Below are 144,179 nucleotides of genomic sequence, written 5' to 3' on the forward strand. Positions count from 1 at the left end.
GCAAGCAAGCTTTGCTGCACAAGAATAGCACAATTCAGCAGACTCAAAGTGCAGCCTGCTGGCTCTGCGTCTACTTCAGAGTGCCCTGGAGTGGCTGTTAGAGAAGGTTTTCTCCACTTCCTCATTGCCTCGGCCTCCCCTGCAGCCGTGTGAGAATGGAACAGTGTTCAAGGCAAAGGCTCATTCCTGGAGAACCTGGGTAGGCATAGAATATACCAGCAATGGCTGAGAAGAAGAAAGCGATTAATTATATATCCTTTCTGCTCTATTTGTTTTGACTTTCATTGAAGTGAAATTTCCGCAGGGAAAAGTCCATTTTGCTTTAAACCCCAAACTGTCCATTCCCAGTAGTGGGCTGGTGATTGGATAGGAAACATTATACTCAGAGTTAGCGTGTGAACTGTAGCCTTTCTTTACCCCTGTTGTGTGTGGTGTGTGGGATGTGTGTGAAATGGCAATGATGCTCAGCTTGCCTTTTGGAGTCATTGTGGTATCTACATATTTTTAATGACTTTTGACGTAGTGATTTCCAGTAAGGCTTGTTTGCAAAAGTAGAAAGAGAGTCCATTTGTAAATTCAAAGGTCTCAACTGATATTAATCTTAATGCAATCATATTAAATTTGTGCAGCTTAACTTTGCAGAATAGTAGCCCAAAGATTCCTTGTATAATAGCAGAACCCTGTCTTCCTGGGGTCTCTTTAACAATTCAAGTTCAAAGATCTTATTTAATCCAGAATTGTATAAATGTCCTTTTGCAATATGTTTTCTTTCTGAGACTTACTCTGTATCAGATTCTTAAGTTTATGCTTGATGCTAATGTGCATTTGACCGTATTTCCCGAAAATCTTCCTATAGTTATTTTTATAGCACCACCCACCACCTTCCTTTATGTATTTCTTGTACTTCTGTTTTTCTGCTTGGATTGCTCAAGAGTCTGTTGTGACAGTAGCAGTGAGCTGAGAACTTCACATGCTCAAGGTCACTGCCACCAGAAGCTCTGCATCATCGCACGGCATCTGTCATCACTAGGGGAAAATATCGTACTTCAACCTGCCTGCAGCCCAGCCCAACTCTGAAATGTCTTTCTAATCATATAGGGTCTCAGAAGGTGTGGTTTGCCTGTACAACCATCGGATAATAACAACAAAAGTCCTCAGGGTCTATGTGAGTATACTGCCTTCTTTAATAAAAAAGAAGACGACTCTCTTTGGAGAGTCTGGCAAAAGAGGCAGCTAAACTACCAGGACTTTGCAGCGCTCAGGAAATTCACCTTTCCCTTAAGATGACGTCTTTGCATTCTGATCACAAAGAAGTTAGTATTTCCTAGTGCAACTGAAACAAAGTCTTCTGATTCAAGGTGGGCAGGTCACAAAGGGGAAACGAAGCACAGAGCCCCGGGAACAGGAAGCAGGGTTCTCCAGAGAGGTGCTCACACAGCTCAGAATAAGGGGACTCACTGGGGCGTAGGCTGAAAATACTAGGGTGTTCTACGTCTGTTTCTCACGCCATCCTTTGAAACTTCATGTGTATGTTCTGTGATTTACAGAGAATGTTAGTGTAATGTACATGGGCTCCCCAAGTGTGTCTGGGGTAAATAATCTGCCTGCCAATGTAGGAGATGCAGGAGACATGGGCTGGATCCCTGGCTAGGGAAGGTTCCCCTGGAGAAGGAAATGGCAGCTCATTCCTGTATTCCTGCCTGGGAAATCCCAAGGACAGAGAAGCCTGGTGGGCTACAGTCCACAGGGTGGCAGAAGAGCTGGACGTGACTTAGTGACTAAACAACCACAGTGTACGTGTGTGTAACGTGTACATTTGTACACATAGAGTTGAAAATACATGTTCAAGTTTGTTTTGGGGTACACAATCCAGAACATTTGGTAACTACTGGTTCAAGTGTTATATATATGTATACAGCTTATAAACGATGGATGGTTTTCTGTCTCATAAAAAATAAAAATTCTTGTTTAACAATTTGCTCTTGCTTAGTCAAATATTAAGGTCAAAGGAAAAGGAGAGGAAGACTTGTTATTATTTTTAGAGACACACATCAAGGGAGATGGAAGACACAGTAATCTATTTTTGCTGTAGAAGCTCAGAGGACAAATTGTCAATTCTGCCTTGACAGATTGGGAAGGGCTTATGAAAACGGATCTCAAAAGAAGTTTGGCATAAAAAATGGTAATAGAATCTCGACAAGAAGAGGTGGGTAAGGGACCTTCTGAGAGGGAATTGACAAAGGAAAAAGAAGGCGAAAATATCAGGATTCTTCAGAAAGTAGTGTGAGGTTCTGTATGGCTAAAAGTACAGTACAAAAAGTGAGAGAGAATCAGACGTGGTGGCTGAGGCCAGTTCATGGAGGCCTTGAATGCCTTGCTAAGCAGTTTAATATTATTCTGAAATCAATGAGAAAAAAAAAACTGAAGTTGTCTTGATTTTAAGGCTAGACACTCATTTATTCCACAGTTTACATTAGGAAGATGAACTTGGCAGCATTGGGTATCGGTGTGACTGGGGAAAGAACAATTAGAGGAACAATTGTCAAGAGGAGAGCATGATGGCCTAAATTACAAATATGATGGTGTTGAGAATGCAGAGCACATTCAAGGAGGCATTATAGAGATACATTATAGAGATACATTATAGAGATACATTTGCAAGGACTATCAGCCAGCTGGATGGGAGTGTTTTGATTCTGAAGTGATCAGATTAGGAAACTGGAAGCATGGTGGTGCCATTATCTGAAATTGAGCTTCAAGGAAGAGTAGGTCTTGGGTTAACAGTGAGGGGAGGGTGACTTCGGTCAGGTTTACTAAGATGATGGAAATTTGTATGCAGGAATTTGGGGGAGTTGGATAATGTGCTAGGAGGAATATCCGGGGTTGGTATATGGTTGTACTCACAGATATAATTAATCACAGTAAAAGGATATAAAGAAAAATTAGCAAAAGGCAAAAGGTACCTGGGACAAAGCCAGGAGGAAATCGGGCACAAGCTTCCAAGTATCTTCTTCCAGTGGAGTCACCCAGAACCTGTGAGGCAACACACATGCAGCACGCCTGCCAGCAAACTCAGCAGAGACTTGGTGCCCAGGGTTTTATTGGCGGCTGCTCACGCAGGTATCATTGACTCAGCACACACCAGAATTCCGGACTCTTTGCAGGAAAACGGGTGTCTAGCATAGACCACACTACTTCCACAACCAGTTTGGGCACTGTGAGCTGCTCCTGTCAGTTCTGGGAATGGAATAAACCCAAGTTCCCAGATACCAGCCAAGGGCCATACTTCCAAACTGGTGTTTGGAGGATAGCCCCTCAGACCACTATGCCAGCTCTTCTCTGCACAGGGAGAATAGCACCTGTGCAGAAGAAAGGGAAGCAGAACTGGGAAGAGAGAAAATGTAAGCCATGAAGCAGTTGCATGAAAGGCCTCAATCAATCCCACAGAAAGCTCTGAAGCTGGATGGCCCTTCAAATCTATCGGAAATCCAGCCCTAGGGGCCAGACTTTCCTACCCCAACGTTGACCATTGGGAGCTCCCTCAGCTGAGAGAAGGAATTCCTCAGGGAAGGAATGAAGGAAGGGAGAGACAAAAGGAGGTGGAGGAAGGAAAACAGTCAAGCCCTCTGTAGGCAGCCCTCCAGAAAGCTGGATCAGGGAGTGTTCTGTCCCATGGGCAGCACACCCCAGCATCCACCTCAGAGGGCACAATGAACTGAGTGCTGATGCTGGGACCATTCCTTTTTTGCTAATAAGATCCAACCACTTTGAAGATGTCAGAATTCTAAAGCAGAAATTTGAGTTCCAGGGGTCTAAATCCATGCAATATAATGGTGCAGAGATATACAAGACAAGCTACAAGGGTGTGTAGAACAGAAGGTTTCTAAAGCATCTTGGCACCTGAGGGCTCTCAGAACAGCCTCGACTTTTCTCCAGAGAACTGTCTGAGCAGCTTTACCCATCGGGTACTGGCATATGCCTAAATCCTATCGCCACCACCACCCCCATTCCCAACGTTAGCCACTTGGAGGAATTCTACATTGGAATGCTTTGCCCAGGACAAAGGAATCTGTGGCACTGGCAGATAAAAGTAGCATTCTATCCTTTAATTGACAAATAAAATCTAATTTCCAAGTAATTGTGCTCACAATGATAATCAGACATCATTTTACTTGATGTCTTGTTTCACATCTCTTTTATAGATATTAGGCCTTCTGATCTTGTGTGAACGACAGCAGGCAGTGTTACAGTTCTTAACACTGAGGAAATTGAGACTTAGGGGTTATGGGGTGAGCCCACCATACCACCACCAGTACGTAAGAGATGCGGGCCTGAGATCTGATGAATCTGATCGCCAGCATTCTTTCCACTACCGCACACATCTCTGCCTTACCATCAGATCTCCCTCCTAGAAGACAGAACCAGGGTACCGGATGTGCTTTTAAAGAAACAGGGAAATGAATTTATTTTAAAAAATTAACATTAAAAATTCTACTTTGTTTTATTTGGACCCAAATTGCCAGAATTACTAGCAAATGAGAAACTAACAGACATAAACTTAATGAACAAAGAGGTTGGAGAGGTCTGCAAAGAGCAATTCCTGCTTTGGGAATTCAAATATTCTGCTATATGAGAGAGATTCTGTTCGTTTTGGAAAGACCATGAATCATTTCCTGAAAGAGAAAATAATGGAAGCGTTTCATTCCAAGTTTCCAAGAAATGTTGTCTAAAAGCAGAAAAGACTTGGGAACACCAACCAGGTCACGTGTAGAGAGGCCTTACCTGTGTCCTGGTCAGGAGTGGACCCTTCCTCTTAAACCCTGGGCGAGAAGCACCTAGTTACTGGCAGGATCTTCTTCCTCCCATGTGATCGTACGGTTAAGGGAGAAGATTCATTTCTTTCTGTTCTCACAGGTTACATTGGTGGGGCATACATTACTCGGATAGTCAGTGGCTGGTATCAGAGTCTGGAGATCTAATTTTCAAAATGTTGGTAAGGGTCTTTTTACCAGGGAATTTCCAGTGAAGTCAGCGTGTCTGCTGTCTTCCTCATAACCCCACAAGAAACCCAGAAGTGCAAGATCTGTGTTTGCATCTGTGAGATTTAAGTGGAGTAGATGCTTGTCAGCATCAATAAATCAGAACACAGTCAGCATTTCCATTATAAGCTTCTCGGGTTCCCCTCAGTCTTTAGACCTTTGTAAGTCAACCATAAAAATTCACCACATGCTGGAACTTGAGAACTTTCTTTTTAGGCTGGCAATGTTTTTTCTCAAATGAGAGTGGAGATGGTTCTGGCACTTGCCAGTGAGCTCCGGGGAAGGAGAATGGCTGGGAGAGGCACAGTACAATCAAGAGTTTTTTCTCCAGGACTGAACTTGGGTATGAATTGTGTCCTACAGGAATCATCTTTCTGAGTTTCACCCAGCAGATAGAGAAAATGATGGGGATTCTGTAGGTTCCAGAACAATCTTTTCCCCAGAGGCTCTGGAGCTGTGTTAACAAAGACAGTCTCTGATTTAGTTGTGAAGGACAGTCTCCAATTTCTGTCACACTGCCTTTGCTGATGATCAAAATTAGCTTTCTCAGTTTGACTCAAATGATCTATTTGTATTTCTGTGCTATCTTCTTACTGAGGAGAAGCAAAAACTTAAGCTATATTGATTACATTTGGCAAGTTAACTGAGTTTCTCAGACATTGTTGAAATCTTTGTTGCTTTTTTTAACTAAAGAATAGCAAGATGTAATAGCTGATCACGTGACCGTAGGTCAGTTCAAACATAATAGCATAGAGGAAAGCACTCAGATGTGTTCTCTGTAACCAGGTTCAGCTGTGTCTTTTTATACTGATAGCTGTCTCCTATGCCTCACAAAGCAGGAAGGTGTCTAAGGAGAGGATGGGTGGGATTCGGGGAAGCCTCTCATGATTTATATACCAAACATGCCTTTAGCAGCTGGTGAGGCTTTAAGAACCTCTGGCTAACCTGCTTGCCTGTATCCTCAAAGCTAGGTAGATCATTTGTTTCTTAAGGTGATACATATATACCAGCTCGATCAGTGACCTGCAAACCAATGAAGTGGACCTGTATGTTTTCGTTGCACCAGGTTTGGGGGCAGTAGAGTCAAAATAAACGTTCTGTCCGTGCATCACAAAACTGAAATGGTTAATTGAGCACGATTACAAAAATCACAGGCTTCGATTGTAACACTCTGGCAGTGTATTTGTGAACGTTGAGTAAAATAGCAACTTATAACCAGGCAACCAGCTTTTGTATAACGACACTAAAGCATTTTACAAATTCATTCATTTCAAGAAAAGTTTGGTACTTAATAAATGATCTATTCTTAGAGTTGTAAGGAATCTCTTTAGCTTAAACATGTTGGAGTGTTCTTCAAACCCTAATGACTTGCACCACCTGTTCATTCCTGCCAACATAATCAGGGTGACCTTAGGCATCGTCCCATCACCTGGAAGTGCTCCAGCTCAGAAATGGAGTCCAAATCTTCCCGAAAACAGCCTTCAAACACTTCCGCTGGCCCACAGCTGCTTTTCCTTTGTGTGTGTCTGTTACCATTTGGCTCACGGCCTTCTGTGTTTTCTGCTACCTTACTAGCACTCTCTGCCTTGCTCTTTGCATTCCATGCTGACATGCTATTCCCACCTTTCAGTCCTCCCAAAGCAATGTTGCGTCTTCACTAGGCGACTTGCTCATGTGGTCATTCAGCTACTCAACAGGTATTTGTTGAACTACCTTTCTGTGAGAATCACTTTGTTGACCCCTCTGTCTAGAATGTCAGCCTCCTCTCCCACATGGTGCTTCTTCTCTGTAATTCTTACACATCGCATAAGAAACAGTTTTGGAGGCACATTCTGTAAGAAGCCTCTTCAGACTGTCCCTTCCTTTCTTCTCTTTCCATTACACTAAGTCACGAGGCCCGTAACAATTTGTGCATATCTGCATCGATGAATCAGTCTGGAATTGTTTGTTTCCACATCCCCCACTAGACCAGCATACTCACTTTTGGGGGTGAGTACAAGGCAGTGGTTAGAGTCAGACAACCTAATGTCACACACTATCCGTACTGCTTATTAGCTGTTAAGATCTTAAGCAATTTCTAAACCTCAGTTTCCCCATCGATAAACTTCCCAGGTGGAAGTTTTCATTGTGGGCTTCCCAGGTGGCCCTAGTGGTAAAGAATCCACCTGCCAATGCAAGAGACACGAGGGATGTGGGTTCGATCCCTGGATTGGGAAGATCCCCTGGAGTAGAAAATGATGCCCCACTCTAGTGTTTCTGCCTGGGAAATTCCATGGGCAGAAGAGCCTGGTGTGTTACAGTCCATGGGGCCGTGAAGACTTGGACATGACTGAGTGAGCACAATGGAGATTGTCTGTAGAGCGTTTAGCACAACACTTGTATACAGTAATGGGGATAAATGCACGTTGAATGAATAAACATCACAGGAGCACCCTTAGAAGACTCCCTAAAAGGAGAACATTTATCCTTTTAAGCAAAGGACATTATAGTCACAAGGAGCTTGTTCCACTGCTGGGCAACTCTAATTACAGAGTAACTCAAACTATGTGGCTTGACTCACACTAGTCTCATTGACATAAATTAGCCCCTCCCCTCGACCGTCCCCTGCTATGCCTAGGAATTTTGAGACTCTCTGTCATGTGTTTCCGCAAACAGTCCCTTTAGTCCTCCCATTCTGGCCACTATCTCTGGTATAACTGGCTGTAGTGAGATGATCTTTCCTGGGTAAAGTCCTTAGCTGGTGCCCAAGGCTGGCCACCAGGGCCACGGCCTCAGAACAGGAGTCTCCCCACTCCTTTGTACAACTTTGCTCCGTGTGTTGTTGTGAACTTTTCTCCATAATTCTTCCCAGGACATCAGAAGTCAAAATAAATGAGATGCTTATGAAATCTTAGGAAGTTCAGGGACAATGAATGGAAATGGGGAACACAGAGTTGATGCTGAAGCATAGGCTCCATCACCCCCAGGAGGAAGCGTGTCATTCCTGGCAGCCCACGTGCTCCGGGGAGCACCTGAGGGCCTCATGAGGTGCCCTTCCTGGGAGACCTGCTCAGGCTGACTCAGATCCCAGAGTTCTGATTTCCTGCCCCACTGCTGACCTCTTCTGAGGACAGCTGGCTGTGAGCAGTTCCAGTCCTTTGGGGGAAACCCCACCCGCATACGCCCAGGGTGACTCATCACCAGTGCATTTCCCCAAAGCTGCACCATTCAGTCTTGCGTGTTGCCACTGTGTTGGTAATGAAAATAGTAGCTACCGCATCTGGTGTATCAAGCAATCCTCGTTCACAGGGGAGTCAAACATGAAGTGATTTTATTTTCCCACAGCCACTGCCTTCAGCTCTGCAATGTTCATAGATGCTGTGCCATCCCCACCCCCCAATCCCATCCCCTGAGAACAACTCAGGCAGATCTTAAGGTTCCCATCACTTTCAGAAATAAAAAGCCCAGTCCAGTCTAATGGGGTTTAAAACTTCAATCTTGCTTCAGTACAATGACCATATCCTTTTCCCCAGCCCTAGACAGTACCCCTGCCAGAGAGACTTAGCACACAGAGGTGTTTTCCAGCTCCTGGGCCCTCCTCCTCTCTGTAAGGAGACAAGGAAGAGGGACAGGAGAGACAAGTGTTTCTTCACTGCCTGGGGTGTTGGAGCCCTCTTGGGCAGTGCTGCTGGCTGCCCTGTCTGTGGCAGACATCCAGATCTGACTCCCTTGCTGCTGCTTACATGAATTTTCCAGAGGCCTCACAGAAGGCCTCCCACTTCACCATCTTCACCATCTGCTCCTGCCCTTGGTGATTCACCCCACTGTTTCTTGTTACTGGGTCCACTTTCCTGGCAGCCAGTTCTCTTTGGTGGTATACTGGTGAGACAGCCTCAAACCTGGCTGCCTTCCACAGCATCCCTTTGGTCCACAATAAAATCCCATATTCATCACCAAATGCTAAGTGCTGGGCATGGAAGCTACTACGCTTTACCCCTTCTTGCTGCTCCACTTTCTTCTTCCAGTTCTCTATTCCACTTACTAAACTGGGCAGAGGTGAACCAGCCCATCTGTGGTAGGAGCAGACAGCCAATTGGTGAATGAGCAGGGAGCAGGAAAAGCGTCCCATCACAATGCAGCCAGCCCCCCGCACTACCCCGCTACCCCCCACCCCCGCCACATGGATGCAGACGTCCTCCCGGAAGTCTCTCCTCCTGATTCCTGTCTGCTTACGTGGGCTGGAAGCAGGTGGCAGTCTTCACTGGGAAAGCAAAGTAAGTTCAACTACTTCTTGATAAGCCCTGAAAAGGATGTCTGATTCTTAGTCATTTATTATTTATTTTTTAGTCCTTGATACTTACTTTGCTCTCAGTTTTGAATTGCAGTTGTTAATTCTGGAGCAACAGGAAACCTTTCGGTGAACATTCTAGACATCGTATTAGGGCCTTTATATATACATATGATCTCATATGAGCCTCAAAACTCTACATTGTTACCTATATTTTATTGGTGAGGAAATAGTAATTCAGAGTTTAAGTACATTTTTTGAGCTCACACAGCTACTAGTGGTAGATCCAGAACTTAGACGCAGTGCATCTGATTCTAAAGCCCTGGTTCTTCTTCCTTTAGGTCAGTGGCCCACACTCTCCTGGGAAGATTTCAAACGAAAACACCTGGGCTCACTCCCAGTGTATACTGATTTAATTTGTCTCTGTCCCCAGGCAGAGATGGGGTTGTATAAAGCTCCCCAGGTGAATCTAAGAGGCACCCAGTGCAGAGAACTACTGCTTTGGTGAAGTTCAACTTCTTAGACGCGTCCTGCCCACAACTGTGCTGCATGATGATAGTTATTTATTCCGCAAGCTTATCTGCTCTTATAAATCACTACAGTGGATCTCAGGCATTTTCTGTTTCAGCCCCCTCTTGAACTGCCCACTCTTTTCCAGTTGGAGAGCGATCCTTGTTCTCCATTAATTTTTAGGGCATTTGTGATTGGTTTACTATGAGTCCATGGAATAATCAAGTTCTTCCTGACTTAGGCCACCAGCTTTGTTTACTCTCTCAGACTCGCTCTGGTGATCCTTTCAGGCAACTTTCCCCTACTGCCTCTGCTTCTTTGGAAGAATCTCTCTCAGTGTCCTTATTAGTAATAAAACTAACATGCCTCAAGCCCAGAGAAGGCCAATTGGCAGTATTTGCACCTCCAGGCTTCCTTTCCACAATCATTCTAGACAGTGCTAATCAATCAGGTGATGAATTTCCCCTAAGCACTGGCTTTGACAGTCTCCTCATTAAAGTGCCACTCAATGCAGTTCAGTTCAGTTCAGTTGCTCAGTCGTGCCCAACTCTTTCGGATCCCATGAATCGCAGCATGCCAGGCCTCCCTGTCCATCACCAACTCCTGCAGTCCACCCAAACCCATGTCCATTGAGTCGGTGATGCTATCCAACCATCTCATCCTCTGTCGTCCCCTTCTCCTCCTGCCCCCATTCTTTCCCAGCATCAGGGTCTTTTCCAATGAGTCAGCTCTTTGCATGAGGTGGCCAAAGTATTAGAGTTTCAGCTTCAGCATCAGTTCTTCCAATGAACACCCAGCACTGATCTCCTTTAGGATAGACTGGTTGGATCTTCTTGCAGTCCAAGGGACTCTCAAGAGTCTTCTCCAACACCACACTTCAAAGCATCAATTCTTCAGCACTCAGCTTTCTTTATCGTCCAACTCTCTCATCCATACATTCAATGCAGTTCAGTTCAGTTGCTCAGTCGTGTCCAACTCTTTATGACCCCATGAATCGCAGCACACCAGGCCTCCCTGTCCATCACCAACTCCCGGAGTTCACTCAGATTCATGTCCATCGAGTCAGTGATGCCATCCAGCCATCTCATCCTCTGTCGTCCCCTTCTCCTCCTGCCCCCAATCCCTCCCAGCATCACAGTCTTTTCCAATGAGTCAACTCTTCATATGAGGTGGCCAAAGTACTGGAGTTTCAGCTGTAGTATCATTCCCTCCAAAGAAATCCCAGGACTGATCTCCTTTAGGATGGACTGGTTGGATCTCCTTCCAGTCCAAGGGACTCTCAAGAGTCTTCTCCAACATCACAGTTCAAAAGCATCAATTCTTTGGCGCTCAGCCTTCTTCACAGTCCAATTCTCACATCCATACATGACCACGGGAAAAACCATAGCCTTGACTAGACGGACCTTTGTTGGCAAAGTAATGTCTCTGCTTTTCAATATGCTATCTAGGTTGGTCATAACTTTCCTTCCAAGGAGTAACCGTCTTTGAATTTCATGGCTGCAATCACCATCTGCAGTGATTTTGGAGCCCCAAAAAATAAAGTCTGACACTGTTTCCACTGTTTCCCCATCTATTTCCCATGAAGTGATGGGACCAGATGCCATGATCTTTGTTTTCTGAATGTTGAGCTTTCAGCCAACTTTTTCACTCTCCTCTTTCACTTTCATCAAGAGGTTTTTTAGTTCCTCTTCACTTTCTGCCATAAGGGTGGTGTCATCTGCATATCTGAGGTTATTGGTATTTCTCCTGGCAATCTTGATTCCAGCTTGTCCTTCTTCCAGCCCAGCGTTTCTCATCAATGCAGTTAGCCACTACTAAACAATTGGAAGTGCCATTGAAAACAAAGCTGACAGCCTTAAACTCACAGTGAAAATGGCTCTAATAATATTCAGGGAGGGAAGATGAAGGGCATCATCCTTAAAGTTCAGAGCCTCTTTATTTTTATATCTTCTCTGTAAGGGTGCTCTCAAAACAGAGACATAACATGTCTTGTGACAACTCAGGCTTGGATGTGATGGAACCAGTGATAGTTTCCCATCACCGAGGTCATTCACTAACCGCAATAACACTGATCCTCATAGGACTTGATTGAGGTTTTTAAATTTTGCTTATAGCATAATAGTGGGGTTTTGCTCAGTGTTAAGCTATGGTTTGCCTGTTGTTTTTGACTGAATGCTTATGTCCCCCACAAAATTCATATGTTGAGCCCCTAACATCCAAGCAATGGAATTTGGAAATGGGGTCTTTGAGAGGTAATTAGGTTTAGATGAGGCCATAAGGGTGGGGCATCCATGGTGAGCTTCAGTTCAGTTCAGTTCAGTCACTCAGTTGTGTCCGATTCTTTGCGACCCCATGGACTGCAGCACACCAGGCCTCCCTGTCCATCACCAATTCCCGGAGCTTACTCAAACTCATGTCCACTGAGTCAGTGATGCCATCCAACCATGTCAGCCTCTGTCGTCCCCTGCACCTCCCGCCTTCAATCTTTCAGTGCCCTTAAAGGAAGAGAAGGACAGAGCTTTCTCTCTGTATACATGCAAAAGGCCTTGTGAGCACACAGGGAGACAGTTGGAGGTTTGCAACCCAGGAAGTGGGCTTTTGGTAGACACAGAATCTGCTGGCAGCATGATCTTGGGTTTCTAGCCTCCAGACTGTGAGAAATAAATGTCCGCTGTTTCAGCCCCTCAGTCTGTGGTATTTGTTATAGCTGCCCAAGCTAACTAAGATATTTATGCCCAATTACACAATGCTTGAGAATGGGATAAGACCCAAAAGTAAAATTTAACAAATTAAAGGTTGAAGAAAGCTTTTATCCATCCTTTTTCTTCTTTCTCTTTCTCCCCATCTTTTTCTAGTTTTATTTTCTTCAACAGAAGACTCAAGATTAAATTCTCAATTCTCACTATATTAAGGTTAAGAGGTAAAAAGGGATAGTCTCTATTAATGATATATTCAGCTTTAAAAATACGTGTAAGGAAAAAACTATGAAATTCAAAAGTCATGCCAACATGCGAGCAGTTTCCTTTTAGGCTGGTGGGGTTAGAATAGATTTCTTTCTTCTTTAGTTCCTACTTTTAAAAAATATAGTATGGATCTATTATTTAATAATGAAAAAAATTGATTCATGCTTTGAAATATCAGAAGTTTAAATTGATAAAATTAGTTATCTTTTAAAAAGAACAAAAAGTGTATTTTTTTAAAAATATGTTCTCTCTTTGTAGGGTTTAATACAAAATATTCTCTGTGTGATAGTCAAACAACAGGAATACTGAATTTCAATCTACAAGCGATGATTAGATTAGTTTACCAGGGTTTCATTTTGAGGATCCTGAAGACACCTCCAAAGAGCTTAAAAAATAAGTAAATAAGAAGATTTTCTTTTGAAATAACATGAGTATGAAAGCTGAAGAAACAACTGTTTCTCCCACAATTTTTTTCTTGACTTTATATTAGCTCTGATCTGGTTTAAATCTTTGCTTGGCCAACATCTGCTATATTTTACCAAAGGAAGGTTATACCTATTCTGGACTTCTATGTCTTCATGGCTAAAATAATCTTTATCTTGCAAAACTGTTGCACAGTGGAAAAAGTATATATTTAAAAGCATTATATTTCAAGTCTCATATAAAAACATGCCTGAATATAATTCATTACAGTTGTGATTCTGAGATCAAAATCTAAATTTCTTCCAATTTTCTAGCACTGTTCAGTTCACTGATGAAAAATCCTTTTTTAAAAATTAATTTATTTATTTTAATTGGAGGATAATTACTTTACAATATTGTGGTAGATTTTGCCATACATCTACATGAATCAGCCATGAGTGCATATGTGTCCCCCCATCCTGAAATCCCCTCCCTACTCCCTCCCCACCCCATCCCTCTGGGTCATGAAAAATCCTTTTAGCATGTATTATGCTTGTCTGCTGTATTTCCTCATCATATTTTTAAGTCATCAGAACTATACTGACACATGTCTCAAAGGAATATACAAAATTTAGGTTGCAAAAAACACATCATTGAAGGAAATGGCATTTCCACATGAAGTTGGTGAACATATTTTTTCTAGGAATCGTAACTCTAGCATGATTAAATCTTTGGTGTAGTAAAGACTGGCTTCTCTATAACTAGATGAAACAAACAAGGGAGCTCATCCCCATTCTGACTCCACCTGAAATGCCCTGGAGCATCTCCTTGCCCAATTCTTACCCAATATTGCAGTTCCTGCCCAAGCTCTCAGTGGCCCTCAGCATTCCCTTTACTCGTGATTTACTATATGTCATACATTGGTTTCTCCTGGGTTGTTATTATTCTTCTAAAGGTACCTAAGAGGACAGCTGAAGCCAGATGTCTGGGTGGCTAAGACTTCTTGAGGAAAATGTGATTGATTGGATAGCTGGAGAAATGGGCGGGTCTCATCTAAGCTGGATTATAAGTCCTTGGGGATGTGTTTTCCTACATATACTTCTTGTCATTTTCTGTATTTGAAAGGAACGGTATTAAATTTAAAGCAAAGAAATGTAAACAAAAATGTCTATTCTGCCATAGTGCAAAAATTATATTCCTATGGAAATCTTGTGCTATCAAAAATGTTGTTATAAACTTAATTTCCATGTGAGATGGGGTTAGGATCTAGAGAATCTTATACACAATTCTCATCACTTTCATTGTTATTATGAACAAGACAAAATTGGTGTAAGAGATTAACAAAAGAAAAAAAGTAGTTAAATGAGCAGCCAGCTACACAAAGCAGGCATGTATTCCTAGACTGTGTGAATCACAGAATTTTCATTTTTATTATTTTGGTGCCAGTTTTTGATTGCAATTGTTATAATCAAAGGAAATCTATGTTACACAAAACATGTTCCCTAATCAGTCGATTGTGTCTTAAGTAATTCGTGTTAAACAAAACTTGCTCTGAGGAAGAAGTATCTGTACTTAATATCCATGAATGGAAGTATTGTCTGTCCACCTCATCCCAATCTTTTAAAACAGCCCAGCCCATTCATTGAAGCCATTCAGAATTCCAGTTTTTGACTCTTTGTCCTATTTTGGTTTCATGCCTTCATCCTAGCTTCCCTTTAGGCCCCGAGACTGGTATCCCAATTTTGGATTTAGCATGTCAGAAGCCTCTTCAGGACAGAGTGCCCAGGTATCACCACCTGGTCTCAATCATCCTGACCACGGATAAGAAGAGATGCCCTGCTCCTGAGCATGTGAGATCTGCCACAGCATGTGAGATCTGCCAGGTTTTGTCCAGTTCTTACCTCCTATGGGATGGATGCTGTATAGGGATGATCAATAAGTAAGGTTCTTGAGAGTCCCTTGGACAGCAAGGAGATCAATCCAGTCAATCCTAAAAGAAATCACCCTGAATATTCACTGGAAGGACTGATGCTGAAGCTCCAATACTTTGGCCACCTGATGCAAAGAGACAACTCATTGAAAAAGACCCTGATGCTGGGAAAAATTGAGAGCAGGGGGAGAGAAGGGAGCAACAGAGGATGAGATGGTTGGATGGCATCACTGACTCAGTGGATATGAGTTTGAGCAACTTCAGGAGATGGTGAAGGACAGGGAAGCCTGGAGTGCTGCAGTTCATGGGGTCACAAAGAGTCAGACACAACTTAGCGACTGAACAACAGTAAGTGAGGAACACACTGCTGCTGCTGCTAAGTCGCTTCAGTCGTGTCCGACTCTGTGCGACCCCATGGACAGCAGTCAAGCCTCCTCAATTCTTTTTCAGTCTATTCTGTGGATACTTCCTGATATGGATGAGCAGAGCAAGACAGATTCTTATACCTCTGGGAGGTTTGATATAATCTAGTTTAGAAGAAAAGGTTTGCACTAGACTAGAATTTCTTCCCATCTGGTGATTCCATAACCTATTCTTATCAGTGCTTGCAACTACAGAACAGAGTTATTTTGAGCAAGGATTTGTAGTTTACAGCTCAATTCCTTCAGTGTGAACACGCAGTGCTATTTATAGGGAACTCATTTTATTGCTTTAATTTATGTATCTGAAAGAATCTGCTCTAATTATGGGCAATTTTCAGTAGGGCATGTGCTCTCATGCACCTCAGGAGATTTGTTTGTGGCCTATGGTTTTAAATAGCCCATTTATTCCCCAGTGGGTATAAAATCAATTTTATGGATCTTCAAACATACATAATAACCATCATGAATAATACTGTTACATATTAAAGTGGCATTAGCACATTATACATTGGCTTTAATGGGTTTTCTTTTTTTAATCTACAAACAAGTTGCCTATGTTTCTACTACGTATGTACTTCCAAGGGTATTTCTCATACAATACAAAGAAGAGCTTTGAGTTACTCTATGGATTACTAGTAATCAAGACTGGTTAATGGCACTGACAGGAGACACAGGCCTCAAGCAACAGACAAGACCCTCTAAGGCATAAGAAATGGTAGAAGTGAATTTCCTCTGACTGCAGATGACCTTAAGGAAACATGATATGTCTAAGCAAAGCTGGCCCTCCCTATCAGGTATTTGATATGCACCTTTCCAACCCAGCTTTCTCACTGACACAGAGTTATATTTCTCAACCAAAAGTTGAATGAGAATATTCATCTCCTCAAAAACTGGAAGTGCATTTTTGTTGATTCTAGAATAGTTTGAATCCCTAGCTGACTTCTTTACCCATTTATTCCCCCAGCAATGCCATATTCACTAACATTTTAGGCCTTGCTTATGTAATTTCCTCTGACTCTAATGCCTTGTCCACCTGTCAAAACCCTGCTTCACATTGAAGGATATTAAATAACACCACCCCCAGGAAATTTTTTCTGATCAAAATCGACCCTCCTCAATTAAAATCAACACCCCTCCAACCTATTAAAGCAGTTATTTCATGTTGTATATCATGACTAGTTGCTGACATATCAGCTGTTCCTTTCTACACTCCTGGATTTCAGATTTCCATTCATCTGTGCATATCCCACAAACTCCACATGTATCCCCTACACAGAAGTTGTGAAGAAGAAGTTGTGTGATTGCTATGTGAGCACAATACTGAGTGGTGGGATAAATACTCAGTGGGGGGGATAAATAGAATATCCCCATCATTATCCCAATCCTATCAAGGGGAAACTTGGAATCCAAAGACTCTGATCAAAGCTGAGACACCCCTCTTAGACAGATGGTATGTTGGCTCATGTCTTCAGGCCAACTGTTTCCCGGCACACACAAAAAAACAGCAGGTTCCATTTTTTAATTTTAAAAGGATATGAAAATCATAGTAACAAGAGAATTATCCTTTCTTCAGTGTGAGTTTAGTCTATATTGTCTCAGACAAAAAACAATGCTTACATTGGTGAGGTGTGATTACTTTCTGGCTGACCAATGGGAAAGGTCAGCTTTTTATTTACTATAATTTATTGTAGTTCTCATGGTCAGGAGACTAACCTGGGATTAGAACAGCTACTTTCGCTCCCATTTAGGGGTAGGCCTGTCCCTTCTCCCCAAAGTTGACTGGATCAACATTAGTACCACAAAAAAAAAAAAAAAAAAAAAAAAAAACACAAAACACCTTGTCAAAGCCTGATGGGGTCAGATTTTCAAGATTCAAAAAGGTTTCTCTGGACAGAGCTTCTCTTCCTCATTGGAAAGAATTTCCCCAGAGAAAGGATGAGGATGGGGGCTTTAATGGTGGAGGGGAGGATGAAGGGAAGAAAGAACAGAAGGATGGACAGAAGACAGTTTCCCTTTGAAGTCCACGCTGGGGAGAGTCTTTGCTTGGATAGGACAAAGGAATGCCTTGTATTCAGCCACAATCGATGCGTCTTTCACACTGCCCCACTACCCTGAGATCTGACACATCCGTGGAAAACAACGACCACACACTTCACATACTTGGACTGAGGCTCTGTGTGTTTGATCAGGCAGGCCAAGGGGTCAGGCAAAGGCAGAGCTGGAAGGAATTTTGTCCCCAAGCGGATTACTGAGAGTGGTCATACCTGAATAGCGGCAGTGATAAGGAGACCCACTGTCTCCAGAAACAGAGAACGTGAGACATAGAGATGGTCCCACTGGACTTCTAGGTGATTGCACTGATATATCAGCAGTTCAGTTCAGTTCAGTCGTTCAGTCGTGTCCGACTCTTTGCAACCCCATGAATCGCAGCACGCCAGGCCTCCCTGTCAATCACCAACTCCCAGAGTTCACTCAAACTCATGTCCATTGAGTCAGTGATGCCATTCAACCATCTCATCCTCTGTCATCCCCTTCTCCTCCTACCCTCAGTCTTTCCCAACATCAGGGTTTTTTCCAATGAGTTGGCTCTTTGCATCAGGTGGCCAAAGTATTGGAGTTTAAGGGCATCCTAAAAACCAATAGGTGATGAGTAACAGGGATTCTGATAAGGAAAAATTTCTCATATCTGGGGGCTTAGAATGGATGAGTGGAGATTTAGGGAACTCTTGGTGAACTCTTTGCTGAAATAAATCATTTGCATAGAGAGAGAAGGCAAAAAAAATCTATGTGGAGGCCATCCTGAACAAAGCATTAAAGGCTATCTGACCTCCCTTTCCCAGCTGGTGGAATGCCAGGGTTTTCCTATCCAGCTGAGTTGGATTTGTCAGAGGACCTCATCAGCTGCACCATATGGAGCTAGATATGAGAGGTACCTTTTGGGAAAAAGTTCAGTCCAAAGCCAAGCAGGTGTCCAAATTCACTATCAATCGGATAGAGCCGAGCAATGAGAAATCTGGTGATGGGACATAGGACAGGTGTGAAGTGCCAGGTATGAGGGTCCTCTGAGCCAGAGAACAGACTTGGCTTTTTTCTAGTGACCCAGGGGCACTGATATCTGGAGAGGGAGGAAACTCCCAACAGTATTCACGGGCCCCTCCACCCCTGCATAACGCTTGCCTAGGGAATTTGGATTTTATGCTATCAGCAGTAGAAAATTATGGGAATCGTTTGTGGTGCTGTGTTTTGTTTTTCTTTAGAAGGGCAATGAATGAAGAAAGTACTGTTGAGGGGAATTATTCCAGAGACAATATACAGAATGAGATGGAGGACAGAAAAAAAGTAGAGGTTGAAATTGCATGAAATGATAAGGGGCTAAACTATAGGATGACAATAAGAATAGAAAGAAATGAATGTGTGTGTGAGAAAATACAAATGAAAAATGAACAGGACTTGGTATTTGGCCAAATATGAAGAACAGAGAAAGGTATGTTTCAACGATGATGAGTTTTGAATCTAAGTGAAGATGAAAGTGTTGGCACCAATCAGGAGTAAGAACAGTTAGCCTTTCCATTGTCTCCCCTTCAAGTTCTCCCTGAGCATATTTTGGTGGAAATAACTCACTTTAGGGAAGCCGATAAGCTAAAAATAATTGTATCAGGTAATTTGAGCAGAGAAAGAGAAAGAATGAAACTCTTTCCTGATTACAAAATTCTTCAGCTAGATAGGAAGGTAATATAAGCAGAGTCCAGTGAAGATATCATGCTGCGGCTGCTAAGTTGCTTCAGTCGTGTCTGACTCTGTACAACCCCATGGACTGCAGCCTACCAGGCTCCTCTGTCTGTGGGATTTTCCAGGCAAGAGTACTGGAGTGGATTGCTATTGCCTTCTCAGAAGATATCATAAACTCAAGCTAATATTCTTTAAATATTGTTCTATAGGTGTTTAGTAGGAATGGGAATAAACTATTATTTATTAGCAAAAGCTGTGTTTTTTTATGTTAAAAAGAATTGATTACATGACCTGAATGTAAAAACATTTTCACATTTTATAGTTTTAAAATCATTCCTGCCAAATAACATCATTCAAATTTTATTTTGCTGAACCCATTGGAATTTGCTTTATTTAGGGAAGCACAGTATTCTAGCTTCAATCAGCTTTCAGTTATAGAATCTTCAGAGTCATTATCTGACACAGAAGACATCCAACACTGTTTTATTTGATTTTTCCACATCATACTCAGAAAATGAAATTCTGCACACACAAAAAAATGTTTACATAAGCAAGAGAAAGAAACATTCATTTAGGGATTTACTCCTGTAGCCAAAAACCAAGACTGAAACGTTTTGGCCAAAATAGTCCACATTTCTGTAGTTGTTTGTTTGTTTTGGGTCCCTCTCCCTTCACTTTTCTTCTGCAGTATTTTGAAATAGCACATTTCCTGGGAGTCCTATGAAGGTTTTAAAATTTAGATGATAAAGCAAACCACTTGTTCTCAGTAACAGCATGGTGCCTTGCAGTGTTAGGTGTCACAGTGTTGGCTGGCTGAGACTTCAGGAGACCGTCAGCTGATCTCATGGTTGATATCCAATTTACAATTGCATGGCGCAACGTGCATTTACGTGTTGCAAGATTCTCAACAGAGATTGCTGTTTGGTATTTCTACCCAAGAACATCAAAGGAGCAAGACAAGTTATATTTAACCTATTATTCAAGGAGCTACTTAATTAACCACCATGATATTCCCAATTAGGTCCAGTGTGTCCACGTGAATCCCTATTGACTGGAGTCCCAAGATGGTCAACAAGCTAGTTACCTTTTAAACCAGCTCTGAGTTTCAAATAGTTTCGGTTGTGGGAAATTACATAGGAGTCAATCATTAAACAGTCAACTGGTTTGTTTCAGAGAACTCTGTTACAAAATCACTTAAAAATGTGGCCATTTTGCTACCTACAAGGCCATCGGTCACTAGCTGGGCTGAAGCTGTAGCTTTCTTTCTATTCTATAGCAACGTGCTTAGCTTTACATGGATAATACTAATGTCTTCTCCCCGTCTCTAAAAAGCCAGAGTTATGATTCAATGAATCTTTCCATCTGTGATATTAGAAAATCCATAGAATTCAGAGGAAATTTCCTTTGGAAACCAACATTCTGGTATGTTAGTTTTCTGATAACAAAGTACCGCAGACTCAGTGACTTAAAACAGAAATGTATTCACTCACAGTTCTAGAGGCTATTCGTCCGCCATGAGAGTATCAGCAGCGTTGGCTTCCTCTGAGGCTTGTGAGGGAGGGGCCTGGTCCGGGCCTCTCTCCTTGCCTTGTAGGTGGGCATCTGCTCCCGCATCTTCACAGTTTCCTCTCTGTACTGTGTCTGTGTCTAAACTTCCTTTTCTTAGAAGGACAGCAGTCGTAGGAAGGCCCACCTAGAAGACCTCACGTTAATTTAATTACCTCTTTCAAGACCCTGCTTCCCTAGTGGCTCATATGGTAAAGAATCTGCCTGCAACGCAGGCCACCTGGGTTCCATCCCTGCGTCGGGAAGATCACTGAGAAGAAAATGGCCACCCACTCCAGTATTCTGGCCTGGAGAATCCCATGGACGGAGGAGACTTGGTGGGTTACAGTCTGTGGGGTCGCAAAGAGTCGGACACGACTGAGGGACTAACACTCACGCTTTCAAGACCCTATCTCTAAATATGGTTACACTCTGAAGTACCAGGGTTGGGGGAGTGGTTAAAACTTCAACATGTGACATTTTTAGGGAAGCACAATTCCAACACCTGGAGACGAGGTTTTAGGGATCTTAACGACCGTCAGCCCCTGTCTGAGTCAGTGTAGGCGCTGGCTCTCAGGCAGTGAGCCCCAAACGCCTCCCCAGATCACACCGGTACTACCCGACATGGGTCCCGGGCCTGCTTCCTCCCGCTTCTTTTACATCATCTCCTCCCAAGGCTGCTGAGAGAATTCTTCCTGTGGCCCGCCTGGGAGAACTCCGAGGCCTTGTACAGGGTGCAGGCTCGGCTCCCACGGCTGCCAGAGCCGCCGCAGCCACGCTCCCCAACCCTGCTGTCATCTGGGCTCCTGAAGCAGCTGGCCTGTACCCGAAGCCTCAGAGTCTTCCTGACTAACATACTCAGCTCTAGCCTCCAACCGCTCACCACACAGAGGACCCCAAACAGTCCGCGGGGTGTGGAAGAGACTCCATTCTGCCCTCCGCAGCCTTCTCCCACTGCACCGCAGCCCATCAGTCCCACAAAGTGCCCTCTTAAGTTTCAGGGCAGGGACTCTGAGAAAAGGAAGCCAGCAACCTCCGGCACATGAATATATTTGGGGGCTGAGGGTGGGCAGTGTGGGTGGGGTGCGTGGTGCATCGCTGTGCAGGCGCGGAGAAGGTGTGTGGTGTGCTTGTGTGGATGGACAGTGTTGATTATTTTAGCACAGATGTTGATTTTTCAGTCCCAGCTCTCTGATCACCTGTCTACTGACATTCACAGATATGTTAAAGTTTATGTCTGTAAGGTTTCTTAAAACTCATCATTAATATTCCATGATTCTCTTTATCTTAACACATCTGTAAATGTCGGTAGACAGGCCAATCATTCAGAGAACTAAAACTGAAAAATCAACTTCTGTGCTAAAATAATCAATACCATCTATACATACAAAAACAAACACACTTATGGGTTTCCCAGGTGGCACCGGTAAAGAATCTGCCAGTAATGCAGGAGACACAGGAGACTAGGGTTTGATCCCTGGGTCAGGAGGATACCCTGGCGTAGGAAATGGCAACTTACTCTGGTATTCTTGCCTGGAAAATTCCAAGTTCAGAGGAGCCTGTCGGGCTTACAGACCAACGGGTCCCAAAGAGTTGGACATGACTGAGTGACTGAGCATACTGACTGAGTGCGCGCACACACAAACACACACACACATTTATCTGTAGAGTTTATGTGAAAAATTGGGAGGGAAAAAGAAATATTGTGTCCAAGCTTACATAATAGTTCATAACAGATTATATTTTATAAGTCTGAATGCTGACATATTGTCTAATGATCTGATTCTATGAGTTATAACTGTGTAAAGGGTTTCACATGAAAACACTTTGGAGTATTTGGCTGGTTCATGACATCCCGCTAAAATATGCACCCCCCCCCCCCCCCCACCTTAAGTGGATGAACCTCTACCGTCCTTTCCACAGTGAGTTGGGCTGGAGTGGACAACTGACCCAGGCTACGCCAGTCAGAACTCCTTCCCTGGGAATCTGGAACTGAATTTGGCGATAGAAATCAGCAGTCTGTGTGGTCCTATGCAGCGGTCGCGCTCTCCACGGCCAGTACTGTCCAATCCCGTTCCTCCTTCTGTCACTCCCCACCTCTGGGGTCAGGGCCCACCCTCTGTGGGGAGAGACTTAGACATGTCCTGCTCCACTGAAATGGCTGGCCCACATGGGCAGATCAGATGGATATCCTTAAATTCTTGAATCCAGGAGGCTCCCTTCTGCACCAAAGGGATGTAATGTACTAGCTGCTGTCAGCAGAAGGACCTCTACAGGCAGCAAAGCAACAGAGGCCAGACCTTTGTGGTCCCTGAAACAAGGACAAGTGTGGGCTCACTCCAGTGGTTACCCACGATCTGCGGGCCTGGCTGGGATCTCCCACGTGGTTCCCAGCCCTGCTGACTAAGGTATTCAGAGCTTCTCTAGGCCAACTCTGCCTTCATCTATGTGGATCCTGGAAGGTCCTGGTCCCTCATCCTGGGCTTCACTGACCTGCCTCCCTTCTTCTGGGGGTAAGGGACAGTTACACTCAGGGTCTTATTCCAGCTTCTTTCCACTGTATTATTTTTAGGATATAAACTCTATACCCTGCTTCCTACAAGGTCTTTTCTTTCATTTCTCACAATCCCTTTTTCTTTCAACAAAACTGACCCCATTCAAATTAAAACTTTGGCTTCTATGCATGTCTTCATGAAGACTTTGGCTTCTTTGCAAGACTTCTGTGAAATACTCAAGGGCAATTGTCTACTGTGGGCAGATATTCGAGAAATTACCCCTGCAGAGGAGGCACTTTGGCGCCTGGCTGTGCTGATTCCTACGGTGGCCCCCACCACCATATTGGGAATCTGGGGCCCTGACCACCATGGATGCCCTCACCCAGTGCTACTGTGCCAGGCCCACTCGATCCAGATCTCTACGCTGCCCAGGAGTGGTCAAACAGTTCCATGACGCCAAGGCCAAGTTCCCACTGCCCTATAGGCTCCTGTGTCACCAGAACGAACCATGCTCTACCATCAAGAGGCTCAATACACTCTTCCTTATTTTCTTTTCCATTATTACAGTGTATTGAATACAGGATAGTGAATTCCCTATACAGTAGGACCTTGTTTATCCATTCTATATATGTGTTAGTTGCTCAATCCTATGGACTGTAGCCCACCAGGCTCCTCTGTCCATGGGACTCTTCAGGCAAGGGTACTGGAGTGGGCTGCCATTTCCTTCTCCAGGGGATCTTCCCGACCCAGGGATCAAACCCAGGTCTCCCGCATTGCAGGCAGACGCTTCAACCTCTGAGCCACCAGGGAAGCCCATTCTATATATAATACCAAACTCCCAATCCATCTTCCTTCTATTCCCTCACCCCCTTGGCAGCCACGAGCCTGTGCTCTTGGCAGTCAACACCCTCATTTGGTTGCAAATCCTCCCCACCCAAACCTGCCCGAAGGAAAACTCCTTGGGGAAAGGGGGAGAAAGACAGAATGTACAGGAAACTTCTGCATCTTCCTCTCCATTTTCCTATGAATCTTAAACTACTCTAAAATGTGAAGTCTTCCCAAAAAGAGTTTCAGCTACTGTTTCTGACCAAAAAGAGCTTATTTTGTGGGGGAAAAAAAAAGAAAGCAAGCATTGACTGTCTTTGCATACTGTCTGGAACGTTCTTAATTCTCTTTGAGGCAGTGTGGATGGCTCTGGAGGAGCAGAAGTACAAAACAGAAACACAAATTCATATTTCAATCACCTCCGAAGTGGGTAAACTCACTATTCTTGGAGGTCATATTCCACTTTGTGAACAAGGGAACAGGTAAAAGCCTGTTGGCAGGGATACAAAGAGAAGCAGAGAGGACAGCTGAGGGAGGACTATGTGGGCTCCTGATGCTCATCAGTTTCCTAGTTCCTGCCCAGTTAGAGCTACCTTTTTACCCTCATATTCTTAAACATCATTCTATTTCTAAAATAAATTTCTAATTTTCCTTAAGCTAGCTCAAATGAGCTTAGATATTTAGCAACCAGAACAATGATAACAAATACAGTTTTATAGTTTCAAAGTTAATCTACATTTTTGTCTTAAAAATTTTTAAAACATTAATAGGTAGTTAAATGGTCCTACAGTTTTTGTTAGGAAAGTCTGTATTATTTCTGCAACTCTGTGGTTAACATTTTCTTGATGAAGATTTCAGAATGTGGTTGTAACAAAAAACCTCAAGTGTTGGGATCCATCTGGAAACAGATACAGACATACCAGACTAGCTCCCCGATGTTAACTGGTAGCTGTGGGCTATGGGTGTCTTCTCCAGATAAAGGCTGCCTCTGAGCGTGAGAGAGATGGGACCTTGGGAGCAAGTGACAGTGATCCATCCTCAGCTACTATCAAATGCTCCTGATGTTGCTGATTCCTTCGCCTTGATTTGAGGTCTGCCACACGCTAGGTAGGCTTCCCCGATGGCTCAGCGGTAAAGAATGGCCTGTGGTGCAGGAGACAGGGGTTCAATTCCTGGGTCAGGAAGATCCCTTGGAGGAGGAAGTGGCAACCCGCTCCAGTATTCTTGTCTGGGAAACTCCATGGACAGAGGAACCTGGTGGGCTATATAGTCCATGGGGTTTCGAAAGAGTTGGACACAACTTAGCAACTAAACAACAGGAACAACAAATATGCTAGGTATAAAAGTCAATTCCTTTACCTATCATTTTCACTCTTCCTAACACCTTCTTTTCAGGGAAAGTAAAAGTGAAGTCGCTCAGTCATGCCCGACTCTTTGGGACCCCATGGATAGTAGCCTGCACCAAGCTCCTCCATCCATGGGATTTTCAAGGCAAGAGTACTGGAGCGGGTTGCCATTTCCTTCTCCAGGGGATCTTCCCAACCCAGGGATCGAACCCGGGTCTCTCACATTGTAGACCTTTACCGTCATTGTCATCAAGACATTGTAGGCTTTACCGTCTAAGCCACCAGGAAACTTTGCTCTCATGACTCTCCTCCCTTAAGCTGGAGCAATCAAATATCCCTGGGGGGAATTTGAGCATTCCAGACTCCATCAGTCTTGATTGGGGTCTGGGTGGAAAGTCACTGCTGCGGTTAGCTGGCCAGGAGTATTCTGAGGCAGACGCTGCTAGTGGGACAACGTAGACGTGCAGAGGGAAGGGGAAACTAGCAAACACTTAGCTTCTCTGAGAGGCTGGAAACAAACAAATTCACTTCTGAACCCTCAGCTTCCTGGGCCCTGGGCCCTCCTGAGCTGGCACTGATATCCCGTCCAGGATTCCTTGGGATATACTTGTATTCTTCAAAAAGCTTCCCTATGTGCTTACACTGATTTGAACGGGCTGTTCTGCAGTCAACCAAGAGCTTACTGTAGTCATGACATAATTGATAGAGAAGGTGGTCTGTCGCCTATTCACCCGATTCTCAGAACAGGTAATATATAAAAAAGAACATAATCCAAGTTTATTTATTGCCTTTGCATGTATCTTTTCAAGCAAAGGGGAGTTGTTCTTCAATTTCTTTTTAATATGAACAGATTTAAGAACTTGTTATATAAAGTGCCATTGTATTTTAGTTGCTGGCCTAGATGTGTGAGCCAAAAATTATCTGTGCTTAAGATATGGGATGACAGATTCAGGAGTTCCCATTTTAAATAATATTGAGGACTTCAGATCCTTTTCTTCACAAATTTCAACTACTTATAGAGTGGCATTGTGCCAGAAATCTCCTGCCATCTGTAGGATCCAGGCTGAACTCTAATGAAGAAAAAAACTGAAAATGGAATGCTATCTTTGCCCAAAATAGACATAGACATCTTGGTCAGAGCTTTCCTAGCCAATTAAATCTAGAAGAGATCAACGAGGTTAGGGATTCTTAACCTGGAGTCCATTCTGTATTAGGGTAGACTGTGTGGTTGTTCAGTCACTAAATCATGTCTGACTCTTTGCCACCCCATGGACTGCAGCACACCAGGCCTCCCTGTCCATCACCAACTCCCAGAGCTTGCTCAAACTCATGTCCATCGAGTTGGTGATGCCATCCAGCCATCTCATCCTCTGTCGTTCCCTTCTCCTCATGCCCCCAACCCCTCCCAGCATCACAGTCTTTTCCAATGAGTCAACTCTTCGCATGAGGTGGCCAAAGTACTGGAGTTTCAGCTTTGGCATCAGTCCTTCCAAAGAAATCCCAGGGCTGATCTCCTTCAGAATGGACTGGTTGGATCTCCTTGCGGTCCAAGGGACTCTCAAGAGTCTTCTCCAACACCACAGTTCAAAAGCATCAATTCTTTGGCGCTCAGCTTTCTTCATGGTCCAACTCTCACATCCATACATGACCACTGGAAAAACCAAAGCTTTGACTAGATGGATCTTTGTTGGCAAAGTAACATCTCTGCTTTTAAATATGCTGTCTAGGTTTGTCTAGGCTTTGAGTCCACTGAAATTTATGCTACAGTTAAGGCCTGGGTGCATTATGAGAAGAGGATCAATACACTTAATCAATCACATTATCAGAAGGATATGTGGCACAAAGAATTAACAACCCATGGAAGCCCAACTCTCTTTTCACAGAAGAGGAAATCAGGGTGCAGCAAAGGTGTGATCTGACAGGTCACACAGTAAGATATGAGAAGAATCCAGGACTGGAGTCCAGCATCCCTAACCTTACTCAGTGTTCCCTTGCTTCCTGACTGACGCTCCCAGGAGTTAGAATAAAGGCCTTTTTAGTGGGCTTGCAACAAATAAGCAAAGATGTTCTTTAATGGAAAGAAAGTTTGCAGACCCTAATAACTTTTTCCTCAGTAAATATTAGCAATAATTTAAACATTATTAGGATAGCCTCCTGGATTCTTGAGGATACTCATGGAATCACATAAGGCAATGTCTGCACTTTATAAAAGTTGGTGACTATTTTAGCACTCTTCTATGTCTTCTATATGCAATAATTTCACTGCAGCCCTGGGGTCTGGAGAGCATCTCATGATCCACTTCTTACAAGTGAGAAACTAAAGGTCAAAGAGCTTTAATGACTTGTTTGAATGTTTCATTGCCTGAAGACTAAACCATTTATAAAACAGAGACTCTCTGACCCCCCCAGTCCTTGATCTGTAGCACTCAGCTTTGAAGTACCAAACTGTACTTCTCTGGATGATGGAAATGCAGCTATAGATGTAGAGATATGAGTGACTCAGTGGCAAATAAATGGTAGATGAGTCAGAACTCAAATTCATGTTTCCTGAATTTTCTCTGGCCACTAACAGCACAAAGATCTCTGTTTTGTTTAGGGAAGTACTAAAAATCTCACCTAGTGGAGAGGCAGGGTGGTGCAGGAGAGCACCGGACTAGGGAGACAGGGGCCCGGGGGCTCGCCGGGGCAGGAGGCTGTCACCTGTCGCTTGTGAGTCCTTTGACAAGTCACCAACTGCTGGGCCCAGGTTCATGTGGGGAATAGAGCAGGTGATCCTAACATTCTACCCTTTTCCATCACGGGTCATTAGTAGTTTACAGTTAAAAGCTTGCATTACTGAGATGCATAGAAAAACAAACAAAAAAACCTAAATGTTTTCTATCAAACTCTTCTGCTGTGAAGTTTGGTGTTCCTGATCAGGTGTTGTGGGACTCTACCTCAACCTTTCTTCTTAATTAAAAAAAAAAAAAAGAAAGCATTTAGCTGCATCGGGTCTCAGCTGTGGCATGTGGGATCTCCGCTGCATCCTCACTGTGGTGCAGGGACTCTCTCTAGTCGAGGTGCGGAGCTCAGTTGCTCCACAGCACGTGGTATCATAGTTCCCAGACCAGGGATCAGATCCACGTCCCCCGAAGTGCAAGGCCAATTCTTAATCACTGAACCACCAGGGAAGTCCCTCTACTTCAGCCTTTTGAGGTGCGGGCTGTGACGGGGGTTGGGCTGGGCTTAAGTGATCTAGGGACACTGATTTCTGGCTTGCATAGTGAGTGCGATTTCAAACAGCCCCAAGTAAAGCCGTCTAGCCTGTGCTGAGGCAGGAATGTGGTGTCTATTCAAACCTTATGTTTGAATGAAAAATGCCATGAATCAAGGTCACTACTAATTTTCACACTCGATTACTTTGATCAGTATGTTGTTTTACTTTGGTGAATCGCACTGAACAGTTTCATCAGTTCTTCCCCACCCCACCCCCCCCAATTACCCTGTTTGGTACCACTCTCTTAAAAGGTTAACAAAGACCTATTTAACAATCAAATCCAACAGCCTGTTCTCATCCTACTTAACTCTCACCTACTTTGACATGACTGCTGACCTCCTCTGTAGCTTCCTGGATGAATTAATTCTCTCTCCGCTCTTCTAACTGCCCTTTCTTGCGTGTCTGGCAGCTCTTCTCTGTGTTTCTTCCCACCTGCTCCGTGTTAGTATTTCCCAGGACTCTAACTTTCTCCTATTTCTGTGCTCTCTCACTCTGAGAGTGTCAACCACCATTTATGAGACACCAGTTTAACGCCCAAATCCATGAACCCTGTCTTGATTGGAGCTCCAGACTTACCTGGTCCCCAGACTGTTTCCACCCTAAATAGCTCCACTAAGACAAACTGAGGGCCTGTCAAACTCAGTGTGTCCGTCAGCTCTTGGCCTGCCTCCCCACCCCTGCCCCCGCAAGCAGCCTCCATGAGGGCTGGCACACACACCATGGAGTGACGGCGGAGTATGGGTCTGGATGTGAGCTGTTTGTAATCCTCTTATTCTTTGAATTTGTTCTGAATAATGTCATCTGTTTAGTATTATAAATGTTTCACGTTCAGGAGCCATATCTTAATTTGTTCTTATAGTCACCTTGTTCTCAGACACATGACTAAAAAATGTTCATGGTGATTTTTGCCTTATTTAGAGAACCCTGGAGTTTTAAGAAAATACTTAACAAAACAACACATGATTTCTCTGAAGCCTGTCCATTTAAGAAACAAAGTAACAATCTTTGTATTTGAGGTTGTCAGCTCAGGTGCTGCTGCTTTCCTCAACCTTCTTTAACTGTCTCGGTGGACCCCTCACATTGGTCCACGTAAAGGAGCTGGAGGCAACCTTGGGGTTTAAATGCACAGAGCTTTTCTTTCATTAAGGACAAAAACCAAAGCAGAAACAATTGTCACCTGCAAATTAATTTTTTCTCAAGGTATCAATGAGCTTCCAAACCTCTCAATGTAGTTTTTCTTTCATAAAAAGAGGAAATCAGTGCTGGTTTGTGGAAAGGGATTAATTAGGTCACAACTGTAATGATAAGAATAGCCTGCGAGCTTTCAATAAACGTGTTACTTCCAGAATTTTTCCACTCAGTCCAGGAAAGGAGAATAAACTAGATTTCACAGTTATATATATATATATTTTTTTTTACAAGTGAATGTTTTTTTAAAACTCTAAGAATTGGAATTAAGTATCTGGTTTTATCTGTGATAGGTCTAACTCATCAGTCAAGCTGTCTTCTCACTGATAACAATCAGAAAGATGTGCTCCAACTTGAGAATTAGCTGATGCATGCAGAAGTTCTGTCAATCAATGTACGAGCATGTTCTGATAGAATAACTGGCTGAATTCAGAAAGGAAAAGGATGACCTCGTCCATTTTAACTGCTGATGGAAAACATCCTCACATGATGTTGTCAGAGACTTAAGGGTAGAAAGCGTGTTGTACCTCTTCTTTAGAATTATAACTAAAATGATGAGATGCTGGAGGGCTTACAGTATAAGAACATGCCACCAAAAGAAAGATCACTTTGTCTTCTGGGAAGGCTACTAAATAACAGGGTATGGGGCTAGACCACAGATGTCTGGTTTAACAGTTCACAGTTGAGGATGGTACGGAGTCTCAGAAAACTATAAAATCCTCAGCTGAGCCCGTTACCGGTAAGGTTCCACCTACGTGTGCACTACTTAAATATCTTCCTACATGCTTGAGCCTAAAGGACCTGTCAGCAGAGGCTGTCTGTGGCAGTTGCACGAGAACGGCCTTGCTTGCTTAGGACTGTGTGTGGGCGTTGAACGTGGCACTTTTAAGCACAAATTTATGAGGTGCAAACTTTTAATGCAAAGATGACTCATAAAGTTTCAGAATGTGTAAATATGAAGCACAATCTTAACTTATACCGTCACTGGTGCTCACCCACAGTAAAACTAGCCTTGGTAGATTACCAAATTGTTTGGGACTACCAGGAAATTGACAAAAATCTGTCCCTCTTAATAGGCTGATGAGAAAAATTCTTGGGTTGATTGTAACACTTGTGTGGTGGTTATCATCTTAAACTAGTGTTACATGTACTTAATCTGCATTTTGTAATATTATGTTTGATGGCAGCATTCAATTAACTCTATTTCTGATATTGTGAAGAAAACAATTCTTTTGAGAACTTACACTGGAAAACTTAAGTAGACAGCAATTATATAGTAGAGTAAAAAAATTCGAGGTAAAGACAGGAAGACTATGAAAGAATAAAAGTATAAGGGATTTTTAAACCAATTTTGTAAATCAGGCAGTAAGAATAAAACAGAAAAAGGATCATAACTAAACATTTGATCTGAATGTTGTGGTAAAACTAAGATCAGTATTTTTTTTAATTCATTTGTGATGTTCCTTGAGAGTTTTATGCAGTTGCTACAAAAATGTCATAAAAATTTCCACTAATTAAGATGAATTGGTAAAAACTAGACCTTTAACCTTATTGGGAGCAATACTTGGAAGTAGATTATTTAGCTGTCAGAAAAATAACCTTGGAAACTGTGATCAAACAGACACAACCAGGAGACCTAGAATTCAATAGGATATTGTTTTAATAATTCAAAATCGTGGCCCTTAGAAGACAGGAAGAGTATGAAAGAATAAAAATATAAGGGGTTTTTAAACCAATTTTGTAAATGGAACCAACCGATTATTCATAGTTCCCTAAAAATTGCTAAATTTACAGACAGAAAAAAATTTATAAGATAAACTTAAAACACAGTAAGTTTTCAGATTCTAACTTTAATAAGTTGATAATGAATTTACAAAATAAATTTCTGATTAGCTTTTTTTGCACAAAAAATTTAAAACACCATAGAGGTGGTTTTTTCTTTTTAAAAAATTTTTCGTAGGTCAGTAGAAACAGAGGCCAGAGAAGAGATGTTAAAGCTGCAACTGCTGCATACTCAAAGAAAAACACTACAATTAGCTTTTGATCGCTTCAATGTAAAATAAGAATCATCTTGTAGAGCCACTAAGAATCAACAGTAAGGTTTTCTGAAATTAAACATATTTACAATAAAAAACAAATTTCTTGACATTGAATCATTCTTTTATTAAGTCTGGAGGCCCACTTAAGATTATCTCATTTATGAGAACACCCACAGATAGTAACAAATAAATAAGTCTGTATTCCCTGAAACACCACCCATGCACACAGCTGGACCATAAGGTGGTTTTTAGTTAAACAGCAGCTACCATATTTGGTCTTATGCTTCAAGCTGTTACAAACACAAAAATGTTTGCTCAACTCTAACTTCAGCTATTTACTGATGAATTCCCTTCCTGTAAGAGACAGACCTCCTGGTTTCTCTAGGTGGCTACCTCGGTTGATTGTCTTTTGAAGAGTCAGCGCAGTATCAGGTGAAGTCACAAGCACAATGCGTCTTGTGTCAGTAATACTTAGACGTTTGAGTAGCCAAGTGAGCAGACCACGTTAGGCAATTCCTTACATGCTTATTTAGGCTTCAGCTTTTAAACTGTAGAGGTTCACTAGGTGCTCATAATCACCAAATCCTAGAGCTTTTCCCCAGGCGGTTTTACTAATTAAGGACAGGAAAAAGCGTAAGGCTTAATACTGAGGCCTAGTTACATTAACACTTTGCAAATATTAATAAGTTTGCAAAGCCTTAGATCCTGATGTTCCCCCTTTTTATTGATTTAGTTGGCTAGATACGGTGGGTAGTTTTCAAAATGTCTTTGTAACCTTCTCATTAAGTGAGAACAATATAAACCAAAGTCTCTTTCTGACAGAAGAGTCAACTGAGTACCTGTCTGCCAAAAACTTCATAGAAATGCACGCAGCTGACAGTAATATTCAGTCTTAACACATTAAGCCACTGCCTTTTCACAAGTTCAATGGGACTGTCGAAAGAATGATTATCCATGGCAAGCATTATTTTGAAGCATTCAGCTTTGTAACTTAAAAAAGTGACCTCCAAATGAAATGCATGCCCACCACAGCTTTCTAGGCACACCCCACATCTTTCCAGTCCTGGCTCATCGCCAGCCTCACTCACTCAATGTGCTTTCTTTCACCTGTAAAGCATTTACTCCCATAAGGCCTACTGAACACAGAATTCACTTAAATGTCAGTTCCTTATTTATCCCTCTGTAACACAGTGGAATCTGGATTTTATCTGAGTGACAATAATTCCCATTCAACTAGGTATTAGGTTCCCAAAGGGCAAAGTTCACGTCTTACATATATATATTTTTTCCTGTGGCCTCCACCCTCACCCGAGCCACTGGCTCTGCACTGAAGCTATTAATCTACCAAACTAACCCATTACAATTTCACAGCAGGGCTTTTGCTAATTCTCTACCACAGGTTAGTTCAATTTCATATATAGCCCTTAATACTGAGGCCGAGTCACATTAACACTTTGCAAATATTAGTATGTTTGCAGTCTTAAGTCCTAATGTTCCCCCTTTTATTGATTCAGTTGGTTAGACACGGTGGGTAGTTTTCAAAATGTCTTTGTAACCTTCTTGTGAGAACAATATAAACCAAATTCTGACAGCCAGCGTAAACTGAGTACCTGCCTGCCGATAACCTTACAGAGATGAAGGCGGCTGACAGTAACAGGCTTAAGACAGAAGCCCCTGGCCCTGGCACTCAAGCCCAGACCAAACGAGCAGGGAGACAGGCAGGCTAGAACTGCTGCGAAGAACGCTATGCAGAAAACTCTATAAACATAGATGTGTGAGGCACAGAAAGTCTTTATTGCCACAGGAAGCAAGTGCACTCATCCCACCTCACCGACAGCTTTTACAGTCACAGAAACGAGGACTTCACATAATAAAGCACAACACAAGACTTGGAGAGAAATGGTCCCTTGGACTATATTGGCTGTAATACTGAGGTAACCAATTGACCTTGTTCAGTGAAAATACCTCTAACACAATGAAAAAAATCGACTAGTTATAACATCCAGTTCATATATACAATTCAAATAAAAATATATATTATTTGCTTCAATGTATAGCAAGTTTAATACATTAGTGTTTACAAAATAAAAACTGTATTCTACTGAAATTTTTCTTGTGCTTCCCCCTTACCACTAAGCACGAAAAAAACCAGAAAAGGATGATACTTAAGGAAACTTATTCATGGATTTAAAGATGCAGTCTGTCTGGTCGTGAAAGACAGATAAATATTAGTTGGAAGATTACCACATCTTTAAAAATTGTTGCTTATTAAAATCTACAAACTTGAACTGTAAGACACAATTAAAAAAAACCCACAAAATTTCTCAAAATAGATTAGAATACAGGAAACGTTTCATGAAACTACTGAGATACTAACCAGTTCTATGGCTAATATTAAAAACCGAACAATCTATGTAAATCATATTCATACTATTTCTACATACAGTGAACAATACAACCACAATTATCAACCTCAAGCTAGCAACAAAGTTGCAAGGTCCATAAAAAGCTTCTTCAGTGGGCAAAACACTATGGTACAATTAAAACATTTAAGAAGGGAAAAAAGCCTTTTAATAGTATAAAAGTTGTTTACTGGTGTTTCTACTGTAAAGCTATTCTACAAATCAACATGAAAAAGGAATTATATACGTGACAGTGATCAGAGACGACAGTGCAGACACTTCATCTGACATCTGGCTGATGAATTTTAATATAACAGACTGTAACTTAATATTTTTATTCAGTTATGACCCAGAGCAGAACTGAAAACAAAAAACACATATTCCAAGTCAACACACTCTCCTGGGCAATCTCTGGGTTTAAATCTGGAGGAAGGAGGTAAAGCTGTCAAAAATCTTCTCTTAAACCAACAGAAAAATATACATTGGTAGAAGTAGTATTTGTTTTTCACTGTGGATTCCAATGTGAAATTCTGGTAAGTATGCAAGTATGTTATTAACATTTAAGCACACTCTCATATATATGTATATAGCCCACTAACTAAATAGGGAGAATTAAAACAGATCTTCAAGTTAAAATGAGTTTTAAGAAAAAACTGCATTCATAAATCCGAAAAGTATACAAAAATGAAATTGTAAAATAAATAATGAATATAGGTGTTAACTAAACCTCCATAGAAATATGCCTGCAAATGTGGATGCACCGGTCGTCCACAACTGTGAACAGTTTGGATGGGAATATGTTCCCCAGGGAGAACCATCTAGCTTCTCTGACTCTGGTATGCAGGAAAGGATTTTCTACGTACAGGAATTTCTGGATATAAAACAGTGCTTACTCTACTATATATATAGCCTTTGTCAACAGTCATCATTCTTATCACATTTAGGGTTAACTTACTATGTCTTAATCTACATAACACATTCTGAAAAAACAATGTTTAAGTCAAGGCTTTTATGCATGAGTCCATTGTTTCAGGTTCTCTGTCCAAGGAGCAGCTTCCTATTTTTGTCATACTTTAAGTAGCTATCATAGTACGCAACCTGGATCAACCAGGTAGGAGAGATTTTTCTACTCTATTGCTCATCTTTTTAACTCCACTCCAGTATTTATTAACTATTGCCTAATTATGCCAGTAAAAATGACATCTGACTGCTAAGAAATGAGACATTTCCTATTTAAACAAAATCAGTTTTATCAGGTATTAAAACTACAACATTTTCCTTGGCTTAAATTGAGTATCTGCTTTCCATTTTTCCAAAGTCATTACAACCTTGCCAACAACTACATCACTTAAACTTTTAAACTTTCTTTTTTATGATTGCAAAGATTCTAAACTCTGACATACAATAATATTTACGTAAAACACTTAAAGCAGACAATGAAATTTCAAGTAAAATAAACTTTATCCACATCTATTGGTCCAAACAGGTCTCAACACCTAGATTTTACTTCTATAAATTATACAAGTACATTGTACATTCTTAAATAGTGAATGCTTACAGTATTAATTTGTAAGCCTTTCCACATAAAATGACTTACACGGGAATGTGGATCAGTATTTCTGTTACAGATTGCAACATTCTCTCAGTTTACTCCTTTGAGGCTGTGGTTTTGTCTTCCTGGTTTCCACAGACTACTGTATCAGTCCTTATGCTTTGGCTATGAAATCTGTTTGTGCTGAATGAGGCAACATTGGTTATTAAGGCTTATTTCTATGATGGAGCACTATCCTTAACTCTGATGCCGTTTCCAGAGAACAGTGGAAGAACCACAGCTATCTTGAATCTTCAGGCTCTGTTTTGATGACTTTCTTTTCCAAAGTAAAAGCTGAGTGAGGATAGTCTTTTAAAATCCCAAGGCTCTCTGTAGAAAAATGGAAACAAAATATATTGATATTTTACATCAAAGGTCACAACAAGAACAAAAAGAAAACCCCAAACTCAAACCCCAAAACAAGCAGTATCAACTATTCGTAACTGCAATTCCGTACAAAATTTTTATGTTTATAAAATTGTGGCTAAGATTTTGGATTCCGGATTTATACTCCATTTCTACCAATTCCTAGCTGTATACATCTCTAGGCAAGTTACACATCTCTCTAAGCTTTCGTGTCTTCATCTATAAAATGTGGATAGGATCTATCTATACACGGTAGTATGAGACCTAAATTACAAAACGCATGTAAAGCACACAGCATATAGAACCTACTGATTTTTATTTAATGCTTGGTCCAAAGTGATAAATAAAATATCTAAAATAAAACTGGTCGCTCACACACAACAAAGTTACTGGCCAAAATATTTACTACCAATGAAGACATGAGGCAGAAAGTCATTTTTCATGTTTAAACACAGGACTGCTTTTAAGTTTCTCTAGTCACAAAACCTTAACGTGGGAGAAACAGGGATAAAAGAATGAAGATTCTATTTTTCATAAGGACTCATTCCTTAAGAGTTACAAGAATAATTATTTAAACCTCAAACACACACTACAGAATGACAATAAAATGTAGTATTTATTTATGTGAAGTATTAATACTGGGGGATACACACATACGCATATACACTTTAAAGAGGATTCTAGAAAGGTAACCAACATTTATAGCTTATCTGAGATTAGGAAGTTGACTTTATGAATTTCCCTCTCTGTACAGAAATTCAGCATACAAAGAGTAATAGTAGCTACCATTTACTGAATTCTTATCAGCCAGGCAATTCATATAGGTTATCCTGTTTAATCCTCCTAACTGTTCAGTGAGGCAGAAATTATGTTTTACAGATGAGACAACTGACTTCAAGTGACTCCTAAAGTTACTTTAACTCAAAGACTGAACAATACTGGATTTTTTTCAAATGGTGTTGGTCTCTAATACCTTTACCTCTAACTCACTTTACTTGGATAAAAACATGAAAACACCAGACTATACGAGAAACAGTTGCCCTTTTATGGAGTTCAGTTTACTTCTGAGATACAAGTATCACCCCCCAAATGCAGCTGCATGAAAAATTCAGATTTTAGAAAAACACAAGTGGTTTTCTTAGCATGACAGCAAACATATAATCAATCAATTTCATATTATGAAAGGCTGGAAAAGGGAATATGATATCTAAAGCCAGTCATTTATTACCTGTTTTACAATCTTGCATAAAACCACCATTCATGTAACAGGTAATCAAAATAATCTCAACCTTAAAGAGCTTTTCCCTGTCTATTTTTTGGAATATCATGTTTTCAAAAAACAAAACAAAACTGGCTATTAATATGGCAATCTGTTATTTCCAAGGTGAGAAAACTGACCAGTAACAGTATTAGCAATGACCCCCTTTTAAGGAAGGATAAATAGAAGTTAGGAGATTAAAATCAAAATACAGTTTATTCAAGTATTACTCCCTCTAATCACATCCTACATTTTCACCTGATGAGTGGGACTTTGCCTCACTGGAGTAATGTCTACTCAGCTCCCCATCCACCACAAAATGATGGGGTTGTCTGTTCTGTAAATTAGGCATTCGGAGATTCAAAGGTCTTTCTCCTAATGAAAAGAAAAAAAGGAATATGAATAATTAAAAATGCATCACGGCTTTCTTAAAAATAAGTTTCCATGGATTGCCTCAACACTCCTTAAGAAATAAGTATGGAAAGTCAACAGGCACTGAAGAATTTAAATGCTAGCTGGAGAAATATTTAAGATAATAATTTAGGGATAAAATGGCAATTCATGCTAGTCTCACAATTTATTGTTCTGTCAGGACATTTCGACAAGCTAATTACAAATGAAACAAAAGACTGAGATTTCCAGGCATTTTCTTATTAGTGCAACCATTTTACCAAGGTAGGTCATTAACCACATAATAACAAATACTATAGACACAGAAATCTCTTCTGTGGCTCAGATGGTAAAGAATCTGCCTTCAATGCAGGAGACCTGGGTTCAATCTCTGGGTTGGGAAGATCCCCTGGAGAAGGCAATAGCAACCCACTCCAATACTCTTGCCTGGAAAATCCCATGGACAGAGGAGCCTGGTGGGCCCCAGTCCATGGGATTGCAAAGAGTTGGACACGACTGAGCAACTAACACTTTCACACACAGACACAGAGATGGTCAAGCCAATTGCCAATTACTAGAACAACAGCAAAACCTATGGCAAAGCCAGGAAAAGATGCAATTAGCACAGATATGGTAAAAAATGTCTCATACACCAAATCATATTCCCTACCATAAACCTAAATCCATCACACTTAGCAAACTGCTGCCCTGCACTGGAATATTCTGGCGTCACAAATGAGAGTAATCAAATCTTTCATTAATGTCTTTGATTCTTAACTCTCGGGCTTCCCTGGTGGCTCAGATGGTAAAGAATCAGCCTGCAGGGCAGAAGACCTGGGCTCGACCCTTGCATCAGGAAGATCCCTCAAGGGAATGGCGACCCACTCCAATATTCTTCCCTGGAGAATCTATGAACAGAGGAGCCAGGTGGAGTACAGTCCACGGAGTTGCAAAGAGTTGGACACAACTGAGTGACTAACATTTCTTAACTCTAATCTTAACTGTTAAGGATGACTGCAGAAGTTAAAAAAAGACCTCCACTGAAGTTTCTGTAATATTTTAAAGGAAGAATGTTCTTCACCACTACTCTGATCTGCTAACGTGTAATGTTTTACTCTATAGTTGAAGAAGGCTGGTTAGGATGGTATTCCTATTTAGAAATCTTACTTTTTTAACTATAGTTACCACTCTCTAAAAAAGTCTAACAGTAATACATAAAAAAGTTGCTTTTCTTCAAACACTGTCACTATTTCAAACTAGAGGATCTATTCTGATACTTGGATGCTATCCATCTTTCTCCAGTCAAGCATAAGTTCCAAGGGAGCAGGGTCTATCCGACTTACTGCTACAGTTTCAGTATCTAGAAGTGTGGCACACAGGAGGTATAAACAAATATTTGCTGAATGAGTGAATGACAGTCACTGGGAATTTTCTTCATGTGTGGATACAAATGAAGTAATTTTAAAAATGGTAAAAAAATAATCACGAAGCAAAGCCTTTTACATCTAAAGAGTTTAAGAGAACAATTTCCAAAGTATATGCCACACAAAGTATCTTCACAGAGTCTATAGAACAATGTGAAGCCTGAAGATAACATTTCTACAAGTCTTTCCCTTCTTATACTCTCTTCAAATCTCAATTTTGTCATAGTATTTTAGACACAGTTACCACCTTCTCTGAGGAGCCAAATGTTACAAATTTCAGACAAATCTGCTTATGTAGTCTTAAAAAAAATACAGTTTTAGCCTTTCAGAAAACGATCAACATCTCCCATGGAATTCATTTCTTGAGAAAAAATGATCGATACTATTTACATCTCCCATTCCCATCCACCCTCTACGAAATACACGTCAGTTACACGGGCCAGCTCTTGTTTAGGGCTGTGGTGCTAGGGAAGCCTACTGAGAGTCCCTTGGGCTGCAAGCAGATCACAACAGGCCATCCTAAAGGAAACCAACCCTGAATATTCACTGGAAGGACGAATGCTGAAGCTGATGCCCCAAGACTTTGGCCACCTGATGCAAAGAGCCAACTCACTGGAAAAGACCCTGATGTTGGGAAAGACTGAGGGCAGGAGGAGAAGGGGATGACAGAGGATGAGATGGTTGGATGGCATCCCCGACTCAAAGGACATGAGTCGGAGCAAGCTCCGGGAGATAGTGAAGGATGGGGGAGCCTCTGGAGCGCTGTAGTCCATGTGGGTCTCAAAGAGTCAGACACAACTTAGCAACTAAACAACAAGGTTAAAAAAACTACAAATTAAAACTGCAGGAAGAATTCTTTCCTCTTTAGAAAAAGGGACAATTTAAACATTTTGATAGAGAACTCTAATAGCATTTTTGTTTCTTTGTTTCTGTTTACAGTGCACTGAGCAGCTGGCACTAAAGGCGCGGTCACTCTAAGGATGTACCTTGCCCCTCAGCGCTGTCTGAGGTCACGCCGTTAGGGCTGTGCTCGTCTGAGCTCTGCCTGTACAGCCCTGCAGACAGTCTTCTTTCGGCATGCTGCAGTCTGTCATAGCCAGCTTGGGTGCAGAGGAACTCCATCTGCTTTGCCATCACCTTTTCAGGCTGCTAGTAAGTAAAGCGAAAATAAAATAACTAAAACATCCTAGATTTTTTAATGGTTTAAAGATGCCAATTTCAGACTCCAGCAAATATATTTAGTATTCATTAAAATTAGTTCACACTTCATGTGGTATACATGTTCCATAAATATGCACTGATGTCTATATCATCATGTTAAAACACAGAATGCTGGATTTTGTACAAAAGGAAAAAAAAGCTTTCTGCTCAATCCTATAAAGAGAATTCCATTCTAGTTCAAAAGCAGAATAACCTTAGCTTTGTCTTCCAAGGTACCAAGTCCTTGTAAAGATTTTTCTTTTAAAAAGAACCTCAGAGCAACAGCACCATCTGCTATAAACTGCTTCTAACACAGGGTGAAATCTTGGCATTTTTATTTTAGGATTTGGCACTACACAAACTCCGATATGATGACAGTATGTTTGGGGGAGAAAAGGTGTAAAACGGCTGTCTAGAAGAACAAGACAAACACACCTCCCACTAAAATTAAACAATGCAAATTAAGCAGAAAAACCTCAGTGCCAACGAGGATCTTCATCTTCATCATGGAATGAAACTGCAGTGTTTTCCAGCCACTCATCAAATGACATGTTTTAAAATACACAATTAGTTGGCTGACATATAAATTTATCTGTCCCTTCTCTAGGCACGGTTCTAAATTACCTGTGTGTGATATTCAGAGCACTGTATTTGTGCTATTTTGCCAAGGAGGTAATAGTCCAAAGGCACAGAAATGAATCGCTGCCATGCTACACAGAAGATTCATACATAGGCGGCTCATACAAGGAATGTGCTATATAAAATTAGTTACAATAATCCTGATTCACAATAGCAAAAATCAATAGGTGAAATATGCTAACACATAAAATTACTCATAAACCAGAATAAAAGCTTACACTATTTTTCTCAATCAAATAAACCAGATTAAAAGGAATCGTAACTTCTAATTCATTTATTAATTAATAAAATTTCAATAAGATTTCTGGAAGAGGAAAATTTATTTTTCATTTTCTCCACATGAAAACACAAAACTTGGCACCACTAAATCTGACCAAAAGCAGATTGGTCATTAGAAGTGAGAAGATCAATAAGAATAAAACCTACAGTACCTACTAAAAGGCAAAAATGACTTTTAAAAACGTTAATTTCTGTGTACACAATAAAATTACTTAGTAGTGAAAGCACCTGAAAGTACATATTAGTTTTTTATTATACATGAATTGAAATGATTCAACAATAGCAACAATGTTGACTATTACTATTTTACTGAGAACTAGAATTGTTTTATCTCACAGCTATAATACACACAGAGTCAACATGGCTGTTTTCCTGGTATCAAGCTGCTGCTTTGGAGTTTTCTTAAGTAGAGAATCTGTCTTACTTCCTACAAAACTTCAAAGAATAAACAAGTAGCAGATACTGGGTTCTGCTCACAAAGCAGACCAAACCTAGCTGCTACTGCTATCCTGTTGATACAACTGCGGATCAGATGACATAGTAAAAACAACCAGGAATAAATTTAGTCTTGGGATGAAACTGAATCTAAAACTGAAGCTAGCTGAAGGGGCCACTGAGTTTTTAACCCACTGAAGCGCCTATGAAGTGTTAACTAATAGCTGACGTTACCTGTGAGCTAAGAGCAGTGAGCTCCTCACTCTTAGCTTTAGCTTGCTGGAAGAGTGTCTGCACAGAGTCCTGGAAATCTGGAAACCCATCCTGTGGGTCAAAGAATATGTACTTTTTACTTTAAAATAACCATATTACTGAAAACTTAGAAGATGAAGCAAAGAAATCCACCTTAATCCTGATACCTGAATAATCAAGATTAAGATTTTAACAAACAATACTTCATTTCAGTCTTTCATGGTACAATTAATTACCTTATTTCCACAGTTGCAACCTCAATAAAACATACATGTTAAAAGATAAAAAAGTTTATACATTCACAGTGTTTTACACTGAAACACAGATTTTATGATCACTGATAATAATTATATAACATTTCATCTGATGGTCTGACTGTTTAATCATCATCTTCATATTGGACATTTAGATTATTTGCCTTATTTTTGGTTTTATGAAAAATACTTTCATGGAAATAACATTTTCTATAGTTCAGATGATCTAATACAACAGCTTACCAGAAGTGGAACTGGTACAAAAGGATGATCATTTATGCCCATCACATGTGTTCCTCAAGCAATGTATGACAGTTTTCCTCGCCAGTACTGGGTGTTGTTTTCTTAATTTTTGCCAATTTATATTTTTGTTTTGATAGTCCAAAAAATGTAGCTACACTGAATATACACTTAGATTTTACTTTGTGATTTCTTCTGTTACTATACAATTCAAAAGACATTCTCTTTTGGAGATTTGAGAGGAACTCAAATCTACCCAACTCAAATCTCCCCTCTAGTTTTCTAAAGCTTTAGTCTATTGTTTCTTTCGTTTTTTAAATGTTAACTCTCTAACCTATCTGGAATCTATTTTGTTACACGTAATGTGGTAAAGATCCAAAGTAAACTTCCAACCCAGATTTCTGCAGAATTCTTCCAGGCTGACTTAACATTTCTCCTTTACCATTTCACATGACAGACAATGAGGTGAGGAATCAGAAAGACCTGCACCTGTGTTCTGGTTCCACCACCACTTACTAGCTACATGACACTGGATGAGTAACTGAACCCTTCTGAACTTTAGTTTCTTCATATGGAGAATCAGGATAAGAGAACCTATCTATCAGGGCTGTTGTGAGATAAAGCAAATGAGATATTGCCTTTAGCATACAATAACTACTGAATAAATGTATCAGTTGGTATTCTTATATATACTTATTTATATCTATTCTTATATTAAGTAGAGTGTACTTGGGGCACTCTACTCTTGGGTAACACTTCAACTTATTTCCATTTTATACCATACATATATACATATTATATACATGCAAATCCATTTACTAATTTTATCAAATTTCTTTGCCTGTTTAGTGCTCCATATAAAATTTATAACCACAAACATCATGATAACATGGTTTTACTAACTCTACTAAAAATTACTCAAGAGATCCTCACAGATATTGTTATTAACATCCAAAACATTTTTCTCCTTGCTTGATAAAGCTTTATGTTTGTAGGGTAAATAATGAAAAACTAAAGTTGTTATATAATAACAGCAAAAAAAGATGTAATAATAACAAATTATTTATACAATTTCAAGTATGAAACACTGATTCATATTTTCCCCATCAGGGTCTTTTCAAAAAATTATTTCTCCTCCTCAAATCTCATGTTTTCAAATATTGCATCTACTAAAATTCATTTCCTAATAATTATTAATAATTGTCCATTTTAAAAAAATTCATAGACATGAAATAAAGTATTTTAGAGTCAAGAGAAAATAAATTTAACATCTTGAAATAGTCTTATGTACCTCCATGGTGGGTTGATATATAATCAGCCTTTTTAAATTAAGAATAGCCACCTTTCTACGCCTGTACAAGACCGAGGACCCTGGGCTTAAAGGAATACATAGAATACAATCATTAACTGAACTAGAATGAATTTTATACAAGTGTATATAATTTAAATGAAAAGCACACTTTTCTTAGTCATTCCACTTTTCACCTAAGAATTTATTTAGACCTAAAACCCAGCTTTATCTTTAACAAATCCTCCTTTAAATTCAAAAGTTCAATGAGGTAAGCCAGCAGAAAATAACATCCGTAAGAGCAGCTATCATTTTTCAGGTGCCTACAATCAACCAGTTTCCTAACTATGTTCTGTGTTTTACTTGTATTGTCTCATTTTATCCCACAAACGACCCTCGAGTTCCCTCATTTTATAGCCACAGACACTGGCTTCAAAGCCTATGTCAGAACCATAAAATCCTTGAGTTGCCACCTTTGTGAAACTAACCAGAGGCATTTATTTCCTTTATTTTAGAAGACAGATACAAAAAAATAATACATTACTATGATTTATGTCAAAGAATGTCCTGCCTATGTTTTCCTCTTGGAGTTTTATAGCAGCTGGTCTTACCTTGAGGTCTTTAATCCATTTTGAGCTTTCTGTTGTATATAATGTTAGAGAATATTCTAATTTCATTCTTTTACATGTAGGTATCCAGTTTTCCCAGCATGACTTATTAAAAAGACTGTCTTTTCTCCACCTTATAGTCTTGCCTCCTTCTTGCAGAACTGGCCATAGGTGTGTGGGTTTATTTCTGGGCTCCCGACCCTATTTCATTAATCTATTTGTCTATTTTTGTGTGTTAATACCATACTGTTTCGGCTACTGTAGCTTTGTAGTACAGAACTACCTCATGACCCAGCAATGCCATTCCTGTGTATATATCCAAAAGAAACAACACTAATTTGAAGATACATGCATCCCAGTGTTCGTAGCAACATTATTTACAATTATTTACAATTAATTACAAGACACAAGAAGCAACCTAAATGTCCATCAACAGATGAATGGAAAGTTAACCTCATTGCTTCCAGTTTTCCCAGTTTTTAAATGGAGATTAAAAAATAGCTTAACTGCTCAACGGAAATTTGTGGGGATTAAATAAAATAATGCAAATGGTAAAGGTTTGGAAAATGCACATTGCTATAGAAACATATGGCTGCACCACTGTCAGGATTATTAACCCTGAGGATTCTGAAAAGCTGGGAGAACCTCAACCTCAACATGCGAAAAGTTTTTACAAAATGAACACTGCTCCATCATTAACAAAGAGAAAGGAAAGCATGCAATAAGCAGTAAACAACACAGGTCAGTGGTCTCTCTCAGCTGGGTTCCTTACTCATTCCAATTTTGTCCCAGTCTCTTGACGGTTCACCATGGATGAGAAAACTACTGGACTGAGTGGCTTTCACTTCATGACATATAAAGTAAGTTTAAGGTGCCCCAAAACATGCAACTTAGAAATAAAAATGAGAACATTCCCAAGAAAATGGTCTCTTTTCAAATCACGTTTGGTACAGGACTCGTAGTATGTTTCTGAAGCTTTTCCCCAGGAACCAGCTGTACCATGCTATGAGCAATTTGTCTTCCTGCCATTTTTGGCTGCTGTCATTAATCACTGTGTTCCCTTACTGGAGAGACTCTGAGTCTGAGCACTGAGAAATTAAAAGATACAGGGTGGGATGCTGCTCCTGACCTAATTACTCTCATCTCATTGGTCTCCACCCCAACTCCTCCTCATCCTTTCCCACCAAATACTAGCAACTTGCTTTAAAACCACTGCTTGGCTATCTTTAAAAAGACTTGTTCCAACAGATGTTCTTAGTCTCACACGTGCATTTTCCCTTTTTCTACTCACACTTTCTGTATGAATAGCACATTGTAATGCTTCTGTTTTTCTGATCCAGAGGGGAAGAGTCTACATCAAATTAGACCAGCTTTCCTTTCAACAAGCTTAGTAACAGCCTGGGTGGATACTCTGACCCTCCTCCCCCTCCTTCCTCACTCTCCCACCCCCAGCCCACTGGGACTGCAAGCAGATGTTGCCTCCAAGTCCTTCTTTTTCAAGCCCCAATTCTCTGACTTTCTGGTCTCTATTAACAGACTTCATTTCTTTCATCCAGTTATCTCTGATTGCTTTGCACTCCCAGCCCACACAGGATCAAGAAGGCTGTCACCTCTCATCTCTTTGCCTAGTCTCCAGCAATTTCAGGGAGCGAAGAAAGCTGACAGATGAGACTGAACAGTGGCAGTCCGTTCAGTCAGCTGCCATCACCGGGCTAAGACTGGTGCTTTCACTCACCCTTTCTCTCTTCCACGATAATACTTATTACACTGGAGGAAATGGCAGGGTTTGTTCATAGGATGTACTCTTGATAAAAAAGATATCAACTTAACCCACTCAGGATGTTATAACTGAGAGGAAGGCAAGACAGGGACTTTGGCTCTTGATTTTTCATCTCCCTTAATTTGCAATCAAGCCTTCTTAAATACATTCTGTCACACAGTATAAAAAACTCCAACTAATTTTTCTTGATTTATTCTGCTAATCTTCCCAATGCACCATTTTTTCTTCAATCTAAAAAATGAGTATGTCAAGTGGTGTTATCTTATATTTAAAAACATTTTGTAACTTACATTGTTAAATTTTCTACTCAAAATGTTTGCCTTCCTTGAATTAGATAATAACTGTCATTCTTTCCCCCCTCGGCTAAGATCGCCAGTCTTGTGCACATTTTGCCATTCTTACCATACTAGCAGGAGGAAAGCATTTATCACACCTTAGGTGTTTTGTAAATAATGATCATTAGCACCCAGGAGAGTGGTACTGCTTCGAAGTTTACAAGTCAGACCTAGATTTGAAGGCCAGGCTCTGGCTACTAGACAGCAATGTTAAAAGGCAGGTAAGTTTCTGAGTCTTTCTGGGTTTCTCGTTGGCTGTAAGTGGAACTCATAAAGCTTTCATACAGAGGAGACAAGGTTTGTGATAATGAATTTCAAATGCCTAGTAGGGACAGGCATATAAGAGATTTAATAAAATCAGTTATTTCCACAAATGACCCAGAGCTAGCTTTGAGGTCTCTGATGAAAAAGAATAAATGTAATAATCCATTAGCGTTTTAGCTGAAAGTGGATTCACAGAGGACGGTGATCTAGCCTCAACAGGAGAAATATTCCCAAACCTCACTAACATATGGGGCCAAAGAGGTTTTCCCCAGAGGCTGTATAATAGGTCACAGGCTACCCTAACAAGGCCTCCGGAAGTCAGCAGGCTTTTTCCTCTGTGACTATCTCATATATTCTAGGAATTATAAAGTTCCAAACTTCTACGTTGTTTAATGTCTTACATCCCTACAGGAAGGAACGCTATTCAAGAATAAGAGATTATCCTGAGTACTTTGCGACATGTATACTGGCACTCAACACTGACAATCAAATAAATAGTTAACTATTAGGGGGAACAACCATACAGATATATAAAAATATATTTATATTTTTATTAAAATATAATATATATATATAAAATATATTCTCTATATAATAAGAGAAAAACCAGACAAGGATTTTAACATTTTGTTCCATTCAACCCTTCACCAACAGATCAGGAAAATATGGCAACAACTACTGAGCCTGAATAGGAGAAGGCAATGGCACCCCACTCCAGTACTCTTGCCTGGAAAATCCCACGGATGGAGGAGCCTGGTGGGTTGCAGTCCATGGGGTCGCTGGGAGTCGGACATGACTGAGCGACTTCACTTTCACTTTTCACTTTCCTGCATTGGAGAAGGAAATGGCAATCTGCTCCAGTGTTCTTGCCTGGAGAATCCCAGGAATGGGGGAGCCTGATGGGCTGCCGTCTATGGGGTCGCACAGAGTCGGACATGACTGAAGCGACTTAGCAGCAGCAGAAGCAACTGAGCCTGAATAAAGCACTAGCTTTTTAGTGTATTCTCATGCATTGAAAATGGCGCAAAAGAAAATGTTTCTCTTTCCTTTACATGTCTATTTTGAGTTACTTCTATTTCATCTATCAGATATTACATTTCTTTTTGTTCTCCAATGTTATAGATCTTAAAAATGATCTTTTTAAGACTGAAAAAACTTAGCAACTTGGCATATATGCTCATTGGTTGCTGACAAAAATTTTAGAAAAATAAAGATGAAGAGGAAGAAAACTCATTAATTTGAGCCTAGTAATTAGGAATCGTACACTACAATAAGCTAAGCTTATTTTTATATAATTTTTTCTTAATAGAGAATTAATGAGCTAAGAATCACAAAACAATACTCAAATGAAATAAGACAAACAGTATACTCAAAGAATTCTAAAATCTTTCTCATTGACTTATGATGTCTTTTGTGTCAGCCCCATATTCTGGAAAAACTGGTCTTACTGTTCTCTAAACACACAGAGTATTTTCTTACCTCTGTGTCTTTGCCCATGCTGGTCTTTCTTTGCAATCCCCTCCACCTTCCACCCCACATCCCTATCTTCTGAAATCCTACCCTTCTTTTAAAATCCAGCTCAGATGGTATCTCCTCGTTAAGCCTCCCCTCATCTCTTCTCATGCCAGAAATTCTCCCCCCGGCCAGCAGCCACAGAGAAGGTAGACATAAAGAAAGCAATGATGCTTGGTGAAGCCTTCTCAGGGGAGCAGTAACCCTGTACTGCCAATACTGACTACCTCAGCATCGGCTTCCGAAACCAAATGGACAGCTCCAGGACCTCAAACCCGACTCAGAGTACACAGGGGAATTTCAAATGCCTAGCGGGGACAGGCACATAACACCGTGTATGCCAGTACTGGATATTTTACAAAGCATCACACATTACACTATACACATGTGTAGGTATACACACAGGCATTAACACACATTTTGCATAAATCAATGCTCTGCAATACACAAGTTTAAAAAAAAAAAAACTAAGCAAAAACAAGACAAAAAAACAAACCAACAAAAGTAAACACCTGTCCTAAATTCAAAGCCAAAGTCCCTATTAATTTCTAAAATCAAGAGTTAATTGTCTATAAGAACACTTGGAGTTTATTAGTCACTTGTCTGTTTAGGAAGGGTTAGAACTGTTATTCACAGAAAAAGGAAACAATGATTATCTTAATTCTAAATCCACAACTGTGCAAATGGCTTTGGGAAGTCTAGTAAAGTAATAAACTAATCTCATATAGAACTATAATTCAACTGGGGCTTCCCAGACGGCGCTAGTGGTAAACAACCTGCCTGACAGTGCAGGAGACCTAAACGATGCATGTTCAATCCCTGGGTCGGGAAGATCCCCTGGAGGAGGGCATGGCAACCCATCCCAGTATTTCTGCCTGGAGAATCCATAGACAGAGGAGCCTGGTGGGCTGTAGTCCACAGGGTTGCAAAGAGTCAGACACAACTGAAGCAACTTAAAACGCACGCATAACTCAAATATCTCTAGTGAACATAAAGGACTGGAAGGGTCGCATCTAACTTCAACCTAACACCGTGAGCTCCTAAAAAGAAATCCAAAACACTGTAACTGGATATAGAAATAATTAGCTTACATTTCATATCAGGGCTATTGAGAGGATCAGAAAGACTTATCAATACAGCCTAACAAGAAAACACTATAGCTCCAAGAGTCCATGAGATTCATGATCTCAGACTTCAATGTTCACCAGTGACCTCTGAAGCTACACAAAAAGAAACCATGGCTTGAAACTGAGAACGGCCTGAGTCACAATGGCGTGGAGGGTCAATGGTGAGAAAGAGACGCAGACACATTCTCTAATAACCCAGCAGCTGACTGGTTACCTTTCCAGGCCACAGGGTAGGCTTTGTATCTTCCTGCCTCTAAATCCTCCAATGGCACATGCCCTTTGGTAGTTTCTTTGTTGATCCAGCTTCCCTTCTAGAGGCAGAGTCACTAACAGATAAATCCACAGGGGTCCTCTCTTACTCATTATTTTGAAATGCAACAGGAGAAAATATTTCACCAGTTAGCTCTTTCAATGGCCTTAGGTCATTTCAGTAAGTTTTCTGAGTACTATATGTGAGGTTAACCCATCTTAAACACTACTCCAGAGTTAACACTGAGGTAGATTACAAACATAAGCATAATTTTAAAAAAGGTGCTCATTTTGGACAACATTTTTCTTCTGTGAGAACCACTGTGTACAGCTAAAGCTTTTAGAACGCAAAGATATTTACTCATGGCCATTCATGATTTCATCAAACAGATTTTAAATCTTACTAAGTACAAGGCACTACTATAAACTAAGTAAAATAGAGGACAGACAGATAAGAGCTCTATTTTCACCTAATGGGGCAGACCAGTAACAAATCAGAAACACATACATAATAGTTTCAGAAACGGGTAAGTGCTGTGAAAACAAGCAAGCCACGCCAGGACAGAGAGCCCAGATGTGATGATGGGGTAACAGTGCCTTTTTAGAGAGGGAAGCAGGGAACTCCGAGGAAACTCTCAGCTACAAGCTGAAGCCATGTGAAGATTCAGAGAGAGATCCAGGGACAGGCAACAACCAGCCAGCGCTGAGGCATAAATGAGTTTGACGTGTTCCAGCAACAGAAGGTCGGTCAGTGGAACTGGGACACAGTAAGAATGCGGAAGTGTGGAAGCAGATGAGGTTAGAGAGTCGAGTCAGAGTCAGCTCGTGCAGGGTCTTTGGTGTCTCAGGAAAAAGTGCAGATTTTACTCTAGGCACAGTAGATAGCCACTAGAAAGATTTAAGCAGGAAAAGGGATGTATGTTTTTAAAAGATTAACTCTGGCTTTGGTATAAATGAAAGATTATTGCAGGCAATCAGATGCTTAGCAAGAATAATCTGATTATGGAAATTTAGGATAAACACAGCTTGTTTTCCTTAACAAGAAATTAAATAATGAATGACCAAGAGTAATGACCTCTTTTCCCTGTCCAAGAAAAAAAGGAGCTGCCTGCTCTGCTTCAGACTGGGCTTTAGAAAAGTATCAATCCAAATTAAGGAGCTGCTGCTGCTGCTGCTAAGTCGCTTCAGTCGTGTCTGACTCTGTGCGACCCCAGAGATGGCAGCCCACCAGGCTTCCCCGTCCTTGGGATTCTCCAGGCAAGAACACTGGAGTGGCTTGCCATTTCCTTCTCCAATGCATGCAAGTGAAAAGTCAAAGTGAAGTCGCTCAGTAGTGTCCGACTCTTAGTGACCCCATGGACTGCAGCCCACCAGGCTCCTCCGTCCATGGGATTTTCCAGGCAAGAGTACTGGAGTGGGGTGCCATTGCCTTCTCCGAAATTAAGGAGCAGTCATTCTGAAACTAGTTCTGACAGCCCTAAGAAAAACACATTTTTCTCAAGAAACAAAGGGAGAAAAATCAAATCAATAAAATTAGAAATGAAAATGGAGAGATCACAACAGACAACACAGAAATACAAAGGATCGTAAGAGACTACTATCAACAATTATATGCCAATAAAATGGACAACGTGGAAGAAATGGACAAATTCTTAGAAAAGTACAACTTTCCAAAACTGGACCAGGAAGAAATAGAAAATCTTAACAGACCCATCACAAGCATGGAAATTCAAACTGTAATCAAAAATCTTCCAGCAAACAAAAGCCCAGGTCCAGACGGCTTCACAGCTGAATTCTACCAAAAATTTAGAGAAGAGCTAACACCTATCCTGCTCAAACTCTTCCAGAAAATTGCAGAGGAAGGTAAACTTCCAAACTCATTCTATGAGGCCACCATCACCCTAATCCCAAAATCTGACAAAGATCCCACAATAAAAGAAAACTACAGGCCAATATCACTGATGAACATAGATGCAAAAATCCTTAACAAAATTTTAGCAACCAGAATCCAACAACACATTAAAAAGATCACACACCATGACCAAGTGGGCTTTATCCCAGGGATGCAAGGATTCTTCAATATCCGCAAATCAATCAATGTAATACACCACATTAACAAATTGAAAAATAAAAACCATATGATTATCTCAATAGATGCAGAGAAAGCCTTTGACAAAATTCAACATCCATTTATGATAAAAACGCTCCAGAAAGCAGGAATAGAAGGAACATACCTCAACATAATAAAAGCTATATATGACAAACCCACAGCAAACATTATCGTCAATGGTGAAAAATTGAAAGCATTTCCTCTAAAGTCAGGAACAAGACAAGGGTGCCCACTTTCACTATTACTATTCAACATAGTTTTGGAAGTTTTGGCCACAGCAATCAGAGCAGAAAAAGAAATAAAAGGAATCCAAATTGGAAAAGAAGTACAACTCTCACTGTTTGCAGATGACATGATCCTCTACATAGAAAACCCTAAAGACTCCACCAGAAAATTACTAGAACTAATCAATGACTATAGTAAAGTTGCAGGATATAAAATCAACACACAGAAATCCCTTGCATTCCTATACACTAATAATGAGAAAACAGAAAGAGAAATTAAGGAAACAATTCCATTCACCATTGCAACGGAAAGAATAAAATACTTAGGAATATATCTACCTAAAGAAACTAAAGACCTATATATAGGTCTATAAAACACTGGTGAAAGAAATCAAAGAGGACACAAATAGATGGAGAAATATACCATGTTCATGGGTTGGAAGAATCAACATAGTGAAAATGAGTATACTACCCAAAGCAATTTATAGATTCAACGCAATCCCTATCAAGCTACCAACGGTATTCTTCACAGAGCTAGAACAAATAATTTCACAATTTATATGGAAATACAAAAAACCTCGAATAGCCAAAGCGATCTTGAGAAAGAAGAATGGAACTGGAAGAATCAACCTACCTGACTTCAGGCTCTACTACAAAGCCACAGTCATCAAGACAGTATGGTACTGGCACAAAGACAGAAATATAGATCAATGGAACAAAATAGAAAGCCCAGAGATAAATCCACACACATATGGACACCTTATCTTTGACAAAGGAGGCAAGAATATACAATGGATTAAAGACAATCTCTTTAACAAGTGGTGCTGGGAAAACTGGTCAACCACTTGTGAAAGAATGAAACTAGAGCACTTTCTAACACCATACACAAAAATAATCTCAAAATGGATTAAAGATCTCAACGTAAGACCAGAAACTATAAAACTCCTAGAGGAGAACATAGGCAAAACACTCTCTGACATACATCACATCAGGATCCTCTATGACCCACCTCCCAGAATATTGGAAATAAAAGCTAAAATAAACAAATGGGACCTAATTAAACTTAAAAGCTTCTGCACAACAAAGGAAACTATAAGCCAGGTGAAAAGACAGCCTTCAGAATGGGAGAAAGCAATAGCAAATGAAGCAACTGACAAACAACTAATCTCAAAAATATACAAGCAACTCCTACAGCTCAATTCCAGAAAAATAAATGACCCAATCAAAAAATGGGCCAAAGAACTAAACAGACATTTCTCCAAAGAAGACATACAGATGGCTAACAAACACATGAAAAGATGCTCAACATCACTCATTATCAGAGAAATGCAAATCAAAACCACTATGAGGTACCATTTCACACCAGTCAGAATGGCTGCGATCCAAAAGTCTACAAGTAATAAATGCTGGAGAGGGTGTGGAGAAAAGGGAACCCTCTTACACTGTTGGTGGGAATGCAAACTAGTACAGCCACTATGGAGAACAGTGCGGAGATTCCTTAAAAAACTGGAAATAGAACTGCCTTATGATCCAGCAATCCCACTGCTGGGCATACACACCGAGGAAACCAGAATTGAAAGGGACACGTGTACCCCAATGTTCATTGCAGCACTGTTTATAATAGCCAGGACATGGAAGCAACCTAGATGTCCATCAGCAGATGAATGGATAAGAAAGCAGTGGTACATACACACAATGGAGTATTACTCAGCCATTAAAAAGAATACATTTGAATCAGTTCTAATGAGGTGGATGAAACTGGAGCCTATTATACAGAGTGAAGTAAGCCAGAAAGAAAAACACCAATACAGTATACTAACGCATATATATGGAATTTAGAAAGATGGTAATAATAACCCTGTATACGAGACAGCAAAAGAGACACTGATGTATAGAACAGTCTTTTGGACTCTGAGGGAGAGGGTGGGATGATTTGGGAGAATGGTATTGAAATATGTATATCATATATGAAATGAGTCGCCAGTCCAGGTTCGATGCACGATACTGGACGCTTGGGGCTGGTGCACTGGGACGACCCAGAGGGATGGTATGGGGAGGGAGGAGGGAGGAGGATTCAGGATGGGGAACACATGTATACCTGTGGCAGATTCTTTTCGATATTTGGCAAAACTAATACAATATTGTAAGGTTTAAAAATAAAATAAAAACAAAACAAAACTAAAAACAAAACAAAACATTTTTCTTGCTCAACTCACCTTGCTACTCACAGGTCTAAAATCAGAAAGACAGCCTCAGCAGTGATACCCTAAAAGAGGCTTTTAATTACAGTGAAGTTTTCATAACTTATAGCTACTAAAGTGTCACTTCTCTCAGATATTTAATATAAAGAAATTAAACTTTAGCTCCTTTAAGTCTACTTGATGACTAATGATGTAAATAAAATTATAAAAGGAACTGTTTAACCAGTAAAGAGTTTTAAATGTGTAAGAAACACCTATTTACAAAGCAACCTTTGATAAACTGGGCACCAAGCTTATCACTGTTGTTCCCTTCTAGGAATTTTCTGAGTACCTAGTTCAAAGTACTATGGATACTTCAAAGTGGCCAAATTCTGTACCATTTTTCAGATTCTACAATTCACACTTTCTCACTAGCTGGAGGGACCATTCTTTCTTTTTCAGTTGAACTAGTAAGCAAACACTATTAGCATAAGAAAAGATAACACATAATCATACCTCTACTTTAATTCTCTTCGGGGATAATTCATCTCTCTCTCCACATTTTGACCTGAGGGGAATGAGAGAGAGAAAAATTTGAGAAGGTAATAAATTTTTTCTAAAGGCATCTAAATCTATAAACTTCCACCAAAACAAGTAACTCTGGAACCCTGCCACCAGAAATAAGACATTCATAATGAACATTAAATAATGAAAAAGGGACTTCTCATCATTTCTAAGTTAACAATGGGGAAACAGACAAACACAACTACATGATACATTATAAAAGGCCACTACCTAAGAATGCCTAACACAGAAAATACCCAGTATTAATGAGGACCACAAAATGAAAAAGGGAAAAAATCGAGGACTGTACTCTATGAGAGCCTTCATGGACCAGTACAATTTAGAGTAAAGTGACAATAATGACCATTTAGGATGAATGCTTAAGGCTACATGAGATTAAAGTGCATTTTGTCTACCTATCAAAACCATACACGCATCTTCCATTGATCTGTAGGTATCCCTCTGCTGGGAATCTATCCCACAGAAGCACATACACAAACATCAAACGTAACTGCCAATTCAACCATGGCAAGTCATAAATTTTTGAGTTATACCTCAACACAAAGGATGTTAAAACGTGGGAAAACACATCTCAGAATCAACAAATTATGTATGAGGTTCCTGTGGTATTGCTTATAATGACAAAAGACTAGAGACAACTCATGCGTCCGTCAAGGGACTAGTTAAATGAATCACGGTAGATCTACGTAATGCAGTTTCCTGCAGCTGTTAAAAAACAAACAAACGAAAAACAGTGACAAAGATGTATCTGTACTAATACAGCAAGACCTCTAACACATGGTAAACTAAGAATGAAATACAACATAATGTAGACACATGCTACTTCTTGTTTTTTTCCAAAAAAAAGAAAAGAAAAGGTGTAAGTGAGAAACACATGCACACAAACACTAGAAGGATGAAAATGAGACTAACAAGAACTACTAACAGTGAGAAGAGGAACAGAGTAAGAAGACAGAAATGAGAGCGCAACGTTTGGCATCAGCTCTTTACTTAGTTCCAACTTATAATGTGAAAGTCTTATGTATTCTAAAATCATTTAACTTAAAATATACAAATGTAAATAAATACTATAAAAAATAAAAATTGCTGAAAGCAGTGGCTTCTGGGTCTTAGTATTCAGAAGGAAGCGGGAGCAGGGTAACTGCTTTGTAATAAGCCTTGTGTACTATAAGACTTCATATATCATGTACATGTACTACTTGGATTCAAGAAAATTATTTGTGTAAATGTCAGAAAGAAAATTTTGTATAATACAGTGAAGAAAACCTCACAAAAATCAGCTCTTGAACATTCAACTAAAAAAAAAAAAGAAGATCTTATAAACAATCCTCTAATGTTGCTGTATATTCTTACCCTGATTGTTTATTTTGCATAATTTTACTTGTTGCTGATTTTTAAGTATGTGGGCTCTTGACAGAACAGACGACAAAGCCACCATGAGTTAGGGAAAATAATGGTGATGAAAGCAAGTGCCTGTCTAGGTGGCTTTCGAGTTTGAACACGCACAAGAATCACAGCAGCTGCTTGTGAAAGTTTGGACTCTAAGGTTCCATCTCCAGAGTATGTGATTTATTAGAGCTGGGAAGGGCGCTCAAGATATGGTCTTTTCAACATACACTCAGTCACGCTAATTCAGCTCCTCACAGCCGCAGTGGCAAGCACAGCTGATACTGCACTGGAAATCAGGGTCCACACGAAGCCAAGTGAACAAAATCAAAATGTTCCTCTGTCTATAGACGATGCTTAGGTTTTAAGTGAGGATAAGATGAAGAATATATTATGTGTATGTTTACATTAAATTTTAAAATCACCACTGCTTTTCAACATGGGGTTTTTTATTTCAAACACATATTCCATACTTCACTCACTAGTAACCTAGTATTTTCCAATTTTCCTTTGCATACTGGGTAATGAAGTCTTTATCTCTTTAGCTAATCTCATCAGATGGCAAAGTGAAGTTGCTCAATTGTGTCCAACTCTTTGTGACCACATAGAACTGTAGCCTGCCAGGCTCCTCTGTCCATGGGATTTTCCAGGCAAGAATATTGGAGTGTGTTGGCCACTTCCTTTTCCAGGGGATCTTCCCAACTCAGGGATCTAACCCAGGTCCCCCACATTGCAGGCAGACTCTTTACCGTCTGAGCCACTAGGGAAGCCCCTCAGATTGGCAAACACTTTGCGAAAGAAAACACATTCCTTTCAGAGAGAGTTCAAAAAGTTCATGTAGTTTGTGTAGTATACAAATGTCTATAAATGCTGCTTAACTAAATCCTTTCATCACACTCAAAACCAAAGCATCCATGTGAGAGAAGAATGTTGAGAACCACTACCAGACAAACGCTACAGTGCTAGGGAACTATCTTTCCAAAGACAAAAAAAGAGGATTAAACGAATTAACAAAACCCACTTCAGCAACAATGTTTTGAAAATTCATTTCACTGTTGACAGAATTATTTAATTACACTTCTACTTTTCTTAAATATACTCTATCTTGTGTTTCAAGCTCTACTTTATCAAACTGCAAAAATACTGTCAGTTAAACACTTACTTGGTGGTTCGGTAAGTATATTTATAGGTGACTTCTCGAGAAATCTGCCTGGCCAGGGCAAAAAGCTCATCTCTTCTTGTCAGCAGGGCATTATCCTTTACACAGAGCTGAGCGGCTGCTTCATTAACGGTGAGCTGCGTTTCAAAAGTTTCACAAGTTATAAGCATTTTTATTTCATCAATATAGAAAATGTTTCACTTAAGAATATAAAAATGTCACATCATTATGTAGTTAGATCACAATTTATGAAAATCAGAATAGTCTTTACTCCTAATTAGTCTTACCGCCTAATTTCAGAAGAAAATCAAGTCACCTACACCTCTCAGAACTCAAACTAATCAAAACAGTCATCTTGGTTTTATGTATTTACATGCTTTATTTATTTTTAAGTGTAAGAATTTATGGAAAATAAGCAAAATAAAAAGTTTAAAAATGTTCTGCATCTTTTTTTGTTTATAAGAAACCAAGGGATCTGATTATACAATATGGTGATAATATTTCCTTAACTAAAACAGAATATATCTCAAAAATATACAAGCAGTTCATGCAGCTGAACACCAGAAAAATAAACAACCCAATCCAAAAATGGGCCAAAGAACTAAACAGACATTTCTCCAAAGAAGATATAGAGATGGCTAACACACACATGAAAAAATGCTCAACATCACTCATTATCAGAGAAATGCAAATCAAAACCACAATGAAGTACCATCTCACGCCGGTCAGAATGGCTGCTATCCAAAAGTCTACAAACAATAAATGCTGGAGAGGGTGTGGAGAAAAGGGAATCCTCTTCCACTGTTGGTGGGAATGCAAACTAGTACAGCCACTATGGAGAACAGTGTGGAGATTCCTTAAAAAACTGGAACTAGAACTGCCTTACTACTACTACTAAGTCGCTTCAGTCGTTTCCGACTCTGTGCGACCCCATAGATGGCAGCCCACCAGGCTCCGCTGTCCCTGGGATTCTCCAGGCAAGAACACTGGAGTGGGTTGCCATTTCCTTCTCCAAAGCATGAAAGTGAAAAGTGAAAGTGAAGTTGCTCAGTCATGTCCGACTCTAGCGACCCCATGTACTGCAGCCTACCAGGCTCCTCTGTCCATGGGATTTTCCAGGCAAGAGTACTGGAGTGGGGTGCCATTGCCTTCTCTGAGAACTGCCTTATGACCCAGCAATCTCACTGCCGGGCATACACACCAAGGAAACCAAAATTGAAAGAGACATGTGTACCCCAATGTTCATCACATCACTGTTTACAATAGCCAGGACATGGAAGCTACCTAGATGTCCATCAGCAGATGAGTGGATAAGAAAGCTGTGGTACATATACACAATTGAATATTACTCAGCTATTAAAAAGAATGCATTCGAATCAGTTCTAATGAGGTGGATGAAACTGGAGCCTATTATACAGAGTGAAGTCAGTCAGAAATAAAAACACCAAAACAGTATATTAATGTACATATATGGAATTTAGAAAGATGGTAACGATGACCCTATATGCGAGACAGCAAAAGAGACACAGATATAAAGAACAGACTTTTGGACTCTGAGGCAGAAGGCAAGGGTGGGATGATTTGAGAGAATAGCATTGAAACATATATATTACCATATGTGAAATAGATCACCAGTCCAAGTTCGATGCATGATACAGGGCACTCAAAGCCGGTGCACTGGGATGACCCAGAGGGATGGGAGGGGGAGGGAGGTGGGAGGGGGGGTTTGGGATGGGGGACATATGTACACCCGTGGCTGATTCATGTCAATGTATGGCAAAAACACTACAATATTGTAAAGTAATTAGCCTCCATTTAAAATAAATTAATTTACAAAAACTGAATATACATCATCTGATAGATATTTTTAAATGTGAACTGACATGAAAATTCTTAGGAAGGAATAAAAAGTAAATGATATTCATTAAATATTTACAAAATCACTTAGTAAAAGATAATGAAGTATTGTCACACACGAGGGCTAAAAAGGAAAAACAAGGTCTTGGAGTCACCAAATCTCTAAGATTGACGTTGTTGTTGCGTGGTTACTAAGCTGTGTCTGACTCTGCGACCCCATGGACTGCAGCACACCAGCTTCCTTGTCCTTCACTACCTCCTCGAGTTTGTTCAAACTCATGTCCATTGAGTGAGTGATGCCATCCAACCATCTCATCCTCTGTCACCCCCTTCTCCGCTTGCCCTCAATCTTTCCCAGTATCCCGGTCTTTTCCAATGAGTTGACTCTTTGCATCAGGTGGCCAAAGTGTTAGAGCTTTAGCATCAGTCCTTTCAGTGAATATTCAGGGTTGATTTCCTTTAGGATTGACTGGTTTGATCTCTTTGCTGTCTAAGGTACTCTGAAGAGTCTTCTCTAGCACCACAGTTCGAAAGCATCAATTCTTCTTTATGGTCCAACTCTCATATCCGTACATGACTACTGGAAAAACCATAGCTTTAACTATACGGACCTTTGTTGGCAAAGTGATGTCTCTGTTTTTTAATACGCTGTATAGGTTTGTCATAGCTTTTCTTCCAAGGAGCAAATGTGTTTTAATTTCATGTAATTCTACTCTTTTATCTAAGTGTTAAATATTGCCAATATAGAGTTGCTCATTGACCAAATACCAGTTCTAAAAATTTAAGTATCAAATATTATCCTAAACTCCAAGTCTATAATTTGCTTAATAGACTAGAAAATGTTTTTTCATATAATTTTGTCAATTTAAATAGATGTAAGAAACTGCCAAGGGGTATATCAGACTTTTTTAAAAAGCAAGAAACCCATTCCAGGCATGATTGATGGCAAATTGACAGGATTTGAAGGCAGAGAGGCGTAGGAGGAGTCTGCTCCATCACTTACCAGCTGTGTGATTTTGGACATGTAAAACGTCTCAACGTCTCAGAGCCTCAGTTTTCTCTGAGGCAAAACAGGATAATATCACTACCTCCAAGGACTCTAACAAGAAGTGAGAAGGCACGCTTGCCACAAAGTTGTTTTAGTATCGATTCTCATTCTCCTCTGATAAGGAATCAGGCATTTACTCTTCCTCCCGACCCAGACATCCCACTTTATTCACAGTAATTTTTTTAAAAAAGTTTTTTTTTTTCAATATAATTTTAAATTTTATTGGCGTAAGTTTTCCATATATTTTCTTTCAATACCTTCAGATCCCTGCTCTGTTTATACTATGTCTCCTTTAACTTTCTAAAACCTAAAAAAAAAAAGATTGTTAATACTATTGATCAATCTTGTCTCTTTTATTTTTATTATTTTTAAATAATAAAATAATCTATTTTAAATAATAAAAATACTAATAGTATTTTAAAATAATAAAATAATAATCTATTTTTAAGATATCTAGTCTCCCTACTTAAAAAAATACAGTGTTTCAGGTTTAAAAATAAAATAAAATTTAAAAAAATAAAATAAAATAAACAAGTAAATGAATAAACAAGTTACTGGAAAAAAAAAAAGAGAGATTATAGCAGTAAGAGTAAAAAAGTTTTGAAAATACAGAGAAGCAAAAGAAAACAAATGCAACATGCATTCCATCCAGAATGACTATTAATATTTTTATGCATATTATTCCAATATTCCTTTGTGTACAGACATGTGAACACAGGTGTATAACCTCCTTTCCTTCACTTAACATATGCTGTATTTTTAATTTTTTATGTTAAGGCAGAGACTTGGCTTGTCAGTCTCTGGCATGGGTTGTGAGCTTAATAAATACTGACTGACTAATAAATGTATTTAAGTATTCTTTACATTGTAATTTTTACTACCTAGACACACAAATCACTGCAGATGGTGACTGGAGCCATGAAATTAAAAGATGCTTACTCCTTGGAAGGAAAGTTATAACCAACCTAGACAGCATATTAAAAAACAGAGATATTACTTTGCCAAAAAAGGTCTGTCTAGTCAAAACTACGGTTTTTCCAGTGGTCATATATGGATGTGCGAGTTGGGCCATAAAGAAAGCTGAGCACCAAGGAATTGATGCTTTGAACTGTGGTGTTGGAGAAGACTCTTGAGAGTCTCTTGGACTGCAAGGAGATCCAACCAGTCCATCCTAAAGGAAATCAGCCCGGAATATTCATTGGAAGGCTTGATGCTGAGCTGACATTCCAATACTCTGGCCACCTGATGTGAAACTGACTCATTGGAAAAGCCCCTGATGCTGGGAAAGACTGAAGGCAGGAGGAGAAGGCGATGACAGAGGATGAGATGGTTGGATGGTATCACCAACTCGATGGACATGAGTCTGAGTAAGCTCCGGGAGTTGGTGATGGACAGTGAAGCCTGGTGTGCTGCAATCCATGGGGTCGCAAAGAGTCGGACATGACTGAGTGACTGAAGTGAACTGAATGCTTGTAATATGGCTACTAGCAATTAAGGCCAGGTTTCTTATTTTAAACCCATGGCTGAATATAAAAGCATAATAGGAAGAAATTATTTTCAGCCTTCTCCCTCCCCTCCTAAAGAATCATCAGTAGATCAATTTCTTCCCCAAGTGCTTTTGATAAGCACAATGTTCCAGGAGCAAAAAGTAAAATATACTTCAAAGAATAATTTCCTAAATAAATTAACTTCAATTGCAGCTTAGTGGTAGCTACAATGACTTTTAAATATCCTTTTCGAGTTGCTTGTTATGTAGCTGGTTCTTTTTTGTGCTCATAAACCTAAGTAAGTACGGAGAAATTCTAATTGTCAGTAAGATATTTTAATTGACAACATTTCAGAAGTACCAGCTCATGCACAACCATAGATAACAACTTTTCAACATAAATTAAAAACAGTGTTCTAGTATTCCTTCCATCATCCTACCAGAAACCAAGAAAAACAAACAGAACGCAATTTCTGTAAACTGAATTCAGGCTCCAACAGACCAAAAAACTATACTGAACTCCCCAGGCCCTCAGAGAGCTTTTTGGCAGAAAAACCGAGGCTAGAGAAATAACCTAGCTCACTCCAAGTTGTAATAGGAAGCCAATTCATCAAGCTTTCCCCTCAAAAATGTATTTTCTGTAACTATCTTCTAGATTTCATAATCCTAGTTGCTAATAATTAAATCAGTAACAATGATGCATTAAAAAAAAAAAGTTCTCCAAAACCAGTAGTTAAGTCACTGCAGCACCAAGCTAGCTTTTTAAAAGTTCTAAGTTTCTAATTTTGTTAGAAGTATAAAATAAGATAGTCCCCCTCACTGGTTTACTTACTTCCTCCACTTCCTCCTTTCATAGCTAAAAATACCAAAATTCCATTCATATCTTTGTGAAAAGATTTCTTAAAGTTAGCCTTCTATTATTTATAACTAGATTTTAAAACTGTCTTTGCTGGGAGTATTTAAAATGATAATCTTTAACAATCAAATGGGTGTGACTTTCAATTAAGCTTCACATAAGTGTTAGCATAAAACTACAACATGAAGGCTACGTAATAGGGAGGCTCAGAGGGCAATCAAGACTTCCATTTCCAGCACAGGGAGGGCTAGATACCATGCCTGGCCCTTCTCACATTTCTCACAGGAAAAATGTTAACTAAAATAGAAAGAAAAAATATCTTTACATGAATAAGCCAGCAAGACAGTAAGAACTACTGAAGCCAAAATGAATGAAGACCGTATCTCAAAAGACTAAGCTGAGGACAGATGCCAAGCCAGATGAACTTGAGCTTCAATCTTCACCGCCTTCTTAGGCTGGTGAGCGTGGGGATAGAGTGAGAGAAAAACACCAGAACCCATCACAGGAGAGGCTGAAGAGTCAAAGACCTTTCCTCCACAAAGGTGAAAAACAATACGAAAGTACTACAGCAAAATGTAAGACAGACTCAGAAATACACCTGTTCACGGTCCCCCCTCGCCCACCAGGAAATGCAAGGAGAATTACCGGTCTTGAACTTTATTACTAATTAGGAGAGAATTTCATAAACCCAAATCAGCTCTTCACATGGATTTTCAGCCCTAATTCACACCAACAGCTTGAGAATTTACTTTCATGGGGCTCCAGAGTTGTAGTGTGTGAAGTACAGGTGCCTGGTAGAAGCAAAAACAAGAAACCTCTAGGAAAGTCCATTTTCTTCCTTGCTTTCAAAATATTCCTACAGTTTCAAGAAATATGAGCTCATAGATAGAAATCATTAAACAGTCAAAGAAAGAAGGAGTCAAAAGTAAAAACCAGCAGAAACAGACCCTCAAGGACTTCATTTAAAGAGATAAAAGGAGTTGAAAATATGACTAAAAGAGTAATATAGTAAAAATGACCAAGGAAAATTGAGAAGTCAGAAGGAGAGAAGAATTAAGGAGGAAGAAGAATTGGGACACAGGAAAAAAAGACGTTTAAAGCAGACAATAGTTACCTAACCACTGGCTTCTAAACACAATGAAAGCCAAAGGCCAAGGAAATGATACTTTTGATTACGAACAGAAAGTAAATGACAATATAGAATTTGATACCCAGAATAAGTAGCAATTAAGAATGAAGGCAAAGCTAGTGGAGGAGGTGATGCAATTCCAAATGAGCTATTGCAAATCCTAAAAGATGATGCTGTTAAAGTGCTGCATTCAATATGCCAGCAAATTTGGAAAACTCAGCAGTGGCCATAGGACTGGTTAGTTTTCATTCCAATCCCAAAGAAAGGCAATGCCAAAGAAGTCAAACTATTGTACAACTGTGCTCGTCTCACACGCTAGTAAGGTAATGCTCAAAATCCTTCAAGCCAGGCTTTAGCAGTATGTGAATGAAAACTTCCAGATGTACAAGCTGGATTTAGAAAAGGCAGCAGAACCACAGATCAAATTGGCAGCATCTGCTGGATCACAGAAAAAAGCTAGGAAATTACAGAAAAACATCTGCTTCACTGACTATGTTTAAAGCCTTTGACTGTGTGGATCACAACAAACTGTGGAAAATTCTTAAAGAGATGCGAAAACCAGACTACTTTATCTGTCTCCTGAGGAATCTGTATGCAGGTCAAGAAGCACAACAGTTAGAACTGGACATGGAACAGCAGACTGGTTCAAAATTGGCAAAGGAGTACATCAAGGCTATATATTGTCACTATGCGTATTTAACTTATATGCAGAGTAGTACATCATGAGAAATGCTCGGCGAGATGAAGCACAAGCTGGAATCAAGGTTGCCGGGAGAAATATCAATAACCTCAGATATGCAGATGCCACCACCCTTATGGCAGAAAGTGAAGAGGAACTAAAGATAAAGAGCCTCTTGATGAAAGAAGAGTGTGAAAAGGCTGATTTAAAACTCAACATTCAGAAAACTAAGATCATGGCATCCAGTCCCATCACTTCATGGCAAATAGATGGGGAAACAGTGCCAGACTTTATTTTCTTCAGCTCCAAAATCACTGCAGATGGTGACTCCAGCCATGAAATTAAAAGACACTTCCTCCTTAGAAGGAAAGCTATGACCATCCTAGACAGCATATTAAAAAGCAGAGATATTACTTTGCCAACAAAGGTCCGTTTAGTCGAAGCTATGGTTTTTCCAGTAGTCATGTTTGGATGTGAGAGTTGGACCATAAAGAAAGCTGAGAGCCAAAGAATTGATGCTTTTGAACTGTGGTGTTGAAGACTCTTGAGAGTCCCTTGGACTGCAAGGAGATCCAACCAGTCCATCCTAAAGGAAATCAGTCCTGAATATTCATTGGAAGGACTGATGCTAAAGCTGAAACTCCCAATATTTGGGCCACCTGCTGTGAAGAACTGACTCATTGGAAAAGACCCTGATGCTGGGAAAGACTGAAAGCAGGAGGAGAAGGGGATGACAGGATGAGATGGTTGGATGGCATCACTGACTCTATGGACATGAGTTTGAGTAAGCTCCAGAAGTTGGTGATGGACAGGGAAGCCTGGCGTGCTGCAATGAATGAGGTAGCAAAGAGTTGGATGTGACTGAGCAACTGAACTGAACTGAGAAAAGCTTTTGTATACATATATATATAAATATGTACAACAAATATATTTTAGAAAACATACATTTTTTTCCTAACTAAAAAATTACAACATTTTGGTTCCACTTGTTTGACTCAGTATGAATAGAATGCTAGATTTCTAATTAAAAAATAGATATGCAACAAAGGTCTACTGTATAGCACAGGGAACTATAGTCAGTATCTTGTAATAACTTACGATGGAAAAAATTTCAAAAATAATATATCTGTATTTGTATAACCAAATCACCTTCTGCTATACCTGAATCATAAGTCAACTATACTTTAATAAAAAATATATATATATATTAAAAAGAATCAAGATGCACAGTCTGGAAATGGGGCAGATGATTTATAGTAAGAAAATAACTCTTGAAAATATGCTGCCTCAGATGTATACCCATCAATATCTCAGTACTAATATAGCCAATATCCTCCTCTTCTACCCAAACTTACTGCCACATTTCAAGTGAGATTTATCTGTTGTCAACCCAAGAAAATAAATTGCTTTATTATTAAAAAAAAAAAAACAAACAAAAAACGCTCTCTCCTTGGAAGGAAAGCTATGACAAACCTAGACAGTGCATTAAAAAGCAAAGAAATCACTTTGCTGACGAAGGTCTGTGTAGTCAAAGCTATAGTTTTTCCAGTGGTCATTTACAGATGTGAGAGTTGGACCGTAAAGAAGGCTGAGCACCGAACAACTGATGTGTCCAAACTGTGGTGCTGGAGAAGACTCTTGAGAGTCCCTTGGACAGCAAGGAGACCAAACCAGTCAGTCCTAATGGAAATCAACCCTGAATATTCATCGGAAGGACTGATGCTAAAGCTGAAGCTCCAAAACTCTGGCCAACTGATGCAAAGAGCTGACTCACTGGAAAAGACCCTGGTGCCGGGAAAGAATGAGGGAAGGAGGAGAAGAGAATCACTGACTCAATGGATATGAGTTTGAGCAAATTCCAGGAGACAGTAACAGACAAGGAAGCCTGGCATGCTGCAGTGCACAGGGTTGCAAAGAGTTGAACACAACTTAGCGACAGAACAACAACAAAAGTGAGGGCAGAATGAAGATATTTTCCAATATGGGCAAGGAGACAGTCTGCCTACAGTAGGCCTTCATTAAGAAAATGCCAGATAATGCACTTCAAGCTAAAGGACACTAGTTCCAGATGGTAAATGTGAGATATGAAAAAGGGGAAAGGAAGAAATACAAAATAAGGGAAATAAATTCAAAACATCAGTCACTGTAATAAATTTAAATGGACCACATGTTTGCGTTAAAAGACAAAGAATGTAAGACAGGATTTTTTAAAAACCCAACTATTGGTATTTACAAGAGATATATCGAAAAGATAGATTCAGAAAAACCAAAAGTAAAAGGATGGAAAAAAGAAGTAACAAGCAATTAGTAACAAAAAGAAAGCACATGTATTAATATCAACACAAAAAATTTTAAAAAACAAAATGCATTATTAAAAAATCGATAAGGCCACTACATAATTCAAAGAGAAATAGACAACTTCACAATCAAAGTAGGTGATTTTAACACACAACTCAGTTACTGATAGAGCAAGCCGACAAAATAATAAAAAATTCAGTCTACAGAAGGTTTGAATAACAGATCTAAAAAGCTTGTTAAAACAAACACATACAGAACACTCTAACAACAACTGCAGAAGCACATTTAAAACATTGACCACATACTGGGCCATAACTAACATCTCTACATATTTTAAAGGGCTGTTGCTGCTGCTGCTGAGTCGCTTCAGTCATGTCCGACTCTGTGTGACCTCACAGACGGCAGCCCACCAGGCTCCCCATCCCTGGGATTCTCCAGGCAAGAACACTGGAGTGAGTTGCCATTTCCTTCTCCAATGCAGGAAAGTGAAAAGTGAAAGTGAAGTCGCTCAGTCATGTCCGACTCCTAGCGACCCCGTGGACTGCAGCCCATCAGGCTCCTCTGTCCATGGGATTTTCCAGGCAAGAGTACTGGAGTGGGGTGCCATATCATGCAAATCATGTTCTCTGATCACAATGTAATTCAGTTAGAAATCATTAGGAAAAAGAACTAAGGAAAAACCTCTCATATTAGGGGGAAAAAAAACTTCTTAATAATTTGTGAATAGAAAGCATAAATAAAAAAGAGAAATAATCAGAATTGAAACCTTTGGGAATAATGCTAATTCAATACATAGTGAGAATTCATGACTTTAATTGCTTACATTAGAAAAGAACAGCTGAATATTAATGACCTCAGGATAAAATGTAAGTTAGAACAATAAATTATACGAAAGCAGATGTAAACAAACACAACATTAACTACAAAGATCAATTAAGCCAAAAGTGCTTCCTAATAAAGAAGTGGGAAAGCTCTTCTGTAAAAGGTCAGACAGTAATATTTTAGGCTTTACAGGCCAGTCTGTGTTACAACCACCCAACCCTACACTGTAGCTCAAAAGTAGCCACAGATAATGCATAAACAGAAAGGCATGTCTGTATTCCAAAGAAAGTTTATCTGCAAAATTAGAAAGTGGGCAAAATTTTGCCCACAGGCTTCAGTCTGCAGATCCCTGAAAAGATGAATATAACTGACAAATCTCTGGCAAGACTGATCGGGGGAAAGAGACAAAGGTACAAACAATATTAGAAACAAACAAAAAAAACTGTAAACTATCCCAATAAGTTTGAACACTTAGATGAAATGGACAAATTCTCAGAAAAAAATGTGACTTATCAAAAGTGACTCAAGAAGTGACACTAACCCAATAGCCCTATAATCTACTTTTTAAAATGATCAAAAGGAAATATGCAGCATTTCTTTCAAGTATGAGATGTTGAAATTGTTCCGCTCAAGCTGAGAGTTCAGAATAAAGCATTCTAACTACTAGCAGTATGTTGAGGTCTACCAGGTTCCCTGATTTGACAATACTCCTCTCTCAAAACTAAAACTGTTGGGCTTCTCTGACACCCTCAGCCTTGCCTTCTCAACATTACGGTGGGAGCTGACCTAAAGCTGGCACCCCTATGTATTCCATGGGCCTGGGTCCTTGTTTTTGCAATCTCCTTAGCACTCCAGTTTCTGCAGCATTTCCATCACACCTACAACTTATCCACTGACTCTGCCTCCTCTTCTCTTTCCTGTCTTTGCGCTCCAGCGTGCTCTGGCTGGAAGCTGCTATCTGCTGACGAGCGTTCTCCATCACGCCGACTTGTCTGCGTGCTCCTATCTCTGAATGTCACAAGCCCCTCCATTCTCCATGCCTTGCTATTCTCAAGTTTCGGTCTCTCTATCCATTTACTGCTTTAAAGATTTGATGCACTCTGCTTACCTAGTTACCACATGCTCTAGCAACATGTCTGGGCAGATGGAACTCTGCCTGCCTGGACCCCTTTGTAATCCTGCTCCTGGGCTCGTCCCTTGGCACCTGCCCCCCACCAGTAACTGCTGTGGCTGGGCCGCAGCCTCTGCATTATACGCTCACGGTCTGACTCCTGCCACCAGGCCACACCTAGCCATGTCCCAAGACCAGCACCGCTTCTCCAGCTTTAAAAAGGTGTCTGTAACAATGATTCAGTCTACAATTCTCTACAATAAAATGTAATGAATTATACATTTTACAAGTATACTGGGAAACAAGTATAAAATGCATATAAAAATGAGAATTTTATGTACTCGTGAGTTGAAAATTATTTTTCAGGTATAGGTAACTTCCTGATGTTCATCTACTTGTGACCTACTTATATGTCTTCAAAGATTAAAAGAATAGTGCCCACAGAGTTTGTAATACTATACACAGGGTCAGAAATACTACCAAAAGTGGATTAAGAATAAGTCATACTTTTCCTTATTTAGAAATTGAGGAGAAACTAGTAACCTTCTTTAGTCTTAGGAATTTAGAAAAACTCAAGTCTTTCTCTCATTTTAAACAGTCAAAAAAAGAAAATGTGAAATTATCACAATACCTAAATGGTACACTTGATGGTAGCTTCTTTAATTCCCTCAGGATTTCATAATTTCTACTAAACTCTTGGATGGTTACTAGTTTGAAGAAAGTGCTCTGATGCATAAACTTCTATCCTAAAATATATTATCGGACTAGATTCACACACTTGACTTACAAATAATAAGTGGTCTGAGTTTCAAAAACACAGGCCACATTTTCCAAAGCTCCACCCCCACATCTCCGCCTACTAGCACTCATTTTGATTGCTTCCTTCTTTTGGGAAACCCACAATGGTCTCATTACTTAAATACCACCTATGCCTATCTATTCAAAGAAGCAAAGCGCCCCTTAGGAAAAGTCAAGTGTGAAATAATTCATTTTGGATTTTTTTTAAAAGCAGGTTAGGAATTTTTAAAGTGAGATCGACAGGGTTTATTAAAGTCATCTCTTTAACATACTTTTGCTTTAATAAAAATACAGGCCCTTGCCTGTGCTTCATCTGCCACATTTTAAAACTATATGAAAGCTGGATTAAAGCGTGAGCCTGAGGCTGCCAACACGCGTCGCCCTTGTTCCCTACTATGCAGCCTTCAGTAGACTCCTCTGCATCGCGTCACAGGTAAAGAGAGTGTCAAAGCGTAGCTGAATTATAATGCCACTTGTATTTTCTAGATCTATCCACAAGTTCTTGTGAATTCATTATCATATGCCAACAACACACAACAATTACACGAGGACATGCCCAAAGGAGATCAAATCACAGAGTTCCTGTGACTAATTTTGCTAACCAATTCTCTCATATTAAGCATCAGTAGGCATTCACATCTACAATAATTTAAAAATATCAGACGGTGAAACTGCTGAAAAGAAGATTAATATATAAAAATCAGCCAGTGATAGTAATTTAAAAAGGAAACAATTTCATTTACAATTATAGCCCCTTCATATCCTACATATTCATGTATCCATACAAGCAAAATAAATACAAATGTTTTTAATACAAACATTTAATATACACATATATAATACACAGTATTTGACCTAACAAGAAATGTCCAAAACTATGAATAAAGAACTAAAAAATTACAGAAGAATATAGAAGAGCTAAGTAAATGCACATACTATGTTACTCTACGGGAGTTTTCATTATTGTAAATATATCATTTCCCCCCCAATTAATCTATACCTTTAGGGCATTTCTAATCAAATACCAACAGAAATTTTGGGGAAATTTGACAAATACACTAAAAATTTCATTTGAGAAGGAGAAATGTGTAAGATTACCTAAAAAAAAGAAGCTACAAAAGAATACTAATGAAGAGGCACTTGCCTTTCCATATATAAAATACACTGCTTTGCTACAGTAACTGAAGTAACTTCATGCCAGTGAAGGCACAGAGAATCAGATAAATGAAATGACACAGGACAAGATCAATGACCATTACTACACAGAATTAAATTTCCACATGGCAACCAGTCTAAAAGGTCAAAGGACAAATGATAATCTGGAAAAGTATTTACAGTCTAAGACAAAAAGTCAATATACTTACAATATAAAAAGTTTTTACCAATATTTTAAAGGTAAGACAACTCCAACATTAAAACAAATGATATGAATATAAAATTGGATGTCTGTTAACCCTAAGAAAAGATGCTCTTCCTCAATAATGAAAGTTACTTTGAGCAATGAAAATTTTTCTTAGACTGATGAAAATTAAAAATGACTAATGCAATATTAGCAAGAGTGTGGAAAAATGGACACTTGCATATAATAATGATAAAGAAAATATAAATTGTTCTAGCTTTTTTAGAAGGCAATTAAGGACTATCTACTAAAATATTAAATCTATATATTCTTTGGGCCCATAATTTTACATGTTGGAATCTATTCTATAGGAAAACATGTACAAATCTGTAAAGGTATATGTGTAGAATGTTCATGTCTCACCACATATAAAATTTTTTAAAAATGAAAACAACTTAAGTGACATCAAAAAGTGAATGGTTAAGACAACAGCACATTCACACTGTGAAATATAATGTAACCCATAAACGAATACGGCGGCTCCATATGTAATTGCCTGAAAATATATCTAATAGTATACTGTATGAGTATATTATTAAGTTAAAAAAAAAAGAGTTTGGAGAAGAGTGTGTAAAATATGACCCCACATTTGTATATGTAAAGAAAAGTAGCTGGATGTTTACAGATTCCATTACTTCACATCCTTCTGTAGTAACTGTATACTTTTTCAGTGAGTATATACTATTTTTTGTGTTCAAGTACAAGTCTGTGGGGAATGATCTTATGTTTCTAACATGAAATACTGCATTCAACTGAACATTTTTTTCCAAGGAGAATTTATCTTTTTCTTCTAATGGATAAATGGCTGTAAATTTTAGCTATGAAACAGCCTTTGTTTAAAAAAGGTAATTTTGAAATGCACTTAATTTTCAAGCATTTATTGAGTACATTAGATTCTGAAGATATAAAAATGAATGAGATATAAATTCTGCCTTGAAGAATCCCAAAGTATACTGTGAGGGACAGACTAATATATTAAAAAGTACAATAAAGTGTTGAAGTTACTGTGATAGAAGTATGTGTAGGGATAAAAATGAAAAGGAAAGGTCATTCTACTTAGGGGAAAACACACTATAGAAGACTTAAGCTCATGCTTGAGCCTTAAAGATGATGTGTTGGCCAGGTGGACAAGAAAAAGGAAGCAAATGTAAAAGAAGTTTTGGCCACAGCAATCAGAGCAGAAAAAGAAATAAAAGGAATCCAAATTGGAAAAGAAGTACAACTCTCACTGTTTGCAGATGACATGATCCTCTACATAGAAAACCCTAAAGACTCCACCAGAAAATTACTAGAACTAATCAATGACTATAGTAAAGTTGCAGGATATAAAATCAACACACAGAAATCCCTTGCATTCTTATACACTAATAATGAGAAAACAGAAAGAGAAATTAAAGAAACAATTCCATTCACCATTGCAACGGAAAAAATAAAATACTTAGGAATATATCTACCTAAAGAAACTAAAGACCTATATATAGAAAACTATAAAACACTGGTGAAAGAAATCAAAGAGGACACTAACAGATGGAGAAATATACCATGTTCATGGATTGAAAGAATCAATATAGTGAAAATGAGTATACTACCCAAAGCAATTTATAGATTCAATGCAATCCCTATCAAGCTACCAACAGCATTCTTCACAGAGCTAGAACAAATAATTTCACAATTTGTATGGAAATACAAAAAACCTCGAACAGCCAAAGCGATCTTGAGAAAGAAGAATGGAACTGGAGGAATCAACCTGCCTGACTTCAGGCTCTACTACAAAGCCACAGTCATCAAGACAGTATGGTACTGGCACAAAGACAGAAATATAGATCAGTGGAACAAACTAGAAAGCCCAGAGATAAATCCACGCACATATGGACACCTTATCTTTGACAAAGGAGGCAAGAATATACAATGGATTAAAGACAATCTCTTTAACAAGTGGTGCTGGGAAATCTGGTCAACCACTTGTGAAAGAATGAAACTAGAGCACTTTCTAACACCATACACAAAAATAAACTCAAAATGGATTAAAGATCTTAACGTAAGACCAGAAACTATAAAACTCCTAGAGGAGAACATAGGCAAAATACTCTCTGACATACATCACAGCAGGATCCTCTATGACCCACCTCCCAGAATATTGGAAATAAAAGCAAAAATAAACAAACGGAACCTAATTAAACTTAAAAGCTTCTGCACATCAAAGGAAACTATTAGCAAGGTGAAAAGACAGCCTTCAGAATGGGAGAGAATAATAGCAAATGAAGCAACTGACAAACAACTAATCTCAAAAATATACAAGCAACTCCTACAGCTCAATTCCAGAAAAATAAATGACCCAATCAAGAAATGGGCCAAAGAACTAAATAGACATTTCTCCAAAGAAGACATACAGATGGCTAACAAACACATGAAAAGATGCTCAACGTCACTCATTATCAGAGAAATGCAAATCAAAACCACTATGAGGTATCATTTCACACCCGTCAGAATGGCTGTGATCCAAAAGTCTACAAGTAATAAATGCTGGAGAGGGTGTGGAGAAAAGGGAACCCTCTTACACTGTTGGTGGGAATGCAAACTAGTACAGCCACTATGGAGAACAGTGCGGAGATTCCTTAAAAACTGGAAATAGAACTGCCTTATGATCCAGCAATCCCACTGCTGGGCATACACACTGAGGAAACCAGAAGGGAAAGAGACACGTGTACCCCAATGTTCATCGCAGCACTGTTTATAATAGCCAGGACATGGAAGCAACCTAGATGTCCATCAGCAGATGAATGGATAAGAAAGCTGTGGTACATACACACAATGGAGTATTACTCAGCCATTAAAAAGAATACATTTGAATCAGTTCTAATGAGGTAGATGAAACTGGAGCCTATTATACAGAGTGAAGTAAGCCAGAAAGAAAAACACCAATACAGTATACTAACGCATATATATGGAATTTAGAAAGATGGTAACAATAACCCTGTGTACGAGACAGCAAAAGAGACACTGATGTATAGAACAGTCTTATGGACTCTGTGGGAGAGGGAGAGGGTGGGAAGATTTGGGAGAATGGCATTGAAACATGTAAAATATCATGTATGAAACGAGTTGCCAGTCCAGGTTCGATGCACGATACTGGATGCTTGGGGCTGGTGCACTGGGACGACCCAGAGGGATGGTATGGGGAGGGAGGAGGGAGGAGGGTTCAGCATAGGGAACACAAGTATACCTGTGGCGGATTCATTTTGATATTTGGCAAAACTAATACAATTTTGTAAAGTTTAAAAATAAAATAAAATTAAAAAAAATAAATAAAATAAAATTAATATTATAAAAAAAGAAATATACATACATGTATTCTTCTACTTAAGCAAAATATTTCTAGATAGAATGCTACAAAAATAAAATGAGGATTTTTTAATATCAAATGTCACACCAAAACAATATTCAAAGCTACAATAATTCTTCTAACATCCATCTAATTTTGTTTTCTATGCTAGCTGAAAATCACTTTAAGTTCTGGTTATTCTTTACAACTTTTTTTCCTAAAAAGTCTACAAAAATGATTTTTAAGTTAGATTTAAAATTTCATTTTTAATTCTTAATTAAAAGACAAACTGCCTTGTAAACGCAGACTTTATGGTTTCACTACTTAAACCAATATTATTCTAAGAGTCACTCTACACTACAATTTTAAAGTTAAACATGTTCGAATTCAACACAGAAATACCTTAACACAATAAATATGGTCTATTTTCACTAAAGAGTTACGTTTTGCTGAACCTAAACGTCTTTAATCTGGGGAGTGTATCATCTCTGCTGTAAACTATTACCAAGTTAATCTCTTTAAGAGACATGCCCACCACATACACACAAACCAAAATGTGGGCTTTTTACCTCATGAAGTGTGAGGTGTTTCCCATCCTTCCTCTTCGAGTCGAATCTGCCATATATTGCACTGTATTTTCGAATTTCCTCTTCTTTGTGTGGGTCGTCATCACTCATCTCAAAGATGTGACCGATCATCTTGGCCAACTTCTTGTTGGTTTTCAGCAGCTCTTTCACTTCGTTCAAGTCACTTTTAGGCAGCGTGGGGGCCATGCGCTCCACGCACTCAGCTACAGAGAGTGCAGCGGCAGCATCCAGCACCTCGCTACTTTCTTTTGGGGAAGCCGGGGAGCCAAGGTCAGCGGGGGAGAGGCTGTGCTCGCTCTCGGTGGCGTGGTGGCCCTGCCAGAGTCGGGAGTCACTGATACTCTGCAGCGCTAAGCTCCCTACCACGTCTGACTTCCCCGGCCCCAAGCTCTGCACGCACGTGGTGGCAGCACACTTGGGGATTTTTAAATGAGGTTCTCGGGAACTGCTGTTCCTTTCATAACTGCTGCAGGATATTCCCAGCCATGTTGGTGAGCCCTCAGGTAACTTATAGATGGGTATGCTACTGACAGGCAGAGACGTCAGTGGCTGATTGAAAAGGCCAGGGTTTGTAACCCAGTCTCTCAAAGCCTTCTGCAGCCTTCTAACATGAAGGGGCTTGCTAGCCATGCCCACGAGTGCCATGATCTCCAGGAACTCCTCTTCTCCAGCTTCACAGAGTTGCTGGACATCATCACCACCTTGTTGGATGAAGGCATCAAAATAAGAAAGCAGGTTGGCTTTTTGTAATATTCTATACAGCTGCAACTCCCCCAGGGTCCTGGGTAAGGCTGCGGCCATCACTGTGGATGGGCTTAATCTGCAAAAAGAAGAGAGGAAACGCTCATCACACTTGCTAAAAACCTTCTTAAGCCTCTTTGTCGGACACTACAGGGTTTAAGACTGCAGTATGGGAAGAGTAAAAAACAAGGAGCATTTGCACAGTAACTGACTGTTACAGAAGCATTCTCTCTATGCTGTGTGTGTGTGTGTGTGTGTGTGTGTGTGTGTGCGCGCGCGCGCGCACTCAGTCGTGTCTGACTCTTGGCGACCCACAGACTGTAGCTGCCAGGCTCCTCTGTCCATGGGATTTTCCAGGCAAGAATACTGGAGTGGTTTGCCATTTCCTACTCCAGGGGATCTTTCTGACCCAGGGATCGAACCTGAGTCTCTTGTGTCTCCTGCATTGGCAAGTGGATTCTTTACCACTGATACCATCTGGGAAGCCTCCATCTGTAAGTTATCTTACTCTCCTAACAATCATAATGATCAACAGTCAGTAATAGTTTCCATTTTAAAGGAAAAAAATATTAAGGCTCAAAGATCAGTAATCTGCCTGAGATCTCATAGGTAGCTAAATAGGTCTAGGGACTTAAGCCAAATATGGCTCACAGGGCTCTGTATGCTGTATTTTTGAGTATTCACTTTGCTGTTTCCATGGTGTGCACACAGAGAAGAAATGAAGGATAATAAACTTCTGAAGGAGATAAGAAGTATACTCTGCTACCATGCGTGCACTGAATACTTGTGTCAGACCATATGATAAATAGGCACTTAATATTATGTCTCATCCTCACAACAGCCCTGTGAGATAGGTGTAAGTGAAGTCGCTCAGTTGTGTCCGACTTTTTGTGACCCCATGGACTGTAGCCTACCAGGCTCCTCCATGGGATTTTCCAGGCAACAGTATTGGAGTGGATTGCCATTTCCTTCTCCAGCAGATCTTCCCGACCCAGGGATTGAACCCGGGTCTCCTGCTTTGTAGACAGACGCTTTACCGCTTGAGCCACCAGGGCTCAGTATTGCAAGCCACAAGTATTGCGTGCACTGAATACTTGTGTCAGACCATATGATAAATAGGCACTTAACATTATGTCTCATCCTCACAACAGCCCTGTGAGATAGGTAGAGTTAGTTCCTATTTTATAAAGAAAAAGTAGCAAGATTAGTCTTGTAGGCAGATGAGAGATTTCAGTATGAAACAGAATTAATAAGATACAAGGTGGTATATTTAGAAATGGAGAAAAAAGAGGCAGGAAAATTTCAGACAAATAAATGGCAAGACTTGGTGATCACTTAGGTGTAAGTGATGAAAGAGAGGAAACGGTTACCATTTTTTAGAAACACTTTCTGTGGTTCCAGAAAGAGACTAATAGGTGACTCTGGGATTACCTATGCGAGAGTCTAGAACTGCACCAAGCATCAGGGATACAGAAAACTAGGGATGTTGGAATTTTCTTTCAAACACATGGCACTTGAGAATGTGGCACAAAGCATAAAGCTGAAGCAGAGCGGTCCTGTTTGCAAAATAACAGCATGCAACCTAAGTCTGTCTCAGGGTTCAAGAGAGAGGACGAAGCCAGTGTGTGTGGAAGAGCCCAAGACAGAGCCAAGGAAGTTATACTTCTAGAGCCCAGGGAAGGCAGAGAAGTCTCCCTTTAAAGAGACAGAACAAGACCCAGCAAAGCACTTCTTGACCTCTTAGCAGTTTTATTTGAAAAGTCATTCACAGTTGCCTGGAGACCTCCCACATACATAGAGGAGCTGGCCAAGTACTTCCGTTTAAGAGAAACAAACTTGTAATCAATGCACCTTTAGGAGTAAAAGGCTCCTACCGCCCTCTATAGCAAAAATTATAGAAAGCCAAAAGAATGCATACACTGGAAGAAAATGCAGGTACACTCTCAAGAAAGTCAGGAGCAACTGTCAACTGGGAGATTCGGCAAACTGAGGAACACTGGGAACAGCCCTCAAGGCCAGATCAACAAATCCGGGACTTCTGCTTTACATCATTGGCCAGACTTCTATACAAAATTCTAGTCTGTCATCCCGTACAAGGAGAATGCATTTCCCTACCACCTTAAGGACTGACTCCTGGGAAACCCCAACTCCTGGAACCCCTGTGTCATCCACAATCTGCTCTCATCAACTACTGACCTCCTCAAATTTTATGGCTCTTTGTAAGTCATGACCTGATGACTTCTGAAGGTATATATTAAAAAAAAAAATTCAATTTGGGCCCACTAAACTTCTGCTGACAGCCAGGAAATCACTTGGGGGAGCTTCTGAAAAATATAATTTACTTGGGTTGCATCTCAGAAGACTCTTGTGATTTGGCAAACCTGGCAAACTACACTGGAAGATCCCTAGTTAGGGCACCCTCTGGGCACCACAAACTCGTACAGCTTTTGGTCACCTTTGTGTTCATGTCATGTTAGTTCTCTGGATAAAAACATTTCTGCACCTTGTGAATCACTCATAAGAGGATTTGTTTTGTCTTCCCACATAAAAGGGAGACTTCTGAGGGAGAGAATTTATCATCCAGCTGAACACTAACCCACAAAAACAAGCTCTGGGGAGTTACAGACGCAAGTTCAAGTCTATATTGAACAATATTATACTAAATAGAAGGGTTTCTAGAAAGCGTATGAGATAGAGGGAAGGAAACCCATTTTCCCTTCATACACTTAATGCAATAATTCCACAGGCTTTCAACTCCAGAGTATACACGCACAAAAATATCTATCAGTTCAGTCGCTCAGTTGTGTCCGACTCTTTGCGACCCCATGAACTGCAGCACGCCAGGCCTCCCTGTCCATCACCAACTCCCGGAGTTCACCCAAACCCACGTCCATCAAGTCGGTGATGCCATCCAGCCATCTCATCCTCTGTCGTCCCCTTCTCCTCCTGCCCCCAATCCCTGCCAGCATCACAGTCTTCTCCAATGAGTCAACTCTTTGCATGAGGTGGCCAAAGTATTGGAGTATCAGCTTTAGCATCAGTCCTTCCAATGAACACCCAGGACTGATCTCCTTGCAGTCCAAGGGACTCTCAAGAGTTTTCTCCAACACCACAGTTCAAAAGCATCAATTCTTCAGCACTCAGCTTTCTTCACAGTCTAACTCTCACATCCATACATGACCACTGGAAAAACCATAGCCTTGACTAGACGGACCTTTGTTGGCAAAGTAACGTCTCTGCTTTTGAATATGCTATCTAGTTTGGTCATAACTTTCCTTCCAAGGAGTAAGTGTCTTTTAATTTCATGGCTGCAGTCACCATCTGCATTGATTTTGGAGCCCCCAAAAATAAAGTCTGACACTGTTTCCACTGTTTCCCCATCTATTTCCCATGAAGTGATGGGACCAGATGCCATGATCTTAGTTTTCTGAATGTTGAGCTTTAAGCCATACATACACATAAATATGTATGTATGCACATACACACGCAAAAGCTTTTTTATAAAAGGGCTGTAACCTTGCAAGATTCATGTTGTCATCAATGACCTCACCATCTATACTCCCCCAAATTATGGAGTAAACTAAAAATTACCTGAGAAAATCTAGAACAGAGTTCTTGAATCTTTTTATGAGCAATAACAAAGTATATATCATGGACAAATATAAAAGAGAAATTTAAGAAAAAGAGAACTCAAAACTCAAACTTAGGCTTTATTCTTCTGAGATAGGCAACGGTTTTAGAAAATATTAATTTTCAATTTTTATCCTTTGTCATTTTTACCCAGAAAAAAAAAAAAAGGAAACCCCCTAGTTTCCTAAGAGAAAGCTCTTATGTTCCAGTAAGAAAGTAGTTACCATTATAACATCTCCACAAGGACTGACAAGACCAAGTGTACATTTCCAAAGTCAAGACACCAGATGAAAGATAAATAAGTGAACTATTTAGAGTCCCAGGAGACTTGCTAAAGGCCCACACTTAGCGCTGGGAAAGGAGTTTTCTCCCTAAGCTTTATTCCTTTAAGAGCACATTTCAGTTTCTCATAAAGCCTGTTGTGATCATTTAAACATCCACCACTTCATACATTAATTTGATTTAAAAGAAAATTTTTATAAGACAAGATTTTCTGTTTTTACAAACTCTGTGTCTATTCTTGCTTCAACATGAAGGTCAAATAAGTCAAAAGAAAGCTGCATTTCTCCAATCGGAAGTGAATACAAAAGGATTCTAATACAATGCAACATAACATAGGCAGCTAACAGCACAGCAAGTCTGCTCAGCTGCCAACTCCAGTTACCTGGCCTTTGCAAGAGATGCTGGAACAACCATGCTGAGTCTGACCTTTTTATGAATTCCACAATTAAGAGAAATCAGTTACCCATTTTTACTGCATTCAGAAGCTAAACCAAAGGCCTGCTGCCTATATACAGCAAACCTCCACTTGCACCAGCTTAAATGTTCTTCAGCCCAGTTAGTCCCAAAGGAAGAGGAATCAAACAGTGGATTCATTTAAGGCCATTTGTTGTTGTTTGCTATTCAATGATCTATTTTAAATGGTAATAATTTGTTCCAGAACCTTTTAACGACAAACTCACTTTGGCTCCTTCTGGGGTAGGATCAGTCATCTGCCAAGATTTAAACTATGCTAAGTGAAGTAAGGAGCTGGTTTGGCTCCAAAAACTTTACTGGTCAACTCCTGCTTTGTCCTTGAACCAAAACACAGAACTCAGTATAAATATGGGAAATAAAATTTCTCTTTCTCCAAGCTGGGATGTGGGGATTTAGGGTTAAGACAGAGGTGTTTAATGGTCACAAGGAAAAAGAAGAACCATTCCTTCAAACCTGCCTCAATCTAGTCCAAGAAGCTTCAGCCTGCCTTCTGTCCCAACTCCTCCATCAAAGCTCCCAAGTAACTACTGAGTGATCACCAGCTTTTCTCTTTAACCTCTCTGCAGTTTGACATCACTCCTTGAAATGCTCTTCACCTGACTTTTTTTTTACTATGTTATGCTGCCTTCCCTTACTCTATTCTAAGTGCAGGAATTCTCCAAATTTTTTTATTAGATCCCATTTCTACTATCTTTCCATATTCTCCCCTGATGATCTCCGTCCACTCCTAGGCTTCAATATTACCTATAGCAGACTGACCTCCAAACCGCTATCTGTACCTTGGACCAGTGGTTCATGAAGTCACTGCCAATTGCTCTCAAATCCAAACGCACACCAAACACTGACTCGCACGTATACATCTACTTTGCAAAGATAAAAAAAAGAACTTTGTGATTTAATAAAATCTCACTTAATACTGTGATCAAATTCAAGTTGTCAAAGTATTCTCCATTGATAAAAAAGCAAACTTAATGAGTACTTGCTATTTTTTTTTTTTAAATTTAGAAAGTGATCTTGTGAGAACCCAAACTGTTTTTCTGATAATTCAGCATTTCACATTGGATGCTGTCAAACTTCTCAAATCTGGTAAGCCAAAAAGCAAGTATGTGCTGTAATTTTCCTCCCTTCTTCCAGATTCCCAAATCTATTCTTCCCAGCTCTCATTACTTTTAGTTGCACCACTACTCTTTCAGTTTTCTGGATTAATAAAAGGATTTATTTTTTTTTAATTTTATTGTGATAGTTAATGTATAATATTATACAAAAGATTCAGGTGTACAATATAACGATTCACAATTTTCTTTTTAATGATTCACAATTTTTAAAGGTCATATTTCTTTTCTGGGCTTCCCTAATGGCTCAGCTGATAAAGAATCTGCCTGCAATGCAGGAGACCCCAGTTCAATTCCTGGGTCAGGAAGACCCCCTGGAGAAAGGATAGGCTACCTACTCCAGTATTCATGGGCTTCCCTGGTGGCTCAGACAGTAAAGAATCTGCTGGCAATGCGGGAGACATGGGTTTGATCCCTTCCAGGGTTGGGAAGATCCCTGGAGGAGGGCATGGCAACCCACTCCAGTATTCTTGCCTGGAGATTCCCATGGACAGAGGAGCTTGGTGGGCTACAGTCCATGGGATGGCAAAGAGCTGGACACGACTAAGCACAGCACAGCATTTCTTTTATAGTCATTATAAAATACTGGCTTTATTTCCTGTGCTGTACAATATATCCTTGTAGCTTATTTATTTTATACATAGAAGTTTGTACCTCTTAATCCCTTACTCCTATCTTGCCCGTCCGTTTTTCCCTTTTCCAGGTGGAAATCACTAGTTTGTTATATATTTGTGAGTCTATTTGTTTTTGTTATATTCACTAGTTTTATTTTTAAAATTCCACATGTAAGTGATATTATATAGTATTTGTCATTCTCTGCCTGAATACCATCCAATTCTATCCATGTTGTTGCAAATGGCAGAATTTTTTTTATGGCTGAATAATATTCCAGCGTGTGTATCTTCTTTATCCACTCATGCTTTTGTTTTCCTCTTCCTTCTTCAAATCTACATGTCCTTAGGCCACATCACCAACCTTTTTCTCCGCCTCAAAAGCACCTGATTCTAATTTTCCCCTTGCTTCTTGCCCCAACTTTGAAAACAGCCTCCTCACCTTCAAAATATGCCATACTGAAATGTCGACTTCATTATCCTGAAGTACAGATGTGGCTCTTTACTCATGTATGCAAATTTCCCCACTGGATGGAGGAAAAAATCCAAACAACTCATACAGGTATCCTAGACCTATCCATCTTCCTCTGTAGCCCTTAACTTTCCTCTGATGCTTGTGCCAAACACTGGACGTTGCTCCAGTGGTTCTTCACAGACAGTTAAGAACCAGAAGACAGAGAAGCAAGCACACACTTAAACACTATGCTAAATGCTATGCTAAGTATTAAACATAAGGAGCCATGGAACAGAGCAGCAAACTTACACGGCCTGGTAGAACAGATTACCTCAGGCTTTAAGCTCCTCGATGGCAGAAGCTCATAGTTTAGCAGTAAAGAACCTGCCTGCCAATCAATGCAGGAGAGGTGGGTTTGGTCCTTGGGTCAGGAAGAGCCCCTGCAGGAGGGCATGACAACCTACTCCAGTATTCTTGCCTTGGACAGAGGACCCTGGAGGGCTACAGTCCATAGGGTTGCAAAGTCTGACACGAATGAAGTAACTTAGCATGCAAGATGTAGGGACTAGAGTCTCATTCAGCTTTTATCCCTCTAATCTAAGTATTCAAAGAGGAATAACATCTCTGTTAAAAGCCTCTGTTGAATGAAACCCAACATTTGAGTCAGACTCTGATTAGCAGCCTCCTTTTATAAATCAGGGCTTCCCTGGTAGCTCATCTGGTAAAGAATGCCTGCAATGCAGGAGACTCCGGTTTGATTCCTGGGTCTGGAAGATTCGCTGGAGGAGGGATAGACTACCCACTCCAGTATTCCTGGGCCTCCCTTGTGGCTCAGCTGGTAAAGAATCTGCCTATAATGCGGGAGACCTGGACTCGACCCTGGGTTGGGAATATATCCTGGAGAAGGGAAAGGCTGCCCATTCCAGTATTCTGGCCTGGACAATTCCATGGACTCTATAGTTCATGGGGTCGCAAAGAGTCGGACACAACTGAGGGACTTTCACTTTGTATTCCAAAAGGCATCCCCTCTGTGTTAACTGGTGTCCAATCTAGTAAGTCCTGCTACTTTACCTACCATCTTTCTCATTCCCTCATCCTCAGTACTTCCCCTTTCTTTAATTATATGGTGGATTCCCATAAGATGGCCAGATAAGCTCCCTTTACCAGAATACATCATTATTAGCCTAGCCCCAACAGCAGCATTTTAAGAAGTCAATTTCAATCATGAGAGATCCTAGGTCTTTTCCCTCTTGATTTCTATGAATTAAAATGTCATCTCCAGATAACAAATATCAATCTTATTAACGATCATTAGATTCAAATGGATTAAAAAACACTACTCTGGAATACTCCTCTTCATGATGCAGGAAATATACAAATGTATACACACACTTCTGTGAGGTCTACGGCATTCCAAAAAAGAGACTCTTTCAGGAGTGGGGAGAAACCAAGGGCAAAATTCTAGTAAAATCTGACTTATGCAGAGGACTATCAATTCCTGCCTCCCAACACAGCCTGAAAGTTTTACTGTGAAATTATCTAAGTTAACACCAATCTCTTCCAGGCTTCTAAAAAAAAATGCGAAAACACTTGGGAAGAGTTAGCTCATGAGTCATTTACAGATTAAGGTGAATCAGTTCCACCAGATTGTTTTCCTCTACCACCTAGATGAGACCGGGTACACACTAAGGGAATGAAAGGCAGAGACAGGAAATGGCAAGGAAGGAAACAGGAAATCTGAAGCGGGTGGCTACATTTAAAACATCTGAGGTAAGGCCAGGTTTGGGAGAATGTAGCCTGAAGGCATGGTTTCTCTGGTTGCTCAGATGGTAAAGAATCTGCCTGCAATGCAGGAGACACAGGTTTGATTCCTGGAAGATCCCCTGGAGAAGTGAATGGCTACCCACTCCAGTATTCTTGCCTGAAGAATTCCATGGACAGATGAACCTGGCAGGCTATAGTCTGCAGGATGGCAAAGAGTTGGACATGATGGAGTGACTAAGCACACACAGCCTGAAGGTATAGGAGCCTGGGGAGAGGGTGCAATGGGTACTTTACAGGTTGAGATTGAAAAGACAAGCCAGAATCTGGATGACCCTTAAGCCTAGGAGTGAATTATTTGAATTTTTTTTTTCCTAGTCCCAGAACTCAACCTAAAATAACTAAGTGTGGCTTAGTTACACATGGGTTATTTAAGATTGCAGGGTGGTCCTATGTATGTGTTTCAAGTATCAAATGATTTAACCAGGAATATTTATTATTAAGCATTCAGGAATATATCTTAAGGCAAGGTATTTTTAAGAAACCAACATAATACTGTAAAGCAATTATCCTCCAGTTAAAAATAAATATTTTTTTAAAAGCCAAAAAAAAGATATTTTTCGAACTTATTACTGTAATATCTATGAATTAAACATATATCTTCTAATACATTAACAATAATTTAGCAAACTTAAAATGTTCTCGCCTACTGATTTTTTTCTGAATTCTGAATGAAGCTGGAAAAAATTTCATATAAATCTCTTAAAATTTTAATTATTCAAGGTGTAAGCTTAAATTTATTAGAAAAATCAGATTTATTTTTTGCAATTAAATAATAAGTATGCATTAACTGTGATAACAACAGGTAAACACTAGTATTTCATATAATGACTGGAAATTCTTCAATCAATTAACAGTCAAGTTAGTCACCAAACATTAAGTGGCTTCTGAGCATGTGGTGTGCACACAGTACATATAAAATTTTATTTATTTCAGAAATTCCTCTTTAAAAATTAAATCAATATATACTACAAATTAAGATGCAACTCTCTAAACACAAGGTATTGATAAATAAACTATTTGAAAGCTTAATGGTACATTTTAGCTGTAAGAATTCTGACAAGGATTACTATTTTTTCCCCAACATCAACTTCTCTAACATCAACTTCCCACTTGTTTCATATTTAAGAGAGTATATTCTACTATTGCACTAGTTATTGAAAATGTCAGATCAAAAGGCAAATTTGCATTTAATATAAGAACTGTACTAGTCTTCATTCTACTAAAAGGAATGAACGAAACAGTTAAAACTAAATCCAAAGCAAAGGGGCTAGGAACCTTATATTAAGCTTAAGTGGGCATTATTTATTCCTTATTATTTTTAACAAACTTTATGAAATATGCATACAAAGACGATGATACTAAGGAAGATCTTAACCTGTTCAAAAAGTATTTTAAAATGGTCATTTCCATGGAAGTAACATTAAATGTATCATACTTCTGTGGTATCCAGAATACGCTTCACATTTAAGGGTAAATTTTACAAAGCTTTTATTCCCAATAATGTACATGCATAGCATCAACAAAAACAATTAGACTTATACTGGACCAGACGAAGCCCAAGTATTAGGACAGAGTCTAGGTTAACAGACACAAAAACCTGACATACTTCTGTTGCCATGCAACCATTTTTTACTTTAAATATTTAACGTTCATGCAATAAATTCTTCAAAGGTCTCTGCCACTTTGTCATACATTATAATTTTTTCTCTCAAAACAGCCATGGTACAAATCCCCAAAATCTTTAATAATAAGCCAATATGCTCTTAAAATGTGATTAAAAGAAAATACCTAATGCTTTAACTGATTTTCCAAATAACAAGGAGAATGGAAATATATTAATTTTCTACAGGGCAATGGATTTTACTAGTCAACAAAAAAGGAAAATTTTTCATTAATTTAACCGAGATTATTTAATTTTGTTAATTCTCAAACAAGGAAAGATATATCCACTGGATATAGCAAATTACTTATTAGCTATATAAGCTCACTAAATTTCCTTGTATCGGCTACAGTATTCCTAAGGATTTCTGTCATGTTCGCTACATCCATAATTAGCAGGAAGAATGAAATCAAAATCTACAATGCCTCAATGTTTTTATTATTATCACTGATTTACTCACACATAATAGGAAATCACCAGAGCCAAGGAAAACAAAATTTTCCTAATACCAGGCTGGCATATTAACTTTTGTGCAAGCTGCTAAAAATAATAAAATTAAAACGAGAAACCTTCCAATGGTTCTTTGGTATTTTCTTTCATGATCTGATTTCCCAATAACTAATACCCAAACAGAAATAAAGTAGGCTGACCTTGCAGATATATATAAACTCTGAAGAGAATCCTGCTGCTCAGTCACTCAGTCGTGTCCAACTCTTTGTGACCCCATGGACTGTAGCCACCAGGCTTCTCTGTCCGTGGGATTCTCGAGGCGAGAATACTGGAGTGGGTTGCCATTTCCTTCTCCAAAGAGAATCCTAACATGCACAATAATACCTACAAGGAGAATATAATTCTTAAAACTTAACGAAAAGACAGTATTAAATGTTTCAAGTACTGGAAAATGGAGGAAAAAGAATACCCCTGAATCTAAGAGACACTTTGGCCCTTAGGCTGGACTAGAAGCAGCTTTTTAAGGTCTTCTGGAAAACATGAGTTCCCATCCAAAATAGAGAAAGTAAATCCTATGCATCTTTTCTCCCACTACTCCTTCTTAAAACCCACACATAAATTCCGACATGTCATAATCTGGTATGGTTTACAGGCAAATTTTTCAAAAAAGTGAAAATCTAAGAAGGTATTTCATTGTGTGCACACTTCTCCAACAAAACAGCCTAGCATTTCCTACGTGACTAATCTTTTTAAAATTCTGTTTCACTGTTCCTATGCAATCTAATATTATCTATTAAAACTGCCAAAATATTTTTAAACAAGATCTGAGTATTTCCCTCTCAGCTCTGATCTTTGCACTCCTTAAGTTTGCAGACATGTCACTGGCAAACCAATTGGTAGTGACAGGTTACTCCAAACCAACTCTTTCTGGAGGAAATTTTAAATTGACAGCTACCCCCAAATTTTCCCTGCCTCCCGAATCTCTCTGAGTGAGGAATTAAGTATATGCAAGTCAAGGATTTCTCCTGATCACCTGCTGCAGAACTTGGTCTGCAGAACCTCTAAATGCATATTCCAATTCAATTATCCTTTCGCCCAAGATCTTACAAAATTTAGGCTCACTCGGAAGTGTCCTTTCACATCTGAGCCTTATGAACCGCGAAGTTGCAGTCCCAAAGCACTTGACTGCCCTCGCAACGTTTCTCCATAAATAAGGTCACAGACTTCTGCATCCAAGGCTTGTATGTCCCACATGTGTTGGCAAATTCCATACTCGGCCTTAGCGAGCACAAATGAGTCTCTCGCTTCCATCTCACCTCGGTGCCAAGTTTCTGTAAGCCACTTTAAAGCAAAATTCTCCTTCCGCCTTTAAAAAGAAAACGACTACATTCCGAAAGAGAGGATACTCAGGACGAAAATTAAGACTCTAAAGTAAACAAACCAACAAAAAGACTCTGCCTCTGCGGAAAGAGGCTGCAAAACTCCGGGGCCGGCGCGCGCTCCCACCGCGCACAACCCACGAGCGCTCAGCGCCGCGCGCGACGGCCACAGCCGGGTCAGAAAAGTGGACGCCGCACCCCCGGCTTTCTGGGAGCGGAACGCACAGGTCGGCCCCGCAGCCCGGCTCGCCCTCTTCTCGCTGCCCCTGCGCACCGATTCTCTTCGGGAATCGTCCACAAGAGCCCGAGGCCGCCCTCTCCTTCCGGCGGCGGCCGCGCCGGGCCCGCGGCCCTGGACGCCCGCCCCCCCAAGTGCCGGCGCAGCCCGGCGACTCCGCCGCCCCAAGTTCGCCCGAGCATTGAGGCATTTGGCACTTGGCGGACAGCTAGTCGGTACGTACTCGGCCAGCTGCTGCAGCGGTCTTGGCGCGCTCTCCCCAGAGGACGCCTCAGCCCCAACTCCGAAGTGACGGCCCCCGGCTCGGTCTCCTCGGTCGGCTGCGGCGGCCGGGACGCCCCCGCTCCCATCGAGGTGGGGGGAAGGGAAGGTGGTGGGCGCGCTCTCCCTACTCCCCCCCTCCAGCTCGGGCCCGCGGCTCCTTCCCGCCCGCCAGCCCCGACGGCACTCGCTCTGCCGCGGTGGCGGCGGCGGCGGCGGCGGCGGCGGCTCCTCCCGACTCGGGCGCGCGGGCGGCTGAGGCGGCGGCGCCTCCCCCGCTGCGCCCTCCCCCCTACTCCCCTCCCCGCCCCTCCCCTCCCCTCGCGCGCGGCACCCCCCTCCCCCGCCCGCCTCCGCCGCCTCCACCCCCCGCGCGCTGTCACGCTGGGAGATTCCGCTCTTGCTACATGCGCCGCTCCGGCTCCCGCCCACGCGCGGCCGAGTGACGCAGATCCCGGCGTGGGCCGCCGCGGGGCGGGGGCGGGGGCGGCGGCCGCCGGGGCCCGGGCTCGGCCTCTTCCCGCCGCCCCCGCCCCACGGAACCCGGAGGGCGGCCCATTCACGCGGCAGCTGGGAGGAACCAAACGGGCGCCTGGGAGGGGGCGGCTCCCGCGAGCCCGGCGGGGAGAAGGGGCGGGAAGGAAGAAGACGGGGGTGGCGGGCAGGAGAGAGGGGAGGCTTGCCAGCTGCCGGGTGAACTGGGAAGGTTTGCAATTAAAAAAAAAAAAATTGTTTAATGTGTGAGGTTCCCAATATAGTATTTCAAAGAGCACGCCCCGCCAAATCCAACATCCCCCGGGAGGCTGACTTTTAAAAAATAGCACGCTTGGCCCACCGATCTGGGCTCCTGGCTCGCCCCGCCCCCGCCGGCCCGAGGCCGGGAGCCAGGTGCCGCCCCCACCCCCCACCCCCGGGTCGGCCGGCCCCCGGGTCCTGCGGGAAGTTGGCTGCGGCCGCGAAGCCGGGGGCGAGGGGGGAGGGCTGGCAGGTGCGCGGGGCTGGAAGAGAAACTGGCAGTCCTTGTGAATCTCTGCTTCGCCCATCTTGCCCCCTCTCCACCACCGCCCTGGCATAGGAAGGTGGGAAGAAATGGGAACCCACGAATCCGAAGTGCGGCTTCGACAACTCTCTGGCTTGCTGGGTAGCTTCATTCCAACCTTGTCAACTCTCCTGAAAACCTGCCTGTTATTTCTCTGGTTAATATTTTCTATTTCCATGGTGTAAAAATCCGACGGCGCTAGAACAGCCCCGGGATGTATTAAAATTGAGCTTCCAGGGCACGCTGTAGAATTTTTTTATTTGGTTTGCGTGAACTTTTTCTAACCAAAGAAAAGTATTAAAACACCTCCAAAAATGTACTTAAACTATTGCCAGAAAATTCGGAAATTTGTTTTAGAATCTATTTTTCCTTTCTTTGCAAAAATGGGACAAGGGAAGAATTCCTCGAATTTTAGGATTGTGTTCTTGAAGGCTAGAGAGCGTTTAGTAAATATAAAATGACTGCAAATACAGGTAAAATTACGTTTTAATGTTCATATACAAACTCGGTTTTATAGGAGGCCATTCCCACATCCTGGCTGGCCTCCCAGAGTGTGCCTACTTTGCTGATGGCTATACAAGGCATTCTTTGAGATGGGAAATTCTTCATACCACATCTTTATGTTGCAGCAATGGATGGGCTGGTAACATTGAAAGAAAAAGACCTTATTAAAGTACTGAACCTTTTTCTTTTTGCAAAAGCGTGTTATAAGAAGGAGTAATGTCACAATGGAATATATATAATTAAATCTCCTGTATTAGTGGAAGGTTCTGTCAGGAATATTTGTGTTACTGTATCATATGAATAAGCATACTTCCTTGAATTTTTCTTCAATTGAAGAATCACTACTGGAAGTGTGTCTTAGCCTCATTGTCTCAGATTTGCAGTTTTGGACCCTGTTCTAAAGAGAAAATTAACATGGGTTGTAATAAAAACAACTTCTTGGAAAGATACAGGTAAAGATATAGGTTAAATTTGTTCAGTTTTCAAATGAACAAATGAAATCTGCATGATTATTTTCTTCCAGTTCCTCTCTGGAATCTTGATGTTTTTCACACATTACTGGTTCTGAACAGCTAGAGAAAAATAATTTACTTACTTAAAGGTGTGCAATCAGTGATTCATCAGTCATGAAATGAGTAGTCTTACCTGAACTGTTGAGCCTCCCAGTAGAATTGTTTCCAGAGTTGGAAGAAATGACATGAAATCCTCTTCCCAAACTTGTATCTCTGGCCAGCATAGAATACAGTGCTGAAAAGGAAATGTGTCAGGACAGATACATTTTCTTCTGACTTGTAACTGGTTATTTCTACAGTTAAACATGGAAGTCTCTCCTTGTTTGTTTTCTGAGCACATTTAGATAGTATGTTCTTCCCACATTAAGAATGGCATTTTTGGCCCACTTTGCATTGCTTTAAACACCCATGATGCTGAGGGAAATGGTGGGAGGAAGGAAAATGAAGAAAAGAAAATATTTTAAGCTTTTAGCATCCAATTCTGTATGTCTGTATGACAACACTGTAGTTAATAAGGCTGTTCAGAAAGAGAGTTGAGACATTCACCTGTATCTGAGACAACTCCGGTAAAGAAGCATTGATTCTAAATAAATTCACCTCCTTACCATTTTCATTGCTAGCGCCACCTTGACGTCTCCCTCACAAAACATGGTCTCCTGCCATGCCCAGGCCCTGGTAGTTTATTAAGGAAAAGCATTCCATCCTGTAAGGTAACAATTCTGGTTTTGGATTATTCTATATTCCATTGTATTCTGGTTTCGTATTATTCTATATTCCATTCTATTCTGTAAGTATGTTTTACACATCTGTTGAATTCAGTAAATGTATGTTTAATAGGATCTTAAAAAGTGATTATTAGAATGATTATTGCATTTGCCAAAATAGGGAATTTTTGGACAAAAAAATATTTCTGCATTGTGAAACTAAAATAAAGTTTTGAATAAAAAATGATGTAGAAAGTTGGTAGTGATTCTGACATTAGAATGAAAACTTCCCTGGAAGAGCATTACTTGATTACTTTTAGAAAGATTCCTTTAAAATGCTTCAGTGATTCAAAACAACAGAACAAATGATTTTAGATGTTCTTAGAGGAGGGAAGGAATAACATGGCTTATGACCGATAAGATCTGAGATATTGTATAATTTTATCCTCTTTTTCTTCTGCGGTTGCCTTAGAACAATTCCATTGTTGTTTAGTTGCTCAGTCATGTCCGACTCTTTTGCAACCACATGGACTGTAGCCCACCAGGCTCCTCTGTCCGTGGGATTTCCCAGGCGGGAATACTGGAATGGGTTGCCATTTCCTTCTCCAGGGGATCTTCCTGACCCAGAGGTCAAACCCTCAACTCCTGCACTACAGGCAGATTCTTTACCTCTCAGCCCCCAGGGAAGCCCAGAACCATGACATACCTAACTAATTTTCTACTCTATGTGGTGGTGGCCCTACACTTAACTGAGTCCTGTGTAATATTCATATCATCAGAAATATAATTTAAATTTCCCTTATTTTGCAATGAGTTTTGGATGTGTATGTTGATTAAACTGGTGTTTTTAGTGTGTAGAGGTTTGAATGTTTTAAAATATATGAAGATTATAAACAAGGTTTTTAAAGGTATGCTAATATATAACTGATTATTTCAAGAGTCATGACTTGAAAGACACTTGCTCTTATTAAAAATAAACAAATCTTCATTACAGGCCAATATAGAATTTTAAGATCTAAAGGACTGTGACGTTCACCTAGTTCAACCACCTTTGTACATTCAAAATATTTTCAAATAATTTTCAGAAATTCAACATACAACTAGTTTAGTTTCCAATAAGTTGGTTATTTTGAACTCATATTGCAATTCTTGTTGGAAAAGAAAAGAAAATTGTAGATCCCCAGGATAGGCTCTAAGTCCTTATAGAATGCAAATGAAAACATCCAAATTACAGACTTAGTGGGGAGCCAAGTAGTCATCTAATCCAATTGACTTCTACAGATAAGGACATTTATGCTATACATTGCTGATATAAAGAGCAGAAAAATACTAATATATTAGGCAGTAGTTACAACCAAACACTTAATTGAGTAATTCTGGTTTTATTAACTATGCTCCAATATTAAAAAAAACAAAAAACTTGTATTCAGGGACAATAGTCCTTACATTTCACAAATAAGAATTTTGGAATATGAGAGGGAAAAAGCATTAAATGTTAATAAAAGCTAAAAGTTTGTCTTTAAGACAGAAGATAATGTAAATGGAAACTTTTGAAAAGATATCCACAGAGAATTTATGGACATTTTATAGGGATTAGTGCCCTGTTTTTCTTCCTCCTCCGTCCTCTCTGGTAGCATCGTCTCTTTTCTTCCCATCTTTTCCCCATTTTCGGGCTTCCCAGTGGCCTAGCTGGTAAAGAATCTGGCTGCAACGCAGGAGACTTGGGTTCAGTCCCTGGGTTGGGAAGATCCCCTGGAGAAGGAAATGGCTCCCCACTCCAGTATTCTTGCCTGGAGAGTTCCATGGACAGAGGAGCCTGGCAGACTACAGTCCATGGGGTCGGAAAGAGATGGACACAACTGAGTGACTAACACTTCTTTCCCCTTTTTCTGGCCTTCATTGTGTAGCCCCTGTATAGTTAACTGTTCCAGGCCTGTTTCAGGCCTCGTCACACTACCTACTGTCTGCTCATTCCCGCTGTTAGAGACTGAATGTTTGTGTCCTTACCATATTCATATATGGAAATGCCATCCTCCAGAGCGATGCTATTAGAAGGTGAGCCACGGGGAGATGATTAGGTCACAAGGGTGAGGCCTTCATGAATGGGATTAGTGTTCTTATAAACAAGACTGCTGAGCGCTCTCTTGACCCTGCCATTATGTGAGGGCATAGTGAGAAGACAACCATATATGAACCAGGAAGTGGCCCGTCCCCACACACAGAATCATCTGCCAGTGTCTTGATCTTATATTTCCCAGATTCCAGACTGTGAGAAATAAATGTTTGTTTTTTAAGCCATCATGTCTATGGTACTTTTTGTCGTAGCAGCCTGAATGGACTAAAGCACTGGCCGTTAATAACTCTCAGCTAGCTACACAAGGCAAAGTGGAGAGTAGGCAAAAAAAATACTCTGCTCAGCCTCTGACATTAATCCAGACCATCTTCCATTTGCACACTTCATTCTTGTTCTTGTTCCTCACAATCCCGTGTTTGGCTTTTGCTCTTCTCCACCCGGTTTGCTGAGATTGACAGCAAGTCTGTGCTCACTCTCCCACCTTGTCTCTGCACTTGTCTCGTCAGGTCTACGCTGTGCAGGTAAACAACCCACCAGTTCAAGTCCCCCTTTTAAAGCATCCTTCATGAGAGTGGATGGAAGATTTTGTTTGTTCCCTTAACAAAGGTGTATGGCTCATTAACCAAGACGCGGAGTAAAGGAATAGGAAAAGAGCATGTAAATAAAGAGAACTTTCTTGAAGTAAATGGGCAAGTGTTGAAAGAAAGTGGGAGGAGATGAGACAAAAAGGAGATAAGTGCACTTGTGAGAAGTTAACTAAAGGGGACATAACTCTTTGAAGAAGTGAAATACCAAGGAGAAAGTACCCAAATCCATAACTCTCCTGAAGGAGAAAAAAGAAGAGACAGAAAAGGGATCACCCCAACATAAATTCCTCTGAGCTCACCATATTGGTATGCTCTCGACCTGGGATGGGATGGATGGAGTATAGGGGGTAGATCTGCAGGAAGAAGGGGCAGAGAAAGAGCCGGTGTCCTGCTCTCTTGACTTGCAGAGAGCCTATGCGTTCGTTCCCTTTAAGTTGGATTAGAAGAGGTGGTGAACGTATCAGACGCAAGTGCACGTCACGTAGAAGTGCATATCAGGAAAAGGAAAGAAAAGCAGAATGGGTTCAAAAAGCACCCTCTGCGCCAAGTGCTTTCACTACACTGTGGTTCAGATATGAGGACATCGAGCGTGTTAATATTAATAAGTTGGGCTAATTCTCACAGCAAATTACTCAACACTGCCTTCTAGGAGCAGACGCTTGGAAAGGACAACGCATGTACTGTACAATAAGAGACTTAGTAAAAGCAAATCATGTTCACATACAATTGCCAAGTTACAGTTTGAATTTTATTGTTGTCTTACTGGGATTTATACATCATGACTCATCTGCCTGCCCAGGATTGGCAATAGTATATGGGAGTCAATAATGGTAAAGACCTTGACTTCTTAATAATAGAAATTAGCTCTGCCTTTTTTTTTTCATTTTGTACTGTAACAGGAGTCTCTAATAGCGACAGAGTGTGAGTTTTTTCCAACCATAAATCTATTTCTTAAATACAATTTTCCAAATACTTCTGGTACTGGTAAGTTTAGGAGTTCGTATGTAAATTACTGGTCCAAAGGTAAACAAACATTAGAAGAGTAACTTGGCAAATTGAGCCAAGAGTTTCAAAGTATTCATACAAGTAGATCCAACAGATTCATTTCTAGGGTATTATCCAAGTTTATAAACATTTAAGAAGATATTTATCACAACTTTATTTACGAAATTGAAAAACCAAGACACTTGAGATGATGAATTGATTAAATTATAGTACATCAATGTGATGGAATACGTTTAATTAATATTTAATAACCTTGGGAACCAGTCTGTGGTTCCATGTCCAGTTCTAACTGTTGCTTCCTGACCTGCATACAAATTTCTCAAGAGACAGGTGAGGTGATCTGGTATTCCCATCTCTTTCAGAATTTTCCACAGTTTATTGTGATCCACACAGTCAAAGGCTTTGGCATAGTCAATAAAGCAGAAATAGATGTTTTTCTGGAACTCTCTTGCTTTTTCAACGACCCAGCGGCTGTTGGCAATTTGATCTCTGGTTCCTCTGCCTTTTCTAAAACCAGCTTGAACATCTGGAAGTTCACGGTCCATATATTGCTGAAGCCTGGCTTGGAGAATTTTGAGCATTACTTTACTAGCGTGTGAAATGAGTGCAATTGTGTGGTAGTTTGAACATTCTTTGGCATTGCCTTTCTTTGGGATTGGAATGAAAACTGACCTTTTCCAGTCCTGTGGCCACTGCTGAGTTTTCCAAATGTGCTGGCATATTGAGTGCAACACTTTTACAGCATCATGTTTTAGGATTTGAAATAGCTCAACTGGAATTCCATCACCTCCACTAGCTTTGTCCGTAGTGATGCTTTCTAAGGCCCACTTGACTTCACATTCCAGGATGTCTGGCTCTAGGTGAGTGATCACACCATCGTGCTTATCTGGGTCGTGAAGATCTTTTTTGTACAGTTCTTCTGTGTATTCTTGCCACCTCTTCTTAATATCTTCTGCTTCTGTTAGGTCCCCTGCTTATTTAACTTATATGCAGAGTACATCATGAGAAACGCTGGGCTGGAAGAAGCACAAGCTGGAATCAAGATTGCCAGGAGAAATATCAATAACCTCAGATATGCAGATGACACCACCCTTATGGCAGAAAGTGAAGAGGAACTCAAAAGCCTCTTGATGAAGGTGAAAGAGGAGAGTGAAAAAGTTGGCTTAAAACTCAACATTCAGAAAACTAAGATCATGGCATCTGGTCCCATCACTTCATGGGAAATAGATGGGGAAACAGTGGAAACAGTGTCAGGCTTTATTTTTTTGGGCTCCAAAATCACTGCAGATGGTGACTACAGCCATGAAATTAAAAGATGCTTACTCCTTGGAAGAAAAGTTATGACCAACCTAGATAGCATATTGAAAAGCAGAGACATTACTTTGCCAACAAAGGTCCGTCTAGTCAAGGCTATGGTTTTTCCTGTGGTCATGTATGGATGTGAGAGTTGGACTGTGAAGAAAGCTGAGCACCGAAGAATTGATGCTTTTGAACTGTGGTGTTGGAGAAGACTCTTGAGAGTCCCTTGGACTGCAAGGAGATCCAACCAGTCCATTCTGAAGGAGATCAGCCCTGGGATTTCTTTGGAAGGAATGATGCTAAAGCTGAAACTCCAGTACTCTGGCCACCTCATGAGAAGAGTTGACTCATTGGAAAAGACTGTGATGCTGGGAGGGATTGGGGGCAGGAGGAGAAGGGGACGATAGAGGATGAGATGGCTGGATGGCATCACCGACTTGATGGACGTGGGTTTGGGTGAACTCCGGGAGTTGGTGATGGACAGGGAGGCCTGGCATGCTGTGATTCATGGGGTTGCAAGGAGTTGGACACGACTGAGCTACTGAACTGAACTGAACTTAACCTTGGGAAATGATCATGATACAATAGTAGTAGTCAAAATAGGACAAAACTGAATGAACTATAATCACTCTAGCTAAATGTGAAAGGAAATTTACCAAATCTTAGCAGCAGTTATCTCTAGATGATGGTATTATAGATCATTTTTTATCTTTCTTTTAATCAAAACCTTCAACAGTAAACATGCATTAACTTTAAGAATCAGAGGGAACATTGCAATGTTATTTGTGTAAAAAGATCTTGCTTCAGAAGCAGTTTACAATGAAATAAAAATGAAAACAAAATTCTTAGTTTATCTATTTGAAAAGAGCACAAAAATCAGGAACTTATTCAGTGAACATGTATGTATGGAGCACTTCGTATGATATTAGTTGTCTATACTGAACTGTATATTGAGAGCCTACCATGTGTGAGATGTGAATGTATGATATATATTCTGAGCCACTGAGGAAGCCCAATCTAGTATATATATATATATGTGTATATGTGTGTGTGTGTGCGTATGGTGGTTTAGTCGCTAAGTTGTGCCCAACTCTTGTGGCCCCATGGACTGTAGCCTTCCAGGCTCCTCTGTCTTTGGGATTCTCCAGGCAAGAATACTGGAGTGGGTTGCCATTTTCTTCTCCAGGGGATCTTCCCAATCCAGGAATCAAATCGAACCCAGTCTTCTGCATTGCAGGCAGATTCTTTACTAACTGAGCTACGAGGGAAGCCATATATATATATGTGTGTGTGTGTGTGTGTGTATACCATTTATATATTTATAACATTAGGAGCAGCTTTAATCTGATGTTACAGTCATACCTCTTTTTCTGATTAATCATTAAGGCAGGTATAAACTTGTACCTTCTTGAAGGTGCCCCCTACTCCAGGAACGTATGCAGTTTTGGGACTTTTGTAATTCTTCCGCTGGGCTTCCACAGCCAAACGGACAAAATTGGCTTCTGGGCAGCCCCTGGTGTCCCCGTGTCTCACTGCCCCTGTTTTGTTGCAGTGAACTGGGCCCTGCAGCCACAGTACTGGTGCAGTACTGCTGGGCCCCTTCTGCAGACTGTGTGGTCCTTTAGGGGAGGAAAGAGGAGCCCAGTCTCCCTAAGTCTGCCATTCTCAGGACTCCACTCTTCCTTCATTTCACAAGCAACCATCTCCCAAGAGTGCTGCCTCCACACTGACCTTGACCCTGTCTATACTCAAAGCCACTCCTACTCCTGTCCCAGGGATCAAACTGGCAGTATTGGCTCCCTTTCAGACTACTTTCTGATATAACAGATCTGCATTTTGTCTGACAGTATCTTTTCTGGATTATATGCACTTTGAGTCATTCTCACGCCTGTCCTTCCAGCCTCTCAGTTTGCCTAACAGTCGTGGATCATTTGCGTAAGGACTATTTACATTGCTGAGAAGGTCCCCGTGGCAGGCTGCCCAGATGCGTACGATCGAGACCCTCTGCACGCCAGGGCAGCTGCACAAGGCCCCTCTGTCCCTCGTGGTCGCCCTCCACTCCTCCTCGCACATACTGTGGATGGGCAGGAGGTTTGAAGGATGGAATGCTCCACCTTCCCTGTATGCTAAGGTCAAGAAATAGGCAGGTTACTTAAAAGGTGGCATTTTTCATGCAAGAATGGATGCGCAGAAGCAGATGAACAGTGGAGGGGGGCGATTAGAGGCAGGACAAGATGTTGTAAAGAAGTCAGAGTAGTCTGGGCTTTCCACGCCGCACGGCAGCCTGACAGCTAGGTGTCTTGTCCGAGGAAGAAAGGAAGGCCCTGGTGAGGCTGGTTCCCCGCTGCCGCCTGGAGCAGCATGACCACTCCTTTCTCTGCATGGCCTACCCCACCCTGAGGTCTAGACATCATTCTGGCTCCCCCACTTGCCCCACTTTGCATTTCATTCCGCTTCCTTCGCTTGCTTTCACCACCACCACCCCCCACCCCCATCTCAGGCTCCCGGGGTTCTCCTGAGGTCTGAGCTTGGTTTGTTTCCTGACGAGTGGATGGCTCAGTGGCTATAGAATCTGCCTGCAATGCAGGAGATGCAGAAGATGGGGGTTTGAGCATCCCTTGGACAGCAAGGAAATCAAACCAATCAGTCCTAAAGGAAATCAACCCTGAATATTCATTGGAAGGACTGATGCTGAAGCTGAAGCTCCAATACTTTGGCCACTTGACATGAAAAGCCAACTCATTGAAAAAGACCCTGATTCTGGGAAACACAGGGTGGGAGGAGAAGAGGGTGACAGGGGTTAAGATATTTGGATGGCATCATCAACTCAATGAACATGAGTTTGAGCAAACTTTAGGAGATAGTGAAAGACAGGGAAGCCTGGCGTGCTGCAGTTCATGGGGTTGCAAAGAGTCGGACACAACTGAGCAACTGAGCAACAAGAATAGCAAAGGAAGAGTATAATCTAATCCAAATATACCTGGAGGCATTAACTGTGCAGTGTGCCACTTTTCCAAAGATGTGCATACTTGGAGATTGTTTGAGCAACAATTGATCATCTACTGAAGTCTGTACTATATACCAAAGAGAGTTTTAAAAATATGCAAATAAACCTCTGCCCTAATTCCTGGTCTAAGAAGGGGAATAGACATGTAAAAGAACAGTCATTCTACATTGTAAGATGTTCTCAGTCACACAGTGGAAGGAGTGAGGTTCTGCCTCGGATGAGGCACAGGGTTGAAAGTCAGGAGAGGCTTACGCAAAAGTGACAGAGGAGCAGGTCTTGAAGGATGAATTTAATAGAAAGACTCAGGAAGTACAGGCACTCCCCAGCAAGTACTGAGGCAGAGAAACAGCAGGAAACAAGAGCAATGAATTAGGGCAATAACTGTACAATGAAACCTAACTGATTCCAAGTGACTTCAGAATGAAATGCGAAGAGGACAGAGGCAGAAGATGAGGTTGCAGAGAACAAATTATGCAGCGTCTTCACATGATACTCTAAGCAGTGTGCACTTTATCCTGTTGCTGTAGTCCTCAGCTTCACTGAGTACAAGAATCAAAGTAGGAGTGCTAACCTTCGGAAGAGTAGTTCCAGTTAGGGAAGAGGGAGGTGATTGGAAAGGGAGCATTGTACTTCTGAAGTTCGGGTGAGGCTGTCTTTCTTGTTTTAGGCTGTGGTTATGTGGCTGTTCACTTTGTAATTATTTATTAAATCATTAAATATTTATGATTTCAGTACTTAATGTGAGCTATCCATATCAATTATAAAAGAGTTTTCTTTTTAATCAAACTGGGTAATTTGTTGAAAACACAGATTCTAGGGCTTTACACTCTGAGTGTAAGGCCTGGGACTCAGGAATCTGCATTTTTTAAACAGTGTTCTTGCCTAGAGAATCCCAGGGACTGCGGGGCCTGGTGGGCTGCCGTCTATGGGGTCGCACAGAGTCGGACACGACTGAAACGACTTAGCAGGGCATCTGAAGTCAAAAGGGACCCCTCGACCACACTTTGAGAACACTGCTGGGGCTCTTGTGAAGTCATCCAAAAGGTTTAAGCAAGAAATGAAGAACACAGACTCGCCTGTCCAAATGGCTGGATTAGGGAGAGGAGTAAATTGAGGATGGCTTCTATCTTGTACCCAATAGTGCTTGTAGGTCCTATATCCCATTTCCTTTGTGGTTTTGAAAAAAATATGACAAATAAGGTGATGATAATATATAAGTACTAATTATTTTTGGAGATTTTTTTGGGAGTTCCTTAAATATGAAAAAAATTCGACCCCAGTACAATTAATTTCTAATAGTCAGATTTAAGGTATGGAACAAGCCTCTTGGGTATATATTCTGGGGCAAGGAGCAACTTTCTAGAATTTTTTAAATGAGTGCATTCTCAGCCTATGAGTAATAGTTGTCCAGCTACTGACCCACCATCATTATGTCAGGTACTTAGCAATGACTGATTTGCATGGGTGCTGCTAAGTTCTTTTTCTTGTGCTCCTTTATAATCAGAGGGTTATTTTTGTGATATAAAACAGCCAACATGGTATTCTTCCAAACCCTAATCCCTATGGAGAAAAAAAAAAAAAAAGACAAATTCTGTTGCAGAGTTGTTTTTCCTTTGGTATTCACAGAGTTAGAAAAATAAAGAGGAAACTTTACTTGGCCTTAAACAAAGGATAGGAAAGTCCAAAAATATGACACAAAATGTGTCCAGATTTTTTTTTCTCATGAGGAAATGCCACAAGGCTTTTAAATTGCCAGAATTATTACTTGTAACCAGAGTTTGTCCGTTGATTCATTAGATCAGCAAAGTGTGTAAGTCTGACAACACCAAATGTTGGCTAGGGTTAAGAGCATAGGGACTCATATTCTTCTGGTAAGGGTATAACTTGATACAATCATCTTGGAGAGAAGTTTGGCAATACTTAATCAAGTTAAAGGTGTGCAAATTCTTTGACCCAGAATTTGCACTCCCAGGTGTATTCTCAGAGCGACTCTCTTCCATGTGCCCAGGAATAATCACAGCATCACTGGGTGCTGTATTTAAAAACTGGAAACAACCTACATTATATCAATAAGAATTTATGAGCATGTTATGATATATTCATATAGTGGATATAGCTGTGAAAATAAATAGATCTACAACTTCCATGGGAGTATGTCACAAACATGATGTAGGATAAATGAGCAAGTGGCTATAAAAGTCTACAAGATGATGCCATTTATTATCCAGGCTAAAAACTTGTAAATATTATTGTTGTGTGGGAAATTACCTTGCTACAACGGAAGCCTATAAGTATAACAGCAGGCACGCTGTCCAAGAGCTCACAAAGCAGAAGGGCTTATAGACCAAAACGAGATGCTTGAATCACATGGCTTATTAAATCAATTGAAAACACAGCAAGAAGCAAGGTGAAACAGATGGAGTAGGTTAGCACATTTTAGGTATGATGTAGGGGTCTCATAAGATGACACTGCCTGAATACTCAGTCCCGTCCATATCTTCCTTGATAAGGGTATGGACCAGAGTTGAGATGTGAACAAAGTGACCCAATTCATAGAAGGTGCCTGGAGTCAAAACGCACACTTGCTCTACGGGCTTGGGACCAAGTGCCTCTGGCTGACAGCTGCGCTGTAATTAGCCTGGTCAGCAGTCATGGATTTAATCTTGTGTCCATTGTGCAGAGGATATGAGGAGCCAATGGTCGGCCGAATTAAAACCTCGCAAATAGTGAACTCCTCATGTGCCCCCTGTATCTTAAGCATGCCATGGGTGTTTGATGATTCACGGCCTCATACATATTTAGCGTATTGTGACTATTAAGTATTTCTTGCTCTTTCCATCTGTTTCCAGGTATGTTCATTATAGTTCATTATTTAAGCGTTATACTTACTTTATGTATATCTAACATCTCAAGTTACTGACTTATCTTACATATTTTATAAAACTTGCCTGTCTCATAAGCTATTTGCCTTAATTCTTCATTTTACTTTTCTCCCTGTGCGTTCATTTCTCTTATTTTCTAAAGCAAAATTGAATAGTCTTTGTTAATTGTATAATTAACATATAATATTACATAGTGTACTGTAACAGGCATACTGCATAGTGGTTTGACATTTGCATACATTACAAAATGATCCCCTTGTTAAGTCTAGTAACCGTCTGTTTCCGTATGAAGTTATTGCCATATTATTGACCGTATTCCTTATGCTGTATATTACATCTCTGTGACTTGTTTATTTTATAGCTAGAGGCTTTTACCGCTTAATCCCCTTCACCTATGTTGCCCACCTCCCCTCCCTTCTGGCAACCATCTAGTTTGTTCTCTGTACCTATGAGTCCGTTTCCAGTTTGTTTTTCAGATTACACGTAAAAATGAGATCATACAGTACTTGCTTTTCTCTGACTTATGTCACTTAGCGTGGTACCATCTAGATTCATCCATGTTATCACAGGTGATTTCATTTTTTGTGGCTAAGTAGTATTCCATTGTAAACATACCACATCTTTATCCATTCAGTTGTCAATGGATACTTAGGTTGCTTTCATATCTTGACTGTTTTAAATAATGCTGCTATGAACGTTAGTGTGTGTATTTCTTATAGAATTAGTATCTTTGTTTTCTTTGTTTTTTTTTAGTTTTTTTTTTTGTTCTAGTTTTTTTTTTTCTTGGGGTAAATACCCAGGATTGGAGTTTCTGGATTGTATGGTAGTTTTATTTTTTATTTTTTTGAGGAACCTCCTCACTGTGTTCCATAGTGGCTGCACCAACTTACAAGCCCACCAACAGCACATGGGGTTTCCCTTTTCTCCTCATCCTCATCAGCACTTGTTATTTGTGTTCTTTTTAACGATAGCCATTCTGACAGGTGTGAGGTGGTATCTCATTTTGCTTTTGATTTGCATTTCCCTGATCATTAGTGATATTGAGCATCTTTTCAGGTGACTGTTGGCCATCTGTATGTCTTCTTTGGAAAAATGTCAACTCAGATCCTTTGCCCAGTCTGGTGTTTGTTTTTTAACGTTGAGTTATATGAATTATTTAAGATGTTAACTCCTTACTGGATATAGTGTTTGAAATTATCTTGTCCCGTTCAGTAGGCTGCCTTTTTGTTTTGTGGTGATTTCCTTCACTGTGCCAAAGACTGTTAATTTAATGTAGTCCTTGGGACCCAGCCACCCTGGCCCAATTCTGTCCATTAGGGGAAGATGGTTACCTACTGAGGAGTATGTGAAGGACTTGAACAGAACTGTAACTACAGATCCCTAGGTCAAGGCCTCACTGTGGCTGGGCAGGGGCCAAAACCAGCAAAGGCATTATTGCAGAATGGACTATGTACGAGTGAAAAAATTCAGAGTTTTCCCTCTAGACCTAGAATTGGAAACACAATTCACCCTTGTCTTCCTTTGGACTAAGTCCTGAGGTCTCAGACAATTTGAGGAGAGTCTATGTTAAACCTTCTGCTGAGAGAGCAAGTAAAGGTCTAAAAAAAATTATTATAAAAATAAAGATATGACTCTAGCAATAAAATGGCTTTGTGGGTTAGGTCAGAAAATATTCATCTGTATTATGCAAATATTATGTATTAAGTATGTGTTAATTTATAGTTAGATGTTACTTTTATCAGTTCTATTCCAAACACCAAATTAACTTAAAAGTGTAACATATGATCCTCAATGCATAATCAATATAAAAGTACATAAAAGTGGTAAAAATATTAATATAAAGATTTCTAGACTTTAATCTTTGAAAATAACATATTATAACTGGACTTTGACAATGTCTAGATGAATTTTGACAAATAGGACTTTGCTTTACTGTCAACATAGCCTGGTTAAAAAGTTCAACTTCATATCAAAGTTGGTCATTCTGTACAATCAGAGGAGGGAAGTTAAATTGTGTGTAATCTATGTCATCTGGTTGGATATTAAACATCTTGGAAGATGCTGTTTATTCCTCATTGAGAACTCTACAACACTCATCCAACATCTTTGAAAGAATTTTGGTCAAACCCTAAACATTGAGATTTTTGTAGCTGATGCTCATGCTTAGCTTCTTGAAATATGAATCAATAAAATCTGCAAACTAGGATTATCATTGTTTAACACTGAGGTGTTCACTGAAAACAGTGTTAAACGAGAATGAATCCTTTCTCCAGTGTGCCTCAGGGAAATGTACCACATTTATTTAACTTATTTAACTTACTCACACTTATTTAACTTACTTGACTGAAGCGACTTAGCAGCAGCAGTTCACTTAAAATTATATTTTGTGAAATTTTAAAAAGCATTTTGAAGTTAAATTAGAAGCTAATGGTCTTTTGTTATTCTTAATTCAGATTTTAGGAGTTTAGTTGCTACATTTGATAGGTAAAATATAATAAATTAAACTGAAAATATGTGTTCATGATAATTTCAGGGAAAATCCACCTACCTTTAGTTCTTCTGGTATATTGCATTATGAATATTTTTTGTCTGTCTGCTGAATACTAATGGAGAAGGCAGTGGCACCCCACTCCAGTACTCTTGCCTGGAAAATCCCATGGACGGAGGAGCCTGGTAGGCTGCAGTCCATGGGGTCGCGAGTTCACTTTCACTTTTCCCTTTCATGCATTGGAGAAGGAAATGGCAACCCACTCCAGTGTTCTTGCCTGGAGAATCCCAGGGATGGGGGAGCCTGATGGGCCGCCGTCTCTGGGGTCGCACAGAGTCAGACACGACTGAAGCGACTTGGCAGCAGCAGCAGCAGATCCAGAGCTCCTAGGAGGCAGGCCCTGTGTCTGAATGGTTTTCAAGCCTCCAACCTTTGACCTGGTATGGAGTCGCTAGCAGCTGCCCAATAAATATTTGGTGAATTAAGTGGTTTTTTTTTTGAGGAGGTGCGATTTGGTAGGTTAGCACACCTGCAAGTGATGCTCTGTATCATTCTTAACCAAAAACATACCGTTTTCTATTTAGATATATTGTAGCATTATGTCTATATTGTAAAATTGTGGAGAGTTTGAATAATTGAATTGGATAAAAAGGACTATAATTGTGCTTTGTTGCCAGAAAATTGTGGAGTCAATATTTTAGGAACGACTGTTAACGTTGTGGTCTCCAGGCCATGGGGTCGCCAAGAGTCAGACATGACTTTGTGACTAAACAACAGATTTAACATTGCATTTAAGAGAAGTGTGCCAAGGGTGGAGGCAGCCCTGCCTCCTGAGGGACTAGAACCAAAAACCAGGGAGCCGGGAGGAAGCTGGGGAGCGTGCTGTCTTTCTCCTCTCTGCTCTTCTCTCTATAGATTTCTCTTTCCTCTTTTTTTGCAGGTATTTTTATTGACTCAGGGTGCACAGCCCCAAGCACTGTTGATCCACAGTTCCTTGGTGCATCTTTTCTGTTGGAGAAACCAGGACAGACTGAGAGGAACATTTTGTCTTGATTTCAAACTCAAGTGAGGAAGACTGATCTGCCCAGCTCAGGCCAGAATTATCACTCAGTAACTCGTGTGATAACAGACTTAATAGAACTGATTTTATATTTTCGAAGGAAAAAATGTGAATCATGTATGTTGTTAGTTAAAACCATGTTACACTACTGGGCTCTAAATTCTCAGAAGCCTGGGAGGTTTCCTTCCTTGAAGGGTGAAAACACAGTAATAGATGTCCCCAGGCACATATCGGGCCCATCTCTCTGGGAACCTAGAACATGTCCTTGACTTCTGTTCTCAAAGGAGACTGACTGAGCACGAGACATCACAGCAGACAGTCAGCTGTCCGGGGCATCCCCAGTCCATTCTTGATGGTTAAGTGTGAAGAGCCTGGAGAGTAAATAATCTTCAGAAATGCATTGGTGTCAGAGGAGCTGGTCCACAGTCATGCCATGATGCTCTGGTTTTAAGGACTCCCAGGAACAGCCCCAGAGACGAGTGTGCAGCTGCCACGGGAGCAGCTGGTGGGCTCGGGGCTGGGCTGCGGGCGGCTGGGCCCTGGGAGGGGGGCAGAGCGTGGGCGAGGGTGGCTGGAGGTGGCCCTGCTTGCTGCCGTCTGCTTCGCTCGGCTTGCTAGGTTGGCACATGGATTGAAAACTGTACGTCTGAATCTATTTCTGGCTTTTAAATGTGTGAAGGAAAAACGTAACTTTATTATTTTATTTTTGTCAAGTTAAAGACAGAGCCAGATGCCCCTGAAGCGTATGCATTCTATAAGGAGTTTCTGTTCTTTGGTGGAGCATCTTTGGAAGCAAAAATCAAAGACAAATAGGTCATCTCCTTCCTCTAAGTTTTCTGGAGGAAGACTGGCTAGAAAAAAGAGTCAGCACTGGTAACTAATGAACGAAATAAAGCCAGGGAAGATGTTGACATTTTTAAAAAAGAATTTTTAAAGGAAAAACAATGAAGTAAGTGTTGATGTAATATGAATATGTTATTATTCGTTAAAATGCCAAAAAATACTGCAGATACGAATAACCTTTTAAAATTTGGTGAGAAACATATGAACACTTATAGACATTCCCTCACCAGAGGGGTTTGGAAATCTTCAAAGCTTAATACCCTTTTGTGAATGGTCAGTCAGAGTAATTAGGAATGAAAGAAATCTGGAGGAAAAAAAAAAAACAACACATTAGCAACACAACAGATATATTCCTGGGAGAGGTTGTTATGTTAAATTCACCTTCAACTGTAGTGCTTTGCAGTCAGAGAAAATTTTATAAAACAAAATACTGCAGATGTGTGTTTACTCAAAGGATATTTTTAAGCACGTGCTGTGTGCCAGGCAGTGTGCTAAGCATGGGGACTATACCGGTAAATAAGCTGAATGCTATCCCTACACAGGTATTCCTGCCTAGGTTTTGAGCTGACCAGAGAAAATCACCATCACAATGACCAAATCAAAGAGCTGCATGGGACCTAAGAGGTGAGTTCGTCCTAACTTTTATTTTACACAGGAAACTGAGCCCCAGAATGTATAAGCCATGCTGTACTCTTGGCCTCTCTGTTTTTGCTATCAAAAAGAAGCATGTCTTGTCCCATAGGTCCTTCTAAAATGTTCAGAGTATATGTCAGGTAACAAATGTAGATTTTAATCTATTTCAAAATACCCTTGATAGACTGTCAATATTCCTGTGACTTTCTGGAAATGAAACAGGAAATCAAATTTTAAAAAAGCCCAGGGTCCAATTTTCAATATCTAATCCAGTTTCTTCAGGAAGTGTTAGCTATGTGATTTCTGTTACCATCAAAAACAGTGATACAGTGTGATACTGACCATCTGTTTAGGAAATGGCAGATACACTCGGAAAATCCAGAGTAACAGGAACTCAGAACCATCATGGGTTAGAGACATGATCAGTGCAAGAAGATGCCGCTTGGGTCAGGTGAGGATGACGCGTTGTTAGATGGGCCATCTGAACTTCATGCATATGTGTCCTCTAGACTTGCGATAGCCTTGTGTCCCTTGGTTGACCTGCAGTTGTACAGCACTATGAGCGCAATGCTTGCCGCCCAAAAGGACGTTGTGACAATTGCTGAAGGCAATGCTATTAAGCAGTCTGAGCAATTCAAAAGGGTGCTGCATAACCACCCAAAATCACTCTACAGGAACACCTCCTTTTTTATATTCCTAAGACTCTTGAGAGTCCCTTGGACTGCAAGGAGATCCGACTAGTCCATCCTAAAGGAGATCAGTCCTGAGTGTTCATTGGAAGGACTGATTCTGAAGCTGAAACTCCAGTACTTTGGCCAACTGATGCAAAGAGCTGACTCCTTTGAAAAGACCCTGATGCTGGGAAAGATTGAAGGCAGGAGGAGAAGGGGACGACAGAGGGTGAGATCGCTGGATGGCATCGCCGACTCAATGGACATGAGTTTGGGTAAATTCCGGGAGTTGGTGATGGACAGGGAGGCCTGGCGTGCAGCGGTCTAGGGGTCACAGTCAGACATGACTGAGTGACTAAACTGAACTCTTAATATGGTGATATAAAGGGGTATTCCTCAAGATATGTTTGAATGCCTGTGTGTTTCATTTCACTTGTTATTCATTCTAACTTTTATACTGATTATTATTATTCAGTTCAGTTCAGTTGCTCAGTCGTTTCTGACTGTTTGTGACCTCATGGACTACAGCACGCCAGGCTTCCCTGTCCATCACCAACTCCCGGAGTTTACTCAAACTCTTGTCCCTTGAGTTGGTGATGCCAGCCAACAACCTTATCCTCTGTCGTGCCCGTTTTCTCCCACCTTCAGTCTTTCCCAGCATCAGGGTCTTTTCAGATGAATCAATCTTCACATCAGGTGGTCAGAGTATTGGAGTTTCAGCTTCAGCATCAGTCCTCCCAAGGAATATTCAGGACTGATTTCCTTTAGGATGGACTGGTTGAATCTCCTTGCAGTCCAAGGGACTCTCAAGAGTCTTCTCCAACACCACAGTTCAAAAGCATCAATTCTTCAGTGCTCAGCTTTCTTTATAGTCCACTGTCACATCCATAAATGATGACTGGAAAAACCATAGCTTTGACTAGATGGAACTTTGGCAAAGTAATGTCTCTGCTTTTCATTATGCTATCTAGGTTGGTCATAACTTTTCTACCAAGGAGCAAGCATCTTTTAATTTCATGGCTACAGTCACCATTATAATTAACCTGGCACTAAAGGGGACTTATTCTCTTGAGGCCCCTGTGCTTGTTAATCTGTAGCTAAAATGAATTGGGTCACGATTTCTTAGCTGAATCCAGATCATTTAGCCAGGGACTCGGATATGTTGGAAACACATGTTTGAGAATCTATTTGGCTGGATGACTTGGACTGAAACCTCAATATTAAAAAAGAAAGAATGAGAGAAAGAAAAAGCACAACTAAAGACAATCTAATAAATCTAAATACCTGACAGCGTTCAAGCTGTCAAGGATGATGGTGACCTAAGCATCACAGATTACTATCTATAGAGCTCTCTTTATTTTTCTTCTTCCCTCCTTCCCTCCTTTCATCCATTCCCTCTCTCTCTCTTTTTTGTTTCCTTTTTATAATAGGTTTATTGAGATGTAATGCACATAACAAAAAATTTACCATTTCAGAGCATACAGTTTAGTGTTTTTAGTATATTCACAAAGTTGTACAATTGTCAGCCAAAATTCCAGAACATTTTTACCAGCCCAGAGAGACTGCATACCTGTTAATAGTCACTTCCCAGTGTCCCTTCTCCAAACAACTACTAATCAAATTCCTATCCCTATGGATTTGCCTACTGTGGACGTTTTATATAAATGGAATCATACAAGAAGTGGCCTTCAGTGTCTGGCTTCTTTCACTCAGAATAATGCTTTCAAGTTTCAGTCATACTCATTCTTTTTACAGCCAAATAATATTCCGTTTCTGGATATGCTACATTTTGCTTATCCATTCATCAGGACATTTAAATTATTTCCACTTTTTAGCTATTATGAATATTAGTGTACAGGTTTTTGTGTGAATGTGTATTTTCAACTAGAATTGCCAGATTATATAGTAAGTCTTACGTTTAATTTTTTTTTGGAACTGAGACGGTCTTTCAGAAGACTGCATCATTTTACATTTCCACTCACAGAGAATAAGGGTTCTAATTTTTCCACATCCTTGCTGACACTTGTGATTGTCCAAATTTTTGATTATAGCCATCTTAGTGAGTCTGCAGTGATTTCTCATTATGATTTTGATTTGCATTTCCTTAATGACAAATGTCCTTGAGCATCTTTTCATGCATTTGTTGGTCACTGTATATCTTCTCTGAAGAAAGTCCTTTGCCTATTTTTAATTGGGTTATTTATTTTTATTGTTAAATTTTAAGAATTCTTTATGTATTCTGGTACATGTCCCTTAACAGATAAGTGATTTACAAATATTTTGTTCCATTCTGTGTGTTCTCTTTTTACTTTGTTGAAGTGAAGCACAAAATTTTTAATTTTGATGATGTCCAGTTTATCTTCTGTTGTTGTCGTTTGTGCTTTGGGGTGTCATATTTAAGAAACTATTGCCCAATCTATGGTCACAAAGATTTATTCCTATATTTTCTTCTAAGAATTTTGTAATTTTAACTTTTGTATTTAGGTCTCTGATTCATTCTGAGGAAATGATTTTATATAATGCAAGGTCAGAATCCAACTTCATTCTTCTTTTGTATGTAGATATCTAGTTGTTCCTTTGAATTGTCTTGGTTAGCTCCTTTGTAGAAAATCAGTTGACCATACACATGAGGGTTTGTTTTTGCATTCTCAGTTTTGTTCCGCCGATCTAAATGTCTGTCTTTATGCCACTATCACACTGTCTTTTTTTTTTTCTTTTTTTTTTCACACTGTCTTGATTGCTATAACTTCATAATAAGTTTTGAAATGGGAGGAGTGTGAGGAAATGTCTGCAAAAAGTCCAGCTGAAATTTTGATATGTATTATATCAAATCTGTAGATCAATTTAAGGAGTACCACCACTTTAACAATATTGAGTCTTGAAAGCCTTGAACCTAGGGTGTCGATTCCATTTATTTAGATCTTCTTTAATTTTTTCCAGTGATGTTTTAAAAGTTTTCAGTGTACAAATCTTTTACTTATTTAGTTAAATTTATTCCTATTTCATTCTTTTTTTATGTTACTGTAAATGAAATTTTCTTAGTTTCACATTGTTCATTGCCAGTGTATAGAAATATATTGACATTTGTATATTGATCTTGTACCCCATAACCTTATATGTTTGTTAGTTCTAGTATTTTTTTTTTTTTAGTAACTTCCTTAGGATTTTCTGTATACAAGTGCATGTCTTTTTTCTTTTCAACTTAGATCCCTTCTGTTTCTTTCTCTTGCCTAATTTTCCTGTCTTCAGTACAGTATTGAACAGAAGTGGTTAAGAATGGATATCCTTGTCTATTTCCTAATCTTAGCGTGAACTCATCTGGTCTTTCACCATCATGTATGGTATTAGTTGTGGATTTTTTGTAGTTGACCCTTATCAGGTTCAGGAAGTTCCCTGTGTAGCTCTCTTTTAATGCCACTGATGGGCAGGACTGAATAGAAAACTAATGAGATCTAAAAGTTCTTTTGGGACTCTATGTTCTTTTTAATGGTGTAATAAGATATGGAAACAGTTCCCACTAGAGCCAAGTTATCTTTCTTTTATCCCCCCTGGAAAAGGCTGCATGTTGTAGAAGGAACTTTTCTATATTTCAGTTTTCCTATCCCCTAACCCACGGGTCTGGAGAAGGCAATGGCAACCCACTCCAGTACTCTTGCCTGGAAAATCCCATGGACGGAGGAGCCTGGTAGGCTGCAGTCCATGGGGTCGCTAAGAGTCGGACACGACTGCGCGACTTCACTTTCACTTTTCACTTTTCCTGCATTGGAGAAGGAAATAGCAACCCACTCCAGTGTTCTTGCCTGGAGAATCCCAGGGACGGGGTAGCCTTGTGGGCTGCTGTCTATGGGGTCGCACAGAGTCAGACACGACTGAAGTGACTTAGCAGCAGCAGCAGCTACCCAGGGGTCCCCAACCCCCGAGCCATGAACTGGTACCAGTTCACTGTCTGTTAGGAACTGGGCCACACCGCAGGAGTTGAGCGGTGGGCAAAACTGAAACCATTTCCCCCGTCTACACCCACCCTGCAGTCTGGAAAACTGTCTTCCACAAAATCGGTCCTTTGTACCAAAGAGATTGGGGATTGCTGCCCTAAGCATCTTCCTTACCTCCCACTGCATGAGCGCAAATAACTGATTGTGGCAAGTAAATATCATGGCTTCTCTCCATACTCTCCTTATGCTTGTAGGACACGGTGTATTTGTACCCAGATTTCAGTAGCAGACATTCTGTGGATGATATATAAAATAGACTGCAGGAAAGCCTGTAAAGTATCAACTCTAGAAAACCATCTCGACAAACTTCTAAGGAAACAAGATATTATCAAATCCAACTGAAAGTTTAGGTCTCGTGGGATCTGGCAAATTAGGATTTGCTTTGCATCCTAGAAAAAGAATTGCTGATTTGATGATGATTAGGACAATGATAAATGTGCTGATGATGCAGCAGCACCAATTGACTGCAGAAGAACTACCAGGTGCTGAGTGGCACCTTTAAGAAGCTGAAGCCAAAGAGCCAATGCAGCACCGGCCACCCAGATAAAAGCAGTCACAGCCAGGGAAGACCCCGTATGGCAGAATTAGTTGAATGGCTTTGGTTCTATTCTCTGTTTTCTAGCTTCCTGTTGACTATTAGATGGCCGTTTTCCTTAGTTATCAGTGCTAATCTCTCACTCTCAACTTTTAGCCCTGTGCCTTTAGCTCTTTATAATGTCTAGAGACAGTAAGTACTGCCCTTGGCTTCCCTGTGAACCTCTCCCTGAAATGGCAGAATAAAAACACCACATGTCTTCTGCTTCTGGAACTGACCCTGCAGAACCCTAGGTTTGACTTTGCTTAGCCTTGCATTATTTCTGTATGACAGTTACAATCTGAAAAGCAAACAATAACATCGAAAAAAATTTTTTATGGTCCACATCATGTGTTTTCAGAGCCAAGTAACAAAAGCGTTGCACTCTTTAAGTCTTAATAACAAGACCAGTTCTGCTCTTTGAATTGGGAGCCAGCTTTGCTGCCTCTGATAGAAGAGAGATTATTTCTTGCTTATTTTCATTCTTTTTTAAAGCATTCTCGGCCCAGTGCCCGCCGCCCAGCTCCCCGCTCGCATCCGCGCTCCTCGCTCCTCTCCGACATGGCAAAAGTATCCAGCCCTACGGAGACTGAACGATGCATCGAGTCTCTGATTGCTGTTTTCCAAAAGCATGCTGGAAGGGATGGTAACAACAGCAAACTCTCCAAGGCTGAGTTTATGATCTTCATGAATTCAGAGCTGGGTGCCTTCACAAAGAACCAGAAGGACCCTGGTGTCCTTGACCGCATGATGAAGAAATTAGACCTCAACTCCGATGGGCAGCTAGATTTTCAAGAATTTCTTAATCTTATTGGTGGCCTGGCCATTGCTTGCCATGAATCCTTTATTAAGTCTGCCTCTTCCCAGAAGTAAATTGGAGGAGCCTTTGGGCCTGGCCTCCAGGCCCACTCCCTTTCTTTCCAGCCTCTCAGTTATCTGCTCTTCACAGCCCCCACATACCCTGAGCCCGCCACACCCACCTACCCAGGCAGGCCACTCCTGTTAGTAATAAAACAATATTGTTTTTTAAAACACAAAAAAAAAAAAAAAAAAAAAAAAAAAAAGCATTCTCATGTATTTAACTTATTTTTATCATGTTGGATTGTAGTTGATTTGCAATGTTGTGTTATGCTTATTTCCATTCTGCCAACGCCCATCATTTTAGGCAAGAATTATCTGGATAAAAAGACCTTTAAAAGAACAAAAAATCTTCCTTTGCTTTCAGATGAAACTGTAACCCAATCACAGAGTAAGTTAGAAGTTAGGTAATTGGGAATTGTTTCTTCTGATGTGATGTGAAGTCGCTCAGTCGCGTCCGACTCTTTGCAACCCCATGAACTATAGCCTACCATGCTCCTCCGTCCATGGGATTTTCCAGGCAAGAGTACTGGGGTGGGTTGCCATTTCCTTCTCCAGAGGATCTTCCCGACCCAGGGATCGAACCCAGGTCTCCTGCCTTGTAGGCAGATGCTTTACCATCTGAGCCATCAGGGAAGTTTCTTCTGAGGATGACATCATTTAGCTCTATGTAGTAACTTCTGCTTGATGGAAGGAAAGGAAGAAGGAATGATGGAAGAAAAATGGATTGGGATACATGAAAACTCAAAGCAGTGTTTTACCTTTTCGGTTCTCCGTGAAGGAGTTTCCTGTTTCTTGGGAAATGCCATTGATCCCTATGAGAAATGTGTTTGTAGTGGCCCGTGCTAGCTCAGAGCGTCCCAGGAACTGCTAGAGATTGATGGTAAGAACTAAGGAACCACCAGAACAAGGTGAAGGCCAAGGGTGAAGAACTGATAGACAAGAGGAGATGAGGTTTGGTTTGTAGTTTGGGCCACACTAAGGAAACAGTGAGGCAAAACAGTGGAAAGGCAGGGTGATTTTTGCCCAAGTCTTTATGAGCTGTTACACTAATTTGTGGCCAAAGAGGAGAACCGGCTCAGATCCTGGGCTGCGACTTAGCTCTACGATGAGACAGCACATCCTCAGGCTTCTTATGTGGCCTCACTAAGAGTCCAGGGAGAGGAATTTTCCACTCAGCTACGTGATAATAAAATTTAAGCCCTGATTTGCAGGCAGTTAAAAGAAAGGACAAAGCTAATGTCCTCGTAAAAGCCCAAAAAAAGGAAACAATTAAGGAAATAAATGATCATGAAAACTCTAAGAACCATTTCCAAGATTGAATCATAAAAATGTACGCTAAAAACTTAATAGCGATAATCATGGTGATGAGGATAAAGACTGTAATCCAACCAAATAAGTCATTCAATTCCCATATGACTATCCTAAGAGAAAAAGAGATGCTAGCCTAAAGGAAATATCAAAACTTTTTTTTCTTTGAGTGCATAATCCTGTTATTTTTTCAGAGAATTTGCATTTGGAGGTTTATTTTGAGTCAATTTCCCCAGAGAAGTGTTATGCTCCCTTACTTTGAGGATATAGAGAGTACAGATAGTGTCAGAACCAGAAATGGAAATGACACTCAGAAATTAAATAGGGCCCAAATGGAAATACTGTGCAGGTGAAATGTTTTTAAATCACTAGTATATTTTCCTAATCTCTCTGATAGGGGTAATTTAGTTTTGGGTGAGAGTGGGGATGGGATGGGTGGGGTGAGGGTGGGGAGAAATTGTGTTTTAGTACCACAGGACTTGAAAGGGAAAGGAAGAATACCTTTTGTTCCTCCATTTGGATTATATTAAACAATTTTCAAATAAATCATGCCTTCTCAGCAAAAAAAAATAAAAAAGAACTACTGAGCTTCCAGACAGAATCTAACTTCAGATGACGTAAAGAACTTGGGAAGACCCTAAGGTAGTGGATTTCAGTTAAAGCTGAAGTGGAGTGGATTACCTGAGGACTCAGAATTGAAATGTTCGTAAATCCAATTATTCAAATTATCTAAAAACTATTTTTAGGAGAAAAGTTACAAAATATGATGCACAGGTAAGATTATTAGGAAAAATTTTTTATGAGAAACAAGTCCCAGAGTTTAGAATTAGGGACTCAATACATGGGCTGTGCATCTGTGAGAGCCAAGGGGGCCACAGGAAGGACCCAAAGGTGCAGTTTCCTTTGGCCCAAAAGAGGACGCACGGCAGGGCATATTGAGGATGTGAGCAGATCTCCAGGTTATAGGTATCTTCATGTTATCTTACAGTATATGAAGCCTTCATTTGTATATAAGCGTTTGCTGTTCTAATCAAATGCAACTTGAGATAGACTTTAATTTTAACACATTTAAGTGTTAACACATTTTATTATAATACTGAATTATTGCACATCATAATAATTAGGCATAAATACTAACTTCGTATTTTTGTCTTCTCATTTTGCCGTTTCTTCAACATGCAAAAACTAAGGTCAATGCTTATGTCCCTAATGCCAAGTACAATTTAACTATCATCCTTTTCGGTCCTAACTTTCTCATCATGTACCTGCTTATTTGGTTTGGTATCTGCCCCTCAGTACCTGAATCCACGCTCCTGGCCTGGGGTTCTCTGTGCCTAAGTATTTTATCCCAATATCCCTCTGCTATACCTTCACCCATCCACCCATTCTCCAGGATTTGGGCAACCGCTTTCTACTTCCGTTCCTGCTCATTGTCTTAGGGAGCGAGAGGCTTGAAGTGGCAGAACTCTGGTCCAAGACTTAAACTGTAGTCTTCAACAAAAGGGCAACAGGAATGTTACCCGGTTGTGGGTGAGGAAAAGAAGGACCAGGGATGGCAAAGTGGAAGGTAAAGAAGTGAAGGGAGGGGATGGGCCTGGAAAGTATAGGCTGCTTTCTTTCTCAATTATGGTAAAGTGCCCACGGCATCCCAGAACCAGGAGGCCAAAGCAAGCAGGAGGAGACCTCTTTGGGATGTGGTGAATGGTGCAACATGTCACCCACATCTCCTTGCAGGAATAAAGGCCTTATTTCTCCAAATGCCAGAAGTGCTGGTAGCCAGCAGCCTTCAACTGTCTGCCTTGTTTAGAATTGCCTGGGCTGAAGGGAGCTGTCTCCACCCTCAGTCATAGCCCTTTCCTGCAGCTCTTTGTATCCAGTGACTGATCAAAATCAAAGGCCACTCCTTCACCCCTAACAAACAATGAACCTCTCTGAAGGTCCAGCTCAGCTTCACTGTAGCAAGGAATTGGTGTTTAATGGATGTAGAGTGTCATTTGGAGATAATGAAAGTTTTTGGAGATGGATGGTGATGAAGATGGTTGCACAATAATGGGAGTGTACTTAATGCCACTGAACTGTACACTTGAAAATGGTAAGGATGATCGATTTTATGATATATGCATTTTACCACAATAAGAAGTTAATAAATAAGTTAATTGAGAAAATACAGGGAGGGGTAGGGTCAGGTATGCTTTCAGTTTCACTGCAGTTCTCTTAAGTTACGTTTCCAGCCCACTTTGGGTTGGTGTGGTTTCAGGGGCTAAATTATAGAGCAGTTCTCAATTTTGGCTGCAAACGAAAGTCAGTTTGGAAGCTTTAAAAAAATGATGCTTCAGTACCTCCATGCTGATTTATACGTAATTGTCTAGGGACCTAGGTTTGGGTATTTTTAAAAGCTCCTGGTGATTCCAATATGCAAAGCTCAGTTGAGATTTACTGAGCGAGAAGAACTGCAGCCCACACCTTCCCCACCCACTTGCTCTTGCTCCTGAGGATTTATTTGGCCACTTGCATATCTTTCTAGACTATCTTTCCAACTCACCTGCTCTTGCACGTACCCAAGGTACAGCTGAACCCAACGACTTGTCATTTATCCTCTTCTGTCAGAGCCTGTCTGACTTCTGTCCCTTTGCTCCAGTTTCCTCTGGCAAGACTGCCCTCATCTGACCGGTATCAGCCTCAGTGGGCCCCTCCTTTGAGAAGCCTGCCCTCAGCACCCTCACGAGGCCGTGCCAGATGCCCTCCTCTAAACCCTGGAAAGACTGCCTGTGGAGAACCCCCCGTACGGCTGCCCTGATCACAGAGGCAGGAGACCCTTCCCCGGTCCGGGAGCCAGTCTTTCCTCTTTGTTCCCAAGTGCAAAGCAAGACACCAAGGATGTTATCAGTACACGTCAGTTGAACAAATAGATTTCTTTAATAGGTAATTCATCCCACAATTGAATAGCATTTTTTTTTCTTTGCCACTACAAAACATTTTAATGATCAACTTTGATATCCATTTGGGCTACTTTATTACTTTTTGAAATATGAACCTTCCTCCCTTTGAAGAATCTGGTCTTCATTATTTTTTAATTAATTTATTTTTTAATTGAAGGATAGGTGCTTTACAGAATTCTGTTGTTTTCTGTCAAACCTCAACATACACATATCCTCTCCCTTTTGAACCTCTTTGAAGTAAACGCATTGGGGAGAACTTACCAGGTCAGTGTAAATAAGGCAGTTTTCTTTTCACATTAATTGAGCCATTATTATGTTTCTGGGATTGTGCTAAAGCTTTACTTAGAATTTCTTACTGCATCTCCATGACAACCCTAGGAGGCAGGTACTATCATCTCCATGTTATAAATAAGAAACCAATTTCAGACAGGTCAAAAATTTGCCCAGGGGCTTCCCTAGTGGTCTAGTAGTTAAGAATCTGCCTGCCAGTGCAGGGAACACAGGTTCGAACCTTGATCCGGGAAGATCCCACATGCCCTAGAGCAATTGGGCCCACGCACCACAACTACTGAGCCTGTGCTCTCGAGTCCGGGAACCAAAACTGCTGAGCCCACATGCTGCAACTGCTGAAGCCCACGTGCCCTAGAGTCTGTGCTCTGTGACTAGAGAACCCACTGCGATGAGAAACCAACCCATGCACCCAAGCTAGAGTACCCCTAGTCCTTGCAACTAGAGAAAAGCCTGTGCAGATTTTTAAAAAACTACGAAGACCCATTGCACGCAAAATAAATTATTTTTTGAAAAATGCCTAAGCTCAATCCTATCAGGTAACCATTGTAGCCATCAAAAAAGGGGCAAATTTTGAGTTTTAAAGTGGCAGCAAGTTCATAGTCTCCCAGGTCCTCGACAGGAGAAATGCAAATCTTCTCTGAAAGAATGCCTCTTAAAACCTAAGCCTCACACTTAAGAAGAACATTTCCAAGGAATGTGAGCTCACAAAAGAAAAAAAAAAAAAAAGAATTTGCCCAGGATCCCAATGAGTGTACAGCAGAGCTGGGGGTTTCAGCTAGAATACAAGTGATGATTCTAGGTCTTTCCTGATTTGGCGAAATCAGAGCAGAAATGTAGGAGGTCACTGGGAATCTAAAACAAGAAGAGAGACTGTTACTGGTAGGAAAAGGGAACTAAAAAAAAAAATTGAGGTCACAGACAGAAATGACAAATGTTGAAATCTTACTTCTTTTGCTCAGGCCTCAGCTTAACCATGAGGAGATATTTATTTATTTATTTTTGGTTTTGGTTTTTTATTTTTTTAATTAATTAATTAATTTATTTTTTACTTTACAATATTGGTTTTGCCATACATCAACATGCATCCGCCACGGGTGTACACGGGTTCCCCATCCTGCGCCCCCCTCCCACCGCCCTCCCCCATGAGGAGACATTTAAATGACAAGCACCGGGCTGGAAGCTGGGACCCTCATTCCTCAGATACACTTCAGTTGAGCTCAGCCCAGCAGTGTTTATTGAGAATCAGTCCCACACCAGAAGCAGAACCGGTGCTAGAGGTCTGGCTCCAGGTGCAGATGATGCTGCGTCTTTGCTCACATAGGGCTCTCACTCTGCTAGGGCAAAGTTAGCAGTCACTCCAAGTACAAAGGGATGTGTTTTTACTTTGAAGGTATGTTTCTGCAGCTGTAGAAGTGCGGGGCCACCAAGTTTTCCAGAGAAATCAGGGCGGGTTTTACAGCACAACTGACATTTGAACTTGGGTTCGGTGTGTGAATGGAAAAAGAGCATGAAAGTTCAGCAGATGTGAAAGCAAGAATTCGAAAGACAGAGTAGGTGGGAATGGGTTAAGGAGTCAGGGTTATGGTAGGGACTAGTAGGTTGGGAGGAGCACAGGGTCGCCTTTGCCTAGCTAAGGGATCTGACCTTATCCTGTGAATTTAAAAGCAAGAGAGTGATGGGATTAAATATGCGTTTTAGAAAAAATGTACTTTGATGGAGCTGTGAATGAGAGAACGCTTAGAACTCTGACAAAATGCAAATCCTGGAGTAGATCTGCAGTGTTTGTATGTGTGTGCATGTGACAGAGAGGATCTGTAGGACTTGGTAACCAATTTTTGGAAAAGAGAGATAAAGGGGAAAATCGAGGATCCTAGATCTCTAAGCAACTAACTTGATTAAATTGAAGACGGGAACCTCAGGAGCAGTTTTGCTCAGGAGGAATGTGAGGTACCCCAGAGATACTGAAGTGAGGACAGAGATAATATAGGAGGCACGGGGTTGTGACCCAAGATGTCAGGTTAGGGAGGCAGCAGAATTGAAATATTGTCAGTTTTTGAAAAATGAATGCCAAACTGCTGGTTCTAGTGTCTAATGTGACATTAGAACACATCTGGGAGTCCATATGGGCTTTGGAGCTGAAAGACTCAGGCTTCCAGACTTGGTTTCTGAGTGCTGTAACCTTGGGAGGTTACCTTGCCTCTGGAAATCTCATATGTAAAATGGAAATAATATTAACCACTGTATTCACGTTAGCAAGGAAGTTTGCGAACTCCTAACAATGCTATTCTGGGTTGGCACATGGGAGTTTTTGTTAAAGTTCATGGATGGAAGAAGTTAGGTTAAATTCAGGAGAGGGGCCTGGTCTGTGTTCAAAAGAAAGAAAAAAATCCAGGGAAGGGACTTAGTTAAAGTGGCTAGGGTAAGGCAAGGTGGACTTACCCTCTGTAGAGAAATGGGTCCTTATGATCCATAGCCCTGCTCAGGTCCCAGAAGTAGGTGTTAGAGGCAAAAAAAAAAGCATAGCCACCTTTTCCATTTGATTCCCTCTGGCACCCTCAAGGAGTTAAAATCATTGCATTTCAGAGTTACCCTGCCTGTGCCCCTCTCCCACCCACTCCCCAAGAAGGAAAGCAGAAGGGGAGGGGGAGGAGGAAGGAGCCCCCTGTGGATGGAAGGGAGGACCCTCGCCACATGCTTATTCATACCTGAATTTCCTTTCAGAGGATAACACATTCTTCCATTTTACAGTAGAGAAAGAAATTCAAATGAGATTCATTAATTCCAAATTCTAATCAGTCCGCTAATGTACCAGTAAAAAGGATAAAAGGGAGGTCTTTCCTGTTCCAATAAGAGGAAGGCGCGAAGAGGATGGGGAGAACTGAACCTGAAAAGGGAAGGCTAGCTGGCAGAGTTGTTGAGGAAGCGAATCTTTTTTTAATGCAAAGAGGGAGTATATAGGAAACATGCTTCAGATTTCGCCTGCAACTGTTTTCCAGTATTTGACAGATGTTCGCTGCGTGTAAGACGTGTCCACAGCTGCTAACGGTGGCCGCTGTGCATCTGGAAAGTTGTAAAGCTGTTGTTACATTGGTGTTGACTTTTGTTCGTAAAAAAAAAACAGGAACTTTGTCCCTTGAGGCTTCACAGAACTCTCTGCCTTCCTAAGAGCCCAGGCTCCCCAGATATCAATGTTGAGTGAAGCTCAACATGCACCTAGGCAGTAAACTCTTCAGAGACCACCCTGGGAGCGAGGAAATGAAAAGTTTTTGTCCTCAAGGAGCTTCCAGTGTGGAGAGGAGTGGGGTAGCAGCCGTGATGGTGAAAGAGACGAGGGTGAGGGGAGGCAGATGAATAATGACCACATAAACAGATAACATTTATTAATTCCCTAGCGTAACTGGGACCTTGACCCATTTGCAACCATTATGTAATCACTGAAACAAGTCCAGCTAAATTATTCAAAGAATCTCTAAATGCCAATTCCATTTAATTTTAAATAACAAGCATCCCTGAGAGGAATGATTCTTCGGAACGATGACTAAGGGAAAATATTTTTCCAGCAGAGTTTCTGCACAGGAAAAAATTCATTGCTTCCATCCCCACATCCCACACCCTGCATTCCACACCCCTTGGTGTAAAAATATTTGTATTTAAATAATTTTAAATGTCATGCATTTATAATTAAAAGCAATTCTGTGCTCAGAGGAACAGAAATTACTGACTTCAAATCAATGAGAAAAACTAAATTTTCCTCAAAGGAAAATTTCATGAGATTCAAAGGTTGTGTACATCTAGCTAATGTAATATAAGTCTGTTAATTGCATATGGTCTCTGGTGTGACCGCTGATGTAACTACCCACCTCCAGTGGCAGGAGCATATAGGACAGTCCTGCAAGAACCCTCCATTTTCCCCAAAGGGTCTCTCCTTTCTCTGTTGTCTTTCATACCTCTAAGTACCCAAGGACTGGATTTGCACAAAATGTTTTCTTTTGCTTCAAAACCACACTCCGCATGCCCTTGGTTGGTGAGATACTTCTAGTTGAACAGCTCCTGACGTCTTCTCAACCTCCCTTCTTAAACACAACAGCCTGTCTCCCCATTCCCGGCCCCAACCAAGGCATTACATTCCCTCAGCCACAGTGACGGGTTCCCCAGGGCATGAACTGGAAGATGAGCCAGCCAAAGTCTTCACCAAGGAAGATGGGAGGGGTGGATTTTCCTGATGACTTTGGGACACTCCCTGGATTCCACTCGCTGTGGTGCTTAACTTTCTGTCAGCTTCTCTAGGCTTTGCCAGGGTGTTTAGTCAAACACCAGTCTAGGTATCTGTGTGAAGGTATTTTTAAAATGTGATCAACCCAGTCAATCCTAAAGGAAATCAACCCTGAATACTCATTGAAAAGATTGATGCAAAAGCGAAAACTCTAGCACTTTGGCCACCTGATGCAGAGAGCCAATTTGTTGGCTAAGACCCTGATGCTGGGAAAGATTGACAGCAAAAGGAGAAGAAACAGCAGAGGATGAGATGGTTAGATAGCATCACTGACTCACTGGACATCAATTTGAGCAAACCCCAGAAGATAGTGAAGGACAGAGGAGCCTGGAGTCTGCAGAAGGCAGAGGAGCCTGCAGTCCATGGGGCCTCAAAGAGTTGCACAAGACTCAGCAACTGAACAATAACCACAAAACATTTACATCAGCAGAGTTTGGTTAAATCAGATTACCTTCCATAATATGAGTGGGCCTCATCCAATCAGTTGAAAGCCTTAAGAACAAAGATAGGTTTCCCAAGAAGGAATTCTTCTCAAGACTACAACACAGAGACACTGCTTGAGTTTCCAGACTACTGCCCTGCAGAATTTGGATTCAAGACTCTTGCCTCATTTTCCAGCCTGCCAGCCTGCCCTACAAATTAGCCCACAATCACATGAGCAAAATCCTTAAAGAGCTCTCTTCTGTCCGTCTCTCTCTCCTTCCTTTCCTCCACCCTTCCCCTGCCTTTTCTCTTCCTGTTTCTCTCTCTCCTGTTGATTCTGTTTCTCTGGAGAACCCTGACTATTACACTAAGTCATATTTTCACCCTCCAAAAACACAGGGTTTCGTTTGTTTAAGCCAGCTTGAGTTGTGTTTCCATCACCTATAACTAAGAATCTTGAACATTCTTGGGTGTAATTGGACAGAGTATCTTATGGGTTGATAGATGAAAGATTCTTCTAGAATTCTGCCTTATTAGTTACTATACAATAAGCTACTTAAGGACTGAGATTGTGTCTGATGCTTTATTCAACTGCCCTTGCTAAGAATTCTTGATACATCGTCTTGTTAATAAATGTTGGTTGAGCTGACTTATGGGCTTTCCTGGTGGTTCAGACTGTAAAGAATCTGCCTACAGTGCTGAGTTATAGAAGGAGGTGACCTGGAGTGCTCAGCTCATGAAACTGTCCAGGTGCGTGGGAATACAGCTCCTCTGACATGTAAAAAGACCAAGAATACCACAGATTTTTATCATTTGGTTATGATAGCCATAGTGGCTTCCCTGGTGGCTCAGCAGTAAAGAATCCACCTGCAATGCAGGAGATGCAGAAGATGAGGGTTTGATCCCTGGTGGGGGGGGGGGCGGTCGGAGATCTCCTGCAGAATGGAAGGGCAACCCTCTCCAGTATTCTTGCCTGGAGAATCCCGTGGACAGAGGAACCTGGTTGGCTACAGTCCATGGGGTCGCAAAGAGTCGGATATGACTGAGCACACGTGCGCATGATAACTGGAACAGGTAGCTTCAGCAATTATTATTTTTATGGAGTTTCCTAGAAATTGTTGCAGCATGTTTTTATTTATGTCCCTACATGTGTATGTCTATTATCAAAACACATGGGTTTCATTCTAGGTGTTTGCATTGGATGGTGCACATTTCTTAGCCACATCAAAGCAGTACCCATGCAGGGAGATCCCTAGTCAAGAGCAGGACAGCTCCTTCATTATTACGTTGTAGTATTAGTTGGCTTGTCCTGTCTTTTAACCAATTACCACAGACTAGGTAGACTGAAGTGACTTAGCAGCAGAAGCAGCAGCAGGTGCCTTAAACAAATATGTACTCTCTCATGTACATATGTACTAAAAACTGAAAGTCTGAAATCAAGGTGTCAGCAGGGCCTTAATTCCTCTGAAGGCAACGGGAAGGATTGTTCCAACCCTCTCTTCTAGTTTCTGTTAGTTCCTTGGCTTATGAAAGCATGACTCCAACCTTCTACTGGTATTCTTCTTGTCTGTGAATGTTCATATCTAAATTTCCCCTTTTTAAGAACACTGGTCATTTTGGATCACAGGCCCACCCTACTCTGGGGTGAGCTCATCTTAACTAATTACATCTGCACTTATTAATAGAAAAATAAGGTCATATTCTGAGATATTAGGGGTTAGGAGTTCAGCATGTTTCAACCTATAACAATTGTCTGTACTTCCTCAACTAATTTCTGAGCAGCCTTTGTATGAAGACACTAGAGCCGTGAGTGACGGGAGGATGGGAATGCTGGCGCCAGGGCTGGGAACATGTTGCTGAGACTCTGGCCGCTCAATGGCTCTGTGACTGCAGCCACGCACTCCCACCCCAAACAATAATTTCTGTCTGGTGGCAGCAGCTTTGTTCCAGAACCAATACTGATCATCCTCCTCTTGTACTCTCCTCTAATGGATCCTCTTTCCTTCTCTAATATCCTCTAATTGGTTTTCAATCTGTTTCTTCTCCCTCCTTAGAAAACAATAACCAAGAAACAAGAATTAGAAACAGCATGAAAAGAATGAGAGGAAGAGCAAGAGAGGTTTTAAAAGTAACACTGTTAAAGGTGGCAAAGGTACAATTTTCTGAGACATATAGAGCTGAGGTTGGAAGGCTTCAAAAAGGCATGTTCTGAGCTTCCAGGGTCTTTGTGCCGCTCAGACCAGCTAGAGACGGCGGAGGTGGCACGTGGGGCAGCACCTAGGACCGCGCTCGGCAGTGGGAGAGCGTGAGGCCATTGTGCAGCTGCAGGCTCCGCATCTCAGTGCTGGTGGGGCCAGAGACAGTTCTTTCAGATGACAGGGGAGAGGGGACGTGACGGGGTGGGGCGGGGGCGGCAGGGAGCCTCGAGGAAGTTGATGAGTTTGTGGAGAAAACTTGCCTAAGGGACGCTGAAAATAGGCCCACGTGCTGTCTTTGTCGTGCCTGCTATAGGTCAGAGCCACCTACTCCTGGAAAGCTTTCAGTGTAGTCCCTGGTGCATAAAGAGTTGTGAACACCTGGCCTATATCAGTTGGATAATTTTACATAACTCCCATGCAGCCAAGTAAATCGAGACCAGCTTACAGGCCCAGCCCCCAACACAGAAGATAGAATCTAAAAGCAAGTAAGAATTAAAGTTAAGACTCTTAAATGCATTAACAATATTCATAATATTCCTATTTACTTATATTTAACATATTTCTTGTAAATCAGTAGCAAATTCAGAAAACTATGATGACTCACGTATAGGCCAGAAAGTATATATTTTTTTCCACAAACTGTCTGAAATTACACGTTTCAAGAATTTTACCTGCGATGTTCTTGGGCCTGCCATCCATCTGGCTGAAAATAAAAATTTAGCCCAAGAGAATTTTTTTTTTTTGCTTACTTATCTACAGGTAGTAAAACAATAGGGAACAGGATTGTCCCCACATATTGTAATCTGATAAACTTGGATGTTTGGCTTTATAAAAATCCAGCCTATCTTTTGTAGAGTCCGTCTCTTTTTTCTTGATTTCTGTCCTAAAATTTATAGCTGGAAAAAAACAGTAATTTTGTGATAATCTTCACTAATATCAAAATAATGGAGAAAGTATTAATTACAACACAATTTAAAGAGATATACAGCTGGTTTTTTTTTTTCAAAATACAAATCTGCTTAAAATTGGCACAAATCCTGGTCTATAATCAGTGTTCAGTAAATGATGGTTTAAATAAATTGTAGAAGGAGGGGGCTTGGAGTGCTGCTACACACACACACACACACACACACACAACACGCACACAACCTCACCATTTATGATGGTTTCCTATTCTTTAGGCACAAAATACAAGTCAAGATAGGATGTAAACACTAAGTAAGGGTGTATCCTTAAGCTTGAGGTTAAGATATATTACTTCTTAGTCACTGTGAAGTATGAGGTTTGGTCATAAGGTTGTTCAGTAAGATCGCTGTCCCTGCAGGTCACAGCTGCGCTGGCGGTAAAGTAGTTTGCGTCCACACAGCCACGTGGTGAGATGGGCCTCAGTGACTCCACCTTCCACACAGCCACGTGGTGAGATGGGCCTCAGTGACTCCACCTTCCACACAGCCACGTGGTGAGATGGGCCTCAGTGACTCCACCTTCCACACAGCCACGTGGTGAGATGGGCCTCTGACTCCACCTTCCACACAGCCACGTGGTGAGATGGGCCTCAGTGACTCCACCTTCCACACAGCCACGTGGTGAGATGGGCCTCAGTGACTCCACCTTCCACACAGCCACGTGGTGAGATGGGCCTCAGTGACTCCACCTTCCACACAGCCACGTGGTGAGATGGGCCTCAGTGACTCCACCTTCCACACAGCCACGTGGTGAGATGGGCCTCTGACTCCACCTTCCACACAGCCACGTGGTGAGATGGGCCTCAGTGACTCCACCTTCCACACAGCCACGTGGTGAGATGGGCCTCTGACTCCACCTTCCACACAGCCACGTGGTGAGATGGGCCTCAGTGACTCCACCTTCCACACAGCCACGTGGTGAGATGGGCCTCAGTGACTCCACCTTCCACACAGCCACGTGGTGAGATGGGCCTCAGTGACTCCACCTTCCACACAGCCACGTGGTGAGATGGGCCTCAGTGACTCCACCTTCCACACAGCCACGTGGTGAGATGGGCCTCTGACTCCACCTTCCACACAGTCACGTGGTGAGATGGGCCTCAGTGACTCCACCTTCCACACAGCCACGTGGTGAGATGGGCCTCAGTGACTCCACCTTCCACACAGCCACGTGGTGAGATGGGCCTCTGACTCCACCTTCCACACAGTCACGTGGTGAGATGGGCCTCAGTGACTCCACCTCAGTCACATTCAGAACAAAGAGAGGTGCTCTCCCAGCTAGAAGACAAAGTGGATTCTTTGAGGATCACAGTTAAAAAAAAAAAGTCATTCTGCTAAAATGTGTTTTCAACAGTGTTTCAGAGTAGTTTGCCAAGTTTTGGGGACAAAAGCAAAACATCACTTGATGCTCTTCCACGGGGAAGGCTACAGTACCGCAAGTGGTAAAAACGATGACCGAATCAGGAGCATTCTTCAAGACAGATATTTGAATCCAATAAGACATTCTCTGGAAAAGCAGTTCTAAGTTACAATTTAAAATGGTATTTGTAATACTGGCTTGCTTAGAATAAGACCAGTTTCCTAAAAGACACTGGTAGGCATCTGTGAATAACATCCATACACAGAGTGGCTTAAAGAAGAAACATCTGCATCTTTCCTCACTCTCTCTTCCGCGGGAAAGGTCGCAGTCTTCTCTTCCCCTTCGCTAAATGTCCTCATCTCAGCCTCAAGCAGTGATGTTCACCAAGGGAGACTTTGTTCCCCAGGAGACTCTTGGCACTGCTTGGAGACATTGTTGCTTCTTATTGCTACATCTGGTGGGGGAACGAAGGAGGCAAGGAGGGGAGGAAGGGCACAGGGCTGCTGCCAACCATCCTACAATGCACAGGACAGGCCCACAGCAAAGAATCATCTAGACAGAAACATCAATAGTTCTGAGACTGAGAAACACTAACCCAGAGGGATAAACGAGGCAGGTGTGTATGTGTTCGTGTGTGTGTGTGTGTGTGTGTGTGCAGCACTGTCATGCAAACAGGCAGACTACCCGTGCTTGCACTCTGAAAGCGCACTGAAACCACGTAAACTGGTAGCCTTACCAGTCAGCAGTTCTGTTTTCAAGCTAGATGTGAGGCAAGCTCAGAAAGGATATTTTTTATTCTTTGCTCCACCCCAGTTCCTCAAGTAGAAGCTCTAAAGAAAGCGTTGTGGTAAACAAGCCAAGGAACTGCATTATTCTAAGGTTCAACCCATGGTAAACCTGTTGACTTTATTCTAAGGTTTTAGAATTGTGGCTGGACCTTTTAGGTGGAATGCTCCACTTCTGTATGGGGCACTTTCATGAGTTTGCTCCTTCTGTCCTAGAAGTACTAACCGAGCATTTTAACAGTGACTGCCATGGGGGCATTCTCTCTGTCATCCCTTTTACTCAGTTGTTCTTTTTTTCTTCTCATCCTCTGGGCCCTTGTCCAAGACAGCAGGAGAGTTCAGGTCATGTTTCCTTTCCAGAGAGTTGTTTTGGATAGCAATGGGGTCTTTAGCAGTCACAGGATTTGGAGGGCTTCAGCATAATTTTGTCTTCACATACCAACAGTCCCTTATGGCAAATTCCTTTTCTCTCTTGAAAACCATATAGCACACTTCTGTTTCCCCATCCAGTCCCCTGTCTCACTGGCCGCAGCTCTGAAATGACTGTGTTCTCTACCACAGTCTTCCTGACGGTGGAGAACACAGTCTTTCCTGAGCCAAGTCACAGCCTCCTTTTAGGAACAACGACCACCCGTGGTAAACCCACCTGAGGAGGGTTTTGACTCAACTAAAATGTCAACTAGCATCTGCTGCTGCTGCTAAGTCGCTTCAGTCATGTCCGACTCTGTGCAACCCCATAGATGGCAGCCCACCAGGCTCCCCCGTCCCTGGGATTCTCCAGGCAAGAACACTGGAGTGGGTTGCCATTTCAGCATCAGAGCCTTTCAAAATTTAACTGATAGATACTAGAAATGTCCATCGTTTCACACCATAAATTTTAAGCAGATAAAGCACCATTTAGCAAAACTACCTTGGAGAAGGCAATGGCACCCCACTCCAGTACTCTTGCCTGGAAAATCCCATGGACCAAGGAGCCTGGTGGGCTGCAGTCCATGGGGTCGCTAAGAGTTGGGGACAACTGAGCGACTTCACTTTCACTTTTCCCTTTCATGCATTGGAGAAGGAAATGGCAACCCACTCCGGTGTTCTTGCCTGGAGAATCCCAGGGACGGGGGAGCCTGGTGAGCTGCCGTCTATGGGGTCGCACAGAGTCGGACACGACTGAAGCGACTTATTAGCAGCTAGCAGCAGCAAAACTACCTACCAGCATCCTTTTAACAAACAAAAAGGCGAGAGGGAAAAAAAGCAACACCCTATATAATTAATCTGTACAAAATAACACAGTCAATGTATTTTTCAACAGCAATAATCATAGACTGCTAGAGCTGGATGGGACATTCTCTGCTGCTTAGGTGGGCTCCCTGGTGTAACAAGTGCTGGCTTTTTTTTTTTACTCTCTTGTTTTATTTTGGTTATGACGACTCAAAGACCCAGGGAGGGAAACTGACTTGGCCAAAGTCACACAGGCATCTGGGCAAAGTCAGAACTGGAGACACGATGTGCGTGTTCTTCCGCATAGTTAAAAGGCTGAAAGCAAAAAGGACTGTGGTATTTATATGCATACTTTTCCAGTTGCTTCCAGTGCTTTCCTTTTTCCCCCATTATCTTTTAACACAAATTTCCCATATTTTTGAAATTAGAAGACATATTTTTAATGCAAATAATGCCTTTTTAAAAGAAGTTGTAAACACCCACAATATTTTTATGTTTTGTGACTTAATTGTTGTTCAGTCGCTATTGTGTCTGACTCTTGAGACCCCATGAACTGCAACATGCCAGGCTTCCCTGTCCTTCATTATCTCCCTTAGTTTGTTCAAACTCATGTCCATTGAGCCGTGATGCCATCCAACCGTCTCATCCTCTGTTGGCCCCTTCTCCTCCTGCCCTCAGTCTTCCCTAGCATCAGGGTCTTTTCCAGTGAGTCAGCTCTTTGCATCAGGTGACCAAAGTATTGGAGCTTCACTTTCAGCATGAGACCTTCCAATGAATATTCAGGGTTGGTTTCCTTTAGGATGGACTGGTTGGATCTCCTTGCAGTCCAGGGGACTCTCAAGAGTCTTCTCCAACACCACAGTTAAAAAGCATCAATTCTTCAGCACTTAGCCTTCTCTATGGTCCAACTCACACATCCATACATGACTACTGGAAAAACCATAGCTTTGACTAGACAGACCTTTGTCAGCCGATTGATGTCTTTGCTTTTGAATATGCTGTCTAGGTTTGTCATAGCTTTTCTTCCAAGGAGTAAGCATCTTTTAATTTCATAGATGCAGTCACTGTCCACAGTGATTTTGGAGCCTAAGAAAATGAAATCTGAGACTGTTTCCACTTTTTCCCCATCTATGGTGTGAAGTGATGGGACCCGATGCTGTGAAGTGATGGGACCAGATGCCATGATCTTCATTTTTTGAATATTGAGTTTTAAACCAGACTTTTCACTCTCCTCATTCACCTTCATCAAGGAGCTCTTTAGTTCCTCTTCACTTTCTGCCATTAGGGGGTATCATCTGCATATCTGAGGTTGTTGATATTTCTCCTGGCAATCTTGATTCCGGCTTGTGAGTCATCCAGCCATTTTGTATGATGTATTCAGCATATAAGTCAAATAAGCAGGGTGACGGTATACAGCCTTGATGTACTCCTTTCCCAATTTTGAAACAGTCTGTTGTTCCACTTCCAGTTCTAACTGTTGCTTTTTGTCCTACACACAGGTTTCTCAGGAGGCAGGTAAGGTGGCCTGGTATTACCATCTCTTCAAGAATATTCCACAGTTTGTTGTGATCCACACAGTCTAAGGCTTTAGTGTAGTCAGTGAAGCAGAAGTAGATATTTTTTTAAAATTTCCTTTCTTTTTCTATGATTCACTATATGTTATGTTGGCAATTTGATCTCTGGTTTCTCTGCCTTAAATCCAGCTAGTACATCTGAAAGTTCTCCGTTTATGTACTCCTGAAGCCTGGCTTGAAGGATTTTGCGCATAATCTTGAGCTAGCATGTGAAATGAGCAATTGATAGTAATTTGACCATTCTTTGACATTGCCTTTCTTTGGGATTGGAATGAAAACTGAACCTTTCCAGTTGTGGCCACTGCTGAGTATTCCAAATTTGCAGCACTTTCACAGCATCATCTTTTAGGATTTGAAATAGCTCAGCTGGAATTCCATCACCTCTGCTAGCTTTGTTTGTAGCAATGCTTCCTAAGGCCCACTTGACTTGACACTCCAGGATGTCTTGCTCTTGGTGAGTGACCACACCATCATGGTTATCTGGGTCATTAAGAGCTTTTTTGTACATTTCTTCTGTATATTCTTGCCACCTCTTCTTAATCTCTTCTGCTTCTTTTAGGTCCTTGCCATTTTTGTCCTTTATTGTGCCCATCTTTGCATGAAATGTTTTTTGCTCTCTCCAGTTTTCTTAAAGAGATCTCTAGTGTTTCCCATTCTATTGTTTTCTTTCACTTCTTTGCACTGTTCACTTAAGAGGGCTTTCTTATGTGTCCTTGCTGTCCTCTGGAGCTCTCCATTCAGCTGGGTATATCTTTCCCTTTCTCCTTTGCCTTTCACGTCTCTTCTTTTCTCAGCTATTTGTAAGGCCTCCTCAGACAACCACTTTGCCTTCTTGAATTTCTTTTTCTTGGGGATGGTTTTAGTCACCACCTCCTGTACAATGTTGCAAACCTCTGTCCATAGTTCTTCAGTCACTCTGTCTACCAGATCTAGTCCCTTGAATCTATTTGTCATCTCCACTACATAATCATAAGGGATTTGATTTAGGTCATTGGTCTAGTGGTTTTCCCCACTTTCTTCAATTTAAGTCTGAATTTTGCAATAAGGAGCTAATGATCTGAGCCACAGTCAGCTCCAGGTCTTGTTTTTGCTGACTGTATAGAGCTTCTTCATCTTCAGCTGCAAAGAATATAATCAGTCTGGTTTCAGTTGTTGTCCATCTGGTGATGTCCATGTGTAAAGTTGTCTCTTGTGTTGTTGGAAGAGGGTGCTATGACCAGTGCATTCTCGTGGCAAAACTTTGTTAGCCTGTGAAAGTGAAAGTGAAGTCGCTCAGTCGTGTCCGACTCTTTGCGACCCCATGGACTGTAGCCTAGCAGGCTCCTCCGTCCATGGAATTGTTAGCCTTTACCCTGCTTCATTTTGTACGCCAGGGCTCAACTTGCCTGTTGCTCCAGGTATCTCTTGACTTCCTGCTTTTGGATTCCAGTTCTCTATGATGAATAGGACATCTTTTTTTTTTTTGGTGTTAGTTCTAGAAGGTCTTGTAGGTCTACATAGAACCATTCAACTTCAGCTTCTTTGGCATTAGTGGTTGGGGCATAGACTTGGATTACTGTGATGTTGAATGGTTTGCCTTGGAAACAAACAGAGGTCATTCTGTCATTTTTTAGACTGCACCCAAATACTTCATTTCAGATTCTTTTGTTGAAAATGAGGGCTGCTCCAATCTATGCCAACTACATATGTTCATGGGAGGATGGGTAGATATGGATTATAAATGTCATTCGTATATTCATATACGTTTGTACACCAGATTTCCAAATCTAGTTGCTTCCCCTCACCTCCAGGGAAGACACCACTCCTGACATTTTGATAGCAGTTCTACCATGGGAGTTTGTATTATATATAAGTTGATGATAAAGATAAAAATATTAGGTCTTGATAGTTTTCTTCCAGTGATACAAATCTTTTTAAAAAAAACTTACTGTTTTGTTTTTGGCTGTGCCAAGGCTTGCCAGATCTCAGATCCCCAACCAGGGATTGAACCTGGGCCCCTGGCAATGGAAGCGCTGAGCTCTCACTGCCAGGAATTCCCACTGTCATCATCGTTTGCTAGGAAGGGCTTCCCTGGTGACTGAGACGGTAAAGAATCTGCCTGCAACGTGGGAGACCCGGGTTCGATCCCTGTGTTGGGAAGATCCCCTGGAGAATTAACTGGCAACCTACTCCATGATTCTTGCCTGGGGAATCCCATGGACAGAGGAACCTTCAAAGACAAGCAATCAATGCTTTTCTGTAGAAAGGAAGGAAAGTTAGACCTACATAAGAATAAGCAGCATCTCATGCTTGACAAGCTTTTCTAAGAAGTCTTTTTTCCCTTCTCTGCAGAGAACCCCTAACATGGGACATGAGTTTGACTGGTGAAATATGTGCCCGTGCAAATCTTATTCTCTATTTTCTATAATCACCATCTGAAATCAGTAAGTGAAGTACACCACAGTCTAATGTATCTTACTATTCATCTTCATACTTTAAAATAAACATGATTTCTTGGTGAGTATACTTGAGAAGTTTTCTATTTAAATTGCATATTATGTATGATACCAATTTTTAAAAATTGTGTGTGTGTGCATGTACTTAGGGAAAAAAAGTCTATATGTGTGTTTACCCAGATGTTGATGATGGTTTTCTTTCAGTAGTATGTATGACTTCTCTTTAGACTCATCTGTATTTTTTACAAAGATTATTGATTTCTTTAATATTTAGAAAATTGCTAATTAAACACAAAATGTTTATGTATAGTCTTTTCAAATGGCCTTCCTTGTCTCTCTGATTCACTGGAGTTTGTACCTATTCATTCAGTAAGTAATGAATACCTGTCATGTTCAAGGTCCTGTGCTAATCGCTGTTAGATACTTTTGCTGTTTTACAAAACCCAAGCCCGTCAGCTCACAGATATTCACAGAGTGCCTGCTATGTGTTCATAGCTGCCCAGCAGGAGCTCTGGATCCAGTAGTGAACAAGAGAGCGTTCTGTCTCCAGGAGCTTATATGCTATAACCATGTAAACGGATAATAAATCATAGTGTCCAAGACATATGTTATGAAGAACATTTGGGGGTAATATCACAGATAGTGACTAGGTGGGGTGCTTTAGCTGAGGGTTTGTGGAAGGCCTCAACTGATGGCCTTCAACCCAAATGTGACTGAGAAGGTCATGTTTGGGTTGAAGCTAAATATTAGGAGAGGCTTTGTGAAGATATGACCTTGAGCAGAAGGAACAGCAGAAGGGAAAGACCCAAGTTGAGAGCAAGCTTGATTTGTTCAGGGAAAACAACAAAAGTTGGCAGAGTACCGAGAAGGAAGAGATGTAAACTGAAGCCAATAGGGCAGCCTTCCAGGCCACAGTACAGCATTCAGATGTTATTCTCTGTTGCAACGAGAGGTTTATGGCAAGTTCTAACTAGAGAAGTGATGTTGCCTCGTTTGCATTTGAGAAAGATCCTGCTGGCTTCTGGGTTAACAGTTAATTTTGGGGGAGGCAGAAGTGGTGGCCAGATGCTATTGAGGACACAGCTAGAAGTTGCTGCCTAAGGATGATAGTGGAGGAGAGATACTAAAAACTTAAAATGGAAGAATGACAGACAGATATTCCTGGGTTCCAAAATCACTGCGGACAATGACCATGAAATTAAAAGACTCTTGCTCCTTGAAAGAAAAGTGATGGCAAACGTAGACAGCATATTCAAAAGCAGAGACATCACTTTGCCAACTAAGGTATGTGTGGTCAAAGCTATGGTTTTTCCAGTAGTTATGTACGGATGTGAGAGTTGGACCATAAAGAAGGCTGAGCACCAAAGAATTGATGCTTTCAATCTGTGGTGCTGGAGAAGACTCTTGAGAGAAGCTTGGACAGCAAGAAGACCAAACCAGTCCATCCTAAAGGAAATCAGCTCTGAATAGTCATTGGAAGGTCTCATGCTGCAATACTTTGGTCACCTAATGCAAAGAGCCGACTCGTTGGAAAAGACCCTGTTGCTAGGAAAGATTGAAAGCAGGAGGAGAAGGGGCCGACAGAGGATGAGATGGTTGGATGTCATCGTGGCTCAATGGACATGAGTTTAAGCAAACTCTGGGAGATGGTGAAGGACAAGGAATCCTGGTGTGCTGCAGTGCATGGGGTCACAGAGTCAGACATGATTTAGCAACTGAATAACAACAACCTCCTAGTTGGAACAACAACAAAAAAAGTGCTTTACCATTGTATAGCTACTCTTCTGTTTGAACTTTTGTCAGAGTGTGGCTGAGATTGCTGTCATCTCGTGGTATCCTTTCTCCTCTACTTTTGTATGAACTCCCTGAGTTCTAGGTAGACACATGTCTATTGGGTTGTCAACTACATATCCCAGTTTTCCTTGTTACTGGGAGGGACCTTGACCATTTAGACCATCGGGAAATGAAGTAATGTATGCTCAGCCTAGATTATCTCAAGGACACAGCCCTTGGTAAACTCGTCACTCTTCCCTTGGGCTGAAACTCAGAAGTGGCTCAGCAGGGCGTGACCCCAGGGCGTGAGAACATCACCCTACTGCATACCATGCAGCACCAGCTGCGAGGCAGACTTCCCTGAATGACCTCATGGGACAGCCCTCTGTCTGGCCTCAGCGCTCGCCTTCAATCTGTATCACATGAGCAGAAGAAACTTTTTTCTTCTTAGAGCTCTTCTGTATTCTAGGGCGTTTCAGTTAGAACCGTTTATATCCCATACCTTCAGTAAATGGGGAGCTTTGGGGAAGCCAAAAGAAGTATTTACAGCAGAGAAATCAGAGAATGGCATATGTCTTTGGGCTGATCAGTGCCCTCTTGTTTGGAATAGGAAGAAAGCATAACCAAATGAGAAAAATTATATATAGATACTAATCTACTCCATCTACTCCAAAGCCCTAGGGCTATACCCAAGCCTTGGGAGAGTTCTGACCCCCCAGCTAAGATTTAGGGTGAGTAATAAAGGAACATTCTGGTCATGAACTCTTTATAAAATTGTTTGTGATAAACTGATTTAAAAAAAAGAAACAAAAATAAAACAGGCTTGTTTTCTTTACCAGGTATTCTAAAGAAACTTTACATTTTGAATTAATTATTCCAAGTGAAGAAGTATGTATAGATGACACATACATGGAAAATACACCAAGTTCTATATCAATGGAGCACGTTTCCACACAAGCCCTTATTCCTGCATCTGTACTGGGTGGCTGCAGCCAGCTGTTGTCATCTGGTTACAGGGTACCTTAATTCGGAAACTTACTAGTTTTTTTTAAAGCCTATATCAAGATTATGAAGCTTTACACGCACACAAAGTGAATTAAGTAATACTGATATTACATTAGGTAAGGAAATACTTTTCAACATGGAAGAAACACAAGCTCCCGTAGAGGGTTTTTTGAGAATTAAAAAAGAGAATATATGTTAAGCAGCCAGCAAAAAATGTTGTTGTTAGTTTCTCCCTTTCCTATACATACTAAATTATTTGGCTTTCAAATTCCAACATACTCTGAAATCTGCCATGAATCCCTGAAAGAATGATCATTCCCAGTAAGCTGGTAATTTGGCTTTTCTACATTTCTCAGTATAGGATTGGAGTGAAAGGTGGGAGGGAAGGGACACTAACATTTATGGAGCATCTACCATGTGGACACTTTAGGTTGGTTATTTCCTCTGATTCTCATAATTCAGTGTGGTGATACCATCATTCTTTTTTTGTAAATTATTAAAGTGTAGTTAATTTACAATACTGTATCATTTCAGGTGTACAGCAAAGTGATTCGGTTATATTTTTCACATTATATTCCATTAAAAATTATTATAAGATAATGATTATAGTTCCCTGTGCTCTTCAGTAAGTCTTTGTCACTTATTTATTTATTTTATTTTATGTGTAGTTGTTTGTACCTGTTAATCTCATACTTAAAAAAGTGTTTTTTAATTTTTATTGGAATATAGTTGATTTACAATATTGTGTTAGTTTCAGGTGAACAGCAAAGTGAATCAGTTACATATATATGTAATATATGTGTGTAATTTATGTATACACACACACACACACACACATATCCACTCTTTCAGATTATTTTCCCACATAGATCATTACAGAGTATTGAGTAGAATTTCCTGTGCTCTACAATAGGTCCTTATTGGTTATCTATTTTATATATAGTAGTGTGTATATTGGAGAAGGCAATGGCACCCCACTCCAGTACTCTTGCCTAGAATGTCCCATGGATGGAGGACCCTGGTGGGCCGCAGTCCATGGGGTCGCGAAGAGTCGGACACGACTGAGCGACTTCCCTTTCATTTTTCACTTTCATGCATTGGAGAAGGAAATGGCAACCCACTCCAGTGTTCTTGCCTGGAGAATCCCAGGGATGGGGGAGTCTGGTGGGCTGCCGTCTATGGGGTCGCACAGAGTCGGACACGACTGAAGCGACTTAGCAGTAGCAGCAGCAGCAGTGTGTATATGGCAAGGAGGGCATGGCAACCCACTCCAGTATTCTTACCTGGAGAATCCCCATGGACAGAGGAGCCTGGCGGGCTGCAGTCCAGGGGGTTGCAAAGAGTCGGGCACAACTGAGCGTCTAAGCACAGCACAGCACAGCACAGTGTGTATATGGCAGTTTCACTCTCCTAGTTTACCCCCTGCTTACCCGCTGATGACCATAAGTTTGTTGTCTATGTATGTAACTGTTTCTATTTTGTAAATAAGTTCATTTGTACTTTTTTTTAGATTCCACATATAAGCAATATCATATCCCATACTCTTTAATTTGTCCCTTCCTTCCTCCTCCCTCCCTCTCTTTCCTTTTCTTTTCCTTTCCTCTCTTTTTCTATGTCTCTGAGTCTGTTTCTGTTTTGTTTATACATTTATTTGTATTATTTTTTAGATTCAAAATATATGTGATATCTTATTTATCTTTCTCTGAGTTGCTTCACTAAGTATAATATTCTCTGTGTTCATCCATGTTGCTGCAAATGGCAATATTTCATTCTTTTAATGGCTGAGTAATATTCCATTGTGTATGTATATATTTTTATATACTTATATATATATATATGCTACATCTTCTTAATCCAGTGATCTGTTGATGGGCACTTGGATTGTTTCTGTGTCTTGGCTATTGTCAGTAGTGCCGCTATAAAAACTGGTGTGCATTTATCTTTTTTAATTAGAGTTTTTGTTTTTCCCAGATATATACCCAGGACTAGGGTTGCTGGATTGTATTATAGCTCTGTTTTTAGTATTTTGAGGAATCTCTATACTGTTCTCCATAGTGGCTGCACCGGTTTACATTCCCTCCAACAGTGTAGGAGGACTCCCTTTTCTTCATACCCTCTCCAGCAGTTGTTATTTGTAGGCTCTTCTATGATGGCCATTCTGACCAGTGTGAGGAGCTATCTCATTGTAGCTTTGATTTGCATTTCTGTAATAATTTGTGATGTCAAGCATCTCTTCATGTGTGTGTTGGGCATCTGTATGTCTTCTTTGGAAAAATGTCTGTTTAGGTCTTCTACTCATTTTTTAATCAGGTTGTTTGTATTTTTAATATTGTACTGTATGCACTGTCTGTATATTTGGAATATTAAGTTCTTGTTGGTAGCATCATTTGCAAATACTTCCTCCCATCCCCCAGGTTTTTTCATTTTTTTGATGAATTTCCTTTGTTGTGCAAAAGCTTTTAAATTTGATTAGGTCCCACTTGCTTATTTTTGGTTTTATTTGTTTTGCCTTGGGAGATTGCTCAAAGAAAATATTGCTACAATTTATGTCAGAGTGTTAAACGCCAATTCCTCTTTTGACAATAAAGAAACCTGCTTTGACAGAGGTTAATAAATTCCTTGAAGTGAAGTGAAGTGAAGTGAAGTTGCTCAGTCGTATCCGACTCTTTGCAACCCCATGGACAGCAGCCTACCAGGCTGTGCCGTCCATGGGATTTTTCAGGCAAGAATACTGGAGTGGGCTGCCATTTCCTTCTCCAGGGGATCTTCCCAACCCAGGGATCAAACCCGGGTCTCCTGCATTGCAGACAGATGCTTTACCCGTCTGAGCCACCAGGGAAGCCTATCATATAGCTGATAACTGGTTGTTAGTCATTGAGCTAAAATTCAAACCCAAAGCTATGTGGCTCCAAAGCTTACCTTTCTGGCTGTACCTCTGGAGTGTCTGAGCCTCACAGTGCCCAGAATGCAGGGTTGTATGCACCCGTTCCCAAACGTGGTAGTAGACCCCAAAACCACTTTCTACTCTCAATTTTCTTTTTTAATCCCAGGCACAATTAATCATTTTCTCCTCTGTATTCCCATGTGACATCTTTAAATTTTTAAAAATTCTATTTATATGTATTTACTTTGGGTGTGCTGGGTCTTCGTTGCTGTGCAGGCTTTTCTCTGGTTGTGGCGAGTGGGAGCTGCTGTATAGTTGCAGTGCATGTGCTTCTTATTGCGCTGGCTGTTCTTGCTGTGAACACGAGCTCTAGGGCATGCGGGCTTCAGCAGTCCCAGCTCCCAGGTTCCAGAGCACAGTCTCAACGCAGTGGCGAAGGGGCTTAGTCGCTCCTTGGCATGTAAGATCTTCCTGGATCATGGACTGAACCTGTGTCTCCTGCATTGGCAGGTGGATTCTGTACCACTGAGCCACCAGGGAAGCCCCCATTTAACATCTTGTATATCTTATATGTAGAATAATTATTGGTTTACAGACCTATTCATGGTTGCCTCCCATGGATTGACAGCTTTACATCAAACATTTAGGCAAACATTTTGACATCTGTGTATTCTTCGTGTCTCATTCAATACCTGCAGATAGCAGGCACCTGATGAATGTTTCGGAGAAGGCAATGGCAACCCACTCCAGGACTCTTGCCTGGAAAATCCCACGGGTGGAGGAGCCTGGTGGGCTGCAGTCCATGGGGTCGCACAGAGTCGGAAACGACTGAAGTAACTTAGCAGCAGCAGCAATGAATGTTTACTGAAGCCTCAACAGATTCCCCAACAGCAATAATGTACTATCATCCAGTTGTCCATGACCAGTCTCAGGTCTGTCTTTGACTTATCTTCAACCCAGGCCCCTAAGCCTTGAGAAAAGCCTCAGGGTTTCCATGAGTTAGCAGCTGTCACACGTGTATGAAAACGTGCGAAGCACTGCGTGTCAGAATTGTTACACATCAAGTAATATACACAAAGGCCTTTTGAAGTTGTGTTTTAAGGTAACTGCAGAAACCTTTCTCAGTAAGTGAGAAAACAGCTCTCTCCCTCTGCCTTGATTTGATGTATTAAAAGGTTCTGAAGGGCAGTCCATGTGCGCACACACACGTCCACACACACAGTGAGAGCTAGCATTAACCCTGCAGTGTCAGGGACCTCCTGAACTATAATCTCACTGCATGAAGTCTGAGTAACAATAGTAAACATCAGAGGAGCTTTCACAACAGATTTCTTTAAGCAAATTCACAGCTGTCAGCCATGGTACGAGATTTAATTAGGCCACCCTGAGTTGTTCTGCATACAGTCTTTACTGTAATTAGGTTCTTTGTTGTACCCATTGTGTGGCCACTGAGGACAGGTCCTTAAGAGGCACACTCTGCCATGGGTAATCACACCCGGGGCCCAATAAACCTGACGGCAACTGGCAAAGAAAATACACGGTTTCTTCCCCTGCATGGTAATACGAAAGGAACAAGTAGTGCCTGGATCCTACTCATTTTCATTTTTTTGGTCAAAATGTTCTTTGTACAATCTTGCTGAGTTCACAAGAGCACGTAACAGAGTTATCACTCTCGGTCTGACAACACGAGGAAGAAGGTTAGGAAGTCGGCCTCATTTCTGTAGAGCTCTGCGCTGTGATTGCTGTTCAGTGCTGGCATGGTGTCAAGAGCTCTGGAGTCTGATACTGGGCTCTGCGAGCTGGCAAGTTAGCCTGCCAGCGGACAAGTTAGCCTGCCATAGTTTCAGGTGTTCTGGTAGAAGAAATAAGAAAAGAAGAAGAAGTCAGAGACAAAGGACAGTTTATTATTCATAGCAATAGTGGGCGAACCAACTGTTTTGGCCTGGGGTTGCTATTAGGAGAAAAGTAAAAGCATCTTACCCGGGAATGGTCAGGGAAGAGTCCTAAAATTTTTAATTAGGACTCTGTGTGTGTGTACGCACACTCAGTTGTATCCAACTCTTTGTGATCCCGTGGGCTGTAGCCCTCCAGGCTCCTCTGTCCATGATTTTCCAGGCAGGAATACTAGAATGGGTTGCCATGCCCGACTCCAAGGGATCTTCCTGACCCAGGGATCGAACCATTCTCTTGCATTTCCTGCATTGGCAGGTGAATTCTTTACCACTGCACCACATGCGAAGCCCAGATAGGACTATATATTGTGCTAATAACTTCCTACCCCTTTCATCCTAATCATTACTCTGGAAACAACTGAGAGAAAGTGATCCCCTTCTGGGGAGAGTTGCATTTAGTGATATAATTATCTTCCTAAGGTGTGTGGACCAGGAGGAGGTGAAGGAGGTAGAGTTGGAATACTGTTGAGTCAATTATCTAGGAGCCCATTTCAGAGTTCAACAATACCAGATGCCTGTGGATGGCAGGAAGCATGGAAGGTCCATCAGATACCTTGACTGTCAGCCCATTGTTGAGTGGCTTGTGATAAAAAGCACACCATTGTCAGACTGTAGATGGTCCAGAGAGCCAAAAACTTCACCTGGATTAGTTTCAAAGGCCACAGTAGGCTCAAACACATCTTTATTAATCAAAATTGGAACCATTACAATCAAAACATTTTTGCCACTGAGAAATGTTTGCTTATTCCTGTAACATAAACACCTGTGCTTCAGGATTCGATGAACTCTTGGAAAGCATTTTCTGTATTCTGCTGGTTGTGGAAGCCTTTTCCCTGCAAAAAGTTGTCAAGATACTTAAAGAAGTGGTAGTCGGTTGGCGTCAGGTGAATATGGTGGATGAGGCAAAACTTCATATCCCAATTTATTCAACTTTTGATGCATTGGTTGTGCAATATGCAATTGGCACCGTCATGGAGAAGAATTGGGCCTTTCTGTTGACCAGTGCTGGCTATAGGCATTGCAGTTATCAGTTTGCTGAGCATACTTCTCAGATGTAATGGTTTCATCAGGATTCAGAAAGCTGTAGTGGATCACACCAGCAGCAGACCACTAAACGGTGACCATGACCTTTTTTGGTGCAAGTTTGGCTTTGGGAAGTGCTTTGGAGCTTCTTCTTGGTCCAACCACTGAGCTGGTTGTTGCCAGTTGTCATATAAAATCCACTTTTTGTCACATGTCACAATCCAGTGGAGAAATGTTTCATTGTAGTTGCATAGAATAAGAGAAGACAACACTTTAAACCGACATTTTAAAAAATTTTCTATCAGCTCATGAGGCACCCACATATCATAGAGCTTTTTCACCTTTCCAGTTTGCTTCAAATGCCTGGTGACCATAGAATGCTTGACATTGAGTTCTTGGGCAGTTTCTTGTGCAGTTTCAAGAGGATTAGTTTCGATGATGCTCTCGGTTGTTGTCAACTTCCGATGGCCAGCCGCTGCCTTCCTCACCTTCAAGGCCAGCCGCTGCCTTCCTCACCTTCAAGGCCCTCGTCTCCTTGGCAAAAGTTCTTGAACCACCACTCCACCGTACATTTGATAGCAGTTTCTGGGCCAAATGTGTTGCTGATGTTGAAAGTTGTTTCCACTGCTTTACAACCCATTTTGAACTCAAGAAAATCGCTTGAATTTGCTTTTTGTCTAACATCATTTCCATAGTCTAAAATAAATATAAAATACTGCTACTGCTGCTAAGTCACTTCAGTCGTGTCCGACTCTGTGCGACCCCAGAGATGGCAGCCCACCAGGCTCCCCCGTCCCTGGGATTCTCCAGGCAAGAACACTGGAGTGGGTTGCCATTTCCTTCTCCAGTGCATGAAAGTGAAAAGTGAAAGTGAAGTCGCTCAGTTGTGTCCGACTCTTAGTGACCCCATGGACTGCAGCCTGCTAGGCTCCTCCATCCCTGGGATTTTCCAGGCAAGAGTACTGGAGTGGGGTGCCATTTAAGCATCAAGTAAAACAGTAAAGAATCTACCTGCAGTGGGGGACACTTGGGTTCGATCCCTGGGTTGAAAAGATCCTGTGGAGGAGGGCATGGCAACTCACTCCAGTATTCTTGCATGGAGAATCCCCATGGACAGAGGAGCCTGGAGGGCTGCAGTCTGTGGGGTTGTAAAGAGTCAGACACGACTGAGCAACTAAGCACAGCACGTCATTAGCAAAAAAAAAAAAAAAAAGTAAAAAGGAGAGATGTGCATTAAAATGATATGTAACATAACCACATTTATTTAAGAATGTATTCCGTATCAAATGGCAAAGTTCAGAAGTGCAAAACTGTAGTTATTTTTGCACCAAGCTAGTAATAGGGCAGAAAGTTTCCCCCAAAGGAACAGGTACCACTTCTAAGTGTAAAATCTAGGTGCTGTGGAGTCCAAGCTGGTTGTGTTCTTGAAGGTGCTGTTTTCATTTGACAAGTGAAACTTATTGGGACTGTCCCCCTCTGTTAGTCATTGAATCTGAGTTGACTCACCCAAAATAGGAATATCACATCAGAGAGTCACAAGGTTTTCATGGGTCAGGCATTCAGTGTTGATAAGAGCACAGTAGCATGCTAATAGCTACTTTTAAAAAAGAAGATCTTTGGTAGTTTCATCAGGGACATAATGAATCTAAAACCCCACTGGAGCATCCCTGGGTGGAGACAGCCTCCTTTTGCTAGAGGTTGCAGTCAACAAAACCATTAGTCACAGAATTTTGTAACTCAGAGGGATCATTAGAGATTTGGGCCCCCAGATTAAAGAGTGTATTATTTCAATAACTTTCCATACAGCTTCCAAGGCAGTCTCTTGGTTTGGGCCTCATCCAGAGGATGCTAATTTGCAAATTAGCGCATGTAAAGAACCAGATAGAATCCCCAGGTGAGGCAGATACTGTCTCCAATACTCAAGCTGTCCCACATGGGCCTCCTTTTTGGTGATAGAAGGGCAAAGAGACAGCAGGTTTTTTGTTTTGTTTTGTTTTCTGCCAGAGATACTGAGTATTGTGAATCTACCCTTATTGTTTCAAGAAACTTTAATTGGTCATCAGACTCCTGAATTTTTGTCTGGATTTATCAATAAATTGCCACTTTATCAATAAAATTGCCACTTCTGTCAATAGGGATATGATCTATATGCAGGTCAGGAAGCAACAGTTAGAACTGGACATGGAACAACAGACTGGTTCCAAATAGGAAAAGGATTACGTCAAGGCTGTATATTGTCACCCTGCTTATTTAACTTCTATGCAGAGTACATCATGAGAAACGCTGGTCTGGAAGAAGTGCAAGCTGAAATCAAGATTACTGGGAGAAATACCAATAACCTCAGATATGCAGATGATACCACCCTTATGGCAGAAAGTGAAGAGGAACTAAAAAGCCTCTTGATGAAAGTGAAAGTGGAGAGTGAAAAAGTTGGCTTAAAACTCAACATTCAGAAAACTAAGATCATGGCATCTGGTCCCATCACTTCATGGGAAATAGATGGGGAAACAGTGGAAACAGTGTCAGACTTTATTTTTTTGGGCTCTGAAATCACTGCAGATGGTGACTGTAGCCATGAAATTAAAAGACACTTACTCCTTGGAAGAAAAGTTATGACCAACCTAGATATCATATTGAAAAGCAGAGACGTTACTTTGCCAACAAAGGTCCGTCTAGTCAAGGCTATGGTTTTTCCAGTGGTCATGTATAGATGTGAAAGTTGAACTGTGAAGAAAGCTGAGTGCCAAAGAACTGATGCTTTTGAACTGTGGTGTTGGAGAAGAGTCTTGAGAGTCCTGTAAGGAGATCCAACCAGATCCTCTCCTGTAAGGAGAGAACTGTAAGGAGATCCAACCAGTCTATCCTAAAGGAGATCAGCCCTGGGATTTCTTTGGAAGGACTGATGCTGAAGCTGAAACTCCAGTACTTTGGCCACCTCATGCAAAGAGTTGACTCATTGGAAAAGACCCTGATGCTGGGAGGGATTGGGGGCAGGAGGAGAAGGGGGAGAAGGGGACGACAGAGGATGAGATGGCTGGATGGC

General features: G+C 40.9%; 2 protein-coding genes across 5 annotated transcripts; one reads left to right on the forward strand and one right to left on the reverse strand.

The window, feature by feature from the left end:
* Positions 1-33,729: 33,729 nt before the first annotated feature.
* Positions 33,730-88,259, reverse strand: NAB1 (NGFI-A binding protein 1). 4 transcript variants are annotated; one of them, XM_055571921.1, is made up of 9 exons: positions 87,964-88,258; positions 86,324-86,507; positions 74,868-75,705; positions 57,497-57,630; positions 54,880-54,931; positions 42,175-42,264; positions 40,374-40,536; positions 37,832-37,948; positions 33,730-36,279 (listed from the first exon to the last, which is right to left on the reverse strand). In XM_055571921.1, exons 3-9 carry the CDS (start codon positions 75,684-75,686, stop codon positions 36,191-36,193), a joined length of 1,464 nt encoding a protein of 487 aa, XP_055427896.1. In that variant the 5' UTR covers positions 75,687-75,705; positions 86,324-86,507; positions 87,964-88,258; the 3' UTR covers positions 33,730-36,190. The 4 variants fall into 4 exon arrangements, with proteins under 4 accessions (XP_055427896.1, XP_055427897.1, XP_055427898.1 ...); XM_055571922.1 differs by lacking the exon at positions 86,324-86,507 and having other exon boundaries at positions 40,374-40,533; positions 87,964-88,259; XM_055571923.1 differs by lacking the exon at positions 86,324-86,507 and having other exon boundaries at positions 37,824-37,948; positions 87,964-88,259.
* An 18,782-nt stretch (positions 88,260-107,041) lies between these two features.
* LOC129646147 (protein S100-A11-like) lies at positions 107,042-112,923 on the forward strand. Its single transcript, XM_055571924.1, has 2 exons — positions 107,042-107,089; positions 112,371-112,923. Exons 1-2 carry the CDS (start codon positions 107,057-107,059, stop codon positions 112,746-112,748), a joined length of 411 nt encoding a protein of 136 aa, XP_055427899.1. The 5' UTR covers positions 107,042-107,056; the 3' UTR covers positions 112,749-112,923.
* Positions 112,924-144,179: the final 31,256 nt, after the last annotated feature.

The sequence above is a fragment of the Bubalus kerabau genome, chromosome 3, assembly GCF_029407905.1.
Source record: "Bubalus kerabau isolate K-KA32 ecotype Philippines breed swamp buffalo chromosome 3, PCC_UOA_SB_1v2, whole genome shotgun sequence".
NCBI classification, from domain to species: Eukaryota; Metazoa; Chordata; class Mammalia; order Artiodactyla; family Bovidae; genus Bubalus; species Bubalus kerabau.

Bases quoted from the DNA above. Each gene is read 5' to 3' on its own strand.
- NAB1 (XM_055571920.1), bottom strand. From the start codon at position 75,686: ATGGCCGCAGCCTTACCCAGGACCCTGGGGGAGTTGCAGCTGTATAGA. The intron at 57,631-74,867 runs GTAAAAAGCCCA...TTTGAAACGCAG, and splicing joins AACACCTCACACTTCATGAG to CTCACCGTTAATGAAGCAGC. The intron at 37,949-40,373 runs GTACATCCTTAG...TCTTTTCATTAG, and splicing joins AGACAGCGCTGAGGGGCAAG to GAGAAAGACCTTTGAATCTC.
- LOC129646147 (XM_055571924.1), top strand. From the start codon at position 107,057: ATGATCAGTGCAAGAAGATGCCGCTTGGGTCAG. The intron at 107,090-112,370 runs GTGAGGATGACG...TCTTTTTTAAAG, and splicing joins GAAGATGCCGCTTGGGTCAG to CATTCTCGGCCCAGTGCCCG.